The 143,786-nt window shown below is 42.0% G+C and overlaps 3 protein-coding genes across 15 annotated transcripts; 1 reads left to right on the top strand and 2 right to left on the bottom strand.

The window, feature by feature from the left end:
• Positions 1-47,631: 47,631 nt before the first annotated feature.
• On the top strand, positions 47,632-71,103 carry mgst3a (microsomal glutathione S-transferase 3a). Of its 13 annotated transcripts, XM_063063820.1 has the most exons (8): positions 48,992-49,012; positions 51,720-51,758; positions 56,805-56,854; positions 63,116-63,242; positions 65,565-65,638; positions 68,133-68,190; positions 70,357-70,429; positions 70,838-71,103. In XM_063063820.1, the coding sequence occupies exons 4-8, from the start codon at positions 63,126-63,128 to the stop codon at positions 70,954-70,956; spliced, it is 441 nt and encodes a 146-aa protein (XP_062919890.1). In that variant the 5' UTR covers positions 48,992-49,012; positions 51,720-51,758; positions 56,805-56,854; positions 63,116-63,125; the 3' UTR covers positions 70,957-71,103. The 13 variants fall into 13 exon arrangements, with proteins under 13 accessions (XP_062919895.1, XP_062919883.1, XP_062919884.1 ...); XM_063063814.1 differs by lacking the exon at positions 56,805-56,854 and having other exon boundaries at positions 48,900-49,012; XM_063063815.1 differs by lacking the exons at positions 48,992-49,012; positions 56,805-56,854 and adding an exon at positions 49,678-49,793.
• A 187-nt stretch (positions 71,104-71,290) lies between these two features.
• On the bottom strand, positions 71,291-115,266 carry aldh9a1a.1 (aldehyde dehydrogenase 9 family, member A1a, tandem duplicate 1). Its single transcript, XM_063063811.1, has 11 exons — positions 114,824-115,266; positions 101,164-101,309; positions 88,252-88,381; positions 85,775-85,909; positions 83,657-83,853; positions 80,252-80,392; positions 78,082-78,270; positions 75,937-76,024; positions 73,824-73,965; positions 71,814-71,926; positions 71,291-71,726 (listed from the first exon to the last, which is right to left on the bottom strand). Exons 1-11 carry the CDS (start codon positions 114,987-114,989, stop codon positions 71,632-71,634), a joined length of 1,542 nt encoding a protein of 513 aa, XP_062919881.1. The 5' UTR covers positions 114,990-115,266; the 3' UTR covers positions 71,291-71,631.
• Positions 115,267-123,580: 8,314 nt separating this feature from the next.
• tmco1 (transmembrane and coiled-coil domains 1) lies at positions 123,581-139,942 on the bottom strand. Its single transcript, XM_063063810.1, has 7 exons — positions 139,753-139,942; positions 138,525-138,602; positions 136,062-136,121; positions 135,266-135,312; positions 134,855-134,922; positions 127,188-127,332; positions 123,581-124,106 (listed from the first exon to the last, which is right to left on the bottom strand). Exons 1-7 carry the CDS (start codon positions 139,820-139,822, stop codon positions 124,008-124,010), a joined length of 567 nt encoding a protein of 188 aa, XP_062919880.1. The 5' UTR covers positions 139,823-139,942; the 3' UTR covers positions 123,581-124,007.
• Between the last annotated feature and the right edge of the window lie 3,844 nt (positions 139,943-143,786).

Raw genomic sequence — 143,786 nt, 5'->3', positions numbered from 1 at the left:
ACAAGTGAAGTGTCGTCTCACCTGGAAGGACTGTTTGGGGCCCTGAATGGTTGCAAGAGATGAGGTGTAGGGACAGGTGTAGCACTTACGCTTACAGGGATAAGTGCCGGGTTGGAGATCAGTGGGGATGGATGTGCAGATGAGGGAGTCACGGAGGGACCGATCCCTGCGGAAAGCGGAGAGGGGTGGAGAGGGAAAGATGTGCTTAGTGGTGGGGTCCTGGAAACCTGGAAACGTGGAAACCTCCACTCCATCATCTATTGCACTCCATGCGCCACAACAGACATGATCTCCCGGTAGCCACCCACTTCAACTCTGCTTCCCATTCCCATTCAGATATGTCCATACATGGCCTCCTCTACTGCCATGATGAGGCTAAACTCAGGTTGAAGGAGCAACACCTCATATACTATCTAGGTAGTCTCCAGCCCCTTGGTATGAACATAGAATTCTCCAACCTCCGGTAATTCCCTCCCCCTCCCTTCCTCTATCCCTATTTCACTCTACCCCCTCCCCGAGCTCCCTCATGGTTCTGCCTCCTTCTTCTACTACACATTGTTTTCAGGGCTATGACGTCAATGCTTCCCCTCCCCCACCCCTTTATCTTTCAGATTACTGGTCTTTCAACTGAAGCTGCAAGCATTCTTCAAATCCTTCCCCATCTTTCATTCTTCAGTCCTGACAAAGGGTTCCGGCCCGAAATGTTGACTCATCATTTGTAACTGATGCTGCCTGACCTGCTGAGTTCATCCAGCGTACTGAAAGTGTTGCTTTGATCACGGCATCTGTAGATTATTTTGCGTTTAAAATATTTGGATATAGTAATTTAAAGAGTTCACATCGGGACTTTGTAATTTATTGCTAATTTGCCACTTTGAACAGAGGCTTCACAAAATGATTATATTTCCTCTACCTTACCACAAGTTAGTTCCTCTGTTTTACTACAATTGGTACAGGCTTCAATTTCATAGTGAAAAATTTCCCGTAGAAATAATGGATGTTGAGCATTCCTTAACACTATTCTATTCAGCGTAGGCAACGTCTTCAACTAACTACTGACAATTGAGGTTTACCTGAATTCAGATCATCATGTTGTGCAGCTACATTGAAGACGAGAGGCCCAAGATCAGATTCTAACTAAAGTCCCCATCCTGTACTGTAGATTTGAATATTTTGGGATTCTTCTTTCAAACCACTTGCAATGTGTCAGAAATTTCCCCATGTGCTGGTTCTTCTGACACTATCTTTAAAAGTTTATTTGTTAAAAATAACTCTCAACAGAGCAGTTTGACCAGGGTGGAGTTTGCAATCTCCTTCAACCTGCCAACTGTATGCTAACACACCCAAATTCTGAAAATGATTTATTAAGAGGCAAGTTACAAGGATAAACTTCAATCAGCATGATTTTAGAAACTTGCTCTGCCAGATTATTTCTCAGGAAATTAAGTTCAAAGTCATCAGCTCTGAGGTAGAGACAGTGCAAAAGTAATACAGTTTGAAGAAATAATGTAGTTAATTTATAGAACCAGTACAGAATTATTCTACATCTTGGGAACAAGGTCACCAAGCTCCATGAGGAATTGCAGGCATTAAGATACGTTTGCAACACACACAAGATGTTGCAGGAAGATACCTTTGTTTAATTTGAAATGCATTCAGAATCAGAATCAGATTTATTATCACCGGCATGTGTCGTGAAATTTGTTAACTTAGCAGCAGCAGAGTTCAGTGCAATGCATATTCAATACAATTCATTATCACGTTTTTACGTGGTGCGACTTACATTAGATTTTTAGATTTAGATTATGAAGACATGTAGTCCTCTTTTATTGTCATTTAGTAATGTATGCATTAAGAAATGATACAATATTTCCTCCGGTGTGATATCACAAAACACAGGACAGACCAAGACTGAAAAAACTGACAAAACCACATAATTTTAACATCGGAACTGAGCCCAGGTCACTGGCTCTGTAAGAGCGTGACTCTAACCACTTTGCTACTGTGCTGCTCCAAACTTGGTGAATTAGTTAAACTATTCACATCATTTTGCTAAAACCCTTTAAAAAATTAATGGGTGTAAAAAAGATGGGCTGTACAGTATTTTTTTAGGATGGTCTCCAACCAATCCCAAAGTGTTTTACAATCAATGAGGAGGAGTCACTATACTAAAATTAGGAAATATAGAAGCTGTTTGATGTACTATATAGTAAGCTTTCATATACAACTGTGACTTAAACAACCAGAGATTTCTTTTTATTGTTATGCTCGCTGTAGGACAAAGATTGACCGTGACACCAGGAAGAACTCTCCTTGAAACTACTGTCATCAAATTTTTATATCAACATTAGTTCTTTTATATTCAGTGGAGATTTTATGTTCCATATTACAGAAGTGAGACATGAACTATCTAGCCAGAGATGAGATTCCTGTCAATCAGTAACCTTTAGCTTTGACAATGATGTCTGTCATCAATTGGCATAGAGTGGCACCCATTGCCTTTCTGGTGAAGATGCTCCAGCCTTTCGGGAAGGGTGATCCGAGATTTAGACCTGCTAGCCAAGAGCAGCAACCATGTATTTCCAAGTCCATTAGGTATGCAGCTTGAAGGGGAACTTCCAGGTGATACTTTGCTGTGAACCTCACAAAAGAGTCACAGTTAGTAAATTAGATTGTATTAGAATCCTAAATCCTTTCATTCTGTATAAAATTACACACTAAGGCATTATGAAATGCATTCGTAGCTCAGAATATGCATTGTCCATTTCCTAAGACCTTATTATTAAAAACGGGAGCCCTCACTTGACCTTCTCCTCCTCAGTTGTCCGTATTTGAAGCAAGTGCAGTATAACTTTAGCTTGTTCAACTTGGCCTATCAGATTGGCTCATTCACTGCAATTGCTACTCAGATCAGAAGGACTGGTCTGTAGTTCCTGTGACAATGGTGAAGCAGATTGCCTTGAATTTTATATTTTATCTAGTTCTAGTTCAATGAAAATTATACTTCAATAAATCAAGGATTTTACAGCTTTTTGACAAACACTACAGTTATCGATTGCTTTACTTTACTTTATTGTTGCCAAACAATTGATACTAGAGCATACAACCATCACAGCGATATTTGATTCTGCGCTTCACGCTCCCTGGAGTACAAATCGTTAGTAAATATTATAAATTATAAATCATGAATAGAAAATTAAAAAATGGGAAGTAAGGTAGTGCAAAACAACCAGGAGGCAGGTCCGGATATGTGGAGGGTACGGCCCAGATCCGGGTCAGGATCCGTTCAGCAGTCTTATCACAGTTGGAAAGAAGCCGTTCCCAAATCTGGCCGTACGAGTCTTCAAGCTCCTGAGCCTTCTCCCAAAGGGAAGAGGGACGAAAAGTGTGTTGGCTGGGTGGGTCGTGTCCATAGAAACCATAGAAACCATAGAAACTACGGCACAGAAACAGGCCCTTTGGCCCTTCTTGGCTGTGCCGAACCATTTTCTGCCTAGTCCCACTGACCTGCACACGGACCATATCCATCCATACACCTCCCATCCATGTATCTGTCCAATTTATTCTTAAATGTTAAAAAAGAACCCACATTTACCACCTCGTCTGGCAGCTCATTCCATACTCCCACCACTCTCTGTGTGAAGAAGCCTCCCCTAATGTTCCCTTTAAACTTTTCCCCCCTCACCCTTAACCCATGTCCTCTGGTTTTTTTCTCCCCTTGCCTCAGTGGAAAAAGCCTGCTTACATTCACTCTATCTATACCCATCATAATTTTATATACCTCTATCAAATCTCCCCTCATTCTTCTACGCTCCAGGGAATAAAGTCCTAACCTATTCAACCTTTCTCTGTAACTGAGTTTCTCAAGTCCCGGCAACATCCTTGTAAACCTTCTCTGCACGCTTTCAACCTTATTTATATCCTTCCTGTAATTTGGTGACCAAAACTGAACACAATACTCGAGATTCGGCCTCACCAATGCCTTATACAACCTCATCATAACATTGCAGCTCTTATACTCAAAACTTCGATTACTAAAGGCCAATGTACCAAAAGCTCTCTTTACGACCCTATCTACCTGTGACGACACTTTTAGGGAATTTTGTATCTGTATTCCCAGATCCCTCTGTTCCACTGCACTCCTCAGTGCCTTACCATTAACCCTGTATGTTCTACGTTGGTTTGTCCTTCCAATGTGCAATACCTCACACTTGTCAGTATTAAACTCCATCTGCCATTTTTCAGCCCATTTTTCCAGCTGGTCCAAGTCCCTCTGCAGGCTCTGAAAAACTTCCTCACTGTCTACTACACCTCCAATATTTGTATCATCAGCAAACTTGCTGATCCAATTTACCACGTTATCATCCAGATCATTGATATAGATGACAAATAACAATGGACCCAGCACTGATTCCTGTGGCACACCACTAGTCACAGGCCTCCACTCAGAGAAGCAATTCTCTACCACCACTCTCTGGCTTCTTCCATCGAGCCAATGTCTAATCCAATTTACCACCTCTCCATGTATACCTAGCGACTGAAATTTCCTAACTAACCTCCCATGCGGGACCTTGTCAAAGGCCTTACTGAAGTCCATGTAGACAATATCCACTGCCTTCCCTTCATCCACTTTCCTGGTACCTTCCTCGAAAAACTCCAACAGATTGGTCAAACATGACCTACCACGCACAAAGCCGTGTTGACTCTCCCTAATAAGCCCCTGTCTATCCAAATGCTTGTAGATTCTGTCTCTTAGTACTCCCTCCAATAACTTACCTACTACTGACGTTAAACTCACCGGCCTATAATTTCCCGGATTACTTTTCGATCCTTTTTTAAACAACGGAACAACATGAGCCACTCTCCAATCCTCCGGCACCCACAATTTCAACACTAGTCTCCTTCAAGGTCCGAGGGAACACTCTGTCAGGTCCCGGGGATTTATCCACTTTACTTTTCCTCAAGACAGCAAGGACCTCCTCCTTTTCAATCTGTATAGTTTCCATGGTCTCACTACTTGATTCCCTCAATTCCATAGATTTCATGCCAGCTTCCTTAGTAAATACAGACGCAAAAAACCTATTTAAGATCTCCCCCATTTCCTTTGGTTCCGCACAAAGCCGACCACTCTGATCTTCAAGAGGACCAATTTTATCCCTTTTGCTCTTAATATACTTGTAAAAGCTCTTTGGATTCTCCTTCACTTTGACTGCCAAGGCAACCTCATGTCTTCTTTTAGCCCTCCTGATTTCTTTCTTAAGTATTTTCTTGCACTTCTTATACTCCTCAAGCACCTGATTTACCCCCTGTTTCCTATACATTTCATACAATTCCCTCTTCTTCTTTATCAGAGTTGCAATATCCCTTGAGAACCAAGGTTCCTTATTCCTATTCAATTTGCCTTTAGTCCTGACAGGAACATACAACATCTGCACTCTCAAAATTTCCCCTTTGAAGGCTTCTCACCTACCAATCACATCTTTGCCAGAGAACAACCTGTCCCAATCCACGCTTTTTAGATCCTTTCTCATTTCTTCAAATTTGGCCTTCTTCCAGTTCAGAACCTCAACCCTAGGACCAGATCTATCCTTGTCCATGATCAAATTGAAACTAATGGTGTTATGATCACTGGAACCAAAGTGCTCCCCTACACAGACTTCCGTCACTTGCCCTAATTCATTTCCTAACAGGAGATCCAATATTGCATCCCCTCTAGTTTGTCCCTCTATATATTGATTTAGAAAACTTTCCTGAACACATTTTACAAACTCTAAACCATCTAGACCCCTAACAGTATGGGAGTCCCAATCAATGTATGGAAAATTAAAATCCCCTACCACCACAACTTTATGTTTCCTGCAGTTGTCTGCTATCTCTCTGCAGATTTGCTCTTCCAAGTCTCATTAATATTGGGTGGTCTGTAATACAATCCCACTAATGTGGCCATACCTTTCCTGTTTCTCAGCTCCACCCATAAGGACTCAGTAGACAAGCCCTCTAATCTGTCCTGCCTGAGTACTGCTGTAATATTTTCCCTAACAAGCAGTGCTACTCCCCCACCTTTCATTCCTCTGCCTCGATCACATCTGAAACATCGGAACCCTCGAATATTAAGCTGCCAGTCCTGCCCCTCCTGTAGCCAAGTTTCACTAATTGCTACAACATCATAATGTCCTTGATTATCCTGGCAGCACTGCTCCGACAGCGTGCAGTGTAAAGTCCAAGGACGGAAGATTGGTTTGTGTGATGTGCTGGGCTGTGTTCACGATCTTCTGCAGCTTCTCCCGGTCTTGGACAGGTCAACTACCATACCAGGTTGTGATGCACCCTAGAAGAATGCTTTCTACGGTGCATCTATGAAAATTAGTGAGGGTTTTAGGGGACAGGCCAAATTTCTTTAGCTTTCTCAGGAAGCAAAGGCGTTGGTGGGCCTTCTTGTCAGTGGACTCTGCTTGGTTGGACCAAGTCAGGTCATTTGTGATATTGATCCCGAGGAACTTAAAGCTTTTGACCTGTTCCACTTGCGCACCACCGACGTAAGTGGGGTCGTGCGGTCCACTACTCCTTCTGAAGTCAACAACCGATTCCTTCGTCTTGCTGACGTTGAGGGATAGGTCATTGTCGTCGCACCATGCCACCAGGTTTTTAATTTCCTCTCTGTACTCAAACTCATCATTACCAGAGATACAGCCGACAGTTGTGGTGTCATCAGCAAACCTATATATTGAGTTTGATGGAAACTTGGCTACACAATTATGGGTGTACAGTGAGTACAGCAGGGGCTGAGTACACAGCCTTGTGGGGCACCGGTGCTCAGAGTGATTGTAGAGGAGAGCTTGTCCCCTATTTTTACAGTCTGGGTCCTGTCAGTGAGGAAGTTGAAGATCCAGCTGCAGATCTGAGTGTTAAGGCCCAGGTTCCAGAGCTTAGGAATCAGTTTATTTGGAATGATGGTTTTAAAGACAGAGCTGTAGTCAATGAAAAGGAGCCTTACATATGCGTCTTTATTCTCCAGGTGTTCTAAGGAGGAATGTAGGGCCAGAGAGATGGCATCTGCCGTTGACCTGTTGCTCCGGTAGGCGAATTGCAAAGCGTCGAGGTTGACTGGAAGGCTGTGGTTGATGTGTGCCATAACCAATCGCTCGAAGCACTTCATAGCAATTGATGTCAGAGCTACAGGTCATGGCTTGCAGACGTGCAACTAGAAATCCATGGGGAAAGACTGCAGCTTGAAATTAGATGGAATTTTGTCTTTGGCCACAAACATTGCAGAAATGTCTCTGGGCCCAAAACTTTGGTAGAGTATTTGCATTGAATCAGACTGTGCCACAGAAAGGACAGTGCAGCTGGTGGCGCAGTCTGATGACTGAATGGCTGAAAATCGAGAGGGTATGAAAGCACAAATGGGTTTGAAGGAGGTGCTGTTGTGAGCTGATAGAAGCCAACCTGACCTGGAGTGTTACTGCCATCTAAAGGAACATCCTTGGCTCCAGTTGGGCTGAGTGCACCATTGCAGGTAAAACACTACAGAAGTCTTCTTAAAAGATACTTGCAAAGGATAAAGCTTCAGCTTGGTGTCAGTCAGTATTCACATGTGGAATGGAGACATAAGAGACTGCAGATGCTGGAATATGGAGCAGTAGATGAGTTTCTGGAGGAACTCAGTAGGTCGGGCAGCATCCGTGAAGAGAAATAGATGGTTGAAGTTTCTGGTCAAACCCTTAATCTGGACTGGTGTTAATGAAGCATCTCAACCAGAAACATTGATCGTATGACTGCTATCAAGTTGTTGTTCTGACTTGTTGGAGTGTTAGTACTCCTCTTCCTTCACTATAAATCACTGAATTAATATGGCCATGATCAACACTGCCCTTAACTTTAGATTTGCTTCTGTGTCAAGGGCAGAAATGATCGTGGTCATATTAATTCAGCACAGTATCACGGAGGGGGAGGGGGCGATGAAGGGGCTCGGGGCCATGGTGATGGAGTCTGCTAATGGTTCAATCATTGCATTACGAGAGTGATACCCCAGATGACAGAATAACAATGGTGAGTTCATTCAGCTTCACACTTCTAGTAAATTCACATTAATAATCTGGAAAATTTAAGAAACAGCTAATCTTAAAAACTATTAGATTATCATAAAATTCCACGCAGTGCATTAATATTCCTCAAAGGAAAATATCTAGCATCCTTACCTGGTCCATTATATCTGTGATTCCAAACCCACAGAAATATAATTGATTCCTGTTTATGATCGGAAATGACCCAGCAAGCCACCGTCAAGGACATGTAGGGGTCTGCAATAAATGCTGGCCTTGCTGATGATGCCCAGACCCTGAAAAATAATGAGGAAGAAGTATTTCAATGAGTATTACAATACAAAGGATCTCAAAAGTTTCCAGTACAAATAACAACTTATGTTAACCATGCTATATATTATTTGCAAATTATTGGGAGGAACACCAAATTTTTATCAGTTCTGTGAAAATCCTGGCTTGATGGTTTCCATTTATTTAGCATGTTTAGCACAGTGAAACACAACATTCCTTTCGTAGAGACTGATTGGTGAAGACTGAAATTTAGGGCATTTTTTATGCTTGCAGATGATGAATTATTTTTATCACAGTTAAAATGCCAGTCACGCGAATGCATTTAAGCTCTCACACATAGCAAGTGGGAACAGCGATCAAATAATCAGGTAAGCATGCTGCTCTTTGACCCAGTATCATGGAAATTTAAGCATCCTTGTGAAAAGGCAAGGCATCAGATTAAGACATGAAGGAGAGGAAAAGTAAGCTGACTGTTCAGGCTTTTCAAGGCAAAGAGAGGAGTTCCAATTAAGAGGAGTATACAGTCCAAGTTCCAGAGTGTGAAGCTGAAGTGACTGGAGGTGTAAAAGTATGAAGGAGAAAACAAGATGTTCAAAACCAGAACAGCAGTGAACACAGTTGACAAGGTGCAGTTCTGCTCTGTATCAGTGAAGCATTATCATTCCTTGCCCATATCACTTCAGATAAAAAAGAAAATCAAATCAGGAATTAAATGTTTGATTTTCTTTCTTATCTGAAATGTAAATTTTTCTTCCATCACAGAAGCGATCTGGAACAACAATTAAGTTCAAGTTAATTAGCCACTCCAATGTTATTAACCAGAAATATAATGTTGTAATGAAGAACAGTAAGTGTCGAAAACACCCTGCAAGTTAGGCAGCATGTGTGGAAAGGCAAACAGAGTTATCAATTTCACTTTTTATCAGTTTATCAGCTTGAAAGTTTGACTTTGTTTCTCTCCACAGATACTGCCTGACCCATTGAGTATTTTCAGCATTTTCTGTTTTTCTTTGAGATTTCCCACACATGCAGTTCTTTTTGTATTTTTGCCAAGACTCTGGCACATATACAGAATAAAGAGGGAGGAGTATAAAAGTAAAGGAGGAGGTAATACTGGGTCTCAAAGAGCATTATGGTAGATAAGTCCCCAGGTCCTACCGGGATATACCCCACATTATTGAAAGAGGGAAGAGAAGAGATTGCTGCAGCCTTGATCAATATCTTCATGTCCTCTCTAACCACATGCGAAGTCCTGGAGGACTGGTGATTAGCTAAAGTTTTTCCATTATTCAAGAAGAGAACCAGGGATAATCCTGGAAACTACAGACTGGTGAGTCTCATGTCAGTGGTAGGGAAGTTACTGGAAAGGATTTGGAAAACCACACCCTAATTAGGGATAACCGGCATGGCTTTGTGCAGTGCAAGTCAAGTCTTACTAACTTGACTGAGTTTTTTGATGTGACGAGGGTGATTGAGGAATGTAGAGCTGCAGGTGCTGTCTACATGGATTTTAGTAAGCTTTTTGTCAAGATCCCTCTAGGAGGCTCATCCAGAAGATTAAGGTGCATGGGATCCATGGCGAATTGGCTGTTTGGATTCAGAACTGGCTCGCCCAGAGAAGATAGATGGTAGTGGTTAAAGGGACTTATTCTAGCAGGATGTCTGTGATTGGTGGTATTCCACAGGGAGCTCTGCTCTCTGTGATCTATATAAATGACCTGAATGAAAATGTAGATGGATGGGTTAGTAAGTTTAGATTAGATTAGATTACATTACATTATGAGGACACACAGTCCTCTTTTATTGTCATTTAGTAATGCATGCATTAAGAAATGATACAATGTTTCTCCAGAATGATATCACAGAAACACATGACAAACCGACTGAAAAACTGACAAAAACTACATAATTATAACATTTAGTTGCAACAGTGCAAAGCAATACCGTAATTTGATAAGAACAGATCATGGGCACGGTAAAAGTCTCAAAGTCTCTCAAAAGTCCCATCACCTCACACAGACGGTAAACCTCCAGCGTCGCAAATTTGTCGATGCAGCATCCTGGAAGCATCTGACCGCAGTCCAACTCCGAGTCCGTCCGAAAACTCCGAGCCTCTGACCAGCTCTCCGACACCAAGCACCGTGCACCATCTCTGCCGAGTGCTTCAAGCCCAGCCCCGGCAACAGGCAATAGGCAAAGCGGATGATTTGGGGCCTTCGTCTCCGGAGATTCTTGATCGCACAGTAGCAGCGGCAGCGAAGCGGGCATTTCAGAAGTTTCTCCAGGTGTTCCTCCGTGCTTCTCACGGCTATCTCCATCAAATCAGGATTGTGCATGGCCCCCTAGTTAACACATATCGATACCATTCGGAACGGCCGCGCGTGCTGTTTGCAGATGATATGAAGATTGGTGGTGTTGTGGATTGCATAGAAGACTGGCAAAGAAATCAGAGGAATAGAGATCAGTTGCAGATATGGGTGGAGAAATGGTAAATCGAGTTTAATCCAGACAAACGAGAGGTTTTGTACCTTGGTGGATCAAACATAAAGAGACAGTACACTTTTTGGGGCGGGCCCTTAATAGTATTGATGAGTAGAAGGATGGCGAGGACTTGGAGAGGATGCAGAGGAGGTGTACCAGGATGCTGCCTGGATCAGCTGAGGGGAGATCTGATAGAGGCTTATAAAATTATGAGAGGCATAGATAGAGTAGACAGATAGTATCTTTTTCCCAGGTTTGAAATATCTAATACCAGAGGGCATGAGTTTAAACCAAGAGGGTGCAAATTCAAGGGAGATGTGAGGAGCAAGTTTTTTACACAAGCGTGTGGATGCCTGGAATGTGCTGCCTGGGATGGTGGTAGAGGAAAATAAGTTAGGGACATTTAGGAGACACATGGCACATGAATATGAGGAAAATGGGGGGATATGCTCATTGTGTTGGCAGAAGGGATTAGTTTAGTTGGCTATTTGAGTACTAATTTAATTAATTCGGCACAACATTGGGAACCGAAGGGCCTGTTCCTGTACTGTACCCTTCCACAGTATATTCTATGTTCTATAGGAGTGTTGGGTGTGATCCAAAGGTTGATCAGTGCCGCATTGCAGTCACATTCTGGCAATCTCTCCAACACCTGCTGTGCAACATATGACCTCAGCAAGCCATGCCCAGTTCAAGTCTAATTTAGAGCTACATATTTTACATGCCTTTTGTTTCTTACATTTTTTTTTGCTGAAGCTCAAAATCAAGAGGCTTTATTGTTGTGTGGAATTTGGATATTTATTCAGGGTGGTGATTTTATTGCATGCTTTCTTCCTGCAAGGACTTGTATGTGTACCCCCACATGTTAAGTGGAGGCCTGGAGAAGAATTGGGACTTTCTTTGAGGATGGAGAGGTCTGCATTGTGCAGATAGACATGAATGTATTAAAATCTGTGGATTACTGATAACATGGTATAGCATACTTTGCTGTCATCTTCACACTCTCTCCCCGCCACCACTATGCCTGATTTCAAACATCCTGAAGTCTTCTCTGAAAGCAGTGTAACAGGAGGAGGAAATCATAACCGAACGGGATTCACAGTATAACTTTCATGAGTTTAAATGCTCAAGTGGTGTTACTATAGATATTACTAATCGATAAAATGCAGCCTTGAATATTTTTCCTTAATTTTGCATTAATGTTAATGAAAGTATCTGAAAAAAATAGACATTGTAATGCCTTTAGTTGAATATATAAATCTTCATTGGTGAATTTAATCCGTCCTTACTACAGGTCTAGGACAAAGTGCACTTACTATATAAAGCTTTCAAAACAATTGCCAATGTCAAATATGTAACTCTTCAGATAATAACACCAAAAGTAATGTATGCATTAAACTGCTGCAGGAGAACTACATTCAGTTTTTACAACAGGCCCCAGAGAGGATGTCTAAGTAATACAGAGCCATCTAAAACAATGCACACTAGCATCTTGCTTGTCAATAAGCTACAGAGGTCTTTTGCCTTACCCATCTTGGTGTTCTGCAGTGACCGGGATCTGATATGAAACACAACCCTCTCCTGGTGCTTGCCATAGCAAATGAGTTCAGTTCAGTGTGAAGAAGCCGACTCCTGAGATGGCTGATGTGCTCAGGCCAGGGCAAGCAGTGCAGCCACTCGGCACCAAGGTGCAGGGTTTAGGACAGAGTCTAGGTGTGCATGGTGAGTCCACACCCTTGCTAGGTGTGGCGGATGTCCCATATCCTACAGTCCTTTATCTCCTCCCAGAGGATGCAATAAGAGCTGCTGGCTCACCCTGTCTTTTTGCCTAGTAGCAGCAGCATGGAGATTTCGTCATGGCAACAAGGTCAAGGGTGATCACTGTTTAGTTACCAGGGGTGGAGGAGGACCTGATTCACTAATGGTTTTCACTTGAAGCGATAGGGAGCACAGAAGGTCCACTGAATACTAATGTTAGTTTTGCAAAGTTAATGCTCTAACGACCTTTTTTAGTACTGATTCCATTAGTGGTCGTGTGCATTAAGAATCCATCCCAAGTGCTGTGAAAGATACCAGAGTATGTAGAATCTTTTAATGTACTTTAAAACAGAGTTATACAAACCATCAGAAAGGACATTTGTAATCTCTCTAGTATTCTATAATTGCCTGATTTCATTTCATCATACACTGTCACAAATAATGTGCTCATTTTATTTTGCCATTATGACTGGAAGGTAATATTTTAATTTTAATGTGTGCCATTGGGCTAATATGAATATACTGAGTCTATAAAATAAAAATGGAAAAAAAATCTCATCTTTTCCAGTTGGGGAACTGGAGACGAATCCAGCATAATTCTACTTCTTAAAGTTTTTTTTATTAATTATAGAACAAAACATGACACTGACTTCTTGTCACCACAAGGTAGAATGTATTGAATAAAATATGGTATGCAAATGTGTAAGTTTGTGTGATTTCAATACTTCCATCTGTTAGTCTTATGTAGAACAGTAATTTAGGAAATGAAGTACACTTGGCGATTGTTATAAAATGAACAAAGTCACTGGAGAGACTCTGCTGGTAGATATGAAGTCGTCTTTTATTCAACAAAATGAGACACCACATGCATCATATTAAGATCCTTTCAGAGGAAGAGGCCTGTTCAACCCAACATTACTTGACATTTTATATGCTAAAGTTCAATGGTCAATTTTATATTTACAATGTATCTACAATGCTTCCTTTGAATTACATGTAACTTTCACACCTCCTTCTTCACACCCACACTCCAGACAACCAAAGTGAATGTAAATCTGCATAATATGGTTTTTCAATTAACATCTCTAGGACGCTATTTTCCAGAGCTGCATTTTAAATTTAACCTACAGACCATGTTAAGGTCTGAAGGTTAGTGGTTGCAGTTAGTTTCTGAAGTTAAAACTTCGCAATTCACCCTCAATCCAGAATGTGCTCTAACATTGCTCAAATTGGCTTTGTTGCCCCCTCCTTTTATCTTTCCTCTGCTACTTTTTTATGCACAATTTTGTTTTGTAATTTATGGGCTTTAATGACTTGCACCATACTGCTGCTGCAAAACAACATATTTCATGTCATTTGTCAGTGATGATAAGTCTGAACCTGATCCTGATTCCCACTCCACCCAAAGAGTGTTTTTTCACACATTGAAGAAACCATGTCTTTTATTCAAGTGGACTATGTCACTCATATGGCAGGAGTGATGGGACACCTGTATCTCACTCAAGTTGCTATGTGACTCCAAAGCTACTGGATTGCTGTAAAGCCCACTTGAATCAAAAATGTCCTTACAGGAATCCGTTACCCATGACCAACTGGACCTCCCTAACTCATGACCTTCTGAGATGTTGACTCTTAACTGCTTCCACAGATGAGGGATTAATGGAGACAAGCAATTAATGGAGGTGTTGCCAATGGTAATCAAACCTCTGTATAGGATTAGGATACTACTTGCTTCGTGGTTTCAGGACACAGTTTTGAGACAAATTTCTCCTTGGGATCACTTGATCGTTGCCATTCCTAGACAATTCACAATTGTCCTGAGCTTCTCAGTGCTTTTTTGGAGGAAGTTTCTTTCTCAACCAGGACTGAATGGATGAGTGGGAAGTGTTAAGAGGTGTACATTTAGTATGAAAATGGTACCAAGAGGCATTAGCTGCTGAAGTGCCAAGGATCACCTGATTAAACCACAGACCCCTGCCATTATTTTGCTCATTGCAAGGAAATCTCTACCAGTTATATGAAGATCCTGGGAATCCTCCGGATGATCAGAGGATAGCTAATTTTGTTCCACTGTTTAAAGAAAGCTCTAAGAACAAACCAGGAAATTATAGGCTGGTGAGCCTGACATCAGTAGTGGGAAAGTCATTGGAAGGTATTCTAAGGGACCAGATATATGAACAAGAGAAAATCTGCGGATGCTGGAAATCCAAGCAACACACACAAAATGCTGAAGGAACTCAGCAGGCCAGGCAGCATTTTTGGATGATGCCTTGTCTGGCATGCTGAGTTCCTCCAGCATTTTGTGCATGTTGGACAAGATATATGAGTACTTGGATAGACAGGGACTGACTACGGATAGTCAACATAGCTTTGTTCATGGTAGGTCATGTCTAACCAATTTTGTAAAGTTTTTCGAGGAAGTTGATTTTGTCTACATGGACTTCAGCAAGGCATTTGACAAGGTCATGCATGGGAGGTTGGTCAAGAAGTTTCAGTCACTTGGCATGCAAGATAAGACAGTAAATTGGATTAGACATTGGCTTGGTGGAAGAAGCCAGAGAGTGGTAGTAGACACTTTCCTCCCTGACTGGAGGACTGTGATCAGTGTGCTGCATGGTTCGGAGTTGGGTCCATTGTTGTTTGTCATCTACATCAACAATCATGGTGATAATGAAGTGTAATGCCCTGGTTCATATTTTTTTTACTGTTATGCTGTTCTGTATTTCATTTTGTGCTGTTCTCTGCAAGCTGCTTATTTGGGTTACTGTTGAAGGTAAGAGGTAGAATTGTGTGCCATCCAATTAGGATAGCCAGGTTAAGGGGCTGTTGCTCTGGTGAGGGACACTAAGATTGGTTTTGGGGCTTCTGTTAAGGAGATGAAGAGAGAAGATGCTGGAGAGAAGAGATCGTATGATTTGACCCAAAGCGGGACCATGATTCAATGAAGCCCAGGGTGAGATTGAAGGAGGATCGGCGGAGGGGAAACCGTGAGCTTCAGCTTGTACACATTAGACTCTTTCATTAAAATGGACCCTTTTCTTTTTTTTTGTTCTTTCTGTCTGTTATTTTGTGGCACTTATTTGTAACAGGGTAATAAATCACGCGGCAGCCACACACACAGAGGTTTTTGGAGTGGGCTCACACCTCAATCTCACACGTTTGGTGAGGCCAGCCATTCTATTCCATAGACTTACGCAGCTAATGTTTCATTGTGTGGCTCATCCGGGATCAATTTTATTGGGTGCTGTGTGACTGCCCTGAGCACTGATCGAGTGGGTTGTGTGTTTAAGACTGTGCTGAGCTATTGTCTGGGAAAGTGATTACGATATGTGGCTATAGGAGCTGCGGGGTTGAGCGGTGGTGCAACTCCACGTGGTTACTGGTAACGAATGTGTGCGTGTTGAGTGGGGTAGACATTCACATCCCTGATGAATTGTTAATTCGAATTTTAAGTACTGTTAAAGCCGTAGGAACAGTTATGATTGTGGAGCAGAGGTTTGATAAAATGACAGGCAGAGACTTGGTTTTAGTCCAGACTACCACTGACACAGCGGCAGTGGAACTGCCTGGTGCTACTGGGGCCGTGGGCTGTCCACACTTTCTGGGGGGAGGAGAGTGCAGGAGAGGGGGCCGAGACGCAAGCCAAGTCTCCTGTAGCTGGGAGCGGAGACTTCAAAGACAGGTTGCTCTGATTTCTGCAGAGCGAGGGGAAGGGGTGGTCTGATTTGGAATGTCTAATCAGTCCCCCAGCGAAGAGTGGGACTTCTGAATTGGTAGCCGCCCATACCTCCCTGACAAATAAATAGCCAGGGGAAGAGGAGTATGAGATTTGGGCAGAGCAGACCTATCAGTTGATATAGGATGAGTGACAGTGCTCTGATGATGTAAAAAGACAGCGATTGGTTGAGAGTTTGCGAGGACAGGCTGCTGACGTAGTGAGAGTTGTAAAGGCACAGACCTCTTTGCCACTTCATGCAAGCACTAGAAAAGGTGTTTGGCGTGGCGGGAAGCCCTATGGAGCTCATGACGGGGTTTCAGGACATGTGTCAAGAGAAGGGGCAGAAGCTTTCCGCCTACATCTTTCATCTTGAGAGGCAGCTAAATTGCTTGTGGCGTAGAGGGGCCATTCAGACAGCTGAGGTGGATCTGTTAAGAATGGACCAAATAGCGAAAGGCGCCCAGTCCCAGGACCTGATTGCTTGACGTCTCCGTCTGTCTCACAAGACGCAACCCCCTCCCTTGTTTGTTGAAGTGATCAGAGAGGTACGAGAGGAGGAGAATGCGTCGCAGGCGCAGGGGGGCTCCGTCGGCAGGGTACGGTCCTCGGTAGTAGCCAACTGCATTGAAGTGACCAGGGATAGCCCACCCCGGGGAGTGGTAAAGGAGATCATGCAGAGTCGAGAACTGAGACGTCCCGGTAGTTATCAGCGAGTGTGTGTCCCCCCCACTCCCGCCCTGTATGATGAAGCTGATAGGGAGGCGAATCCTCTAAGGAGACGGACTACGCAGAGGGCTGCTGGCAGCCGGGGTCCTGCAAGAAGGGGGGTGGCTGGTTATAATTGTGGTGAAAAGGAATTCCTCAGACGGGAGTGTGAACGACAGGAAACCCCTCGGAGAGTGAGCCCCCGCGTACCTAAGCAGAGAGAGATGTCGGAAAACTTAGAAGAGACCCAGTGAGGGAATGGCCTGGCATCTCGGGGGGGAAAACGTTCCTAGTAATATATCAAGAAGTACCCTAAAGCAAAAAACCCTATTCCTGAAGGTTTGGTGGGGTCAAGCTCCAGTGTGTCGCTACAGATAGAGGGTATTTATGCTAGAGCCATAGTTGACGCAGGGCCACAGGTCACTTTGTTGCACTGTTCATTTTTCAACCAGTATTGATGCATTTACCATAGACGCCACTCAGTGCAGTAGAGATCTGGGGTCTTAGTGTGGGTGATTATCCATATGATGGTTATTTGTTAGTGAAGTTGGAGCTTTTGGAGGCAGATGTGCGAGTGGCTGAGGTTCTTGATACATTAGTGCTGGTTTGTCCGGACCCCATTGAGAAGGCTGGAGTTTCAATTCTTGCCAGAACCAATACTCCGATTGTGAGAAGGCTAAAGGGAGCCTGCAAGGAGAAAGCTGAAAACATCGCCTGTTCACCCGGTGTTTTGAGCTGCTTTTGAGGAAGTGCGTTGCCACATTGGGCTGGATAATGAGCTTAGACGAGGGACTATGTGGTTCACCCAGTCAAAGCCCAATGGGGTTACGGCCCAGGGAAGTAGCGAGAGTGATGGGAACCCCAAATTTCCCAGAATTCCTGTGCCTGAGGCCTTCTTGGTGGATGCTCCAGAAGACCAGGAAGAGGAGTCGGGCTTACCTGCTGAGGTACTGGTGAGGCCTGGACTGCCGAAGCCCTCAGTTGTACAGGTGAACAGGATGGCAATGATTGTCAGGAACACTACAAAGAGGGAGGTCACCTTCCGGGGGGGCGATGCTCCTGGTTATCTTTTCCCAGTGATGGTAACGTCTAGTGTCCCTGTCAGACAAGCTGGGGAGAAACTCTCTTCGAAAAAGGGAAAATTGACTCCTGAGTCATACAAGTTTGGGGACTCCCTGGTACCTGACTGTAGGAAGGGGAGGTTCATAGAGAAGATGTTGAAACTGGAAGGTGTCTTTTATAGTGGTGAGTTTGATGTGGTTTGTTCCAAGAGAACTTGCCACACTATCCGGGTGACCGACAACACCCCGTTCAGAGTAAGGCTGAGGACGTTCAGCAGCATTTGTGTAAGTTGAAAGAAGCTGAGATCATCACCGAGTCCCAAAGCCCCTATGCGTCCACAATAGTAGTGGCCCAAAAGAAGAATGGGAAGGTACGGATGTGTGTAGACGATAGGACTCTGAACAGGCACACCATCCCTGAACAGTACACTGTCCCAAGCATCGAAGACGTGCTGGCCTGTCTGAGTGGTGCGAAGTGGTTCAGTGCACTGGACTTGAGGAGTGGATATTACCAGATCGCTGTGAGTGAGGCTGACAAAGAGAAGAGGGCATTTATATGCCCACTGGGATTCTTCCAGTTCGAAAGGATGCCCCAGGGCATCTCGGGAGCCCCTGCAACCTCCCAGCGGGTCATGGAGAAAACAGTGGGGGATATGAACTTGCTTGCGGTATTGGTGTATCTGGATGACCTCATAGTGTTTGGATCCGCCTTGGAGGAACATGAAGCGAGACTACTGAAGGTGCTGGGCTGTCTGAAAGCTGAAGGGTTAAAACTTTCCTTGGACAAGTGCCAGTTCTGCGAGACGTCTGTCAGCTACGTTGGGCACGTAGTCCCATGGGGTGGAGTAGTGTGGATCGTTCTAAGATAGAGGTGGTGACCACATGGCAAAGGCTCCAGACTGTGAGCGCTTTGCGCTCGTTTATTGAATTCTGTGGGCACTATCGGAGGTTCACAAAAGGCTACACGAAAGTGAGTCACCCTTTAAATCAGCTTCTGTGTGGTTACCCTCCCTTGGGGAAGAAAGGGAGGAGGAAAAGAGGAGAGGAGGGTAAGGATTATCTTAGCCCTTCGGAGTCTTTTGGAGTGAGATGCGATGAGAAATGTGAAGATTCCTTTCAGTCGCTGAAGGAGATGCTGACACAAGTGCCTGTGCTGGCTTTTGCAGACTCTTGATTGTCATATGTACTGCACATGGATGCCAGCAGACAGGACTTAGGGGGTATCCTGTATCCGGATCAGGGCATAGGGTTGAGACCTGTTGTGTTTGTCAGCCGGAGTTTGTCGCCCTCTTAGAAAAACCATCCCACGCACAAATCAGAGTTCTTGGCATTGAAATGGGCTGTGGTGAGTGGCGTGCCACACAGTCTCTCTCTCTCTCACTCCGCACCTTGTAAAAAGCCATGAAAAAGACATCATCACGGACATGCAGATGCACAGGTGCGCACGCACACACACGCAGACACACATGCACAGACTCGTACGCACACAGGCACACACAGACACACAGGCACAGACGCGCACGCACACACACGCAGACACACATGCACACGCCAAACAAAAAGGGCTGTGGTGGATAAGTTGAGTGACTACCTCTATGGTGCCAAGTTTGAGGTGAGGACAGACAACAATCCCCTAATTTATATCCTGGCCTCAGCGAAATCGGATGCCACAGGCCATCGGTGGTGGCGGCGTTGTCTACCTATGATTTCAGCCTGAAGTACTGGCCATGAAGTAGGAACATTGATGCCAATGCTTTGTTCCAATGTGTGTGTGAAGGGCTGGACAGGGACGAAGACTGGGAGAGCGTTCCTGCCCTGGGAATGAAAGCCATGAGCCAGTTTCCCATCACGGTGAAGGCAGAGGGAAGGCAAGGGCAGGATCAAGCAGTGGTACAACTGAGAGCTTCGGATGGCACCATTCAAGTCAAGTCAAGTCAAGTCACTTTTTATTGTCATTTCAACCATAACTGCTGGTACAGCACAAAGTAAAAATGAGAAAACGTTTTTCAGGACCATAGTGAACAATACAAAAACTACACTGAAATACGTAAAAAACAACACAAAACTACACTAGACTACAGACCTACCCAGGACTACATAAAGTGCACAAAACAGTGCAGGCAGTGCAAAAAATAAACAAGACAATAGGCACAGTAGAGGGCAGTAGGTTGGTGTCAGTCCAGGCTCTGGGTATTGAGGAGTCTGATGACTTGGGGGAAGAAACTGTTACATAGTCTGGTTGTTAAAGCCCGAATACTTCAGTGCCTTTTGCCAGATGGCAGGAGGGAGAAGGGTTCGTATGAGGGGTGTGTGGGGTCCTTCATAATGCTGTTTGCTTTACGGATGCAGTGTATGGTGTAAATGTCTCTAATGGCAGGAAGAGAGACCCCGATGATCTTCTCAGCTGACCTCACTATCCGCAGCAGGGTCTTGCGATCCGAGATGGTGCAATTTCCAAACCAGGCAGTGATGCAGCTGCTCAGGATGTTCTCAATACAACCTCTGTAGAACGTGGTGAGGATGGGGAGTGGGAGATGGACTTTTCTCAGCCTTCGCAGAAAGTAGAGACGCTGCTGGGCTTTCTTTGCTATGGAGCTGGTGTTGAGGGACCAGGTGAGATTCTCTGCCAGGTGAACACCAAGAAATTTGGTGCTCTTAACGATCTCTACGGAGGAGTCATCGATGTTCAGCGGAGAGTGGTCGTTCCGTGTCCTCCTGAAGTCAACAACCATCTCTTTTGTTTTGTTCACATTCAGAGACAGTTTGTTGGCTCTGCACCAGTCCGTTAGCCGCTGCACCTCCTCTCTGTATGCTGACTCATCGTTCTTGCTGATGAGACCCACCACGGTTGTGTCATCGGCGAACTTGATGATGTGGTTCGAGCTGTGTGTTGCTGCACAGTCGTGGGTCAGCAGAGTGAACAGCAGTGGACTGAGCACACAGCCCTGGGGGGCCCCTGTGCTCAGTGTGATGGTGTTGGAGATGCTGCTTCCAATCCGGACTGACTGAGGTCTCCCAGTCAGGAAGTCTAGGATCCAGTTGCAGAGGGAGGTGTTCAGGCCCAGTAGGCTCAGCTTTCCAATCAGTTTCTGAGGAATGACTGTGTTGAATGCTGAACTGAAGTCTATGAACAGCATTTGAACGTACGTGTCTTTTTTGTCCAGGTGGGTTAGGGCCAGGTGGAGGGTGAAGGCAATGGCGTCGTCTGATGAATGGTTGGGATGGTATGCGAACTGCAGGGGTCCAAGTGAGGGGGGCAGCAGGGTCTTGATGTGCCTCATGATGAGCCTCTCGAAACACTTCATGATGATGGATGTGAGTGCGACGGGACGGTAGTCGTTGAGGCAGGACACTGGAGACTTCTTTGGCACGGGGACAATGGTTCCACATGCTTACTGTAATCTGACTGCTCTGAAGACAAACCAGTTGCCGGAATTGAGTTCTGGGGAAGTGGCAGCTGCTCGGTGAGATGATCCAGGCATCGGTACCATTTGGTGAGTGGTTGAAAAGGAAGACGTGGCTCAGGCGGAGAGGACAAAGCACGCTGCGGTGTCTCAATTACCGAGAGAGTGGCCCAGTTTGGAGCTGCGGAACCAGATCCTACACCGGGTCACGTCATCTCCAGGCTGGCCTTGGCGTTCCCAGCTTGTTCTGCCTGAGGAGTATCGAGGGATTGTATTGAAGTTACTCCATGATGATTCTGGCCATTTGGGGGTTGACAAAACCTATAGATTGCTCAGAGATCGGTTTTACTGGCCCCGAAAGAAGCCAGAGGTTGAAGAGTCGTGCATTCAATGTATACGGAGGAAGGTGCTACCTACAAGGGCCACTCTGTTGTCCCACTTGCAGAGTGCGGGGCCCCTTGAGCTGGTGTATATGGATTTCCTGTCAATGGAGCCAGATGACAGCAACATGGCGAATGTCCTAGTCATTACATATCACTACACCAGATATGCACAAGCTTTCCCTCCCAAGGATCAGAGGGTGTCCATGGTGGCCGAAGTGTTATAGGAGAAGTATTTCATTTATTATGGCCTTCCCAGGAGGATACACAGTGATCAGGGATGGGATTTCGAGAGTAGGCTCATATATGAGTTACTGAGCATGCTTGGAGTCGAGAAGTTGAGGACTACGCCTTATCACCCACAGGGTGATCCCCAGCCCGAGAGGTTTAATCGAACCTTGCTAGACATGCTCGGAATCTTGGAAATCAGTAAAAAGAACAAGTGGAGTCGAGATATATTGGACATCTGGTCCACTGCTACAACCATACACAAAACAAAGCTACCAGATACTCGCCATATTATCTGATGTTTGGGCACGAAGTGAGGTTGCCCATCGACCTTTGTTTTGGGACTAGCGAGGAAGACCTACAGCCGAAGACTTAACTGAAGCATGTGTCTGATATGAGAAGGGAGCTGAAAAAGGCTTATGAATTAGCTGAGGTCGCGGCTGCCAAAGAAATAAGAATCAAGGAAATAGGAGGTATGATCAAACAGTTGGGTTCTCCCAACTCAGGCTGGGAGACCGAATCCTCATAAGGAATTTAGGGCTACCGGGAAAGCATAAGTTGGCTGACCGCTGGGCGGCTACACCCTATGTCAGGGGTCCCCAACCTTTTTTGCACTGCGGACCGGTTGAATATTGACAATATTCTTGCGGACCGGCCGACCCAGGGAGGGGTGTGGGTGGATAGGGTTGCCAACGGACAAGAGTAGCAGTCAAATACATTGTGTTTACCTCAAGAAAGACTACAATGACCATGAAGCCTTGCGCGGGCACCAGTGTGCATGTGTGTATGTGCCGATTTTTTTCCCCCACAACTCGTTTTTGGTGATTCTGTTCTGGGGCGGGGTGTTAGTCATGACCGGAATACAGGGGATAAGTGGCTAATACACTCAGTTTTGTTTCTGAAAGGGTTTATCTAACGAATTTAATCTTAAACATACAGCGCATATTTTCCTTGCATGAATATAGTGATAAGTCAATTATCAGGGGAGGACAGGGGAGCTTGAAGTAAGTGTTGAACGAACTTCCAGTAGAAGTGGGAGAGGCAGGTCCGATATTGTCATTTAAAGAAAAATTGGATAGGTATATGGACAGGAAAGGAATGGAGAGTTATGGGCTGAGTGCAGGTCGGTGGGACCAGGTGACAGTAGCGTTTGGCACGGACTAGAAGGGCAGAGTTGGCCTGTTTCCATGCTGTAATTGTTATATGGTTATATAAGCCACTTATAAGTCAATAGCATCATAACATTTTAAGTAACGTTTGGATATTAAACACACAGCACATATTTTCCCCATATGAACATATAAAATCATTGCAACACACTAATATCGCTGAATCTGTGGGAGTCCTGGGCTTGTTTCCCTGCAACAAGACGGTCCTATCGAGGGGTGACGGGAGACAGCGATACTCGAAGGGGGTTCCTTATGTCCAGTCTATTCCGCAATTTAGTTTTAGTTGCATTCATTGCAGAGATATGTTGGAAATGGAAGCAACGTTTTCAGTGACTTCGTGGCTATCTCAGGATATTTAGCCGTGACTTTGATCCAGAATGCCGGCAGAGATGTTATGTCAAACATACTTTTCAGCCCGCCATCATTTGCAAGCTCGAGGAGTTGATCTCCTTCCCGCGCTGACACGGATGACGTGTGGGTAATGACCTCACATGCGTAATGACTCAACAGTGGGCGTGACAGGGAAAGATGCAGCCGACTCCTATTGCCAAGTTATATCGTTCCCTCACGGCCTGGTAGCGCATGCTTTGTGGCCCGGCACCAGTCCATGGCCTGGTGCTTGGGGACTGCTGCCCTATATAGTGGAGAGTCAGCTACCAAATATACCTGTTTTCCGGGTGAAACCAGAGGATGGGAAGGGGCCTGTCAAGATTCTCCATCAGAATCACTTTCTTCCTCTGGAGCAAGAGGTGCAGGTTGACCCAGAGCCCAACCTGGAACCTACACCTAACAAGAGGACTCTATGGCAACGCAGAGAGACCGAAGGACCAACAGCAGGAAAGATTAGACCGACCCCTGCCTCTGAATAGGATACGGACTCAGAGTATGAGGAAATGGGGGTGTGGTATATGCTGCCTTTTGCTAACTCCCCACTGATTGAGGAAGAGATTCCCAACCCTTCTCACGCTGAGGCAGGTGAAATCGGGGGTGGGGGGGGACTATCTGTGGACAGGCTGGGTTTCAGCGGGACCATGAAGAGGATGAAGCGAGGCCCAGCCAAGTGGCAGAGGGTTCCGAGTTGCAGGAGGGCATGAGTGATAGACCATGGGAGGCCTCGCCATATAGACCAGGTGTATCTCAAGGAGTGTTGGAACCTGAAGAAGTAGATGACGGGGTAAGGAGGTCTCAGAGAATCAGGAGACCCCCAGATAGGTTGGCCTATGTGGCACCAGGGGAACAGAGTGCTACGGTTATCCTCCTAGTGAGATACGTCACCACCATTTACAAATGGATTGGAAGTTCTGACATCATGAAATTTCTTTGAAAATGGTGTTATTAATGACGGGATGACAAACTATTTCAAGGTCATGAGGACATGACTATTTTGGTGGGGGAGGAGTGTAATACCCTGGTTCGTATTTTTTTTACTGTTACGCTGTTCTGGATTTCATTTTGTGCTACTCTGTACAAGCTGCTTGTTTGAGATAGGAGAATTGTGTACCATCCAATGAGGATGGCCAGATTAAAGGGAGGTTTCTCTGGTGAGAGACACGAAGATTGGGCCTGGTGCTTTTGTTAAGGAGATGAAGAGAAGACACCAGAGAGAAGAGGTCATAGGATTCGACCCGAAGCAGGGCTGTGATTTGACGAAGCCTGGGGTGAGATCGAAGGAGGATCGGCGAAGGAGAAACCGTGAGCTCCAACTTGTGCACATTAAACTGTTTCATTAAGATGGGCCCTTTTCTTTTTTTTGTTCTTTCTTTATTAACCCTTTAGTCAAATTAAGAATTATAAAGCTAAAGCTTTTGATTGTATGTGGTGTACTCTCTGTTATTTCGTGGCACTCATTTGTAACAGGGTAATGAATCACACAGCATCCACACAAACCAGGATTTGGGGTGGGCTCACACCTCAATCTCACACATTTGGTGGGGATGGAGACTGTCTTCCCTAGACTTATATAGCCAATGGACCCAGTGTGTTTCATGGTTAACTGGATCAGCAAATTTGCAGATGCCACCATGATTTGGGGTGTGGTGGACAGGAGGATGACTATCAAAGCTTGCAGCAGAATCTGGGCTAGCTGGGAAAATGGGCTGAACAATGGCAGGTGGAATTTAATGTAGACAGGTGGGAGGTGTTGTACTTCAGTAGGACCAACCAGGGTAGTTACACAGTGAGGAATAGTGTAGAACAGAGAGATGTGGGAATATAGGTCCAAAATTTATTGAAAGTGGCATCACAGGTAGATAGGGAAGTAAAGAAAGCTTTTGACACATTGCCATTCATAGGAAGTATTGAGTACAGGAGTTGGAATGTTATGTTGAAGTTGTATAAGACGTTGGTGAGACCTAATTTGGAGTTTTGTATGCAGTTTTGGCCACCTACCTACAAGAAAGATGTAAATAATATTGGAAGAGTACAGAAAAAATTTATAAGGAGTTTTCCAGGACTATAAAGAGCTATAAGGAGAGATTGTGGTACAGTCGACGTTTCAGGCCGAGACCCTTCATCAGGACTAACGAAGGGTTAGTCCTGACAAAGGGTCTCGGCCTGGAACGTTGACTGTACCTCTTCCTAGAGATGCTGCCTGGCCTGCTGCGTTCACCAGCAACTTTGATGTGTGTTGCTTGAACTTCCAGCATCTGCAGAATTCCTGTAATAAGGGAAGATTGAATAGGTTAGAACTTTATTCCCTAGAATGTAGAAGATCGAGGGGAGATTTGATAGAGGTATACAAAACAATGAGGAGTGTAGATAGCGTAAATGCAAGCAGGCTTTTTCCACTGAGGTCATGGGTTAAGGGTGAAAGGTGACTTAGGAGAGGGTACTGAGAGTGTTGAACACGCTGCCAGAGCAAGTGGTAGATGCCAGTTCAATTTCAACATTTAAAGAATGTTTGATTAGGTACATGGATGGGAGAGCTCTGGTCCAGGTGCCAGTTGATTGCACTAGGCAGTGTAAATGGTTTGTCATGGAATAGATGGGCCAAAGGTCCTGTTTCTGTGCTGTAGTTTTCTATGACTCTGTGACTCTAAAGGAAATGTGCTAGAGGTCGGCACTACCCTGAGAAGGAGTGGAATTGGTCTCAGATTGCAATACAGGGAAAGAGGCAGCCTGTGTCATCACACCACACCTCCTTCTAAAACTTGAACATGGTGAAAAATGAGTCACTTGGTATGCCATTGCTGGCCAGCCAAATGACCTCATCATCCAAAAATCCATTTCATCCCAATAACCACACACCCCCATCATGGCATCAACTCCACCCTCCAGTTGTGCGATTCATAACTGCCAATTTTAAATTAATCATCTACGAATTAGCTCTCAAAATAGATGAATTGTCCTCTTGTTGCCATATTGGAACAAAAGGAAAAAATGCAAGGCCAGAAGAGAACATAACAGGTAGTAAACTGAGAAAAGGTTTGATAGTATGATTATCATGATTCTGCTTTCACTACTAACAGACTAGTTAATGATAGTAAGTGTATCCTTCTGAGGCAAAATCCCTCTTATTTAAGCCTGATTGGATGTGTATTTTATTTAATATTGTCCCTGCTATCTGTACCACATCACCCCACACTACATTCTGTTCTTTATTTACTTACCAATTAACAAAACAAAGTTCATTCAAAGCTCCTGCAGTAATGAGATTCATTAATTTGCCTGCTTCAGTGCTTTAAGTAAAAGCAAGATCTCATTTTATCAGCATCCTTACAATCCACACCTCTATTCTTCTCTCAGATTGGCAGGGCTCTGCAGTAAAGTTTCCACTGCCTCTTCATCCTCTCCAAATTTGCAAGCCCGAACGCATCCTTTAGGGAAAGATGAAGACAAAAAGAGAAGGCAGATGCTGGAACCTGGATTTTTAAAGAAACAGCCACTAGAAGGACTTTGTAAGACAGACTGCATCTGCAGAGACAAAAGACATAAACTGACATTTCGGGTCAAGCCGCTGAATTGAGAGGGATGGAAGTGAAGAGGATTGATTGATTGATTGCCAGTGGTACGAGGTGAGGGGGGTGTGGTTCCAGCAGGTGGTAAGTGGAACCAAGTGAAGAGGGGATAATAGACAGATGGAACCCATAGGGGAGGGGATGAGGAAGGTGAACAAAAGAAAAGAAAACTCAGTGGACAGGTGAGTGTGCTTGGACTGTGAGTTATCTTAAATTGGTAAGTTTTTCTTCCAATTCCTCTGAATTTTGCCAAATTATAGCGTATCCATGGGCTCCCACATGGACCCTGGCTTAGCCTGTATTTTGCTAACTGACTGGAACAGTCCTTGCTCCAAGCCTATGCCAATATCTCACTCTTCCTCCCATCACCACCCCCCCAACTCTTCATCCACAACACCGGTGATAGCTTTGGTATTATCCCCTGAAGTCATGTGGAATTCTTCAATTTTATCACCTTTTCTATTAACTTCCCTTCTGTCTTCAAATTGGCATGGACAATTTCTGACACTACACTTTATTTTCTAAATTTCTGTATCTCCATCTCAGGTTCAGATTTATTTATCACAGGACCATAAAAACACGGAGTGAAATGCATTTATTGCAATAACAACCAACACACTCAAGGATGTGCAGACTAGCTACTGAAAACCCACTATAAACCCATTGTCTCCCACAGCTACCTAGACTATATTCCTCCTACCCTGCCTCCTTTGTCTCAGTTTCTCAGCTGTATTTGATCTCAGGCTGAGGTCTTCTGCTGTAGGACTTCTGCAATGTTCTCCTTCAGGAAATGTGGCATTTCCTTTGCCATAGTTGATGGAGCTCCCACAAGCATTCCCTCCATGCCTGCTCTCACCTTCATCTCCCTAGACAGAACAGCAATAGGTGCTCTTCCGTGGTGCTCACCTTTCATCCCACCTATTTCCACATCCAATGCACTATCCTCTTACCTTTCTGGAAACTCTAACATGATCCCACCAACAGTAACATCACCCCCACTCCCTTCAGCTTTCTTCAGGACCATTCTCTTCATGATTCCCTGGTTCACTCATTATTTCCACCCCCCCCCCATCCCCAGGCAATTTCCTCTGCAACTGTAACACCTGCCCCTTGACCTCTTCCCTCACCACTGTCCATGAACTTAATCAGCCCTTCCAAGCAAGGCAGAGGTTCACCTCTGCCTCCTCTGCCTAGTCTACAGCAGTTGGTGCTAAAAATGTGATCTCCTCGAAACAGGTAAAACATTATGCAACCATTTTGCAGTGCACCTGTCCATCTTGAGTGTTGTGTATTGAATATATCAGTAATGTTTGAGTAATATTGTAAATGTATTGTTTGATTAAGCATTCATTTTTGTTTACATAATGCATTATGAGTTATTTGTAGAAGTATGTAAACGGAACACATCCACATCATATGTGCACGTGTTGCTAAAAGTATAAACAAAGTTAGACTTGCATTCCCAGCACCCTTCTTTTCCTTACAATTAGTTTTTTATGTTTTGGAGTTACAGAACATAAGATTGAGCTTCAGTTGCATGTCAAGTTAACTCCCCAACTGACCAGTCCATCCTTACTGCGGAGAGGCCAAACACAATCTGGAAGAAACAGCATCTCAGGTTCTGCTTGTTTAGCTTACCACTCTAGAGGTTGAGGTTTCCACCTTCAGGCAACCCACAGCCCTGGTGCTCTCCTCACACACACACTTACCTGTCCACCTGGTTTTCTACTCATTTTGTTCACCTTTCCAATCTCCTCCCTCCACCTGGCTCCATCTGCCTATCATCTCCTCCTCAATGGATTTCACATAGCACCTACTAGCTTCTATTGCAGCCCGAGCCCAGTTCCACAATTTACTGGGAATCTTTCCTTTTCCTGCTCAGTGCTTCTAGAAGAATCACCTTTGAAAGCCACTCGCTTTCCAGGCCACAGACCAAAGCTCCATTTTTACACAGCCTGGAAGCATATTATCACTATACAATTGCTAAAATTCTGAAGTAAAAAAGAATAGTGAAATTACTCAGTAGGGGAACATCTGTGCAAAGTGAAACAGTTAGATTCTGAGGTGTGTGATCAAGCAGAGGGCAGATGAGGAACAGCAAATATTTCCAATAATTTGATCAGTTTTTACCAATCCTGAGACTGAACTTTTTGGAAAAAAGCACCAGGGAATAACACAACTCATGAACAACCTTCTGAAAATGGCTCCTTTTTCAGAGAAGTGTTGTTTTATGGGATTTGTTGCCACTTAGTGGTAAAGACCAGGCAATGCAAAATATCTTTCAGTAAGCAAGTCAGGCACATAAACATTTGAATTGAGGCAAATTTTATTTTGTTTCTGTTGTCTTGGCAACAACGGGAAAATATGGAAATGAGAGAAAGAAAACTCGCACAGGCAAAACAAAAGATTTTAAAGAATTTTTTTTAAATGAAGAAGCAAGGCTTGCATTTGTATTGTGTTTTCACAACTTCAGTACACCACCCCCCCCCCCCAGAATCTTTACAACCACTGTGGTACTTCCCAACTGCAGTCACTATTGTTATGGAGGAAGAAGAAGAACAATTTACATCAAACACCCTTAAACAGTATGTTTGAAAATACTGTTTAATACAAAACCATTCTTAATGCAACACACACAAGATGCTGGAGGAACTCAGCAGGTCAGGCAGCATCTATGGAAATGAATAAACAGTTGACATTTTGGGCCAAAACTCTTCTTCAAGACAATTTTTTAATGTTGTTTGTTGAGGATCGATATCAACCAGGACACTGGGGAGAAACAAACGCACTTTCAAACAGAATCTGAGATCTTTGTCCACTTGAGAGGGGTAAATAAAACTCACTTTAACATCCTATTAAAGGCAGCATCTCCCATGGTGCCGTGTCCTCTTGGCAAAACCACAGAAAGCTGCAAAAGCAATCCACAGTCAACGGCATCATCTCTACAATTCCATTAATTTCCCAATATATCTTCGTTTTGTGTGTCTATTTCTGCAGAGAAATTATGTTGAATCATCATTTTCAAAAAGAAAATGTTAGCTTTGTTACAAGAATCATCCCTTGTAATAATTATCAGGGAGGCACAGAGAGAATCTGTAATTCCCGACAAGTACCTTTATTGTCTCAACGGAAAAACAAGTGAACTTACACAACCAAGTACGTGTGTGCACACCTACTGGGTTTACCTGACCTTCCATGAACAGTCAAAGAACCAAGAATATAATACTAGTGAAAATGGAGTTTCTGCTGCTGGTCACGTGTTCCTCGTAGTCCCATTTCAAATCTCCACACATCCATGGGGCACCTCACATTCACAATGGTGAACCTCCTACTGAGTCTTTGCTACGCTGTATGTGAAGACCTCTGCTTTTATACTCATTCCTTAGCAATTCAAATATTGCTTTGCAGTGTCATTGGCTGTAGATCACATGTCTGAGCTTTAACACACTTTTTTATTGGCTCTGCTTCAAGCCAGCATCCATTTATTACCCTCTTCCCAGCAAGTGACAATCAGCAATTTATGGCTCTTTGTTCTCAATCAGCAACCAGATTGAATCTTGCAGAACAGATACAGACCCCAACAGTCAAAAACCTGCATGCTATATCCAACCAAAGAACACCTTGCCAATAATTTCTTATTTGGAAATTATCTCTAGTTCAGCAGATTACCTGGGGCATTATTGTGTCTACTTTAAAACACTGATCAAACCAAGTGACTGACTCACAAAATGGAGAACACTGTCACTTCATAAAATGACAGCTTCTATCGCCTCCTTCATGGCAAGAACAAAGGAAATTGGTCTGTCTGCTTCCACTTTCATTCGAATTCTGTAGTTCTTTTGGGCCAAATCTCTCTCCTCTTGATCCAAAGATATTTATCTTAGGATCAATATCCTCCTCTGTTCTATTGACTACTCACAGAACTGCCATGAACCCCCGGCAGTTGTGTGACACTTGTATCACAGAGACAAAGGTACCAATTACTTACTGAATTCATACACTCTGTCTACAGACAATCCCGTTCCCTGTATTACAAAACCATCATCCTCTTCCTTTTGCACAATTTCAGAATTCCACCTTCTAAGCTGATACACATTGAACAATACCATTATCAGCTTACATAAAATTGATATTACTGCAGCATACAATACTATCCTAGAGTCAGCCAGGGATGTATTTCAACATTTGATCTCCAATTCCAAAATTTCTCCAAAGAGTCTGAGTCACTCAATATTTTATTTGCATTAACAAAATGTCTTACTAACTTTTGTATATTTAGACCACTAATGGATTATCTCCTTTGCCTCCTCCACAACATGTGCCGAATCTGGATTCAAAAAAGAAGAATCGGTGGCAACTTGGTAACATAGTCCCATAGATATTGACCCTTATCAGTTTGTTGGATTGGTACGTTCTCCTTTGTTACTGCAATTATTGGTGGCTGAGACAAAACTTGCCCTCCGATAGGCAAATCTAAAGTCATCCTCCCAATTGCAATATTATGACTTTCCAAAGGACTCTACTTCCATCCCTTGTTGCTTTTGCTACAATATGTCTGTCCCACCAATGCATATGGTAAGGAAAAACTCATTTACAGGCAGAATAGACAATGAATATTTCTCACAAGTACTGAAACCACAATTCAGAAGTTTCTGTTTTATCATCTCTTCTGGACAAGCCCAGTGAGTAGTCCCCTTTTATGATATCTTGATAAATCTATCCATTTCCCAGTAACACTCATAACAATGGCAGGTGCTGGTGGGTTACTTAAGAATATCCAATTCTCCTTGTGATATTTGTCCACATGGTGAAGTCTTTACAAAGAGTGGATTAAATTATTTCCAGGTTGGGGAATATGAAATACCACACTGACATAAAACCTTCCTTTCTGTAATCACATGTACCAGTACTCTATTGGTTAGTGTAATAATTCTTATATGACACAAGGGCACCTTCCCCAACCCCTTGTTTTAGTTGATCATCTGATACCCAATTTGGTACTTGATGTGTAGTCATAGTCATACTTTATTGATCCCGAGGGAAATTGGTTTTCGTTACAGTTACACCATAAATAATTAAATAGTAATAAAACCATAAATAATTAAATAGTAATATGTAAATTACGCCAGGAAATAAGTCCAGGACCAACCTATTGGCTCAGGGTGTCTGACCCTCCAAGGGAGGAGTTGTAAAGTTTGATGTATCAAGATGAAATAAATTTGTGCCAATCATGGCGAGCAACTAACTAGTATATGTAGCAGAGATCTCAGCTTTATGCTTTCCCTCAGATATGAGGTCTATGCGGTCAATTATCAAATTCACGGTATCTTGGGGGCTTTTAAATATAATTGAATCCAGAGATACCTATGATGCACTCTGACCAATATGGTAAGTCTGTATCTCATTCCAGTAATTTTCTCCAGTTGTATCTCGCACCTTCTGCTGGAGGGACTATATTGGGCTTCCTAATTCTGCTGTATCTAAATTACTAACCATTGCAAATTTTGATGCATAACATACTTCCACTAATTCCAATAGTCCTCTCTTCTTTCTATTTTGTGACTGATTTAAACTCACTCCTGCTCAGTTGTCTCCCAAGAAAATGAGTAAAAAACTGTGCCATTGTAGATGAGCACCATACAGGCACCACTATTTCAGTTAGATTAAAAATAACCAGCACTTGCTGGTACCCTGGTACCAAAGCGACAAATTCCTCTGAATTTCCAAAAACACTGACAACTTTGTGTTATGTTGGGACTTACTACGTTTATATTCTGGTATAGTTTCAGCTAATTGAGGTTGTGGGGTACTTAATTTTACATTATTCTCGTCATGTCAAATAAAACCTGTAATTTCTGCTCTTATTTCCAGTTTCAAGTTTCAATCATAAATCATTTTAAGTCCATATTTGCTACTTGATTTCTAGCCCATCCAATCCAGCCTCCCAACTGTCTTTGGACTCAAGCCATCCATCTTTTTTTTCCCCACCCAATTTCATTTCAGGTTTGGGGAGGCAGGAACCAACCTGTTTTTTTTTCCTTTTCTTGACACAACTCACCTGATTCTCAGAATGAGAGAATGGAAAAATTCTTCCTTGGTCAAATCTGTCACCATCTACTTGTTCCAATCTCAAATCTTCCGAATCAGGCTTACCATGTTTGTTCCGTGCCGATGATGATGGCATTCCGGTTTCTCCACCACTAACTTCAACTGAGTGATGTGGTACCATCTGCTTTTTTCTGGAGAAGTCAGTACCCTGTATACTGATAGACTTGCTTTGTCTATAATTTCATAGGACCCTGCAAACCTTGGATTTAAAAATGAGGTGGATTAGTGTATTCTAATCATCACCTTTTCCTGGACTTAATTCCTGGGACTGACTTTTGAGTCAAAGTAGGCCTTAAGTCTGTTTGCCTTGTCTTTCGTAGTTGATGGGGTGCCACATAATTGGCCTCTTTCACTATCTCTACCAATTATTGTTCCCACTTTTCTGACACATTCCCATCTAATTCGGGTTCTGGCAAATCTAATCTAACAACTCATCCAGCCCTCTCTGTCTCTTCCAGTTATGAGTTTATAAGGGGTGTAACCCATCGATGATTCCTTTGTATTCCTTTATTATAATCAGTACATAAAGCAGAACTATCTACCCAGTTGTTCCATGTTGTTGCACCATTTTGGCCATCATATTTTTCAATGTTCGGTTCATTCTTTCCACAATTCCAATAGACGGTGGTCTATAGAGCATATGAAATCTCTGCTCGATCCCTAAAGGTGCCACGACATCTTGCATTATCTGGGCTGTATAATGTGTACCTTGATCCGATTCTATACCATCATTCCCACAATCCTGATTGAGAAGTTGCAGAACCTGGGTCTCTGTACCTCCCTCTGCAATTGGATCCTCAACTTCCTAACCGGAAGACCACAATCTGTACTGATTGCTGATAACATATCCTCCTCGGTGATGAGCAACACTAGCGCATCTCAGGGGCGTGTGCTTAGCCCACTGCCCTACTCTCTATATACCAATGACTGTGTGGCTAGCCATATCAAATACCATCTATAAATTTGCTGACGATACAACCATTGTTGGTAGAATCTCAGGTGGTGACGAGAGAGCGTACAGGAGTAAGATATGCCAACTAGTGGAATGGTGCCACAGCAACAACCTGGCACTCACCATCAGTAAGCCGAAAGAGCTGATTGTGTACTTCAGGAAGGGTAAGATGAAGGAACACATACCAATCCTCATAGAGGGATCAGAAGTGGAGAGAATGAGCAGTTTCAAGTACCTGAGTGTCAAAATCTTTGAGGATCTAACCTGGTCCCAACATATCAATGTAGCTATAAAGAAGGCAAGACATCGGCTATACTTCATTAGGAGTTTGAAGAGAATTGGCATGTCAACAAATGCACTCAAAAAACTTCTATAGTTGTACTGTGGAGAGCATTCTGACAGGCTGCATCACTGTCTGGTATGGAGGGGCTACTGCACAGGACCAAAAGAAGCTGCAGAGGGTTGTAAATCTAGTCAGCTCCATCTTGGGTACTAGCCTACAAAGTACCCAGGACATCTTCAGGGAGCGGTGTCTCAGAAAGGCAGCATCCATTATTAAGAACCTCCAGCACCCAGGGTGTGCCCTTTTCTCACTGTTACCATCAGGTAGGAGGTACAGAAGCCTGAAGGCACACACACTGAGCGATTCGGAAATAGCTCCTTCCCCTCTGCCATCCAATTCCTAAATGGACATTGAATCCTTGAACACTACCTCACTTTTTTAATATACAGTATTTCTGTTTTTTGCACATTTTTAACCTATTCAATATACGTATACTGTAATTGATTTTCTTGTTTATTCATTATTATTATTATTTTTATTTTATTTTTTCTTTCTTCTAGATTATGTATTGCATTGAACTACTGCTGCTAAGTTAACAAATTTCACATCACATGCCAGTGATAATAAACCTGATTTTGATCTGAAGTAATCCCCAATGAGTGAAGATCCTTTCTAATAAGATTTCTACAGTTGGTTGTATATGTCTTAGTCGGGAAAACTTCCACCACTTGGTGAAAGTATCTACCACTACAAAAATATATTTGTACCCTCCAGGGGCGGGTGACAAAGGTCTAACATAATATATCTGCAAATTAGTCCAAGGCCCCTCCATTGGTCTGGTATGTTAGAGGGCTCCTTTCTTTACATTCTTATCAGAATCATATTGTGCACAAATCAAACAATTCTTCATCCTAGGCCACTAACATATCTCCTTTATCTTTTCCAGGGTGCTGTTGGCTCCCTGGTGTCACCATAAATCATGGTACCGTGGATCATCTGATTTCTTCCTCCCTCTGAGACCGCAAACTCCCCTTCATAGAGGACTATTCAATCTTTAACATGTACACCCTTGTGCTCTTTGTACATTTCTGACCCTGCTCCTTCTATTAACTTTTATATTGTTTATCTTTCCTCTGCTCCTTGGTTAAATCCATAACCTTAAACTGTTGTTCCTTCTGCCTTCTCATTTCCCCAGCTTGCAGCTACCATTCCTGCCCATTTGAAGCACCCTCCTTCACTAGTTCAGCCTTCGTATTCCCCTCAGGGGATAATTTTGAGTGGGCTTTCACCTTCATGACTCCATATTCTTTTCCTTTGCTTCTTGACTGGACCCCCTGCAGTTCGCATACCATCCCAACTGTTCAACAGACGACACCATTGCCATCACCCTCCACCTGGCCCTAACCCACCTGGACAAAAAAGACACGTACATTCGAATGCTGTTCATAGACTTCAGTTCAGCATTCAACACAATCATTCCTCAGAAACTGATTGGAAAGCTGAGCCTACTGGGCCTGAACACCTCCCTCTGCAACGAGATCCTAGACTTCCTGACTGGGAGACCTCAGTCAGTCCGGATTGGAAGCAGCATCTCCAACACCATCACACTGAGCACGGGGGCCCCCCAGGGCTGTGTGCTCAGTCCACTGCTGTTCACTCTGCTGACCCACGACTGTGCTGCAACACACAGCTCGAACCACATCATCAAGTTTGCCGATGACACGATCGTGGTGGGTCTCATCAGCAGAGAGGAGGTGCAGCGGCTAACGGACTGGTGCAGAGCCAATAACAAGTCTCTGAATGTCAACAAAAGAGATAGTTGTTGACTTCAGGAGGACAAGGAGCAACCACTCTCTGCTGAACATCGACTCCTTCATAGAGATTGTTAAGAGCACCAAATTTCTTGGTGTTCACCTAGTGGAGAATCTCACCTGGTCCCTCAACACCAGCTCCATAACAAAGAAAGCCCAGCAGTGTCTCTACTTTCTGCGAAGGCTGAGAAAAGTCCATCTCCCACCCCCATCCTCACCACGTTCTACAGAGGATGTATCGAGAGCATCCTGAGCAGCTGCATCACTGCCTGATTCAGAAATTGCACCATCTCGGATCGCAAGACCCTGCAGCGGATAGTGAGGTCAGCTGAGAAGATCATCGGGGTCTCTCTTCCCACCATTACAGACATTTACACCACACGCTGCATCCGTAAAGCAAACAGCATTATGAAGGACCCCACACACCCCTCATACAAATTCTTCTCCCTCCTGCCATCTGGCAAAAGGCACTGAAGCATTTGGGTTCTCACGACCAGACTATGTAACAGTTTCTTCCCCCAAGCCATCAGACTCCTCAATACCCAGAGCCTGGACTGACACCAGCCTACTGCCCTCTACTGTGCCTATTGTCTTGTTTATTTTTTGCACTGCCTGCACTGTCTTGTGCACTTTATGTAGTCCTGGGTAGGTCTGTAGTCTAGTGTAGTTTTTGTGTTGTTTTACGTCGTTCAGTGTAGTTTTTGTATTGTTTCATGTAGCACCATGGTCCTGAAAAACATCGTTTCATTTTTACTGTGTACTGTACCAACAGTTATGGTCGAAATGACAATAAAAAGTGACTTGACTTGACTTGACTTGACTTGACTTCAAACCGGACAGCAGATTGGAAAAGCTTTCCATCAGCTGAAACAAACCCTCTTTCTTCCCAAAGAGGCAAATGTTCTGTTGGGCCATTACAAATGTACATATTATCAGCATGTATGACTGATCTGGGTAGGAAATGTTCGGGGTGGCTAACCACTTCTGCTGCCTATGCACTCATGGGGTTGGGTAACTTTAAAGTTATAATTTACCTTTCCTGGCCATCTTCATCCTCTACATATATAATTCATCCAGTTCTCCTCTCATCAGTCTCCATCTCCTCCCTCATGGCCAGAACAAAGGTAATTGGTCTGTCTGTTTCCACTGTTCTCGCTTCATTTGAATTCACTGATTTGTAGACTGTAGCTCTTTCTGGCCAACAGTCTTATTTCCTGACACAAGTGATGCTGTGATGTAGACCTACAAAGCAGCATTCTTTGCAGCTTAGTCACATAGTGACTAGTTGAATAGTTTAAGAATGAATGCTGACAATTGTACTAAAAGGTTTACTTGCTCCCAGCAATTCCTGCTGTATTATTAAAGTTCAAAGTAAATGTTATTATCAGAGTACATATATGTCACCATATACAACCCTAAAATTCATTTTCTTGCGGGCATATTCAGCAAATCTATAGAATAGGAACTATAACAGGATCAATGAAAGATCAACCAGAAGGCAGAAGACGACAAATTGTGCAAATGCAAATATAAATAAATAGCAATAAATAATGAGAACATACGATAATGAGATAAAGAGTCCTTAAAGTGAGATCATTGTTTGCAGGAACATCATAATGGATTGGCAAGTGAGCATAGTTATCCCCTTCTGTTCAACAGCCTAATGGTTGAGGGGTAGTAACTGTTTTTGAACCTGGTGGTGCGAGTCCTGATGCTCTTGTACCTTTTACCTGATCGCACCAGCAAGAAAAGAGCAGAGCCTGGGTGGTGGGGATCTCTGAAGATGGATGCTGCTTTTCATGTAGTGTTTCAAACAGCGTTTCATGTAGATGTGCTCAACGGATGGGAGAGCTTAACTCGTGATGTACTGGACTTAATCCACTACCTTTTGTAGGATTACTAGCTGTGATCTGGCAACCAACCAAAATCTTTGGTTCACACCTCTTCAGACCCCTGATTTCACTGGAGAAAAGAAACAAATGATTGAAGCTGCTTTAGAAGTGTAGAGGTGATTTCAATGTAGGTATGCTTTACAGCCATTTGCAATCGCCAGGATTTTGCAAGTAGTAATCAATAAATGAGGCAGGTACTCCAACTTCTTGAAGGATTTTGAAGAGTAAATAAGGAGAAATTGTAATTGCTGACAAGATGTTCAATAACCAAAGGGCACAGATTTAAGGTAGGCAGTCTACAGATGCTATAATCTGGAGCAAACCTCCGAAGGAGCTTACTGGGTCAAGCAACTTCTGCACAGGCCCAGAGAGAGAGAGAAAGAAAGAAAGAAGCAGGTGGAGGTGGGTTAGGGTGGGAGGGAAGAGTTGTGGTTAGCGGTAGGTTCAGAGGCTGGAAGGCGATAAGCAGAGATGTAGTGGGAAGTAGAAAGGTTTTAAATCAACAGGCAATAGGACCATAAGCAAGCCATGGATGATCACTATCATGCAGCAATTTCCAGTCCTTCAATTTAGTGTTTGATAAAGTGTAAGCAGATTTAATCGTAAATATCAAAAAACAATTAGATAAAAATTTGAAGGGAAACTTGCAGCCTTTTCTTTAGATGAGGCCTCGTATCAACCCCATGCATTAGAGTAAGGGACAGGATTGGGAACCATCTGACACATAAATAGGAGAATTCTTGTCAGTTTTCTGGGCAATGCTGGCTGCCTGATATTATTGAAAAGCAGGTTGTGCTAGAGTTCGCTGTAAATGCCAGCAGTTCTGCGCAGAATTTAAAAAAAAAACACTTAACTCTCAGAGAGCTCAAGAACGCCATGCAAAGTACTGAACTCGCACATTGTTATTGTGAAAGTTGTTACTCAAATGCATACAGTAAGTATTGTTCTTAATGCCCAAGGTCCCACATGAAGACAAGAATTGGAAAGCAAGCCACCAGCCATTTCCATATAGATCTCAAAAATGGTTGAGTATGTTTTTTGTGAAATGTTATACTATTATTTGTGACATTGTTTTTCTTGTTTTCTAAAAGGCACACTTTCCATGATTCATAAAGGTGGCATTTGTGCAATGTGCCAAACAAGCGTTTTTTCCTCATTTTTATGCACTGAATAATGGAATGATTTTCAGAGTGTTTGGACATTTTGTTTTTGATAAATTTGTTGAGAACTAAGCTTTCTAAAGGCCCAGTATATGTAGCAAGTTTAGCTGCCGATGCCCACTGTTTGAGAAGAAGGCAACCTTCCCCACCCCCACTCCCACCACCGAGGAGGAGATACTCCCATCCAACAAAATACTTTAAATATAGTTTATTTATTTTAGTGATACATGTTTAAATTTAGATAAAATTCTTAAAGCACATTTTAAATTCTTAGCGCACGTTTAAAACAAAGAGATTTTCTATCTTATAAACAATTTCCAAATTACAAAGTCTAAAACATACAGCATTTCCAAAACTTAGGCACAATTCCTATGCTAAAAAGATATACCAACAAGTTGCAGATGAACAAGTCATCCATCACAGAAATTGAAGGCAGTGGAGTAGATTCTAGTCACCCCCATCTTTCTGTCATTCTTCTTGTTCCTTGACCATTCCTAACAACCATGACTGCTCTCTTACGTTTATACTATAATTTGCTACTTTGTGATTTCATATGCATATGCTTTTTCTAATATACCATTTCACACAGATGGTCTAAAAGCTTTAGGGAAAAGAGATCCCAGACACCTAAAATTAATGCTATGAAATCTGACTCTCTGAGGATGCAAATCTCCCAAGCGTCGATAGATCCACTATTTGATGTGCTAGGTGATAGTATCAGTCTGGTCTGCAAACTTCCTTGAACCAAATAACTTCGGCAGTGTTGTCTGGTTTGATGTGGGCCCAATTAACAAAACTGCATCTCTTGAGCAGCCACCTTCAGGTTGCATAGACAGTGATGTTTGCTTGCAAAGCTGTCAGACTTTTTATTACCAGCAATTTACATTAAGAACTGAAGACAGGTTCTTGTTTATGACAAGAAGCTGACCAAAGAATGGTTGTAAGTTTAATTTACTCAATAACAACTCCTTGATCCCTGGAAGTATTAGCTGTTGTGTTAGAAAGCTGAGCTTGGCAAAAACAAACACCCCACCCCGGGCTTCTATGTGATATTCGTCATACCTTCAGACTAAAAAATAAGGTGACTTGATATCGCAAAACAGCCCAAATAGCCCAAAGACTCTTGTTAAAATTAAGCACTCTTAGAACTAACAGGATATATAATGACTTAGGATAAAGAGAGAAACACTGTACCCTTACTCTGTTTAACTTGAATAAAGACAATTTTTACATCTGATCTGCCAGTCGAAAACAAAGTTGCAAAGAGAATGAATCAACCTGTCCTCAGTCTATTTTAAAAATTGCCTCACTACTGCTATGCAACACTACGATGGTATGTTTCTACACATTTAAGTGTTCAAACACATAACAAAAGCTTATATTTAGATGGTATATACCATAATCTTAGCATGTCCCTAAGAAATTCACAGCACTAAGCTGTTTATGGTTTCAAAAATATCTCTATTCACAAAACATGAACAGTCTTCAAAATTAATGTCTCAACATCATGCAAGTTTCCATCACCACTTGTTAGATTTTCTATCCTCCTTCTACAGCCCTGGTCCACAACATATGTTGATCCATATTTGCTGAGTTTGTTACTGTGTTTTTTGACAAAGACGCCCCTTACATTCAAAAGAAAGCCTCACTTCTCTTCACCACCCTGATTTTAAGTTTTCTCCTTTATTGGCCAATCATCTGCCAAAAATAAGTTACTAGTCCATAAACACGAGGAATTCTGCAGATGCTGGAAATTCAAGCAACACACATCAAAGTTGCTGGTGAACGCAGCAGGCCAGGCAGCATCTCTAGGAAGAGGTACAGTCGACGTTTCGGGCCGAGACCCTTCGTCCGGACTAACTGAAGGAAGAGTAGTAAGAGATTTGAAAGTGGGAGGGGGAGGGGAGATCCAAAATGATAGGAGAAGACAGGAGGGGGAGGGATGGAGCCAAGAGCTGGACAGGTGATAAGCAAAAGGGATATGAGAGGATCATGGGACAGGAGGCCTAGGGAGAAGGAAAAGGGGGAGGGGGAGAAAAAAACCCAGAGGATGGGCAAGGGGTATAGTCAGAGGGACAGAGGGAGAAAAAGGAGAGAGAGAGAAAGAATGTGTGCATATAAATAAATAACAGATGGGGTACGAGGGGGAGGTGGGGCATTAGTGGAAGTCAGAGAAGTCAATGTTCATGCCATCAGGTTGGAGGCTACCCAGACGGAATATAAGGTGTTGTTCCTCCAACCTGAGGTTGGCTTCATCTTCACAGTACAGGAGGCCAGTTTTTAAAGAAAGGGGCTTTCCTTCCTCCACCATCAACTCTGCTCTCAAATGCATCTCCCTCATTTCACGCACATCTGCTCTCACTCCATCCTCCCATCACCCCACTAGGAATAGGGTTCCCCTGGTCCTCACCTACCACCCCACCAGCCTCCGGGTCCAACATACTGTATTATTCTCCGTAACTTCCGCCACCTCCAACAGGATCCCACCACTAAGCACATCTTTCCCTCCCCCACCCCGCTTTCCACAAGGATCGCTCCCTACGCGACTCCCTTGTCCATTCATCCCCCCCATCCCTCCCCACTGATCTCCCTCCTGGCACTTATCCTTGTAAGTGGAACAAGTGCTACACATGCCCTTACACTTCCTCCCTTACCTCCATTCAGGGACCCAGACAGTCCTTCCAGGTGAGGCGACACTTCACCTGTGAGTTGGCTGGGGTGATATGCTGCATCCGGTGCTCCCGATGCGGCCTTCTATATATTGGCGAGACCCGACGCAGTCTGGGAGATCGTTTTGCTGAACACCTACGCTCTGTGCGCCAGAGAAAGCAGGATCTTCCAGTGGCCACACATTTTAATTCCACATCCCATTCCCATTCTGACATGTCTATTCATGGCCTCCTCTACTGTAAAGATGAAGCCACACTCAGGTTGGAGGAACAACACCTTATATTCCGTCTGGGTAGCCTCCAACCTGATGGCATGAACATTGACTTCTTTAACTTCTGCTAATGCCCCAACTCCCCCTCATACCCCATCCGTTATTTATTTATATACACACATTCTTTCTCTCTCTCTCCTTTTTCTCCCTCTATCTCTCTGACTATACCCCTTGCCCATCCTCTGGGTTCCCCCCCTCCCCCTTTTCCTTCTCCCCTGGGCCTCCTGTCCCATGATCCTCTCATATCCCCTTTGCCAATCACCTGTCCAGCTCTTGGCTCCATCCCTCCCCCTCCTGTCTTCTCCTATCATTTTGGATCTCCCCCCCCTCCCACTTTCAAATCTCTTACTAGCTCTTCCTTCAGTTAGTCCTGACAAAGGGTCTTGGCCCGAAACATTGACTGTATCTCTTCCTAGAGATGCTGCCTGGCCTGCTGCGTTCACCAGCAACTTTGATGTGTGTTGCTTATTAGTCCATAAGCTGGCTGACAAACTGTGTTAGGGAAGAGAGATTTCACAGATTCCAAACAATTACATAACTGTTAAACAATTTGCACCACTCCACTGTTGACTCTGTGAGAAAACATCACAGCCATAACCACTCTGTGATTGAGTTGTTTAAGAAATTTTAGAAGCATAAGAATTGTTAAAGACTGACAATATTCATCTTTTAAGCAACAACTGAACAATTAAAAGAATGGAATCCCATTCCTGCAGGTAGCGAATTCTTATTTGATGATGAGTGCCTCACTTCTGAGTTGTGTCTTTCAGTGCACAACTCAGGAGCATGATTGTATATCCTGCACTTAGAAGCAGGACAGCATCCAGGACAAATCCTGTTTGACTAGCACCCTATCCTTAAATATTCATTCTTTCCAGGACCGGTACATAGCGGCGGCAGTGTGTACGGACCTCTAAATGAAATGCCATATCACCCAGGCTAACCTGGCAGCTCCCCTCAAATCCACAACCTCTACAGACAAGAAGGACAAAGGCAGCAGGCACATGGGAATGCCACCGTCTGCAGAGTCTTCTCCAAGCTGCACATTATCCTGACTAGAAAATGAATTGCTCTTCCTTTATCATTTCTGGCTTCATATCCTGGAATTCCTGACCTGAAAGTGTTGTGGAAGAAAAGTGCATCACGCCATTGGCTCCTCGAGCATTTGGGGGTGGACAATAAGTGCCTCCCTTGTCAGAGATGCCATTAGCCCAAAACATGAATAAAAGGCAAAGTGGACATAGTGGATGCATTGGTTATTCGGTTATTAGCTTCCAAAATCACAAAGATCCTGGAACAGTTCTCATATATTAGAAGATAGTAAATATAATCCTTCCACTTATGACGGGAGAGTGAAAGAAAATAATGACCAATAATTGGCCTGACATCAACAATATGGAAAATGTTAGATTCAGTTATTAAAGAAATGATAGCAAGGTTGTTAGAAATTTCTTCACGGAAAGGTCATGACTCTTTGTAATCTTCTGGCCAAGTGGGCAACAGATGCTCAGTTGCATTTGGAATCAGAATCATGTTTATTATCATAGATGTATGTCATGAAATTTGTTGTTTTGTGGCAGCAGTACTGTGCAAGACTCAAAGTTACTATCAATTACAAAAAGGAATAAAACAAAAGAGGACCTTTCAAAAATCTGATAGGGGAGGGGAAGAAGCTGTTGAGTGTGTGGTTTCAAACTCCTGTATTCTCTCCCTGATGGTAGTAATGAGAAGAGGGCACTCTCTGAATGGTGAGGATCCTTAACGATGGACGATGCCTTCTTGAGGCACTATCATTTGAAGATGTTGTCAATGGTGGAGACATGTGCCCAGGATTCAGCTGGCTGAGTCTGCAACAATCTGTAGCTTCTTTTGACCCTGTGCATTGGAGCCTCGGTACCAGGCAATGGTGCAACCGGTCAGGCATCAGTGGTACATCTATAGAAATTTTCTAGAGCCTTTAAAGACATGCCAAATCTCCTCAAACTCCTAATGAATATAGCTGCTGGCATGCCTTCTTTGTGATTGCATCAATATGTTCGGCCCAGAATAGATTCTCTGATAGTTTCACACATGGGAACTTGAAACTGCTCACCCTTTCCACCGCCGATCCCTCAGTGATGACTGGTGTGTGTTCTTCCGACTTCTCCTTCCTGAAATCCAAAATAAATTCCTTGGTCTTACAGACATTGAGTGCAAGTTTGCTGTTGTGACACCACTCAACCAGCCAATTTATGTCACTGCTGTACGCCTCCTTGTCGCCATTTGAGATTCTGCCAGCAAAGGTAGTGTTGTTGAGGTAGCAATCAATAGACTCACAGATATTAAGGTAATCTGATGCTGAGATAATGAATCAAGTTCAAGTTTATTCATGTTATAGGCATAAATACATAGGGCATAAATGTAATTAGCATATTCAGAGCAGCAGCAGCACAGTACATTACAAACATAAAATAAATTCAAATAAATTAACTCAACATAAGATGACCAAGATCTTCTGAAGGCTGAGCTGATACAAGGGGCTGATATGCTTATTCCTGCTTTTTCTCTGTTCTTACGAACCTAACAAAACATACTGGATATATATTTATATTATCTCCAGCTATTAATAGCTGTAAAATTCTTCAACCAATCAAACCTAAAAAATTATAATTGATTTTACCAATGTGGGCACTGGGTACCAGTCCAAGTATTTCACCAAAATATTTCCAGACACTGGTATTAAGGACATAGAAGTTGTACCTTGTGCAGCAAGAATTTGATTCTGCCAGAACATTTACTCCCATAAGTTTATGTTGTTAAGTCAGGTGGACTAGTAACTACAAGAGCCTACAGGATCACTGGAGTACCTGGAACAACTTACAACCTGCTCACTTCTCATGCCACTGTGAATGGAGCATTCAAAGTTCAAGTCCTGCACATGGTAGGAGGACATTCCAGCATCTAATTTAGAAAAGGTAAAAATAAGTGTGAGAAGCATGAGAGACAAAACACTCTGTCTTTATCCTTTCCCTGTCAAATTTCCTAGAAGCTTCACTTCTGTCCTGGTCTCCAGATGCTCCAATGTATAATTCTTATTCTGTTTGAATTCATCTGAAGTTACTCTTTCTCTCTCTGCAACTGCATACAAACTTTCTTTTGACTCATGACTCTTGTGCATTTCCCCTCAATGGTAACATGCAATTTCAACCATTCTTTAGAGTTTCTGCAGCCCCCCTTGCCTTACAACAGGCTGAGTCGCTCCTCTTTAACCAGCCCTTCCAGGCTGGTATGTGTTTTCAGGCTTTTGTATCTTCTGCCCCATGGGAGAAGGGAAGAGAGAGAATGCCCAGGATCCTCAGGGTTTTCAGCTGGCTGCATTACTGAGACATATAAAGACAGAGTCTATGAAGGGGAAGTTGGTTTCCTTGATACACTAAGCTGTGTCCACAACTCTCTGCAGTTTTTTTTTCACATGCAGAGTTGTTGCTAGTCCAAGCCATTATGTATCCAGATGGAATACATCATAAAAATTTGGTGAAAGTCAATGGGGACATATGGAATTTCTTTAGTCTCCTGAGGAAGTAGAGGTGTAGGTGAACTTTCTTGGCCATGACACCAACATGACATCAAACAGTCAATGTATTTATTCACGTTACGTATACTTTTTCTTGGGCTGATATTTTTTAAGGGAAGAGGCACCCAAATATCCCTTTTTACACCCAGAACTCTCCCTCCCACCACATGCACACAACTGAGAACAAGAAAAAAGTTTGAAATTTATCAATTAGATCCAGAGGCAGTTAAGGAGGGAGTCACTGTAAATCTCGTAAAAGAATCTTGCATCAGTACCAAATATCATTTCAAACTCCAATGTTACATTCTATAGATGCCAACCTTTGGATGTATTGGCTATTTATTGCAGATAACGGCAGGGAAACTGCTGCAAACTTGTCAAACCAGAATACTATTACAAGCAATTCCGTGGTTGCTAAACTGTAAGAGAATTTTGTCCTGACTTTATCAATTTCAATGCTCAGTGTGCATGGATACTATACTGAAACTGTGGGCATTTATTTTTAATTTATTCCGTGCAGCTTAAAGGTCTTTCGTTCCTACCACATAGACTGGTGAATCATTGTTAAAGCACATGGTAAGACATTTATATCTTGAATGTGTAACAGAAAAGTAAACTTGGGAGTGGTTAGAAGTAAATCATTCTGAAGTTGAAGGAACACTACTAGGAAGACCGAGGTAGTCTTTAAAGCTAAAATGGAGTTGTCTCTTAAAAATCCATTATGTCCTGTTCATTGATTCTGTTATAGTTTCAGGAGAATTATTGAGTATGCCTGCAAGAAAATGAATCTCAGGGTTGTATATGGTGACATATATGTACTTTGATATTAGAATTACTTTGAACTTTGAATAAAAACAAGGACATCATTTATAAATTAGCAGTGAAAAGGTAAAATTATTAATATTTAATCTGAACGTTTTATTTTCCTTTTACATTAAAAATGTCAGTATTAGAGGTTCAATAGTCTGACCACCAGAACTTTGATTAATGAATATATCGCAGTTACCAGAAATGTAGGCACTAAAAGCACTAATATTTCCTTACAGATGCTCTTACTTGATAGGATTTTATTTTTTTTATCATTGTTGTATGAAGAGGTATCTAAGACTCAAATGGAAAACTTGCTTTTGTTAATATTGTGTACCTAACATCCCATCTCTTTCAAGGTGCTTTAAAAAGAAGTTTTCATAATCCATTAATAAGAGAGGGTTTTTTTTTAAGTGGAAGCACACTGCGTTCAGTCAGACCCACCCTTAAACTAGTAAAACAAGTATAATCTTAAAATCAATCTCAGATTTTATGATGGACGCACCTCCATTCATGAACTAACTGAGAATGAACAGGGACAAAAAATTTGTTTTTTCTAACTTTGCCCACCATGTCTGTTCCTACCATGATGTCAGTCTTAACTAATCCCATTTTTCTGCACATGGTCTGTGTCCCTCTTTTCCCTTCTGGTTCATGTTCATGTGTCTGTCTAAATATTTTTTAAACATTGCTATTGTATCCACTTCTTGCCTTATAAATCTCATCTAAACTTTCCTCCCCTTACATTCTTCCGATTTGGCATTTCCGGGAAAAAGAATTTACCTACCCTATTTATGCCTCTTATAATTTTATATATGTCTTTCTGGTTGCCCCACACTTTCTGATGCTCTAAATCAATCTAAATTTGTCCTTATAGTTAATGCATTCCAACTCAGGCAACTTCCTGGTGAACCTCTTCAAAGCCTCCACATCCTTCCTGTAGTGTAATGACTAAAACTGCATGCAATACTCCAAATGTGACCTGTCTGAAGTTTTACTGATGCAGCATGACTTCCCAACATTTATACACAACGTCCAAACAATGAAGGCGAGTATGACATATACCTTCTTTATCACCCTACTATTTGTGTGGGTATGAATTTGAATCCCAAGATCCCTCTGTATATGAATGCTTATAATGGCCCTGCTATTCGCTGTTGCATTTTACATCCTCACACTTGTCCAGTTTAAACACTGTTTTACTCAGAAACAATAGAATGCCTTTTGTAATAAAGTATCACAGCGACATTGCAAGGAGAAGTCTAAAAGTGGTTTGATATTTTGTAATACTGTAGTGCTTTACTTTGCGAATGTCCGTGCTATCTCTGAAGGTATCTGATGCTGAAACGCGTTATCTGTACTTATTAACGACATATCAGGCCTTTTCTTTTTCTTGGAGAGTAATTCCATTCTCCTCTCTTGTATCCCTAACTCATTGTCTTTCACATATGCCCAGCAACTCCCATTTCTGTTATTATTCTACACTTAAGGATAATTTATAGTAGCCAATTGACCGAACATCTCAACTACCGCCTTCACAAATGCAAAGCAGCAAAAAATAATTTTCAGACAAGGTGGCGATGGGAGATAACAAACCAAGAGAAAATCTGCGGATGCTGGAAATCCAAGCAACACACATCAAAATGCTGGAGGAATTCAGCAGGCCAGACGATATCTACAGAAAAAGACCACAGTCGACATTTCGGACCGAGACCCTGAGAAGCCCGCCGAGTTCCGGCGGCATTTTGTGTCTGTTGATGGGAGATTGGTGAGGTTCCAACACCCCAAGGCTGAAGGTGGGTGGTTGTGGGGTGAAGAAACAAAAAGTGATATTTGGATATAAAATATTTTCAGCTTCCGTACCCCGCCCTAAATTTCCCCACTTAATCAAACCAAGGCAGGATTTTAAAGAGATATTGAAGGGGAACAATGCGAAATGCACGCGAGACTCTCAAAACTTACTAAATTGCAGGGTGGATTTTCAATACTGGATCTGTGATCTGTTTTGCTACGAAGCCAGGCTCGCATTATCTGAAATAACCTCGCTAAATATAAGTGTTCGAGAAAGTGAACCGCAATCCAACTGAAAAAAAAATCTGTAAAGAGAGCTGTCGACCTGTCCCCTCCCTGAGAATGTAACTCAAACAAAAATCCGTGTTCCTGCGTTTAAGTGCTCCTCGCTCCACTTTTTCGGACTGTTTCTCCGCAGTGTGCCGTAGCCGGCCCGCCCTGGTTTATAATCGTGACTTTCCCCTGGGCCGGCTGGTGCGTGTATACGATCCAGCAAAGTCAAGGCGAAGGACGGATATTAGGTACATCCTTTTCTTTCACTGTGAGGGAAAAAGGGTATTAATAACTAATGATCAGCTTTCATTGTTTCAAATAGAGGGCAGAATCTTTTGGGATAAGGGGAGAGGTCAGAGTGGGTGAAACTGAATGGAAATATTGGTTAGTGCGAAAAAAATTTATAAATGTCTGTGATCCCAATTGGTAATCGTCAGACTTCTGTTTAAAATTAATTGGTGAGTTTGATGGTAATCGGAAAATAATGCTTTTACTTGATAAATCTCAGGTGGTTGTCTATTCCTGGTGCACGCAATATGGAGTTGTAACTCCCGGGTAGTCAGTCAGTCGCCCTGGGATAATAATGATGCATTATTCCAGAACATACAAACTGGCTCCTCTTGTGGCAGCAGAACAATTTGTGTAGCTGTTATTAACATTTAAACAGCCCCAGCCGTTGTCTGACACTGGGGTACTGCGGCACCCTCTTGTTGTAATGTAACTGCCGAGCGTTATATACATCAGAAACACAAAGGGTTTTGCAGATGCTCGAAATTCAAAGTAACCCACAAGATACTAAAGGAACTCAGCAGGTCAGGCAGCATCTAAGGAGGTCACCTTGCGGGCCGAGACCCTACATCGGGACTGCAATACATCAGATCGCTCTCCTATTTGTCCTTGTATTCTTGCAGGTTGTGCCACCGGGCGAATAAGGTGGAACTCGTTTTTAATGGTGTATTTCGGATTTTCGTAAGGCACGGAGAAAGAAGTTTTACAAGAGGTTGTGGAAGACTCGGTGGGATTAGATATGTATGCAGCAATACAGAATTGGTTAACAGAAAATAAGCAGGAAGTTAGAACAAATGGATACGTTTTGGGATTGGCAAGGTGTGACAGTGAGAGGTGAGCAGAGGGTGTAGTTTGGGTTGGAGGAGGGTCAGAATTAGGTTTCATATGACGTGAAATTTGTTAATTGGCAGCAGTACATTGCAATATATAACTGAATTATTGTGTGTGTATATATTTTTAAAAAGTAGCGAGGTGGTGTTCATGGGTTCAATATCAACTTAGAAATTGGATGGCAGAGGGGAAGAAGCTGTTCCTGAATCACTGAGTGTGTGCCTTCTGGCACCTGTTACTCCTGCCTGAGGGTAGCAATGAGAAGGGGGCATGTCCTGGGTAATGGGAGCCCTTAATGGGTGCTGTCTTTTTGAGGCAGCATTCAGTAAGATGTTTGGATGATAAGGAGGCTAGTGCCTGTGATGGAGCTGACTGCGTTCACAACTTTCTGCAGCTTCTAAGAATCCTCTGCCTCACACTCACACTCACACTCAAGACGTTGATGCAGCCAGTTAGAATGCTCTCCATGGTACATCTGTAGAAATTTGTGAGTGTCTTTGGTGAGATACCAAATCCCCTCAAACTTCTAATAAAATGTAACCACTCTTGTGCTGCCTTTGAAACTGCATTGATATGTTGGGCCCAGGATTAGATCCTCAGATGCTGACACCCAGAAACTTGAAATTGCTTTCTTTCCACTTCTGGTCCCTCTGAGGACTAGTGTGAGTTCCCTCGTCTTGCCTTTTCTGAAGACCACAATCAGTTCTTTGGTCTTTCTGATGTTGAGTGCAAGGTTATTAGTGCAACACCCCTCAACTAGCTGATCTATCTCACTCCTGTACACCTTCTCATCACCATCTGAAATTTTGCCAACAATAATTGTGTCATCAACAAATATATAGATGGCATTTGAGCTGTGCCTAGCCACACAGTCGTGGATGTAGAGAGGTTAGAGCAGTGGGCTAAGGACACGTCCTTGGAGTGCACCAATGTTGAGTATCGGCAAGGTGGAGGTGTTATTTCTGATTTCACAGGGGGAAACCCACAGCTTCAGTTGTAGTATTTGCATTCTGATTCAGTGCATTTAGATGACAGGGCACAGTAAAGTTTGCTGATGCCAACAGTATTGTGTCCCATAAAACTACTGTTGGGGGATGTAAAAACAATAAATACTGGAAACACTCAATAGGTCAGGCAGCATCAGTGGAAAGGGAAGCAGAACTAATATTCCATGTCAGGGACTCTTCACCAGAACTGAGATATTTCCTTTTTATCTTTTTTTCCAATTCTGACGACAGTCTTGTATCAGAAATGTTAACTCTGCTTCTCTTTCCACAGATGCTGCCAGACTTGAGTATGTCAAGAATTTTCCACTTTTTAGACATGCTGCATCTGGTTTTTTAACATAATTTTTCATTTACTGTCAGAATGTCATTTGCCCTGATTTCCACAGTTGAAGTTAAAAACTCCCAAGTATCTGATGAGAAGTTTGCCCCTGAAGTAGCTGCAGTGGCATTCTTCCTCTGTTACCGCATACCTAGCTGGCTTTAAATGTGTTGGTCTGGCGCTGAGACACGAGCTGTCCATCTGGCGCACAGGCTTGTGGACAGATGCACTGCAGACTATAGATGCAAGTCAGCTTTAGGACTGAACTTGTGTTCTGATTTCAAACGCTTTACAGACTGTCCTGACTGCTGTGTTGTAATGTTCTTAAGATGTTACAGCCAGGTAAGGGAAGAATGCATTCCTGATCTTTCGCAATTTTTCTATTTAGTCACCTGAAAAGCAAACATTTTCCGAATTTGATTACTGTTGTGAAAGTATCAAGTAAAATGGACTTAATCCCACTGAATCATGTGCACCTCCAGGATAAACACTGCAAACTTGTTTCCACAGGTAGGAGACTCGGGTGTGGATTGGTCTTTTAGGACTGCGGTAAGGGAACATTTCTCTGCACAAGCATTGTGAATCTTTAGAATTCTCTGACTGTAAGCCTGCTTGTGTTCAACTGAAACTTGGGATGGTAGATTGGGCATGAGGAATGGGTAATAAATTATTGAAGTTCAGTCAGGATCTTACAATGATGGAGCTGGATGGAGATGCCACTTGGCCTTCTCTTGCTTATATTTCTTCTTGTTAATAATTTCCCTCCCTCCCTCCTCCCCCTACAGTGTTTGTGCTATTTGTCTTGATCTCTCCCATGATATTGCAATTTTCACTGAGAGATACAGTACAGGAACAGGTCCTTGGGCCAACCAAAACCATCATCCACACCCCCTTGACCTGAATTATTCATTAATTCAAATTTTTATTGTTCCTACATTCTCACCAACTCCCCCAGATTCTATCAGTCACTTAAATACCGGAGGTAATTTCCCAACTTACCATCCCACATGTCTTTGGGATGTGGGAAGAAGCTCGAGCATACAGAGAAATTCCATGCAGTTACAGGGAGAATGTACAAGCCACGCAGCCAGCTCCTGATGTCAGGATCAAGCTTGGATCCCTGGTTCTGTGAGGCAGCACTCTTACTAATTGGGCCCCTGCTGAAGTACTCTTGTACTTCCCTAGAATTTACCAAGGCTATGCATCATTTTAAAATCCATCAGTTTAATTTCCCCCTCTTCTGGTCTTGGGAAAGAAGCCATGTTCTGTTAAGCCGGGATTCCCAACCTCTTACGTTATGCCATGGGCGCCTACCGTTAACCAAGGGGACCATGGGCCACAGGTTGAGAACCACAGAGCGTCGTAGGAAGTCATTCCTGCCTGTGGCCATCAAACTTTACAACCCCTCCCTTGGAGGGTCAGACACCCTGAGCCAATAGGCTGGTCCTGGACTTATTTCATAATTTACTGGCATAATTTACATATTACTATTTAACTATTTATGGTTTCATTACTATTTAATTATTTATGATGCAACTGTAACGAAAGCCAATTTCCCCCGGGATCAGTAAAGTACGACTATGACTGTGTTAAGCCTTTCCCAACGTCTGTTTCAAGTTATTTGTTTCAGATCAAGTGAATTCTGGATGCATCACAATTGGTTAATTCTAGACTCAAACAAGAGAAAATCTGCAAATGCTGGAAAGCCAAGCAATACACACAAAATGCTGGAGGAGCTCAGCAGGCCAGGTAGCATCTATGCTGAGTTCCTCTACCATTTTGTGTGTGTTGCTTGGTTAATTCTAGATGTCAGAAGACTCCAATATTTAAAAAAAACAAACAAACCTGAAAATATTCGACAAGACAGACAGCACCTCTGGAGCATTTCATGTTGATCACCTTTAGTCAGAGCTGGGAAGAAGGGAGGGGTGGAGAGAACAGGAGGGGGAAGTCTCTGATAGGGTGGAAATAGAAGAAATTAAATGGCATGTGGTAGGGTTGCAGGTGAAACTGGGTGGTACAGGCTGGTAATATCAAAGGCTAAAACTGGAAATGGGAATAAGATACTAATAAAGGATCCTGTCATGGCAACCGTTCTGCCAGACAGTGGACTGAGATGTTGTGATCAGTCATGTCAAACTGGTGCAAGGTTTATACAAATATAAAGCTCCACCCAATCTCCATGTGTGTTGGTGTGAGTCTCCCTCTCATTTGGGAGTCTTCAGTCGGTCACTTGGGGCATAATGGAAGCTGGGCTCGAGGTAGTCCTATCTATCTCCTGTGAGTTGCCGGGTTTCTGATTCTCTGGGTATTTTGGATCACCACCCATGTTAAATCTTTTATGATTGGTAAATTAAGCTTGCAAGAGGTAAGCTGATATATTGATTATGCTGGCAGAAGGAAAGTGGCATTGCACTTAGCTGGGTGTTTGATGACTGGTGTGGGCGCTGAGTCAAAGGGCCTGTTTCTGTCCTATCTGTCTCTCACTCTGAAAGCAAAATACTGTAGGTGCTGAAAGCTGAAGTAAAAATAGTGAAATGCTGGAGAGGGGCAACATCTATGGAGGGGGAAATGCACAATGATTCCAGCTGAATGTTTTTCATTTGCTCTAATGAAAGGTAGTTGACACTTAACGTTGATATTTTGCCTTCCATTAATGCTGTCTGACCTATTGAGTATTTCTAACAGTTTTGGCTTATCTGGTTTAACAACGTGTTATTGGAACTGTTAATAAATCTCCTGTTTACTTCCAGAGATTTAAATTTATTGATGTTTTGGCCTCATTCTTGTTTTCTGCTGGCACCTTCATAATTCATCTCGTCTTAAAATTGGTCTTCTTATCCACTATCTGTTGAAGCTTCCTATACAGTACTGTGCAAAAGTCTTGGGCACATCGATATAGCCGAGCTGCTTAAGACTTTTGCACAGTAGTGTATTTGCCACCATGGAGCAGAGCGCAGGTTTGTAACTCTGGTAGGAGCAAAGGATGTTGGGAATGGTGAGGGTGGAGTGCTGAGGGAGCAGTGAGTGACAGGTGGATAGAGAGGGAGCTCCGGGGGGCGGTGGGGAGGGGGTGTCGGCACAGATGTACACACACCCAGCCCCAGCCCTGAGACACCAAGCAGGTCATTCAATTGCAGCCAGTTGCTTTATTGATTATTACAGGCTGTCTCTCTGGTGCTTCCTGCTCCCTCCCCTCTCCTTTCCCCTTTTCCACAACCATGATTCCCCTCTACTGGTCCCCTTCCCAGTCACAGTCCACTATAAAGACCCATACTAGAATCAGGTTTATCATGAAATTTGTTTTTGTGGCAGTTAACAGTGCAATTCATAATTACTACAGTACTGTGCAAAAGTCTTAGGCCCTCTAGCTATATATACTGTATGTGCATTTGCACAGTACTGTACATATCTGACCTTTCTGACTTGTGTAGGTTATTTAAGGAGACATCTCAGACCTCCCTCTTGTTCCTCTCATCCTACACGGTGTCTTTCGACCTTGCGTCTGCTGGGTTTGTCTCAACAATATTTTCCCCTCCAGCTCTTGTCACTTACGAAAGTATTTTCAAACTTGAAACTATTCAGCTTTCTTTCGTTCACTGAAATGCTTTGGTAGCTGAGTTGCTTTGTCATACCCAGTCTCTCTCTCCATTATGCTGCATCATCCCATCTCGCCATCCTCGTGTTTTCTCCTCAGTGCTTCACTTCCACTCCAGATGGTGCAGGCTGTTTTTGTGTCCAACAGGATCAGCTGTCCATCTGGTACTTATCTATAGAATTCTAGTAGAAGTGGTTCTAGATGTGCCAAATTATCATCAAACAGAACTTGACACTAAACTGCATAACAGACAGACGTTTGCTCTTAATGGACCATTTTTGCAGAGCAATGTGAAGAAGGAAGGGGAAAACTATTTTGACAGCAGAAGGGAACTGATCAAGTTTGAAGGGGATGGAGGCAAGGGATTGGTAGAGATTTAGAGGTTAGAGACTGGGAAAGAAGACAACCTTGGAAGAAATTAACAATGAGGGTGATCATTTCAAAATGGTTGTGTTACTTAACTAGGCTGAGGTGATGATCACTCAGAACTAGCTTGAGTTACTAGTCATCCAACAGAGTTTTGAATCACTGGGGATTATAGAACATGAGAGACAGATACTTTGGGGTGGCCAAGTATAAGAATAGCAATGACGTGGAAGAGTTTTAAATTTGAAAATGGGCCGAGGTGGAAGAAATGCCTAAATAACAACTGATTTGACTGTCGTGTCATTTTAATTATTGCTGACTGATATTTGGGAATTGCTAGCAAACATTAGCTCTCCTAATTGCTCTTAGAAAGTGAAAGTACAATGTATAAACTGTGTATTTTAACCCCATCAATGATGCTGCTTTTTAAAATTATCTTTCAGACCATTTCAAGCGGGTGGTTAAAGTTTAACCATTGGTGTTAAGTGATTTTTTAAAAATTATCTCCAGTGTTATAATATTCCTCAGTGCCTCTTGTATCTTTGTTTGCTGCTGTGCAGACCCTACTCTTGCATAGGCTCTGCTGTGTTTTAGCCCCAGTTAAAAGCTAACTGCTGAGTTGAAGCTATAATCAATCTTGCCCACCTGAGGTTGCATACATCTTCATTATTGCAAATTGGATTAGTTACCTTAAATCTGGATCAGATCATAGCAGATCAGACTACAGTAAATGGTCCCAGTCCAGTAGTTTTCCTAGAGATGTCCAGGAGGACTGGAATTCTCTCACTGCAAGGGTTCCACACTTAGGTGAGCTTCTGTGCTCTAATCTGCTATTCATTTCATTCATTTTTAAAATGGCTAGTCCTAGTTTGCCATATCTTTATCCCATGAGTCTAGTTTCAGCATTAGTCTGATTCACACCTAGAAATTTTTGGTTCTGAGATTTATGGTGACCACCAACTTTGTCCAGAAGCCAGACAGATTCTGCACATTCCCTGGCTCTTTATTTCTACTGTAGTTGCATTAGTGTATCAATCAATTATTTTCCATGCATTGCCTCCTAGACATGCCCACCTTCCCACTAGAGCCAAATCAGTGTTTCATTGATGTTCCAAGTCTTCCCTTTCTCACTTCAGATCCCCTGACATTTGATTGTTTTCTTCTGATGCATTAACCACCAGGGCATGTTAAATAATGTTAGAATTGATAAGACTGATGAACTTTGAAAATAAGTAGTGGGAGTAGGCCATATAGCCCAGTCCTTTCTGAATAACGGGCTGAGCTTTTACCTTGGCAACTCTTTCCATCCGTTCCTTCCCACAATATCCTTTCATCTTCCCCTGCAGATTCCCTGCAATGCTGCTTGGGAAGTATTTAATAAAGATTTGCAAATTGTTTTTATACTCAATCTTAAGATCAAGAAGAGATTTTTTTTTTAAGTGACTGGACCCTTGTTTCCTGAAATAGTGAGTCTCTTTTTATGGTTAACAACCAGGGAAAAGGCAGTGTCATATTGACCATGTCAAGCCCCAAGAGAATGTTGTATGTTTAACTGCATATTCTCATAACCTCAGTGCAATACAGGCCCAGTTAACTCAGTCCCCCTTCACAGAATTTTCTCTTCCTCCCAGAACGTGATCCCGAGGGCCTCAAGGCAGTTCCACTGTTCATGAGACACAAGGTAAGAGTGCAGGCGGATGAGTACAGCTTAGCAATGTTCAGTGCCTTCCAAGGCGAAGCATCCTGCTTGTCACCCCAAACACCATCCAAGGCATTAACCTTTCTCCTCTACTGGCACACCATATCATCTGTGTACCATTCATAAAATGTATTGTACCACAAGGGCAGCAGGTGCACCTGTGAGGTAGCCTCCAATCGCACATTGGCCTGCTTGGAACTAAATATCTCCTACTCCATTGCTGGGACTTGATCTTAGACCTCCCTCTCCAACCACACTTGGAAATAGCTTCAGATGGATCAGAGTCAGAGGCAATCAATTAATAAATACTGCCCTTGCAAACATCCCACAAAAAGAGTTGAATCTTTAGACATAGAATTAGATTTAGTATAATGCAGTTGTGTGGTCTCACCGCTGCCCTCTGTAGACAACTTAAGAGCAGGAAAGACCATTGAACCCTTCGAGACTGCTTCACCATTTGACCTGATAATGGCTGATTTTCTCAAAACTGTATTTCTGCTCTCCCCATACCCCTTGATACCTATTAATGTTTTGGAAATCTACCTGTCTCTTTAAATATATTCGGTGGTAGCATTCACATCCTCATGGCAGAGAGTTCTGCATCCCCAAAGTGAAGATATTTGTCCTGGATATCTTTCTCCATACCCTGAGAGTGACCCCTGGTTACAGAAAACCCTGGCTGGGGGGAGTAGCTTTCTGGAACGCAGGCATACATTTGCAATGCCTGCCCCCACCACCTTATTCTGTCTTCTGTCTCTTCTTTTCCAGTCTTCATGAAAGGTCTCAGCCCAAAACATTGACTGGTTATTCCCCTCCATGGATGTTGCCTGATTTGCTGAGTTCCTCCAGCAGTTTGTGTTTTTTGCTCAACGAGATCTCCTCCTGTAGATCTGAACTCCTGTAAAGACAAAGTCAGATTGAGTAAGTGTGCCTGTGACTTGCTGTGCTTGGTCTCCTCTCGTGACTGACTTGTCAGTGGCTCGTTTCAAATGTTGTACTGCAGAAGCAGAAATTGCCACAGCTACACATAGTCCATTGAGTTCAATCCTAGAGCAAAGTCCTTTCATGAGCCACTGACGCTGTCACGCTAAGAACAGAGGAGATTCACCCGTATGTTCCTAGCATTTTCCCAGGAACTGGAAATGTTGACTTTCTGTTCCTTGGTCCAACGCAGGCTTAGTAGCGAACTTAATGGAATATTTAAGGTTGTGAGGTATTGCTAGGGTGGATAGACAGAATAGATTTTTTTCATGGTGGAGGGATGAGAAAACAAGGGCATATGTTTAAGGTGAGAGGAAGGAATTTTAAAGAGGGTTGCAGGGGAAAGATTTTTGCTTTAAGAGTGGTTGAGATTTGGAATGCGTTGTCAGGGTAATGGTGAAATAGGATACAATTCCTACATTTAAGAGTCATTTAGACAGGCACTTGAATAGGCAAGTCATAGATAGAATACAAGCAAGAGAAATTCTGCAGGTGCTGGAAATCCAGAGCAACACACACAAGATGCTGGAGGTGCACGGCCTGGAGAGCTTCATGAGCCAGTATGTGGATAGTTGCCTCTGAGGCGTCTGTCCAGAGCTCAGACTCTGGGAACGCAGCTGGACAGGTGGTTGACATATCGGTGGGAGAGCATTTTGGAGATGGTGACCATGACGCATAAGTTTCAAGTTAGTTGTAGAAAGAGTCTGGAAAATGCTTTCCTGAATTGGTGAGAAGCTGATCTCAATATCTTGAGGTAGGACCTGGCAGAAGTTGATTTGGAAGTGACCAGTGTTAAGTAGGTCAACATCAGACAAGTGGGAGTTCTTCAAAAGTGAAATATTAAATGGTCACGGCCAATATGTTCCCTTAAGCATGGAAGGTATAGGCAAGAATTTTAAGGAACTCTTTATGCCAAGAGATAATGGGGGGGGGGGGGGAAGATCCGCATATGCTGGAGGTCTAAAGCAAACAGGAAAAAAATGCTGGAAATACTGTGCAGAAATGTCCCTTCAGATTTCTCAATGGTCCATGAAGAAAACCTCACTACAGTATTTTAATCTTTTTGCACTATCTTTTTATGTATTATTGCAATTTTTAGTCTTTTTAAAAATTTATTGTGTCGTATATTGCCACAAAACTTCAAAATTCACAACAGATCTCAAATAAAGAACCTCATTCTAAATCAGTTTAGACTGTACGTGTAAGATAGGAGGCCAAGTCAACATTCTGGGCTCCATTAGAACTTGGAAGATAAGAAGCTTCTTAAGCTGCAGGAAGGGAGTGGAAGGAGGAGGGATGCCTCTGACAGGATAAAAGCAGGGTGATCTCAGGGATAAGTTATAAAGGAGTTATCTGGTGAATGGGGGTGATTATAGAACTAGAACATAGACAAAAGAACACGGGAGTTGTAAAATGCAGAGCAGAAAGTCAGGCCCAGCAGGTCAGGCTGGACAGGTGCTTCACGCCCAGAGTGGGGCGGGGGAAAAGCAAATTGAGCTAATATCACAGATGGATGGTTGATACAGACTGAGAAATGAAGTTATCTGAATCAGAATCAAGTTTAATATCACCGGCATATGTTGTGAAATTTGTCTTTGCGGAGGCAGTACAATGCAATACATAATAGGGGGAAGAAATGTGAATTACAGTAAATGTATAGACTTAAATATAAGTAGTGAAAAAATAAAAATTTAAAAAAGTAGTGAGGTAGTGTTCATGGGTTCTGTGCCCATTCCGAAATTCAAAATTCAATATTGATTTCAGAAGGGTGCAGCATTTCCAGGTGAGTTAAAGCGCTGAAGGTGCGAGTGACTGCAGATTTTATTTTCTATTTTATTTAATCAACATACTAACCCGTACATCTTTGGAATGTGGGAGGAAACTGGAGCACCTGCTGAGTTTCTCCAGTGTTTTGTGTTTTGGTGAGCTCAAAGTTGTATAAATCCTCGGGCACTGATGAGATGCTTCCCACACTGTTGTGGTTGGCAAGGGAGATGATTACTAGAACCCTGACAAGAGATTTTAAACGAGCTACCAGATAACTGGAGAACAGCAGATGTGGTATCTTTATCGAAGAAGGGCAGTGGAGATGTAACTAAATGGCAGTGAGTTTCATATCAGTAGTAGGGATGCCAATAGAAAATATTTGAGGGGCAGAAGTAATCTACATGTGAAAAGCAGGCTTAATGAGTTAGACAGAATGGTTTTATTTGAGGGAGATCCTGCCTGACCTAATGTATCACTGAGGGCGGTGTAGTTGATCCAATCTACATGGGAGACCGGTCCAAATAGTTGCCCATGGGGTCCAGGGCAAGTAGGACCCTATATAGGACTGGTAATAGGAGGCAGAATTGATGGAGAGTTGTTTTGTGATTGGAAGCCTGTTGCCAGTGAGATACTGTAGACATCGGTGTTGGGACCCTATCTGTTACTGTGCATTATCAAATTAGGTATGCATATTGGAGGTAATTTGTAAGCTTGCAGAAGGAGGGCGGGTGCATTCAATGGATGGACCTTGGAGAACTGAGGAACGGAAGTTCCTTGGTGTACAAGTCCAAAGATCCCTGAAGGTGGCAGCTCAGCTGGGTAAGATGGTCAAACGGGCACTTGGAATGATTGCCTTTATTAGTGAGGGCATAGCATAGAAGAACAGGGAGGTTATGGTACTACTTCATAAAAGTTGGCTAGATCCCAGCTGGAATACTACGGACAGTTCTGGTCACCATATTTTGCTCCAAAGCAAATGAACCCAATCTATTCTTTTGAAAGATTAGCTGTATTGGTTATGTATATATCGAAACATAGTGAAACGTGTTATTTTGCATTAACGACCCATGCCCACAACTTACTAACCCGTATAACTTTGGAATGTGGGAGGAAAGCTGAGCACCCAGAGGAAACTACGTGGTCACGGGGAGAATTTTCAAGCTCCTTAGAGACAGCAGTGGGAATTGAACCCCAGTCACTGGTGCTGTAAAGTGTTATGCTGCTCCTATGCTACTGTATGGCTCAATTCAAGTCTATTCTGTTCAGTTTCCTCAAATGAAACACTACATCGTAGTGAATCTTGTCTACGCTCAGTGCAATCACATGCCTTCCATAATGTGGCAACCAGACCTGTACATGGTACTCCAGCTATGACCTGATTGAAGAGGTTAAGTTTTGGATGGATACATAGGAACTTCCACCTATGGTCTTTTATTGGCTTTCCTCCACTGTGTCGTGTTTAAGTTTAGAGAAAATAAGAAGTTGGACGTTTGATACAAACTTTAAATTTAAGCAAATCTAGCGACCTTTTATTCAATATTTTCATTTAACTTGATTTATTACACTTCCAATTTTTTTTTCCAAAGTTTTTGATTTGATCAGAAAGTTTTTCTTTTTTTTTTGTTCGTTTCCTCAGAATGGACTGCCTGGTCCTTTTTTTTTGTTTTTTTTTATATAGTGTAGTGGTTTTTTTTTCTTCATTTGAAGTCCAAAGTTTTTTCTTTCCTGTTTATGAACTGATAAGAGGAGAATTGCTGTTTTCTTTTTTATTATATACTAGCTTAACTCTATGATGTTGATAATGTCTGTATGAATCTCGGTTGGTATTGTTATTGATATATATATCTGAGATAATTCTCCTCTTGTTTGTACTTATGTTCCTTTTAAATCAATTAAAAGATTAATAAAGAAAAGATACATAGAAACTGCTTCCACAAAGAGGATCCAAAGGTGGTTGCTAATCAATCCAAGTAAGAATTAGTAAGCTATTTGCAGAGAGCGTGTCTGATTAGAAAGTGAGCTCACTATTATTAGGGATAATCAGCAGGATCAGCGGAAATACATTGCTGTTACAGGGTCCGGTTAAGCTTGGGGTTTCATTAGAAAGGCTGAAGATTCTGATGACAGCACAAGCAATGGCTATTTGTGTTGTAGACGTATAATATCAAAATGGTGCTTTTCCATTTTCTACCTTAGGTGCTAAACTTCTGTGATAACTAACATCCAATCCTGGCTCGTCAGGCTCTGAGCCTAAATTGCCAGTTATGACTTCAGTTTCATCCACAGCAGCTATTGCTGTTACTTGTAAATTCAGGAAGAGTTTTCAGAAGCTGTGTTGTTCTCCACTGTAGTTGGGAAAACACTTGGAGATATTTTACATTTCCATCACAGCCCCAGTCCAGTTACGAAATAGAGTTTTTGGAGAAAACAGTGGGAGAGGTAAAGGATTGATCACAGCAATGTGATCTGTAAATTGAAAAGCAGTTTGCCGGTTCAACAACCATACATAAACTTTAGAAATCTACCTAATTTACAAATGATTTGATGTGTGTTTCATAAATCTGGTCTGTTTTTAAGGAGATTTTTGTAGCCCTGTGCTCTATTACATTTAAAGCTGCATGCACTTTAGCATTTCCTGATAAATGTCAATGTGCAATGTAAACTTTACAACCAGGTTGAAGGTTGCTTCGTAACTTTAATGATGACTTGGTAGTTAAACATTGTTTCACACTCACATTCTAATGCTGGCTGTCTACTTTTATGGTCAGTGTGTCTCAGAAATAAGTATGTGAAGCAATTTGTGGATTTTTCTTTGTAAGCTGGAACTTGAGTAACATTTTAATAAGCAAAACGGTACATTTTGCTAGAAGATACCTTATCCTGTGGGTCGAGATTTTGTGCATGCAATGTTGCAATTTTCATCTGGTAAGCAGTATGTGTATCTGGAGTGATTGCAGAGTTAATCATTATATCAGGTGTGTAACAGACAGACGTACACACAATTTGCTTTCTACTTATGCTTCCATCTGTGGGCTTTGTCAGCTCTTCCTAAGTTGTTGATTGGCCTTAGTGATACACACTCCAGGTTCTCGATTGCATTTCTTGTTACATGGTGATATGTTTTAATAATTCATCTACATTAACTTAATAGAATGTGGTTCCTTTCTTAACTACTTCTTTGCTGCTGTCTGACTGTTGCTGACAGTTATTCCTTGGGGGAAAGAAGAATGAATACTTCTGCCATTCTCTGGACACGTACGTGCAGTCACTGTTTTAGGAAGGAAATGTAACTCAGAATTTGGATGCAGAAAGATCCTATCTCTCTAGAGGTTCTGGGAAATCCAAAGGAGGAATTGGTGGGGAGATGGAAGGAAAGAGGGTGCCAAAAGACTTGAAGCAGTGGCTACTGCCAGGGTGTAATTAAGAAACTGTTCTGTTTCGTTATGTTCATCACTGGAACAAATTCACTACTTTTACATTTTTCTATGCTTTTAGAACCCAAAAGATGGTGGTACTATCAAAAGAATATGGGTACGTGGTGCTGACTGGTGCGGCCAGCTTTGCCATGGTCTCCTTCCTTGCTTATAAAGTCGCAGCTGCTCGTAAGAAGTACAATGTGGAAGTAAGTTTATGCCAAAAAAGCCATTGAGTGTCTTTTTGGGCCACTTGTCAGTTGAGCCAGTTATGTATCTAATTGTTTTCATCTATTGCGAACAACCGTTAAGATGTCAGGATCCAGGGAACTTACAACACTTACAAAACCTTGCTTAACTGTTGTAGAAATTGTTGGAGTTGTGCCATTCATAATTTGCCTATTAACTGTGCTGCTTGTATGTGTGGCCAGTTACTCATTTCCTTATCGCAGTCTTTTCTCCTGGCCTCCGCTCCAAAGTAAATTCAACACTGGTTCCATTTTTGTGTTGGGATGCTATTTTCAGAACAATGTGTGACACGGAGCCAGCAACATGTAATCACAAACTCTTAATTAATTGTCCTCAAGTTGAAGAACTTTGTTTAAATCTACCTCTCGTAACCTAAAAGTTCATTCTTAAGCCAACAATTGCTAAATGAGATGGCAACTTAAAAGAAACAAGGCAGGAATAAGCAGAATGTTGTCTCCCTGTCCATCAAATTTTAAACTCAGTGACTGGTGTACTGACCCCGCATGATAGTAATGCCCCTACTAGTCCTGTCCTTGAATGGCACCCCAAAAATGCAGTTTTTCAAAATGATCTATTATAGTTGCAAATATATATATTAGTATGTCTGAATGTCACCATTTGCAATATACACCATTTCATTCTCTTTATATCAATGTGAAATCCTTCATATACAGTGCTTGTGGGTAACTACATATACACCACCCCTCTCTTTTCTCCCCCGCCCCCCACATTCCCCAACTGTGCACTGGCATCAGGACCTCAAACCCTGGCTGTTGCCGCATCAATGCATCCCTCAGAATGTAGTCCCAACCTTTGGAATGTGCCAGTCTACAGAATTCAGTCATGGACTTCTCTTTTACAATGGACAGCCTCCAAGACTCAGTGTCCTTCACTGAACTTTCAGGAACAGTTGGTGTTTGATTCTTGTTACTAGCTGAAGCTCAGAAAGATGCTCTAGTCTTGACGTTCATTCCAAACTGCCCTGCCAGCACTGGATTTTTCAGCAGTACAGCCCAATGTGCAACGGTGTCACATGAGATCTGTTTCTTCCCCAAGTTGAAATGTTGAGAGCAATTGCAGGAACTTTGCTGTTTTTTCAAGGATGCTCACAACTATCAGTCCACGATGAGCAGCAGTGCAATGGAGAAGCAAGCATGTCTCTGAGTTTTACTGGAAAATGGTATGCTTTAGAGTTTAAACTTGGACGTGGAATCTGGGGATTTGAAAGTGAAAACATCAGGATTGGCTAGTATATTTATAAAGTTTTTGTGGATTTTTATCCTTGCTTCCCGATTGCTGGGCACAAGAGTGAATTGTTAATACTAGTTTGAATGTGTTTAGAATTACTGGTGGTAAAGATGCCCCCTACCGTAGGCCCAGTGAAGCTACTACCAATGTGTGATTTGAAGTGAGTCATTTTAAAGAATTTAACATTTATGTATTTTGTAAAGCAGACAGTAATGATAGGAGGTTCAAAATGTGGGATGATGTCACCTGCAAGATTTGCCATTTATTTTGAGTGAATCTTCCCTTGCTGTATACAACAGTAGTCTGGTTCAATGTGAAGATTGTTACTCAGTTGATGTGATTCCCTTATCCTTGCCTGAGTGGGCGCACCTGATTAATGCTATAGGTTGTCCAGGTTTTCTAGTTTGCTAATGATTTTGTGATAATGTGGCCTGGGCAATTTGTTTGAGTACAATAGTCCAATGACCCTATTTACAATCTGCTGTCCAGATGCATCTGCTCTGCAAAAGGAAAGTATACACAAAATAATCTGCAGATGCTGGGGTCAAAGCAACACTCAACACGCTGGAGGAATTCAGCAGGTCGGGCAGTATCCATGGAAAAGATCGGTCGACGTTTCGGGCCGGAACCCTTTCGGACAGTCATGACGAAGGGTTCCGGCCCAAAACGTTGACCGATCTTTTCTACAGATGCTGCCTGCCCTGCTGAGTTCCTCCAGCGCGTTGTGAGTGTTGAAAAGGAAAGTATGTTGCCCAATCAGCACATTTCTGCAGGCCAACTGACATCCCACTTAAAAATAATTTTGATGTTTCCAGTTTTTAAAAACTAAGTTGTGTGAGTGTTACATCTAAATGCAATAGATGTTGCAACCCATGTTACGGGTAGAGATCTGCAAGTGTGGTTTAGATCCCCAGGTCTAGGTCTGATAAGCTCCAGACTGTATTTAATCACTTGACTAGATAATCCTGCACATAACAACAATGTAATAGGATAATCAGTTTCTAACCATTTGTAATTCTCTTTAATGTCTCCAGTACCCTGTAATGTACAGTGATAATTCTGAGGATGGACACATGTTCAACTGTATTCAACGTGCTCACCAAAATACGTAAGTGATATCAAAAACGACTTGGTCATGGACAATAATTTGCATTATATTCCACCAAAATTATTTTGAAAGAAAATATGATTCCTGTTCAGATGAAATAATGACAAAGTTAAATTATAGAATTGGCCCAAACATGAGGAAACCTGCAGATGCTGGAATTTCAAGCAACACACATCAAAGTTGCTGGTGAACGCAGCAGGCCGGGCAGCATCTATAGGAAGAGGTGTAGTCGACGTTTCAGGCCGAGACCCTTCGTCACGACTAACAGGTCTCAGCCCGAAACGTCGACTGTACCTCTTCCTATAGATGCTGCCCGGCCTGCTGCGTTCACCAGCAACTTTTATGTATGTTGTTTATAGAATTGGCCTTCTGCTTTCAAATTCTGGTCTTTTAATCACTTTTAAATTCATAATTCAAGTGCTATTCCTGCCTCTACAAATCCTCCCTCACCACCATTCAGGGCCCCAAACAGACCTTCTAGGGTCTGTCATAATCATCTACTGTATCGTATCCAGTGCGGCCTCTATCCAGTGAGACCCAGTGTAGATTCAGGGACTGCTTTGTGGAGCACCTCCGGTCTATCTGCCACAAATATGAGATTTCCTGGTGGCCACCCACTTCAATTCCTTTTCCCATTCTGACATGTCTGTCCATGGCCTCCTGTATGAGGCCACTCAGTTGGAGGACTAACACCTCGTATTCCTTCTGAACAACCTCTAACCAGATGGCATAAACATTGATTTCGCTAACTTCCTCCCTTCTGTTCCCGTTCCCTATTCCAGCTCCCCACCTGCCCATCAGTTTCCTGTGGTGTTCCCCCCTCTTATGCTCCACAATCCTCTCCAATCAGTTTCTTCCTCCTCAAGCCTTTACTTTGTCCACCTATCACCTCCCAGCTTCTAAGTTCATCAATGCCCTTGCCCACGTTCCCCTTACTGGGTTTCACCCATCACCTCCAGCTTTTACTCTGTTTCCTCCCCCCACCACCCTATTCTGGCATTTTCCCACTTCCTTTCTAGTTCTGATAAAGGATCCTGGCCCAAAATAACAACTGTTTATTCCTCTCTGTCGATGCTCCCTAACCTGAGTTCCTCCAGCATTTTGTGTGTGTTGCCTGGGATTTCCAGCATCTGCAGAATCTCATTTATAATTCAAGAAACTTGTTCTTGTGGACCACAATTCTGCCTTGTAGTAACAATACACTGTTAGTTACATTTATCTAGAATTCTTAAGTGGAAGAATATTTGAGTGCAGCATTTTACCCTTTCTGACATCTGGGAAGTTGAGGATGGGGGAGGGGGAATGGTTATTTATTATTCCCCAAGTGATGAAGGTTTCAGAGGTGAAATACTCAGCAGCTCAGGCTGCAGCAACTGTTAACATTTTGAAACAATCACTTTTCAGTCAGAATCAATGAGGGTTCTATTGGATAACATGTGCTTGGGAGTGGAAGATGATCTTGCCCAACAGCAAGGTACTGTAATATCACAAACGGGAAGAGCTGCAGATGTTGGAAATCAGCGTAATGTACTCAATGCTGGAGGAACTCAGCAGACCCAGCAGCAAATATGGAAAAGAGTTACAGTCAGTGTTTTGGGCTGAGATCCTTCATCAGGACTAGGGGGAAAAATAAGTCAGGGTAAGATGATGAGGCAAGGGGAAGAAGTAGTACAAGGTAGTAGGTGATAGGTGAAACCAGGAGAGGGGGAGGGGTGAAGTAAAGAGCTGGGAAGCTGATGGGTGAAAGAGATAAAGGGTTGGAGAAGGGGGAATCTGATAGGAGAGGACAGAAGACCTTGAAGAAAAGGAGGGGGGAGGAGCACCAGAGGGAGGTGATGGGCAGGTAAGGAGATGAGATGAGGTGGGAGGGGGGAATGCAGGGAGGGCAACTACCAGAAGTTCAAGAAATCAATGTTCATGCTATCAGGTTGCAGGCTACCCAGATAGAAAATAAGGCGTTAAGCCTCTAACGTGAGTGTGGCCTCATCGTGGCAGTAGAGGAGCCCATGGACTGCCATATCAGAATGAGAAATAGAATTGAAATGGGTGGCCAGCAGGTGATCCTACTTTTTCTGGCTTGGGGCTCGGTGAAGCAGTCTCCCGATGTGTGTCGTGTCTCACCAATATACAGGAAGCAACGCACGGAGCACCGAACACAGATGACCCCAGCACACTCTCAGGTGAAGTCGCCTCACCTGGAGGGACTGGGGCCCTGAATGATAGGGAGGGAGGAGCAAGGCAGATGTGGCACTTGTTCTGCTTGCAAGGATAAGTACCAGGAGGGTGATCGGTGGGGAGGGACAAATGGACAATGGTGTTGCGTAGGGAGCGATCCCTGCGGGAAGTGGCAGGGGTGAGTGAAGAGGGAAAGTGCCAGGTTACAAGGCAGTCCATCTTGTTCCTGATTGAATCTGAGTTTGTATCATTGCCTAAAAATAATTCCTTTTATTTGTAACCAAAATCTAGAATGTTTTTCTTTTTTAATCTGTTTCAGATTAGAGATTTACGCACCATTCCTCTTCTTCTTGGCAACTGGTGGAATTCGGTACCCAGTAAGTAATGTTTACCATTTTATGACTGAAGCTTGTGGCAAATGATCAGAAGAAATGATTTTGAAAAACACTGCCCTGTTTAACTTTAAACATAATGAGATTGCAGTTGCTAGTATTGTTGAAAAAGTAGCTTTTAAGATTTAAGCTCTATTAAATAACTGTTTCCTTTCTGTTGTCATTTAGACCTTAATCTTTTGTAACTGGGAAAATTTAAGTTCACTTTTAAATTGGCAATTACTCCTATAACAATTAAAGCATGCTAAAAAAAATTTGAGCTTGTCAGCATGAAAAGATGTTGATGACTTGATTTTTCTATTCCAGTGTTAGCATCAAACAGGAGACATAATACTCCCTCTAAGTCTGAACAACACAGGAAGGCCTCCTTGCAGGCTCGACTCTACTCCTTAACCAGTTGGGGCCTGAATGTTGAAATGTTTAATTGTTGAAATGTGGAGCTGGTTTCAATCATCTTAAGACAGTTTTCTTTGAAACTTGGGGAAACTGAGGGAAGACTTAAATTGTTTCTAGAACTGCGGCTCAGGCAAGATTTATTTCCTTTTGTACATAAGGTGATAAATAGGGTTGCAGATTTAAGTTAAGTAGTAGAATTACAAAAGAACTGAAGAAAAATAATTATCCCAAAAGACTAGCTGATGGGGGTGTTCTGAATCTCCATGTCTTAAGTGTCAGAGTTGGTATCAGTCACCACAATGAAAGTAGCTGGATGAACACCTGCCGCCTTAACCACATTTAGGCCATTTTCAATCTATTAATCAGGCTAGATCTGGCCCTGTGGTTATAAAGTCACTTGCCTAATACAATGGTGCATCCCACTTTCCCATTCTTAAGTGAAAGAAAAGGAATGTTATTCGTAGTGGGTAGGAATTACAGTGGAAGACATTTATTTATTCCTATTATGACTCATTTCCCTTCATTGACCTACACAGTGCCATCGATCTCTCTCAAATTTTATTAGAGTTGCTCTTCTAAAAGGAAACTTTTTAAGGCATTTCATAAAAATAAAGCATACTTTAGATTGACGTAAGATGCCTGATGTTAGAAGTGGATTGTAACATTGTCTCAGTCAAGGCCTTTACATCCAGAAAATTATGGTGCAAAACACATTTGCAAGTTGCAATTCACTCATGAAAATTGACTTTTTCAAAAATATCACAACCTATATACAGATGAGGATTGATACTTGTCAGATCTATTCATTGAGGAAAAATATTCCCTGGAGGGCTGATAAGTCCCGAGATTTTTCCAATCCTTCCTCCTCTGCAGACTTATTTGCCAGAATTTTTCCTAAGTAGATTCTGAAGTTCCAGTCTCATCTCAGTGTCTAAAGTGTATCCATACTGATCGCTGCTCTATGCTAGTACAGGAAGTAGGGATATTTAACTATGAAGCTGAGTGAACAAAGCTATTCAAACCATTATTTTCAATCTTTTCAATTAATTCTTAACTACCTTTACACCATTTGAGTTTCTTATGCATGTTCCCATGTCGATCTTTAAATTGCATTTTCCCATCATTGAATAAGTTTGTCACATTGTAAGACTCAAGTTATTCTTCAAATTAAATCACCTTTAGTTTGAGGATTCAAAAGTTCCTTCATAGTTTTGAATCAAATAAATTGACGTTTGTTATACTGGTTTATCATTTGAACAAAATAGTAGCTGAATTTGCCTTGGAAATCAAGTCAATTTGTTATGGTATGTTTTAAAATTTAATGCCTTCTTCCCTAATACATTTTAAATGCTTCACACAATTGGTTATTGTGCAACTTTTCAAGTAATAGATGTAAAAATTGAATTTCATTTTAAACCAAGTGATAGCTCCAAAATACACATCCATACTGATAATGCAAAAACCGATTTTCTTGTTGCGAGAGTCCACCAAAAGCAGAACATGGCTTCTGGCTTTAAAAAATCTTGAAGACAGCAGGAGCCACTTAGCATAGATCTCCCAATTTCTCTTCTCTTCTCCCCCCCCCACCCCAATAAAACATCTCTAGAAAATTTTACAGTAAGTGATTGAAAGCTAACATTAGCTCTACAGTCAAATAAGCACATATGGTATTATATTGTGTTGGCCTTAAATTTAGTTCTAGACTGCCACAGGTCCTACCAAGTGTGCCATGTTAACAGTACCTCTTGTTTTCAGCATCTAGCTAGTGGACTTGGAGGAATTTGGATAATTGGAAGAGTTGTTTATGCATATGGCTATTACACTGGGGGTGAGTGCTTTAACATACACACTTTGAAACAAAGTTTATTTTACAATGTGATTAGAGATAAAAATTCATAGAACTTTAAGGTGAGGACAAGATAAGATCTTGCTTATTCTGGTTTTGTAGTAATGAAAGGTATTTTTTTAAATAAATCACTACTTCATGAAAGATTATTTAGCATTTTTAAACTGAAAATTTAAATTGAAATGAGTGTCAAATTCAGATAGGTGGCTAGTTAATTTTATCTTTCCTTAGGTCTGGCTATATTAAGCCAAAACTACAGAATCCATTCAAAGTTGTACTCCAATTTAACATTAGGCAAAAGTAATTTGTTTGTGCTGGACTTCCAAAAACATTACGCCAAAGTAATGGCTTCAGCTATTTAACATTTAATCTCTTCTTTCCTTCATGTAGATCCGAGTAAGAGAGTTCGTGGTGGATTTAGCTCGTTGGCTTTCCTGGGACTGATGGGAATCTCCATATCATTTGGGGTTCACAAACTGGGGTGGGGTAGGAATTGTGGCAAATATTAATCCTGAATAAACTTGTGAAAGGTGAATACTTGATTTGCAGAATGTATAGTTTCAACAATATTAACTCTTCACAGCAATCTATTTGCTTCTAATGTTTGTATATTGAACCTTTTATAAAGAGCAAATGAAGTTACCACATAGTTGTTTTATTAATTGCTCAGTATGAGACCAGCTTTCTGGATTCTCGTCCAAGAGCTTAACCCCGTGCTCTTAACTTCCTTGCCTTGTATGGTGTAATGCTGCCAGAGGCTGGTCAAAGGGGAAGGGGCAGTAAGGCATAAATTAGTGACAGCCAACTGAACTAGTTCCCTCTGCTTTCAATAACCTAATTCAGAAACAATTAATTCACCATTTTATTCAAATTAGTTACACAATTGTCTTTAATTTCTTAGTACAGGTTCTCCCAGTTTCCAGACCTGAGAGAACGGTTTACAACGCTACCAGTTAAAATCCATAAAAATGGATTAATTAATCTTAAAGAAATTTTCAGTAAATGTTGCAGGAAGCAAAATTTTAGTGGATCCAAACAATAAACTGAACAAAACTCAGTTTGAACTATTTAACTGCAAAACAGCACAGCTGAAATGTCATTCAGTAATTAACTTTTCATTAGCTTGAATTGTTTTATACCATTAGAAACAGATTGAATTTAGGAAGAGACAAGAACGTGGCAGTTTAGAATGGACATTCCAGATCTCCCATTTCCACATACACACTCTTCAGCTGTGTATAATATTCCACTGCTGCCATTCCATTCTCCTTCCCGAATCCTGCAATGAGAATTGGAATCACCTTTCAGTTGGCCACAAGTCTGTTTTGTAAACAAGTGTTTCCAGAAAAGCAAAAATGCTCCATACCTGACATTTTGTATCCTCCAAAAGGCATCTCAATTGGGCTAACATTGTAGTTGTTTATGAAACATGTTCCTGCCTCCAGAGCAGCTGCCATTCGATGAGCGCGAGTCAAATCTCTGTGGGAAAACAGGTTCGGCTGCAAGAAGTCTCAATACAATTGAACATGTTCGCACCCTCCCACCACTGCCCAATCAAATGCAAAATAACCTTACAATTCCTTAACACGAGGAAATCTGCAGATGCTGGAATTTGAAACAACACATGAAAGTTGCTGGTGAACACAGCAGGCCAGGCAGCATCTCCAGGAAGAGGTACAGTCGACGTTTGGGGCTGAGACCCTTCGTCAGGACTAACTGAAAGAAGAGCTAATAAGAGATTTGAAAGTGGGAGGGGGAGGGGGAGATCCAAAATGATAGGAGAAGACAGGAGGGGGAGGGATAGGGCCAAGAGCTGGACAGTTGATTGGCAAAAGGGATATGAGAGCATCATGGGACAGGATCTTGGGTCCAGCTCTTGGCTCCAACCCTCCCCCTCCTGTCTTCTCCTTTCATTTTGGATCTCCCCCTCCCCCTTTCAAATCTCTTACTAGCTCTTCTTTCAGTTAGTCCTGATGAAGGGTCTTGGCCCGAAACGTTGACTGTATCTCTTTCTAGAGATGCTGCCTGGCCTGCTGTGTTCACTAGTAACTTTTCCTTACTTTGATAATTGTCCAGCCTATATCTTAGAGCCAAGTATACTGTAGATAGCATTCCTCCTCCTCTTCACTGTACCCTTGGGACTGTGGAAGATGTGCTACAAGGCAGCTACAGTTCTCCTTGCTTAGGCACTGAGCGTACGAGGTAGGATATATTTGGTTTTGCATGTCCAGTATCTCTAAATGGATAGTGCGAGTAGATCACCAAACACTGGGTGAGACCCAAACACAATAATCTGACCAATATATTTTACATTTGTAGTAATGATATATTCTTACAAGGCAAGGGATTCTGCAGATGCTGGAAATCCAGAGCAACACACCAAATGCTGCAGGAACTCAGCAGGTCCGGCAGAATAAACAGTTGACTTTTCAGGCTGAGACTCTTGTCGTTCCGAAATGTTGACTGCTTATTCCCTTCCATAGGTGCTGCCTGACCTAGTGCTGCTGACCTACTGAGTTCCTGGAGCATTCTGTGTGATACTCCTACAAGTGCGGACTATAATCTGAACTGATGAGGAAAAATTATGGTTTTGGTTTGGGTCAGCCATGGGCAGAAGTCGTCCCTTGGCTGGGACAGGCTGCTTAATGATAAGATAGAATGGGGCTGTTTGACTTTGCTGTAGTGATGTGTCTTCCAGAGCCAGGGTAATGGGCTGCACAAGCTGACAGTGATGGTGAACACCAAGGAGGTGTTGGGGGGGGGGGGCGGTAGACAGGCCAGGGGAACAGCCTGGGTAATCCTGGCAGTAAAGCCAAAGGGGAGCTGTATACTACAGCCACTCTCCTTCCAGTCAGAGCTCTTGGAACAGAGCCTGAGGCGCCCCAGATAAATACGACACAGGTACATACATGGGGGACACTGCAGCCAGTTATCTGAATCTTGAAGAGCTTGGGCTGAGTTTGGGTTTAATTTTATATCCAACAAAAGCTCTGCAGTGGACACCTTGCAACTCAGTAATTTCTTAAGGAAACACAGTGACAAATCACCACATTATCTTATTTTGCTGGAGTCAATAAGGTTTAATGGAATGAAGTGTTGGTACTGGTCTTATATCCCATCTGACCCAAGCTAAAATTCAACATGCTGTAAACAACACGAAGGCTCACTCTTGGAGGACTGCTAAGTAGCAGTGGGCTAATCACTTCCCTCGGTGCTATACACCAAGAATTCTGGCTGGAATGCCCTTGCCATCCCAGGGACGCATCTCCGTCCAACTCTTCCTGCCAAGGGCATTTCGGGAAAGAACAGGCAGTCTAGTTCAAAATAAACTGTTAATTGAATGATCTAAGTGTTCAAAGAAAAAGCATCTCTGTACCTGGTGAATACACCAGCTGCCAAACCAAGTTTCGTGTTATTTGCTCTCTCTATAACCTCCTCCTCAGTATGAAATGGCAGTACTGACATAACAGGTCCAAATATCTCCTCCTCGACACATGTCATGTCATCTGTACAGTCTCCTGCAAACACACGCAGATATAGGTGATGAGTGGCACAAGTTGGAGTCATTTCCCAAGTAAGTCAAAAGGTAGCTGTGTACCTTTATTTGGAGCAGGGGCTCCCAACCTGGAGTTCACTGACCTTTCGGTTAATGGTAAGGCTGCATGGCATTTAAAAAAAAAGTTGGGAACCCCGGATTTAGAGCAAGACTACAAGTTAACTGTGGAAAGACAGAACTCTTTAACTGCCAGTTTGGCACATTATGTTAATAACTCATCAAAGGGTTCACTTAAGACTCTAAATGAATCCTTTAAATTTCAGAGAGATGGTGTTTCATTTTGCAAGATGGTCATGCACAACAGACTGTTTCTAATCTCCCCATTTAACTATAGATCTTGGCCAAAGATTGAAAAATACAAACTCCTCAAACTGCTGTTCTGTTGTAATAGTAAAAGATTACCAAGCAGATAGAGGAAATGATTTAAGAACATGCTCAAGGCTTAGTAGAGGAAAATGTAACCTCCCCATTGATAGACAGACCCAGACTGCTTAAAGTGGGGAAGCAGCATTTGGGATGTTATGAAAAACTGAGTCAATGATTCAATGGCACAATGAGGTCCAGCAGAAATGGCAGGAGGGCTACACCACCTCACATGCCTCGTCACGTATCCCCACCCCAGCGCTGGATCCCATACAGACATCAGCAGTTCCACAAAACTGGAGTAGAAGCAGGTCATCCTTATTCCCAAGGTAATGTGACAAAAAAAAACAGCTTTAAAAATTAACAACCCTCTAAAGAAAACTCTTCACTGTAACCACAAATTGTTGAGCAGCTATCCCAAGCTACGTTGACCAGTTTTAGAGTCTCCTACCTGAGATGATGGCTTCTCTCTGCCTACCAGGTCAAATCCTGCAGAATCCTGTGTGTTTTAAAGACACCATCTCCAATTCACTGTAATTTATTTATTTGGTTAGCATTACAGCGTGGAGTAGACCCATTGAGCCACACCGACCCACAACCCCCAATTAACCATGGGACAATTTACAATGGCCAGTTGACCTACTCGGTATGTCCTTGGACTTGGGAAGAAACCAGAGCACCTGGGGAAAACCAACACACTCCGTGGGAGGACATACAGAAGCTCCTTACAGAATGGCATCGGAATTGAACTCTGAAATGCACTGATCTGCAATAGTATCACTCTATCGTGATGCTCATACTAACAACCTTGTCAAGGAAATTAATCATAAATTTATTCTACTTTAAGTAATAAACACACTATTCCAGCCTCACCAACTTTCTTACTCTTATATCCTGAGTCAATAAAGGCCAACATAGCATTTGCCTTCAACGTTGCCTTCTCTGCAAGTATCATGTTACATAGACGACCTCCAAGAGGACCACAACTTTGTGGTTGGGTTTTCAGCTTACGTGCCTCAGTAGCCCGGAGAGCTACGTTGGTTGGCGTCAGGGCTTTATGCTTTGGCTCTTGATAGGGTCACCCATACCAAACTGGTCAAAGGGTAGAGGCCAGACTAGAGTGCTCCCACTGGTCCTCCAGGTTCAGGAGTTCAGCTCAGGGCCAACAACCTTGACTGGCCAAACAAAACTGTTACTGAAACAGCAATGAAGAATCCTTCTACATCTGAGTGTGACAGTATCCCCGAGTCTCTGGGATCGCATAGCTGACAGTAGTGAAAACTGAGAGGAAGTTACATGAAGGAAGCCCCAAACACCACCAGAGATGGAGGACCTTCATTGCTGCCCTAAACACCAGTGGCATAACGGGAAGTAATCATAGACTAGAAAATCCAAATTCCTCTAAACTCTAATATTTAAGAGTTCTTTGCCATTTAAAAAAAATACACTCCCTATACTTATTCATATATTATGCACCTTTTTTTGTCCACTTACTTAATCTTGTTTCACTCTTATCTTACCTTTTAAGCTACATTTCAAGTATATTAATTGTAGAATTAGACTGCAATACCTAGAATACACGGCTTCATGAAATATCCATCTTTCAGCTTTGGATCATCAGGAACAAACAGGTCACCACCACACAAAACGTTTGCACCCTACAAACAAAAGTTAAGAACATATTCACGCACCAACTAGTATCATTCAAAGGTCAAGAGCAAATCCTTACAAGCATACATCACTGTTTACACACAAGAGAGTACCACAGCTTTCAAAATTTTCCCCAGGAGATGCCCTTGAACCAAAAATTTCACCGAGAGTGCACAATGCCAACAGGTTCTCTAATGTCCAGATGGATATTTAAAGAAGCAAAGTTCAAAGTAAATTTTATCAAAGTACACGTCACCATTCATTTGCTTGGGTATACTCAACAAATCTATAGAATAATAACCACAATAGAATGAAAGACCACCCAAATTGGGCATTCAGTCAGAATGCAAAGACAACAAACTGCAAATACAAAAAACATAGAAACATAGAAAACCTACAGCACAGTACAGGCCCTTTGACCCACAATGCTGTGCTGAACATATACTTACTTTAGAAATTACCTAGGGTTACCCACAGCCCTCTATTTTTCTAAGCTCTATGTACCTATCCAGGAGTCTCTTAAAAGACCCTATCGTATCCACCTCCACCACCGTTGCTGGCAGCCCATTCCACGCACTCACCACTCTCTGCGTAAAAAAACTTACCCCTGACATTTCCTCTGTACCTACTTCCCAGCACCTTAAAACTGTGCCCTCTTGTGATAGCCATTTCAGCCCTGGGAAAAAGCCTCTGACTATCCACACAATCAAAGCCTCTCATCTTATACACCTCTGTCAGGTCACCTCTCATTCTCCGCCACTCCAAGGAGAAAAGGCCGACTTCACTCAACCTATTCTCATAAGGCATGCTCCCTAATCCAGGCAACATCCTTGTAAATCTCCTCTGCACCCTTTCTATAGTTTCCACATCCTTCCTGTAGTGAGGTGACCAGAACTGAGCACAGTACTCCAAGTTGGGTCTGACCAGGGTCCTATATAGATGCAACATTACCTCTCGGCTCCTAAACTCAATCCCACGATCGATGAAGGCCAATGCACCGTATGCCTTCTTAACCAGAGTCAACCTGCACAGCAGCTTTGCATGTTCTATGGACTCGGTCCCCAAGATCCCTCTGATCCTCCACACTGCCAAGAGTCTTACCTTTAATACTACATTCTGTCATCGTATTTGACCTACCAAAATGAACCACCTCACACTTATCTGGGTTAAGCTCCATCTGCAACTTCTCAGCCCAGTTCTGTATCCTATCGATATCCCACTGTAACCTGACAGCCCTCCACACTATCCACAACACCCCCAACCTTTGTATCATCAGCAAATTTACTAACCCATCCCTCCACTTCCTTATCCAGATCGTTTATAAAAATCACGAAGAGAAGGGGTCCTAGAACAGATCCCTGAGGCACACCACTGGTCACTGACCTCCATGCAGAATATGACCCGTCTACAACCACATTTTGCCTTCTCTGAGCAAGCCAATTCTCGATCCATAAAGCAAGGTCCCCTTGGATCCCATGCATCCTTACTTTCTCAATAAGCCCTGCGTGGGGTACCTTATCAAATGCCTTGCTGAAATCCAAAAACACTACATCTACTGCTCTACCTTCATCAATGTGTTTAGTCACATCCTCAAAAAATTCAATCAGGCTCGTAAGGCACGACCTACCTTTGACATGCTGATTGTTCCTAGTCATATTATCCCTCTCCAAATGTTCATAAATCCTGCCTCTCAGATGCTTTTCCATCAACTTACCAACCAGTGAAATAAGACTCACTGGTCTATAATTTCCTGGGCTATCTCTCTATCTGTATCTTATTTCCAGAGGCAGCAGAGATACCAAGCCCATGTTCCTCTGCAATGAGTTAAATAATTAACAGCAACTGCTGGGATGTTTAAGCCAAGTCCATGGGTGCACAATATAAAAAGGAGTCCCAGAGACAACCAGTGAGAAGTTTGAATCAAAACAAGTCAAACTATCCACTGTACAGAATCACTTTGTTTCAGAGTCCTCGCCCACACTTCTAACCGTTGAACCAAGCAGTGTGCAGGGCAGATTGAAACAATTACAACTGCCAATACAGTGCAACAAAAATGCTTGTTTACCTGCTCCTTGGCCTGCTTGATGTAGGACAACACTCGATCCAGGTGAGGCCGACTAATGAGTGCTCCCATTCCAGTATCTCCAAGCAGGGGATCTCCGAGTTTTATTGTTTTTGTCTTTGCCACTACTTTCTCCAGAAACGTTGCCAGTATATCTTTCTGTACAAACACCCTGGTACCATTACTGCACACCTGAAAGGAAGGTTATCATACAATTCCACAGAAATAAAGATAACTTCCAGCAGTGACTCAGTCTACACATTTTCATCTCGGCTAGAAAGTTTTAACTTCAAACTCCATCACAGTAGAAAACTCCAGTCCTATACGGAGGAAGCAGTACTGCAGATCAATTATATTACAGGAGCTCCTTAAAGCCATCATATCTGTACCAGCTCTATGCAGGTGCAATCCAGTTGGTCCACCTCAAACACCCTCTTCATATAACCCTGCAAAATTTCTCTCAGATACTAATCCAGCTCCCCACTGTATGTTACCATGGAATCTGGCAAATCTGACTCCTACTAAATCTGGTAAGGCATTCCCAACCTTGATCATTCATGATAAAACCTTTTCCTCCCCTCAGTTTTCACTTTTCTGTTGACTTGAAGCCTTTTTATGGAAGATGTTGAAATAGACCTTAATGTTCATTTTCTAGATGCAATTGCACAAGGAAATTCAAAACATCAAATAGAATTTTGTGTTAGACCACAAATGCAGCTACTGTTTACTGTGTGCAATAAAGGGTACCAGAAGTGGATGAAAATTACAATTTCTTTCTGTTATATCAAGATGTTGAACACTGCATTAGAAAAATCAGGAGATGCACAAAAGATAACTAAACCATTGAATAAACATTTAGAAAACCCAGCGTCAAATGGAAGCTATTTTTGAAATTGAAATTCTGTGCGTCTGATCTGTTTTGCAGATGAATAATAAGGGTTTCTTCTGAATACTGACTAAGCATGTACAATCCAGCAAGATTCCAAGTTCAGTTGCTAGTGTGCATAGGGATTAACAGACTCAGCCACGTGTAACAACCCTGTAAAAAATAAGGCCTGATTTTACACGAGCTGGTTCATATGTCTAGACTGAGCTCCAATGCAGTTGTTTTAAGTGCTTCATTTTGTGTTCAGCCAACTTGCCTTCACTCCAGCTCTGCTATTTACAAGGTGGCTGATGAGGTCATTACAGGATCTGTAGATTCTGCCACAGATGAGGCAGCTGGTGCTAGATGGGGTAGGTGGGATGTTAGGGAAGTGTTGTGATTTTTCTGCCATTTATCCTGGGCTTCTTTGTGCCCAATGAACCCAATATTCTCAATGTTTTACTGGATGCTTTTTTCTCCATTTAAAGTGATGTTTCCCAGGAATCATAGGACATGTTAAAAGATTTTCAAGTTTGTGAAAAGATTCTTTTAAAATATTTTCTTTTGTTCACCTGGTTATTTTGTTGTGATGGGAGTGTCTTTTTTTTTGGAAGTCTGGGGATGGGCACATAAATGACACAGCCTGCTCACCAAAGGTGGCTGGGTGCTATCAGAGGGAGATGTTGGCCTGGGAGAGGGTGCTGATTGCTTGTTCGTTTGTTAATCCTGCCAGTGGAAGATTTTTCAGCATAAGTATTGGTGGCAGTACCTTTCTATGCTTGCAAATTCTCAGAAGTCTACAGCATCACTGCAAACAGTAGGCGATGAGCTCTTTGCCTGGTTTAAATCCTTTCTCACCAAATACGTTTTTTCCTTAGATAGCCAAAGGCTGTTCTGGTGCATTGAAGGTGGCATCAATGCCTGCCTTCACTAAGATGTGCAGTGTTATTACCTTGTGTGTGTTGGTGAGGGGCGGGGAATGGACACCGATGCACGCCAAGGACAGGTCAGTCACATATTTGGCATCGCAAATATTTAGAATGAGAATTGTTCCTTTACAGTGATCATGTCAATAACTGGAGATTTTGCTAATTGATCTGCGCAGGTAAACTGCGTGTCTAAACATTTAGAAGAATATTCTCAGATAAGAAAAGATAGCAAGGCACATGGATGAAGGAAAAATGAAGGGTCATTGGTTATGTAGGAGGGAAGGGTTAGATTGATTTTGGTAGTAGGTTAAAAAGCTGGCACAACATGGGCCGAAGGGCATGTGCTGTACTATGAAAAAAGATACCTTATTTTACCTACCTCTCCCTGACTCAGAAAATTCGCCAGCAAAGCACCATTCACAGCATTCTCCAAGTCACAGTCAGAGAAAATAATGAGTGGAGATTTCCCGCCAAGTTCCAGGGTGACATGCTTGATACTTTTTGCTGCTGCTTCCATAATCTAGAGATGTAGCACAGAAAAAGAATATTTGTTCAGTCCTATGTACATCGGTCTGACTTCAAGATTTCTTTGTCTAAACTTTATTTCAGAAATTTATGTGAGAATAACATCCAAAGTTGTAATTGTTCCATGTGTATTAAACATTTGAGGACAACAGCATTTACATGGTGATAGATTGTGACTGAGAGATGATTAAAAAATACTAAGTTACAACTAGTTATTCTGAAACACAGTGACCCCGTTTACTTTTACTTGACATGGAATACCACAAACTGCAGAATATGGGGAATTCTTGCCTGGTGTTGTAACTAAGGGAACAAACAGAATTGGTTAAAATACCTGGTAAGTTCTGCCTTCTTTGAAGAGTGTCACTGCTGTGGCTGACTTCCTGACTGCCAATTCTAGTACAGCCATGCACTGAGTAAACTGATGTAACCATGCTTAGTGGAAAGACTTTGTGGACTGATGCCTGATACAAGACTAAAACCCACTTGAACTTTTTATTTTAGATTTAGTACCTCCAATAATTGCACACCCCATTCCTCTACACAGTGTGAATCTTCAACCCAGATAATATCATCAAATCCTGCAGTGAGGATTGACTGCAAGGTCTTCTGACTCAAAGACATACACACACACATATACATATGTGTGTGTGTGTGTGTGTGTGTGTGTGTGTGTGTGTGTGTATGTGTGTATGTGTGTGTGTGTGTATGTGTGTGTGTGTGTGTGTGTGTGTGTGTGTGTGTGTGTGTGTGTGTGTGTCTTTGAGTCAGAAGAGGTAACTTCCCCTATAAAAAAGACACGACAAAGTCAGGTTACTGACAGAGCTAGCTCTTCTCAAGAAAGATCTGTTTATGTGCACCATGCCTCGATCAAAACAACTTTCAGAGGACCTTAGAAGAAGAATTGTACAGATGCATGAAGCTGGAAAAGGCTACAAAAACATTTCTGAAGATCTCAGTGTTCATCAGTCCGCAGGAAGAGAAATTGTCTACAAATAGAGGAAACTCAGTACTGTTGCTACTCTTCCCTAGGAGTGGGCGTCCTGCAAAGATCACACCAACAGCACAAATGTGCGATGCTGAAGGAGGTGAGAAAGAACCCAATGGTAACAGCAAAAGACTTGTAGAGATCTCTAGAATTAGCTGAAGTCTCTGTTCATGTGTCCACTATAAGAAAAACACTGAGCAAGAATGGTGTTCATGTAAGGACACCACAGAGGAAACCACTGTTCTCCAAATAAATGTTGCTGCATGTTTCAAGTTTGCAAAGGACCACCTACAATGCTTCTGGGACAATGAAACAAAAGTTGAACATTTTGGCAGAATGCACAGCACTATGTTTAGAGGTAAAAGGGCACTTCACCACCAACACCAAAACCTCATCCTAATTGTGAAACATGGTGGAAGAAACATCATGGTTTGGGGCTGCTTTGGGGCCTGGACAGCTTGCAATTGTTGAGGGAACAATGAATTCAAAATAGTATCAAGACATTTTACAGGAGAATGTCAGGGTAGCGGTCCATCACCTGAAGCTTAAGAGAAGTTGGATGATGCAACAAGACAATGATCTGAAAGACAAGAGTAAATCAAACACTGGTTTAAAAAGAAGAAAATTTGTGTTTTGGAATGGCCAAGCCAGAGTCCAGATCTTAACCCAATTGAGATACTGTGATGGGCCCCTCATCTTAGAAAAGATGTGCTGGTATTGGAGAGGGTCCAGAGGAGGTTCACAAGGATGATTCCAGGAATGAAAGGGTTATCATACGAGGAACGTTTGATGGCTCTGGGTCTGTACTTGCTGGAATTCAGAAGGATGGGGGGGGGATGGGGGAGGATCTCATTGAAACCTTTTGAATGTTGAAAGGCCTAGACAGAGTAGATGTGGAAAGGATGTTTCCCATGGTGAGAGAGCCTGGGACAAGAGGGGTGCCCTTTCAAAACAAAGATGTGGAGAAATTTCTTTAGGCAAAGGGTGGTGAATTTGTGGAATTTGTTGCCACATGCAGCTGTGGAGGCCAGATTGTTGGGTGTATTTAAGGCAGAGATTGATAGGTTATTATTTGGACATGGCATCAAAGGTTACAGGGAGAAGGCCGGGAACTGGGATTGAGGAGGAGGAAAAAAAGGATCAGACATGATTAAATGGCAGAGCAGACTCGATGGGCCAGATGGCCTAATTCTGCTCCTATGTCTTATGATCTCATGTGACCCCACTTGCTGAGTGTTTCCAACTTTCCCTGCTTTCACTTCGAATTTCTGGCGTTTGCTGCTTTGTGCTTTGAGTTCCTCAACCCTGGCTACCATCTCTCCGGTGATGCCTGCCCTCGCCAGACAGCCTTTCCCACTTGTTGAATTGAACTTTGAGCATCCATAGCAGCTCTGAGGCACAAATTTGCAGGAGGGATGCAACTGCCCTGTAGAGATGGAATGTTGCTGTCGCTGTTATACCAGAACATCGGATCTATCTGTTAGGCTATTTTGTACAATCTTCAGCAGACCTTATGGCAAGCTTTCAGTAAGTTACCCATTCAATAGTATTTGCCCCAAATCATTACCAGAGCCAACCTAATACTTCCTCAGGGTGCACCAAATGGCCTAATGTCATTCATCCTTCCCAGCTGGTTCTTCCTCCTACTTTTGGTTTACTTCCTCCCCTTAACAACTGAATGATGAAGCAGACTCGATGGGCCAGATGACCTAATTCTGCTCCTATATCTTATGGTCTTAAGTTGATTCTCTCCAGAAGGTGAAAGCTACACAAAAATACCTCCATATGATAACTACTCTCCTCAATATATCTCCTCAAAAGCACACAAAACTGATTTGAAACAATTACTAAAAATAAAGAGAAAGAAGAAAATAGCTCTGCCATTTTTAGAAACAAGTGTATGTACCTCAGACTTTTGAATTTAATAATATCATGGAGACACCTTCGTATGTAGGGTTGTCCATGAGCCAGACGTTCACAACCTGGGGACAGCCTGTATTGGCACCACTTTTAAAGTGAAGGCTAAAAGCTGTGCTAGGGCAGCTGTGCTCTGCTTCCTTGTGGCTTCTGTTCACCATCGTTCCACAATCAATCCTGAAGACCCAATTGTCCCGATCATGATCATGACCACAAGCCTAATGGGCCAGCATTCAGTGGTATGCTGCCTTACAGTCACAGGAACCTTACTTTGGATGGACAGTTGGTTTAAAGTAACAGCTGCATCAAACACAGATTCATTGGTTCACATATATAACCACAATCAGCCTTTACCTTGATCCCAGTTGGCACACTACCAGTAAAAGAGACTTTGGCCACACCCTTGTGCCTACAGAGGAGGTTTCCGGTTTCCACTGCTCCTTGGACTACGTTGAACAGGCCATTCGGTACTCCAGCTTGAGTGTAGATCTCAGCTAACATCACCGCAGTCAGTGGGGTCAGGGGTGAAGGCTTGAAAACCATGGCATTTCCTGGTTTCAACAGACAGAAGTTCCAGAATACTTACAGATTTCTTTGCCTCTGAATCACTAGACAGCATTTCTTTCCACCTCCCTGTATAAGATGATAAAAGGCATAGACAGAGAGGACCACCAGCGCCTTTTCCCCAGGGTGGAGATGCCTAATACCAGAGGGCAGAATTTTAAGGTGATTGTAGGGGATTGTCAGAGATAGCATTTTTTTTTTTTATTTACACGAAGACTGGAATGCACTGCCAAAGTTGACAATTGCAGCAGATGCATTAGGGACTTTTAAAAAACTCTTAGGTCGGGGGAAAAGATCCCAATCATATTAGATGGGATAGGAATTTGGGATTTTGCAGTCAATTTCCCTTTCTCCCCAAACTACATACAGGCATATGTACCATCCCTAGGTAATGGACGAGAACCGGTTCCGCTTTTCTCTCCACAGTTGGAAGCATGGCTGAAAGAAAAATGGAGGGCTACGTGAGAGAAAAGGGTTAGATTGATTTTGGAGGAGGTTAAAGGCTCGCACAACATCGTGGCTGAAAGACCTGTACTGTGCAACGTTCAGTGTTAAATCCATAGGGATGTAACATCCAGATATAAAACCAGGACACACTGTCAACTTGAAAAACAGTCCCTTATTAGCATCACCTGGAGTACTCATTTGTAACTGAATGACCTAGGACACATTTATCTGCTATTATGAAATAATCTGCCAAACACTGGTAACTGTGAAGGGAAAAGACTTAATTGATGCATTACAAAAAGTTAGCAGCATCTGGAAGGTAAATCATTCTTAGACAAATAAATATTAAGACTGCTGCTGCACAACGCTGTTCTGAGTATTTCTATCGCTATCCAGGACTCCTGGAATAAATATATTAATGTAGGAAGTATTTTTGGCCATGAGGGAGGAAGTTCACTGGAGTGTGATGAATTACTGAAACATACAAGATTCTGAAGGGAATTAACAAGCTGGCTGTTCCTCAGAATGGAGGTTTCTGAATCTGGGGTTACGCAAATCAGAGGAAGACTAGAGAAAAATTCTCCTCTCAGAGACTTGCAACTCTTTGGGAGTCTTCTCCGCGACAGCCATGGAAATGGAGTCATTAAATATATACAACAGACACTGAAGCTAACAGAGATACGCAGAGAGAGAGAGTTGAAAATGGTGTTGAGGATAAACCGGATCAGAAATGATCTACTGAAATGCAGATCATGCTCAAGGGGCTGATTGATGTATTCTTAATCCTGCTTCTTGTCCTTGTCATTCAACCACACTTTGTAAAGAAATCCTTGAACACTAAATGAAATGTTAACCTCTCGTCAGAAGCCTGTGCCAGGGAATTAGCAATTATGTGAAGCTCTGAAGCTGACAGGCTAGGCAAGTAACTGGAGAGCAATCATGATGCCAAGTATGTGATCTGGAAAATTTCTCTGACTATAAAGAGACTGGATGGACTGGGGCCTTTTTCCCTTGTAGTGTTACAGGCCGAGGATTAATTCTCTGGTATATAAAATCACGAGAGGCATAGATAAGGTGTTACGGCCTTTGTAATCAGGATAGGGTCTCTAAAGTGCACAGTTCTAAGATTGGGGGGAGGGGGAAGATTTCAAGGAAGCCTTAGGAGGAATGTTTTCACAGTTAATGTGTGGAATGAGCTACTCAAGGAGGTGGTACAGACAGGGACAATCACAATGTTTAAAAGATGTTTGGACAGGTAGATGGACTGGAAAAGTTTAAAGTGACATGGGGCAAATGGGGCTAGCTCAACTAGCCTCCTTGGGCATCATAGACCAGTTAGGTTGATAGACCTGGTTCTGTGCTGTTTAACTCTATGATTTCCTCAGAAATTGCCCATGCATCAGATGCGAGATAACCGTTGAGAATGAGTTTACTGAACAGGAAGATAATGGACGCACTCACCACAAGCCAGCGCTGGGGCTGACTTCCAGCAGGCAATCTGGAATGGATAGTTCCAGGCCCCAATCCCCACGCACACACCCAGGGGCTCCCTTCTGGTGTAAACAAATGATCCTCCAGACAGCTGAATGTGCTGGCCTGTGCTCAGGAATGAAGGGAAGATACTTAGCATAAGTCCTGGGAAACAGATGATTATTCCAGAAGAACAAAAGCAACATTAATTCCAGTCAGTGATTCATAAGAGCGATTTCATAGTCAATTTTCCAGCCTTCCGCACAAGATCCAGGCTGAGAATAATGTTAGTACAGAGTGAATAAACTTTCTTAAAGGATCAGCGATCAGTCACTTACGCAGTCAGAAATTCAACATGTCTTTACCTAAGCAAGGTGGTCTAGGTAGCTATCATTGCCATTTAAATCACATTTTTGAAGTGTTCCCATTTATTTTTCAACAGGTGAAACGGTTTCAATATTTATTCTCTCTTTCATGCAAACAGACTAGTGTAACCATAAAATCTAATGTCATTATTAAACCACCTTGTTTTAACATCCAATCATGGAAAAATGTGTTTAACAATAAAGACACAAGACCTGACACTATGTTCATGATGTACCAGGCAGCAACAACCCCTGCTTCCTGTATGTCTTGGAAATTACCCATGGCAGGCACAATTACCACCAATGTCTCTCCCAAAAATCCTCCAAATTGACAGACCATCACTGTCCATTATATCTCTGATGACTCTCAGCCAGCATTTATCCCAGGCCCTCGAGACAAGTGCTGTACTCCAGCCCCATCAGTGCAAGCAACTTCCTGGAAGAGTTAGACAACGGTTTAAGGATATTTGCAATCCTTCCTTGAGAAAACTGTGATCTCATCAATTCTGGGAACCCCTGGCAAGTGACTGCTCAAAACAGAGCCTCATCTTCTGAGAAGCTCAAGTTGTTTTAACTGGAGCAGGCCAGAAGCAGAGGCAAAGAGTGGTGAAGCTTCAGAACATCTCAGGTATCACCTGCTCACTGTGGTCCTGCACTAGCCTTATCACTTTCCTCAGAACCAGGAGTTCTCCTCAAAAATGTCTTAACTCACTTCAACCAAGTCAAAGCAGGATTTGGGGCACTGGTAGAACGAAATGTTTGGTGTCATATCGTGATCAAATATGGTACTTTATGAACAAGTACGATGAGCAGAAATAATAGAAAACAAATCAATGCTGTCAACAAATTAGATGAAGAAAAACAACGTGCAATTATCTAAAAACTTTAATAGGTTAAAATACTCCGAGGGGTTTCACATAATTCAGCACAGATATAACACAAAATGGGCAAAACCTCGGTGAAAGGAGGAGATGCGACCTTGGTAGGATAGATGCTCTGAGAAAGTTTGCCCTCCTGTGGGAATATAGAACTAGGGAATTTCATTCTAGAACAGATTTCCCAGCTAAGAGTGAATGAGGAAGAATTTCTCCTCTCTGTGAATCATGTGGAAAGCTATGGAGAACATAGAACAAGGAAAAGTATAGCGTTGGATGGGAGATTCTGCCCACACGTTGAGCCAACCTTGACGCCAATTTATACGAAACGTCTTCCTTCCATGTGTCATCTGAATCACTACCTTTCCTTCATGTTCATGTGTCTACCCAAAAGCCTCTTAAACCCCAACAAACTGCTTGGTTCCACTACTAATCCAGTAACCCATTCTACATTTAAAAAAAAATCCCCCTCTAACTTTAAAAACATATCGTCTGGTGCTTTAACGTTCCTACTCTGAGGAAAAGGTTCATCTTCCCTATCTATGCCTCTCCTAATTAAAATAAAATCCTACATCAGGTCTTCCTTCAACCTCTTGACACTCTAGGATTCAACCTCTCTTTGTAGCTCATACCGTCCAATGCAAACGACAGCTCGGGAAACCACTTCTGCATCCTCTCCACTTCCTTCCTATAAATGGGGTGACCTTGAGTTGCACAAAATACTCTCAAGTGTGGTCCAAGTGCATTCTCCAAGAGAACTGATCACTGAAAATACTCAAGACTGAGGAAGATGTGTTTAAGGACCAGAGGGGGAATCAAGGCCTACAGAGAGTGGAGCTGACACCAAAATCAGATTAGCTATGATCTGATTGAGTGCTGGAGCAGAGGCCATATGGTATTCCCCTGCTCCAGTTCCTTTTCTTCTTTGGTTTCAAGCAGTTATTGAGGTGAGGGCACCTGAGACACAGGTTTGAACGGAGTGGAAATTCCACTAGTTGAGATCACAGCCACTGACACATGAGAGATTGAAATTTGAAAACCCGAGTCCCACCGAGGCTTTGTATCGTTACTTTCACTTTTATCAAACACAGTTGTTGAAAATGCTGGCCACTGCCTCCTTCCTTTCTAGTCCGTCTCAGCCCAAAATGTTGACCGTTTATTCCCTCACTGAGTTCCTCCAGCCTTTGTTGTATGTTGATAAAATTCATGGCTTCATACTTGTTCTTACCCGCTAGTGTTCCAGCAATGCCAGCAAAATATTCCACAGCCTGCCATGCTGTGTCTACGTCACTCCTGGACTCAGTTATGGGCTTTCCAGTGTTGATGGATTCTACAATCGCAATATCTTCCCTTTGTTCCTGTTCCAAGAAGAAACAAACATTTCAGTTGTTTGCACAGAATAATGGCCATTTTCTCTTAATATCTTGTTACATTTGTTTTATTGCCCTTTCCCTATTCTTTTACGATTCCCTCCACGTCCCCCACAGTGTTATCTAGTACTAGCTGTTAGGGGAAAATGAAGACAGTTTCAATAACTTCCTCCTGACTTACCCTTACAATGCGCACAGGAGGTTTTCGCCAACCTTTTCAAAACAAGCCAATAAGAAAAACAGAACTACAACAAAGACAAGAATTTATATTGCACTTTTCATAACTTGAGATTAGACATTTGCTTGGCGGCAAAAATTATAATCTGACCACATCCAATCAATACACAACTGAAAGCACTTACAACTTCTTCATACTTAATTTTCACCTGAAATATAACAACCTCAACAATGGTTTAGAAGATGTGGCAATCAAGAACAGAGACAAGCAGATAAAGTAATCAGCCAGGTCAAGTTCTACACTTCAGCTTCCATCAAGTTCAGACCCACTAGTCACATCCTACTTAAAATGTTTCAAAGCCCACAAGGTATATTTTAAAATTATGATCACCGTTATAATGTAAGAATGCATGGCTGCCACATTACACACATCACATTCCCATCAAAATCTCTGTAGTAATGATCGGATTATTTCATTTAGTCATACTGGTGGAGGTACAAACACTCCCCAGAGCAATGAGGAGAACTCATTTTCTCTTCTTCAGGACAGTGCCTTGTTCAGAATAGTAACTTTAGGTCACTAAGACAAAGTATAGGGGCTCATACCAACAGTCCTCCATACGGTATGCTCCTCATATCAGCTGGGTCAGATTCCAACAGAAAATGGATTTATAAAGAGTAAGAATGCCAATACAAGGCATCCAAAACAAAAGCGAACAGATTAGAAAAATGCAGACATCCCACCCTGCAAAAACTCATTTCAGGGAGGTAGCACCCCCGCCCACCCGCAACCCCATATCCCGCCCCTCAAGTCGACCCCCAAGGGTGTATGTAATACTTTGTTTAGTGATTTTGTCTAATCTGTAAACCAAGTTGGGTATATGCAGAAAATGTGACATTAAAATATGTACTTATACTATAATACCATGTTTATTCTATTACAACTTTAAGCAAGTCTACAGGGAGTTTGGCCTCATCACATAGGACATCAATAGAGTAGCTCCTTAGCAGCCATTCAGCTAGTTTAAATAATGTTAGCTATGCTAATGAACGAATGACACCTGTTAAACTCACCTCAACAGGTCTTTTACATTTTAACCCACCATGGGCAATAGAAAAGTCACTGTTGCAAACAGTGCAGTGAGCAACACTGTCATTATTTTTGAGGTTGACTATAAAGCCCGCCCACAGAGAAAACTGATAGGTCTACTTAGCAGGGGTCCCAACCTTTTTTGCACTGCGGACCAGTTTAATATTGACAATATTCTTGCCGACCGGCCGACCGGGGCGGGGGTGTTAATCACAACCGGAATATAGGTGATAAGTCAACTATAAGTCACTTATGTGGCTAATATATTCAATTTCATTTCTAAAAGGGTTTATCTAACGAATTTAATATTAAACACACAGTGCATATGTTCCTCGCATGAATATAGTGATGTCAATTATAACATTTGGATATTAAACACAGCGCATATTTTCCTCGTATTAACATATAAAATCATTGCAACACACCAATATCGCTGAATCAGTGAGAGCTCTGGGATTGCTTTCCTGCAACAAGATGTGCCATCGAGGGGAGATGGGAGACAACGATACTCGAAGGGGGTTCCTTATGTCCAGTCTATTCCGCAATTTAGTTTTTGTTGCATTCAATGCAGAAAACCCTGCTTCGCAGAGATAGGTTGGAAATGGAAGCAACGTTTTCAGTGCTTCCATGGCAATCTCAGCATATTCAGCCTTGACTTTGACCCAGAATGCTGGCAGAGATGTTATGTCAAACATACTTTTCAGCCCGCCGTCACTTGCAAGCTCGAGGAGTTGATCTTCCCGCGCTGACATGGATGACGCATGCGTTCAAGTTCAACAGTGCGTGACAGAGAATGAGGAAAGGTGCAGCTGACTCATATCGCGAAATCATATTGTTTCTTTATCGCCCGGTAGTTGGGGACCACTCTTAGCACGAAGAGAGACCAATCAGGATGCTTGTTCTCCCCGTCCCTCTCTTTCTCAAAAAAATCGATTTCTGGGATATTGTATGTAATTTCCGGGCATCAGGGAGACCGTCGGAACTTCTGGGAGAGGTGGGGTGTCTGAAAATGTGACAGATCAAGTAAGCATTAACCAGGAAATCAGACATTTAATGTTTCATTTGGGAGCTAGGGATATCAGCCTCTCACCACAAATGTAAATTAGTTGGCACTTTGCAATCAGCCTGGCTTGTCTTTGTGGGTGTTTTTGTTATTACAGGAGTAGTCAGTTTGGAATAATCTTGTGTGATGGATGTAGGAGGTACGAGAACATTCATTAACAAATGGTAAAAACAGCATCTGGTGAGGACATTCTCCTTAAACAATGGTTTTCTGTATGTACCACCTCCACTGGGACATACTATTTTTACTGAATTTTACAAAAATAACTGTCCAAGAGCAACTGATTTTAAACATCATAGCCACACTGTCAAGCGGTTGGGAATGGAAATTCCTAGAACTCCACCTGATGATCAATGAAATCTTCCAAATGTCACAGAATTCAACTGTTCACTCACACTTCTGTAACCATGGTGACGTTGCTTAGAAACAAATGACACATCCCTCTTGGGTTATTTCCTCCTCAGACTAAGCCCTTATTTACAGGACCATGGATTACAGCCAGAAAAATATGTTTCACAAGCTGTTGGTTGGATTCTTTTGTTTTGCTTGCCCGAAACATTAATTGCTTCTCCTCCAAGTCTTCGTGTACTAATCCCCAATAGAAAGGACTGAGACAATCTGTGCACAGGACGTGACATTATGGCTATTAGTTGGAAATCACAGCAAGACACTTCTCCTATTTAAACAAACAGCAACATAAGGAGGAAGTCACTTGGCCTGTTGAGCGCATGTCAGCTCTCAGAGCATTGCCATTTTCCAATAAACTATTGTTTCTTACAACTTCACCCACTCCTGGCTCTCCCATCGTCACTAAATAACCCACCCACTTGTCTTTAGCGATATAAGAGCTCACTTAAGCAGCCAGGAGAACCCATGGAGCCACAGGGAGTACACACAAACTTCAGGACACGTTTTGGAATATTTGAGTGAGTAGAAACGTAAAGGCAGCTGGATTATCTTTACAAAGAGCAAGTACAGACAAAATGGACAAAAGAGCGCTCTTCGGTGCTGAAACGGATCTGGGTAACAACTGAGTTCTGCACTGCACGACAATATAACCAACCATTCAACACACACAGAATGCTGGAGGAACTCAGCAGGCCAGGCAGCATTTACAGTAAAAAGTACAGTTGACATTTCGGGCCGAAACCCTTCAGCAGGACTGGAGAAGAAAAACTGAGAGGTGGATTTTAAAAGGTGGGGGGAGGGGAGATTGATGAAACCTGGAGGGGGAGGGATGAAGTAAAGAGCCGGGAAATTGATTGGTGAAAGAGGCGGAAGGCTACGGAAGGAGGAAGGAGCGCCAGAGGGAGGCCGGGGGAGAAGGAGGCGGGGCGGGGGCGAGAAGGGGGAATAGGAGGCCAGGCGAGAAGGGGGGGAAAGGACGCCAGGCGAGAAGGGGGAAAAGGAGGCCAGGCGAGAAGGGGGAAAAGGAGATGAGGCGAGAAGGGGGAAAAAAAAGATGTGGCAAGAGGGGGAAAAGGAGATGGGAAATGAAGGGGGGGGGTTGGGGGCATTATGCAAGTTTGAGAAATCAATGTTCATGCCATCAGGTTGGAGGCTACCCAAATGGAATATAAGGTGTTGTTCCTCCAACCTGAACGTGGCCTCATCACGACAGTGGAGGAAGCCATGGATTGACATACCAGAATAAAAAAAAAATCTGTTCTCATCTCCCAGCGGAGATGTCCGTGGGAGAATGCTGCCGACTGGTTGCAGGAGTACGTGCTGAGGGGCGCACTGAATCTTGGTGCAGCCACCGCAAGGGCCCGGTGGGGAAGGACCATAGTTTAGGGTTCTTCTCCCGTGGAAGTGGGAGGGGTTGGGTGGCAAGGAGTATACCCCTCAACAATGGTGTGGAAAGGTGAACCAACGGAGTGCCACGTGGGTGGCCAAAAGTGTGGAAATATGTAAACCGTAATGGAAATATCTGTAAAGGATTGACAGACATTGAATGGTTTATTGTACATAATTTTAGTTTTGAATAAAGTATATTTTGGTAAAAAAAAATCAGAATGGGGATGGGAAGTGGAATTAAACTGGGTGGCCACTGGGAGATCCCACTTGTTCTGGCGGACAGAACGTAGATGCTGGGCGAAACGGTCTCCCAGTCTACATCGGGTCTCACCGATATACAGGAGGCCACACCAGGAGCACCGAACACAGTAAATGACCCCAACAGACTCACAGGTGAAGTATCACCTCACCTGGAAGGACTGTTTACGGCCCTGGACGGTACTGAGGGAGGAGGTAAACGGGCAGGAGTGGCACTTGGTCCACTTGCTGGAATAAGTGCCAGGAGGGAGATCAGTGGAAAGAATGACTGGATAAGGGAGTCACGTAGGGAGTGATCCCTGCGGCAAGTAGAATGTGGGGGTGGGATCCCATTGGAGGCGGCGGAAATTTTTGAGAGTTGTGTGCTGGACACAAAGGCTGGTGCAGTGATTGGTGAGGACAAGAGGAACACTGTCCCTGGCAGGGTGGCAGGAGGATGGGGTAAGCGCAGACGTGCGTGAAATGGAAGAGATGCGGTTGAGAGCAGCGTTTCACCAATCAACCTCCCAGCTCTTTAGTTCATCCCTCACCCTCCAGGTTTCACCTGTCACCTGGTGGGTCTCTCTCCCCTCACCCCACCTTTTAAATCTACTCCTCAGCTTTTCTTCTCCAGTCCTGCTGAAGGGCTTCAGCCCAAAACATCAACTGTACTTTTTCCCCATGGATGCTGCCTGGCCTGCTGACTTCCTCCAGCACTTTGTGTGTGTGATGCTCACATTTTCTCTTGTTTGTAATATGACGTCTCAAAAACTTGCTGTGTGAATAAAGGAAAGAATAGGCACCCGCAATGGTCCATGTAACTAGTCAAGGCTGAGTTGATTTTCAAACGCACAAGTACATGTATGCACTGGTGAAATGAAAAACAGCATCACAGGCACTTTACTTGATTAGACGTACAACATTCACAAGAAAAATACAAATTGAAATGATAAGAACACAAGTAGAATTTTTTTATTCTACAATAATGCACAGTGGTTACAAGCGTTGCCACTGGGGTAGTCGTTAGGTTGGCACAAGAACAGAATGGTTGAAGGGAAGGGAACTACTGGTACATCTCAGGGTCAGTCGAAGCTCCAACTCTGATCCCTTCCCAGCAATCAGCTTGGAAATCTCAATTTGAGGAAACAGAAGGAAGCTCAGCTCTGGTCCCGTCAACAAGCATCGTGTAATATTCATCTCCTCAGAGACTAAAATACCGATTACAAGAAAGCCTTGGGACACCAAACCTGTGCCTCTGGTTTGAGGGAAATGAAGAAAAGAGCAAAGAATCTGTTCAAAACTCTACAGGTTTCCCCTGCCATCCGAAGGTACAGCGTTCCTATGAAATGGTTCGTAAGCCGGAATGTCGTAAAGCGAAGAAGCAATGATCATTTATATGGGAAAAATTTGTGAGCGTTCGCAGACCCAAAAAATAACCTACCAAATCATGCCAAATAACACATAAAACCTAAAATAACAGTAACATATAGTAAAAGCAGGAATGGTATGATAAATACACAACCTATATAAAGTAGAAATACTTTTCTACAATCATTGCCGCACTGTTCTCCGTAGCGAAAATAGCACTCTCGGCAGAAACACTCTCTCCAGTAACCTTTAAGCTATGAAGCTGCCAAATCATACCAAATAACAAATAAAAATACACAGCCTATATAAAGTAGAAATAATGTATGTACAGCGTAGTATCACTTACCGGAATCGGGAAGACAGCACCGAGCACACTGATGATGGTGTGTTAGGCTGAGTCGTCGGAGGTTGGGGTAGTGCAGTGGTCCCCACCCTCCAGGCTGCCGACCGATACCGATTCGCGAAGAACGCAGTGGTAGCCGGGACGCACCCAGCACATCTTTAAGAAGAAAGCCGAAATAAACAAGCTAATTAATTGGGTGCCGCTCGGCACGTAAATGTCGGCCTAAATCAGAGGTGACGCAATCAGCAATCACCTCTGATCTGCGCCGACAATTACGTGCCGGGCGGCACCTAATTAATTAGCTTGCTTATTTCGGCTTTTTCCTTAAAGATGTGCTGGGTGCATCCCAGCTACCACTGCATTCTCCGCGGCAATGTATCAGTCCGCGGCCCAGGGGTTGGGGTGGTGGGACACTGGGGTGTCATGTCATTGTTGTCTGTTTCCATCAGGGCAGGCAGGTCATCTTCTTCTATGCCTGCCTGCCTCAATGTCGAAGGTCGAGGTTCGTCGTCTGCTGTGGCTGATGTGGAAAGTTTGAAAACCGACAGTATGCTTGTCTGCTTAGCCTCGTGGATTTTTCTATCATACAGTTCTTTGTATGCACTCAAACCATCCTGCAAATATGCCCTAAACCGACGTACCCTTTCAAAATTAAAGTTGCACTTTATCATTGCAGCGAAAATCTCACGCAGTTGCCTCACGTTCAGTTCCTGGACGACTTCACTTTTGGTCCATTCGCTACTGCATTCGGTTTCAATTGTTATCCTTTCCTCTTCCAATTGCATCAGCTCTTCATCTATCAGTTCTTGGTCATGGGATGCCAAAACCTCTTCAACATCATCTTTGTCAACTTCCACAAGCCAAACTCACTTTGCCCTTATTTCGTTCACCACGATCAAAACTCTTAATTATGTCTAGTTTTACACTAAATGTAACACCCTTACGAGCTCTTTTATGCTTTTCCGATACCTTAGAACTCATCTTGCTAACAGCTGCTCACAGGCACGTGTTTAAGCAATGCCGGCTAGAATGCAGTTCTGGGGGAGGAGCCTGGCTGCTCGGGGCGCACGCTGCCTTTTTTCGTAACAGTGAAAACACTTTCTGTTAGCGAAAACAGGTAACTAATGTAGGTCTTTCGTAACAGCGAGGTTTCGTAAAGCAAACGTTCGAAAAGTGGGGGACACCTGTATACCCCTCTTCTTCAAACACATGAAATAGCAGAAGGCGGCCATCAAGCTCATCATACCTTCTCCATTATTTAAAGAATCTTGGCCTCAACTCCACATTTTTGTCTGTTTTCTAAGCCTGGCACATGTAAATTCAGGTATTTGCATAATTTACTCTCATTGTGTGGTGACAGTTTGTTGTGGCTTTATATTGGATAAAGGATATTGGGTGGATCAAGGATGACGGATTTAACTTTTTAAAAAAGTGAAAAAAACTAACTGTAGAGGTTGGAAAAACTGAAAGGGTAATGTTGAATGCTACAATTTCAGATAACCAGGCTTTCTAGTTTGTATCAGAACCAACCAATTTTGACAAATGATCACGAGTTTTTGAACACTATTCCATGTTTTTCCTTTCTCCACAGATGCTGGCCAAGTTGCTGAGTCTTTCCAGCATTGTCTTTCATTTTCCATTTCCAATGACTGCAGTATTCTGTACTCCAGAGATCCAGCACTGTTTTTCCTTCTCTCTTCTTTATGCTCATTCACATTTTTCTACCTACAACTCCAAAGAGATTATCAGTTATGACAAGCCTCCATTGCCCTCTTCAGGCATCACCAGTTTCTCTTGATCTCCAATCTATCACAAACAATCCCTCCATTCTCTCCAGCCTTCCTGCTTTTCTGCAATTTAAACCATCCTTAACACGAGCAAGTCTAAAGATGCTGGAAATCTAAAGCAATACACACAAAATGCTGGAGGAACTCATCAGGCGAGGCAGCAAATATGGAAAAGAGTCGACATTTTGGAATGAGACCCTTCTTCAGGAAGGGAGAAGATGCCAGAATAAAAAGGCAGGGGAGGGGACCTTTCCCACCCACCTGGCTTCAACAATCACCTTCCAGCTAACCACTTCCCCACCCCCACTCTTTTTTTATTCAGGCATCTTCTCCCCTCCTTCTCAGTCCTGAAGAAGGGTCTCAGCCTTCAGCCTGAAATGTTGACTATTTATTCTTTTCCACTGATGCTGCCTGACCTGCTGAGTTCCTCCAGCATTGTGTGTGTGTGTGTGTGTGTGTGTGTGTGTGTGTGTGTTGCTTTGAACTATCTTTGATATCTAACCTTTCCTACACCTAATGAAAGGTCATCAAACTAATATTAACTCCATTTCCTTCTCCAAGGATGCTGCCCAACCTGATTCTATTTTCCAGCTTTTTCTGTTTTTATTTCAGCTTTCATATACATAGCTGGGATTCTTCATAAATAGGAAACAGACAGCAAATTGTGCATAGGGAACTCTGGAAACAACCTCTATTTGAATTTTGCAGCTATCATTGACACTACAGCAAAACCACGTTATGATTTGCACTAACAACTTGTGGATAAAGACACTATTTAATGTGAACTGTAGACCATCTTAGCATTTAACCTCATAGTCTACACTGACTCAGCTGATTTTAGCCATGATCACAGCTGGATTCACAAGGACCATAGCGCAGTGCAGTGGTTATGCTATAGGACCCATAATTCAGAAGACTGAACCAAGAGTCACAGAATGACACTCCAGTCCCATCATTTGAAAAACTATAGTCTTCGAGTTATAAAGTTGTGAAAAAGGCCCTTCGGCCCAACTCATCCATGCCAACCAAGATATCTATCCGTGCTTATCCCGCTTGCCTGTGTTTGGCCTATAGCCCTCTAGACTTCGCTCTCTAGGTAGTTGTCTTTTAAACACTGTAATGGTACCCATTGCTACTATTTCCTCTGGTAGCTTGCTCCTTATATCCGTTACCCTCTGTGTGGAAAAAATCCTTTAAAATCTTCTCCACAACTTATTTCCCTAATTTTAGATTCCCCTATCCGAGAAGAAAGACTGACCATCTATCTTATGCCCTGAATATTTCCTCCACCCTTCCCAGCTTCATTACCCCCTTACCATAACTGGGCAATAATTGGTCATTATTAATAAAAATATGGAAAACAAAGCTTGAAAATACCAACCATTTCCAAATGTCACTTAGCGTAGGAAAATTGTATTCCTATCTCAATTCAGGCTAACTCCAGCCCACATTGGTTTACTAGAGCTAATCGACTGTATCAAATTACCACCCACAGTTCACAAAGATGGCCCAGTATTACATTTGGTTAACATCAGAAACTAGGAAAGGCAGCACATATTTAGTGAGTCCACCAAAGAGCGACACTTGCTTCCACTCCACAGCCTTACAAATATCATGGACATAAAGACAAAATAGTCAATCAGTGCTTCCGGCCTACAGCAGGTCAGACACCCTTCAGGCAGAAAACACACTGTCAGTGTAATCTCCGACAGTTGACAATGTTATCCCAGCACCACGTTCTCAGCAGAAAAACCACCTGACTTTAGTGAATGAAACTAACTTAACCCTTCCCTAGAAGCAGCAAGGATATACACACTGGAGATACAAGGGACTAGGATCTGGAGCAACAAACAACCTACTGTTGGAACTCTGGGCTGAACAGGATCTGTGGAGAAAAGGAACTGTTGAAATCTTGGCTTGACGCTCAACACTGGAAACTGAAAACGCAAAACAAAAATTTTGGAGATGTCTAACATGACGAAACGTACCCATCAATCGATCATCCACGTCCCACTTCAGACCCAGTGTTCCAACCAACATTACCACACAGCAGCTCAACATGTATTATGCTTTTTGCAAGACAAAAATCTCAAAGTAAAATTTGAAAATCCTACAAAAGGTAGTGGATTTGGCCCGGTACGTCATGAGTAAAGCCCACCCAAACATTGAGCACATCTACATGAAATGCAGCATCCATCATCAGAGATCCTCACCACCCAGGACATGCTCTTCTCTCACTGCTGCCATCAGGTGCCTCAGGATTTGCACCACTAGGTTCAAGAACAGTTACTTTCCCTCAACCATCAGGCTCTTGAACAAAGGGATTAACTACATCCATTGAGATGTTCCCACAACCAATGATCTCACTTTAAGGACATTTTATCTGTTATCTCATGTTCTCATTATTTATTGCTATTTATTTATATTTACAGTTGCACAGTTTGCCTTCTGCACTCTAGTTGATCTTTCATTGACCCTGTTATAGTTACTATTCTATGGGTTCACTGGGTATTCCCACAGGATAATGAATCTCAGGGTTATATGTGGTACATATATGTACTCTGATAATAAAACATACTTTTACTTTGATGTTCCAATTTGCAATTAGCCTATGGAGATCAATTTAAATAGGCTGATTAATCTAAATAGGTAGCTAGTGTTGAGGAAACAGGTAGAGTGTAGAAGGACTTAGACAGATTAGGAGAATGGGCAAGAAAGTGGCAAATAGAATATAATGTTGGAAAATGCATTGCCATGCACTTTGGTTGTAGAATATGCAGACTATTTTCTAAATGGGGAGAACATCCAAAAATTTGAGATGCAAAGGGACTTGGGGCTCTTTGTGCAGAACAACCTAAAGATTTATTTGCAGGTAGAATTGCTGGTGAGGAAGGCAAATCCAATGCTAGCATTCATTTCAAGATGTCTAGAATACCAGAGCAGGGATGCGATGCCGAGGCTTTTAGAAGACACTGGTGAGGCCTCATCATGAGTATTGTGAATAGTTCTGGACTCCTTATCTAAGAAAATATGTGCTGGCACTGGCGAGGTTCCAAGGAGGTTCACAAGGATGCTTCTGGGAATGAAAGGGTTATCATACAAGGAACGTTTGATAGCTCTGGATCTGTACTCGCTGGAATTTAGAAGGATGAAGAAGGATCTCATTGAAACCTTTCAGATGTTGAAAGGCCTAGACAGAGTAGATGTGGAAAGGATGTTTCCCATGGTGGGAGTGTCAAGGACAAGAGGGCACAGCCTCAGGATAGGGGGTGTCCCTTTGAAACGGAGATGTGGAGAAAGTTCTTTAGTCAGAGGGTGGTGAATTTGTGGAATTTATTACCACAGGCGACTGCGGAGGCCAGGTCATTGGGTATATTTAAGGCAGAGCTTGACAGGTTCTTGATTGGACATGACATCGAAGGTTACAGGAAGGTGGCCATGGAGTGGGGCTGAGGAGGGAAAAAAAAGGATCAGCCATGATTGAATGACGGAGCAGACTTAACAGACCAAGTGGCCATAATTCTGCTCCTATGTCTTATGGAATGGTGAAAGGCCTTGATAGAGTGGGTGTGGAGAGGATGTCTCTGATGGTGTGAGAGTCTAAGACCAGGGGACACAGCCTCAGAATAGAGGGGCTCCCTTTTAGAACAGAGCTGAGGAGGAATTTCTTTAGACAGAAAAGTGGTGAATCTATGGAAAATTCTTTGCCACAGGCAGCTGTGGAGGCCATGTCTTTATGTATATTTAAGGCAGAGGTTGATAGATTCTTGATTGGTCAGGGCACGATGGGATATGAAGAGAAGGCCGGAGAATGGGGCTGAGAGGAAATCTGGATCAGCCATGATGAAATGATGGATTAGACTCCATGGGTTAAATAGCCTAATTCTGTTCTTATATCTTATGATGTTATGTTACTTATTTACCACAAATGGTGATATTCACATTTTCTAAAGTACTTGGTTTCTGCTCAGTAATTCTTGAAGGCAACATTCTCGATTTATATATCTTTTGCATATACATAACACATTAAAATTGTCCATTGACTGCATCAACAATTTATCTTCCATAATCAATGCTTTTGCCATGACTATTTTAATCTTGGCCAGCCTCTCAGCCATTACTCTTTATGAACTTGTCTATCAAGGATATTGCTCTGAGCTTAACCAAGTCCCAGGGCCCTCCAGATGCTTCCTGTGCAGCTTTGGCTCCCAGTCCAGCAATACCTCACTTAAAAAATTTCCATCTTGGTGCCACCTTTTTCCACAAAGCCTTGTTCCACCTGATCTTCACCAGCTTCTGAACACTCTCTGAACCTTCAACCCCGAGCTCCTCTGTATCAAGCACCAAACTCTAAAACGGCCACCTTAACCCACTCACACTCTCTATGGTGACCCTTCTTTAAGGCACTTACTACACCAGTTGACAGAGGCAGATGGCAGACCTGCTGCCTCAGACCTCGATACTAGAGTTCAATACCGACTGCTGATGCTGTCCGCACAGAGTTTTCACATTCCACCTGTGACCATGTGTGATTCCTCCAGGAATTCCCGTTTCCTGCCACATTCCATAGGCAACTGCAGGGGAGATGGGGTCGGCTACTATAAAATGCCCCTAGCACATAGGTGAGTGGTTGAATCTGGGAGCAATTGGTGAGAGTTTAGGGAGAATAAAATGGAATTAGTGTCGGATTAATGTCAGTCCATAGTTGATGCTAGTGGGCCCAGACTCAGAACGTCGAAGGGCCCATTTCTCTGCTCTGTAATTTTTATCTACCTTTGAGTGACTCACACTAATGATACGGCATGGTGTGAAATTTTGACTGACTATATCTCCCTAGAACTATTTTCCAACATTGTCTTGACCATAGCTATACAAATCCAAACATGGTCATAAATATATTTCTCATACCCTTATGAGTCTTGCAGCTTCTAGTAAGATGCGACCTCTTTCTAACCCTGAGAGTCGACTCCAAGCTGTGTATGCTTCCTTGGCACTCTGCACCGCCAGATCAATCTCCTGTTCCCCTGAACAAGCGAAGTCACATATCACACGACCTACAGTAAAAAAAAAGGAAAACAACACAACTCATGGAGGGAAAACCGCTAGTGGTGAAATATTCCAATTCTTAGAATTTGCTCAATTACTAAATCAATTGGCTTACTTAGAACACACGGTTTATGAATATTCACCTTTTGATTGATAGCCTGAATTGTGAAGGCTGAATCTTTTGCAAAAACAACTGCTGCAAAATGTTCATGATCTTAAATAAAAGAGGAAAAAGCTAGTAAGCAAGCAGGTTGGGGAGCAGCTATGCAGAGAAAGCCAAAGTCAATATTTCAGGCCAAGAACTTTGCTTTAGAGTACTTCTGATGAGCAGCCATTTGCTAAAATATCAACTTGATTTGTCCTAGCATTTCACTTTCATCCAAGCCAAAACATCCTCCTGAGAAGTTTGTGAGTATAGGATCATGGTATCTGACTGAAGCCTCTCTGGTTCAAATTACACAAAAGTCACATATTTCTGATTCGAAAGGTTATTGTATGACAGCAAAAGAGCAAATTGGAATATCTCCCCTACACACTGGAAGACCTGCATAGGTAATTTATCTGTAAATGTAATTTCAGAAAGACAATTGCTAGCAAGCACTATATTCAATGATTCTAGATTCAAAAATTCAAAGTACCTTTATTATCAAAGAATGTATAAATTATACAACCTTGAGACTTGTTTGCCTACAGGCAGCCACAAAACAAGAAACCTAAAAGAATCCAATTTAAAAAAAAATAATAATAAACCAACACCTGATGTGCAAAAGAAAGAAAATAAAACACAAATCATGCAGACAACTGAAGCCAGCAACAACATTCAGAACTAAATTGATCATTTCTCAGATCCAAACCCCAGAGTAGGCCCAAAGCCTCGCTTATCTATTGTGTGCATTTTTGGGCCTCTTAACTTCGAAAGGATGTACTGAAACTGGAGAGGGTTCAAAGGAGGTTCACAAAAATGATTCCAAGATGAAATGGCTTGTCACATGAAGAACGTTTGATGGCTCTGGGCCTGTATTCACTAGAATTTGGAAGACTGAGAAGTGACCTCAATAAAACCTATCGAATGGTGAAAGGTCTTGATAGAATGGATGTGGAAAGGATGTTTCCTATGGTGGGAGTGTCTAAGACCAGAGGACATGGCCTCAAAATAGAGGGGTATCCTTTTGGAATGGAGATGAGAAAGAATCTCTTCAGCAAGTCTGTGTATATTTAAGGCAGAGACTAATAGATTCTTGATTGGTCAGGGCATGAAGGGATATGGGGAGAAGGCAGGGGATTGGGGCTGAGGAAAAATAGATCAGCCATGATGAAATGGTGGAGCAGACTCGATGGGCCAAATGGCCTAATTCTGTTCCCATATCTTATGGTCTCATCAGTTCAACATATTAACGGGCACAGAGCACAGCAGCTGGGGTGGTCTGCTTAGTCTCCACACCATGGAGAGAGGAGTGACCATCACGGACAGTGAGCAAAATCAGCTCTCACCTTGGATCCCTACACCCTGTCTTTTCAGTCGGCATTTAAATTGACTAAGCAACGGACTGTACCTGGGAGCAACCTCAGCAAAAGGCTCCTACACCCTGGAAAGAAGGGTGAACATCGCAGAGAGCGAGCGAAACTGGCTTTCACCTCCAATCTGGGCCATCATTTCATAAATATATTTAAATGACACTTTGAAAATTCTAATCAAATTCATTAGACAGTATGACCCTTTAACAAAGCCACTCTATAAATATTTCTGATTTATCGCTGTCTGTCCAAGTCCAGATAAACTCCTCCTCTCAGTTTTCCGATCATTTACTTACAAGTGATGCAAGACTCACCAACCTGTAAGGATGGTACAACACCTATCTATCTTCCATACTGTCACAATGAAGCAGTAAATCTTCAGCTAGGGAAAGTTTTGATGATGGGGCCAATTCATCTCAGCTTGATGAACTCGTAACTGGTATTTGGTTTATCATTGTCATGTGTACCGAGATACAGTGAGAAACTTTTGTTTACATGCCATCCACATGTGCACTGAGGTAGTAGAAAAAGAAAAAAAATACACAGAATTCAGAATATTATGTTATAGCTACAGAGAAAGTACAGTGCAAGGAACACGAGGGGGATTAGGAAATCAGGAGTTCATCTATAGCATAAAAGAGGTCGGTTCAATGGTCTTATAAAAGTGCGATAGAAGATGTCCTTCAGCCTGGTGGCATGTGTTCTCAGCATTTTGTATCTTCTGCCCCATAGGAGAAGGAAGAGGAGAAAATTACTGGGTGGGAGGAGTCTGATTATTTCGGCTGCTTTCCTGATGCAGTCAGTGGAGGGGAGGCTGGTTTTCATGATGGACTGACTGGGCTCTCTGCAATTACCTGCAGTCTTGGACAGAGGAGTTCCCATAGAGGAAGGAGCTCCCATACCAAGCTCTGATACATCTGGCTAGCATGCTCTCTATGGAGCACCTATAAAACATTGGTGAGAGTCACCAGGATGTGCTGGATTTGATGAGAAATAAATTGGCAAAATAATAATTTACATTTCTATTCCACATTTAACAATATTCGCAATTCATAAAGGTTCTTGTAGGCAGTGACTCCACCTGCTATCTTATGCAACAAAATATATAAGCGACCAGCATGACCAGAATCTGAGTGCCAGTTGAAAGGGGGCGCCGAGCAGTCGTTACAAACATTAGCTGGCTTAAAACACATACAAAACCAAACACAATGCAGAAGCTTAGAGCTACAAAAGGAACAATGTACATCTAATAAAAATCCATACAAAAAATGTTTGAAATCTGAAATAAAAATAGAAGATATTAGAAACACTCAGCAGACAGTGGTTAACTGGATCACCAAAACTGGGGGTGTAGTGGACAGCGAGGAAGATTATCAGAGTTTGCAGCAGGATCTGGACCAAATGGTAAAATGGGCTGAAAAATGGCAAATGGAACTTAATGGAGAAGAGTGCGAGGTGTTGCACTTCGGTAATACCAGAGTAGGTCTTACACAGTGAACAGCAGGGCACTGAGGAGTGTGGTAGAGCAAAGGGATCTGAGAAAACAGGTCCATAATTTGTTGAAAATGCCATCACAGGTAGATAGTGTTATAAAGAAAACTTTTGGCACATAGTACATTGATGTTATACAATGGGATTATACAACTTCAGGAAATGGGATGTTATACAACTTCAACACAAGATGTTGGTGAGGCCTAATTTGGAGTATAGTGTGCAGTTTTGGTCACATACCTACTTTGAAAGAGTGCAGAGAAAATTACAAGGATGTTGCTGGGTCTGGAGGACCTGAGTTATAAGGAAAGATTAAATAGGCTAGAACTCAAATCCTTAGAACATTGAAAATTAAGAGGAGATTTGATAGAGGTATACAGAATTATGAGTGGCATAGACAGGATAAATGCAAGCAGGCTTTTTCCACTGAGGTTGGATGGGACTACAACCAGAGGTCAAGTTTGAGGGGAATATGAGGAGAACCGTCTTCACTCAAAGGTTCGTGAGAGTGTGGAACGAGCTACCAGCACAAGTGGTGCATGCGAGCTCAATTTCAATGTTTAAGCGAAGTCTGGATAGGTATATAGATAGTAGAGATATGAAGGGCTATGGTCCCAATGCGTGTCGATGGGAGTTGGCAGTTTAAATACTTTTGGCATGGACTAGGTGGGCAGAAGGGCCTGTTTCTGTGCTGTACTTCTCTATGACTAGACATCATGCATGGAGGCTGCGAAACAGGGAGCAGATTAAGCCAAGATTCACAACGAATAGCACACGTGACTTGTGGCAAGGGCTGCATACCATCACAGACTTCAAAGCAAAACATAGTGGTGCCGCCATCATCGCGGCCTCTCCCAGATGAGCGCTATCGCTTTTATGCTAGGTTCGATGTTGCTAACTCTGAGCCTCCGAGGAAAGCCACCACTGCAACCTGGTCATCTCCAAGGCTGAGGTACGCAGCTGTTTCCAACCAGTGGACAGTCGCAAGGCTGCGGGACTGGACGGCATCCCAGGGCGAGTACTTAGGATGTGCACAGAACAACTGGCTGGTGTGTTTACAGATATTTTTAATTGCTCCCTCTCCCAGTGTAGAGTGCCCTCTTGCTTCAAATTATCCACCATTGCCCCTGTACCAAAAAAGACCAAGGTAACATGCCTGAACAACTGGGTCCTGTTGCACTCACCTCAATAATAAGCAAATGCTTTGAGAGCCTGATCAAGGATTATATTTGCAGCTTGCTACCCCAAATTGGACCCCCTACAATTCGCGTACCAACACAATCGATCAAGAGAAAACACAATAGCCACTGCTCTACATACCATCCTTACACATCTGGAGAAGAAGGATGCTTACGTGAGAATCTTGGACTACAGTTCAGCATTCAACAGCATAGTTCCATCCAGGCTTGATCGCAGCCTTGACCCTGTCTTGTGCAGCTGGACCCTGGACTTCCTGTCAGATCGACAGGTTGTAAGAGTGGGCTCCCTCACCTCCAACCCTCTGACTCTCAATACAGGTGCCTCTCAGGGCTGTGTACTGAGTCCCCTCCTTTACTCCGTATACCCATGACTGTATCGTCACCCACAGCTCCAATCTGCTAATTAAATTTGCCGACAACACTATATTGATTGGCCTAATCTCAAACAATAACGAAGCGGCCTACAGGGAAGAAGTCATCCATCTGACACAATGGTGTCAAGAAAACAACCTCTCCCTCAATGTCGCAAAAACAAAGGAGCCGGTTGTGGATTACAGAAGGAATGGAGACGAGCTAACCCCTATTGACATCAATGGATCTGGGGTTGAGAGGGTAAACAGCTTTAAGTTCCTCGGCATCCACATCACCGAGGACCTCACGTGCTCTGTACATACCAGCTGTGTGGTAAAAAGGGCACAACAGCGCCTCTTTCACCTCAGATGGTTGAGGAAGTTTGGTATGGGCCCCCAAATCCTAAGAGTTTTCTCCTGGCTGCAATACTGCCTGGTATAGGAACTGTACCCCACTTAATCGCAAGACTCTGCAGAGAGTGGTGCCGACAGCCCAGTGCATCTGTAGTTGTGAACTTCCCATAATTCAGGACATTTCCAAGGACAGGTGTGTAAAAAGGGCCCATGGGATCATTGGGAACCCAAGTCACCCCAACCACACTCTACTCCAGCTACTACCATCCAGGAAGTGGTACCACAGCATAAAAGCCAGGGCCAACAAGCTCCAGGACAGCTTTTTCCACCAGGCCATCAGACTGATGAACTAACGCTGATTTGAGTGTACTCTATATTACATTGACTGTTCTATTTATTATAAATAATTATAAATCATTATGATTGCACATTTAGATAGAGATGTAAAGATTTTTACTCCTCAGGTACGTGAAGGATGTAAGAAATAAAGTCAATAAAGTCAACTCAATTCAATTCAAAAACCAAGAGTCATGATTTCAGATGTTGGACCCCTTGTCAAACAAGTCCTTTCAAACGAGTCATGGTTTGAAACATTAAATCCATTTCTCTTTCCACAGACACTATCCTACCTTACTGAGTGCTTCCAGCATTTTCTATTTTATATATCAAATTGAACTTAATGATGAGAACACAATGTCTTTTTGTGTTAGGTATCTGAAGGGTTACCCACTTGTTCTCTTTACATGCCCTTAAAATTTTTCAAATATTCATATTTTCCCTTTTGAAAACAATTTTGTATCCTGCCTTCATCACCATTTCTTTAAACCCCTCAAAAATATCTAACACTCCCCCAGTTCCTTTTTATATTTATATTTTCTGCTTACTCTTCACTAAATAAGGTTAAAGCATGCAGGGTCAGAGAATGAGTGAGAAAGATATCAAAATAAAGAGGAAAAAGGTCAGCATTCACATTGACATAAGATGATATACAGTGGCATGCAAAAGTTTGGGCACCCCTGGTCAAAATTTTTGTAACTGTGAATAGCTAAGCGAGTAAAAGAGCAGTGCATGCAAGACGGCCCAAGAATCTCACAGAACTAGAAGCCTTTTGCAAGGAAAAATGGGCGAAAATCCCCCAAACAAGAATTGAAAGACTCTTAGCTGGCTACAGAAAGCATTTACAAGCTGTGATACTTGCCAAAGTGGGTGTTACTAAGTACTGACCATACAGGGTGCCCAAACTTTTGCTTTGGATCCTTTTCCTTTTTTTGTTATTTTGAAACTGTAAAAGATGGAAATAAAAAAAAGTTTTCTTGCTTAAAGTATTAAAGAAATGTGTCATCTTTAACTTTATGTCTTTCGGAAATCAGTTCATCTTTTACTCGCTTAGCTCTTCACAGTAACAGAAATTTTGACCGGGGTGCCCAGACTTTTGCATGCCACTGTATAGGATCCTACAACGATCAGTACCAGGAACAACTTTATAATAATTTAAACTTTGGAATGTAGGAAAGAAGGCAAAGGAGACAAATAAGTCTCAGCAGTACATTTGAGGGAACACCTGAAGTAAATAGAAAAAGCGCTATGAGAATAATTTTTTTTTTAATGTCTGCATGTTTCAAAAGAAATCAGAGCACAACCTGCTTCAATCCACTAGGCTTAGTACAAAACTACTCATAAACTAGCTGGCCGGTGGCGTAGTGGCATCTGCACCAAACTTCGAGGTGAGTGGTCTCGGGTTCGAATCCAGCTGGCTTCCTGCACGCTTTCCATCTGTGCTGGGTTGAGCACTGAGCTAGCAACTCGGCCTCGTTAAAAAGAAAGACAAATGCTAAAGAAATGGCAAGGTTTCCACCCAATGTGCCACATGGCACAGTGAGGAACAACTCTTATAAACTACATACCGCTAGGCAAAGCATGTTACAATGGCTGCACTAGCAACTGCTAGGTGCAAACTGCTTCGTGGTATCTTCACGAGGGTTTGCTCTCGCATTCTGAACACCTGTTACTCTGGGGCAGGGCCTACCTCAGCCTCAGGAGGATGGTGGTCTGAGTCAATCCAGCGCAAATCACTTCCATTCAGTGTTTCAATGAGCCAATTTTCCCAGTTTTACAAGCAGTAATGTGGCAAGTTTCTGCACCAACTAACCCCAGCAACTCCACAAGCAGAGGCAGTTCGACTCCTTTAATGCTGCAGGTATCTTTCAGCAGTATCTGCTTCCAAAGCTACAAAGCTGCACTGCAAGTAGGGAAATCCAGTGCAATCTGAATGCAAACACAGAGCACATTGCACAGTACTTCTCCACCTCCCCCACCCCCGGGGTCCCCTTCTCCTATGGTCCACTCCCCTCTCCAATCAGATTCCTTCTTCTCCAGCCCTTGACCTTTCCCACCCACCTGGCTTCACCCATCACCTTCCAGCTATACCTTCTTCACCTCCCCCCACCTTTTATTCTGCCATCTTCCCCCTTCTTTCTCAGTCCTGAAGTGAGGTCCCGGCCCGACCCGTCAAGTTCCTCCAGCGTTTTGTGTGTGTTGCTTCAGATAATTCACTAGTGCAGTGACCATAGCTGCTGCCAAAAAGTGCCAGAAACCCAGACCACCCCGTTCTCAGGTGCCTTTTGGGTGCAGTTACCAACGCACTCTCTGAGTGTACGAGTTTCCTTTGGGTGACGCAGTTTCTTTCCATATGCCAAAGATGTGTCATCTAGTAGGTTAACTGGGAAGTGTAAACAGCCGCTAGTGTGTAGCTGAATGGTTGAATCTGAGAGGAACCGATGGGAAAGCGGGAAGCTTGTAAGCAAGATCAGGCAGGGGCACAACAGCAAACAAGCAAGGTCTGCTGGCTTAACACTTATTTTAATGTAAGAAACCTGCCAGGCTGGGCAGATGAATTCATGGCATGGATAGGTACATGGGACTGGGATAGTACAGCCATAACAGAAATCTGGTTGAGAGAGGGGCAGGACTGCCAGCTCAGTGCTCTGTACTACAGTTGCTACCAAGCTGAAGATATGAGAGAAGGAGAGTGTTGCATTTTTGATTCGGGACAGCATCACGGCAATACACAGAGAGCATATTCCTGGGAGGAGTGTGCAGTGAAACTCAGAAATAAGGAGGTGGTGTTTAATGGAATTGTACAATAGGCCTGCAGCAATCAGTGGAAATTTGAGGAGCAAATACATAGGGAGATCCAAGATAGCTGTGGATTGTAACAGTAGGTGATCTTAACTTCCCTAATAGTGACAAGGAATGTCATAGTGCAAAGTGATTAGATATGGTAGAATTCGTTATGTACAGGAAAGTTTTCTCAAGTATTATGTAGATGGCTCAACTAGAGAGAGGACAGCAGTGAAATGAGGCTGAAGTGTCGGTAAAGGAGTATGTTGCCATCAGTGACAATAATTCTATTAGTTTTTAAACAGTTATCGAAAAATTGTATAACACTAATCCACAATTTAAAATCCTATATTGTGGCAAGCTAAACTTTAATGACGGTAGACAGGAACTTGCAAAGGTAGATTGGGAGAGGTCGTTTGTAGATAAAGAAACATCTAACAAATGGGAGGTTTTAAAAAAAATGAGAGGAAAAGTTCAAGGACGGTATATTCCTGTCAGAGTGAAGGGCAAGGCTGGCAGGATTGGGCAACCCTGGTTCACAAGGTACATTGAGGCCTGGTAAAGAAAAAGGTGCACGTCTGGTAGAGAGAGCTGGTGTCAAGTGAATTCCTCAAGCATAAGGGACATAGGAGTATTCAAGAAGGAAATCAGAAGGCAAAAGGAGTATATGAGATAGCTGTAAAGGAGAACCCCAAGAGATTCTAGAAATATAGAGCATGCCTTCCACTAATTAATCTCCAGTCCACTTTTGCTTGCTCAAGTTACCTCCATTGACTGAAACAGGCTCCTGAGTCCATAAGGTCCGCGCTGACCATCTAGCACGTATTTACACTAATCACAAAGTCACAGAGTTTTACAGCACAGAGACAGGCCCTGCTCCATGCCAACCACGGTGCCTACCTCAGCAGGTTCCATTTGCCTGTATTATTACCAACTTGGGCTAGCCCAATCTATGTAAAGATTAAAGTTACCCATGATTACTGTTGTTCTCTTCTTGTCTCTAATTTCCTGGGTAACTCCATATTCACATCATCACCCAACCCCTTTGGGAGATATGAGTGCAATGTGTGTGTAGAATGGGCAGAGAAATGACAGATGGAATACAGTGTCGGGAAGTGTATGGTCATGCACTTTGGTAGAAGAAATGAGAGGGTTGACTGTTTTCTAAATGGAGAAAAAATACAAAAAGCTGAGATGCAAAGGGACTTGGGAGTCCTTGTGAAGGATTCCCTAAAGATTCATTTGTAGGTTGACTCTGTGGTGAGGAAGGCAAATCCCTCCCCACCAGTGAACACATCTACAAGGAGTGCAGCTACAGGATCCCCATCATCCAGCCCACACTCTCTTCTCGCTGTTGCCATTGGGATGGAGATACAGGAGCCCTAGGACCCACACCACCAGGGAAGGGGCAAATATTACCCTTCAATCATCGACCTGTATCCTGATCCTAGCCCTCCATACTCCTCACAGGAAAACACAGAAATACAATGGAAAATCAGTGTTAAACTATATGCAACCCTCTCACCAGCTGCTCCACCAACTTGGCTCATTATAAAGCAAGTACATTTACCTATTTTCAACTTTATCAAACTGTTAACAGAGAAGGAAAAAGAAATATAAAGGGGCCGATTACAGTTGAACAAGTCTGAATGTGCACATAAGTGTCAGAGCTCATTTCTGTAGCAGCTGGGAGTAGCTTTACTCATGGCGCTGAATTCTCCTCACCAACCACAGGTCTAACAGCCCTTTAAATCCTCCACCTCGTTAAGCAGTCCTTGCGATTGGGTCTCCCCTTCGGATGGGATACTCCAATCGTCTTCTCTTTGCCCCTCCTGCCAAAAGACCCAAACCAGACTACTGTTCTTCAGGAAAAAAAACTTCCTGCCCAGCTCCCGAGTATGTTCCATGCCATCCCACTCCTGATTGGCTGACACAATATTCCTAAGTTGGACAACATGGCTCTTTATCTTTAGCCGAAGCCAAAACACTTGGTAGTGGGACACGCTGCTTTTACAGAAAACTGCTAAAGTAAAACACAAAGAACTAATGTTCAAAAGAAGACAAATGGTGCAAATAAAAGTAATAAGTAAATAAATAACATTGAGAACAAGAGTTGTGAAGTCTTTGAAAGTGAGTCCATAGTTGTGGAATCAGATCAGTGTTGAGTTGAGTAAAGCTATCCATGCTGGTTCATCCAGAGGAATCAGTGGTGTCTCAGCCAGAGCATGTCTTAATTGAAAGTGACATGCAGAAAGAAGTAAGTGGGGATGAGGACGACAGCAGTTCATCGAAGGAGTGTGAGGGCGAAGTAGAGGAACAAGAAATGGAGCGGGATTTGGAAGAGAATGTGGATGAAGCTGCTCTTAGTGCTAGTGGGAATACTGTTAGCGATGTTAGCCAGCAGCCTGAGGAAGGACCCCGTCGGCCAGCATTGAAAAAGTACCCTTCGCAATAGTTTGGCAATCAGCAAAGGAGTATTCGTGGCTGGTTTGACCTGTACTCCTGGCCGGAATATTCAATCACAAAAGATGCTACATCCTGCTTCGCATGCAGGCATTTCCTGTGTGGAGGACATGGGTTCCATTCTGTGTCTACCTTCACTGTCACCGGTTACCGCAACTGGCGGAAAGCTACAACAGCTTTCAAAACCCACCATGTAAGTGCAGCTCATAAGTTTGCTATGGCGGCATGGGCCGAATTCAGATTGAGAAAACAAGACGGTTCAAGATTGGGAAGTATGCTTGACAAAGGACATGCAAAGATTGTCCAAGAAAATTGTGAGTATATGAAAGCAGTGGTTGAGTCTCTACGCTATACCGCGTGCCAAGGCACTGCCCAGTGAGGACACCGGGAGAATGATAGATCTGGCAATAGGGGAAACTTTGTTGAGTTGCTCAGTGTAATTGGGCAGTTTGATAAGACTGTAGCTAAAAAAAAAAGGACAATTCTGGAAATGCAAAAAACACCCATCACGATATCCAAAATGAAATTATGGGTATTATGGCAGATACGGTCAGACGTCAAATAAGTGCAGAAATCAAGGAGGCTGGACATTTTGCCATCATGGTGGATGAAAGTAAAGACGAGTAAAAAGGAGCAAATATCAGTGCTGGTGCGGTATTTGAATAACGAAACAGTGCTTGAAGAATTCTTGCACTTCACTCCAGCAGAAGGGTTGGACGCAGAGTTGCTTCTTAAAAGCATTGAATAGACACTCGTCCAGTGTGTTATTGATAAGAACGCGTGTATACGTCAGTGTTATGACGGGGTGGCAGTGATGTCCGGGTGCAATAACGGGGTACAAGAGAGGTTCAGGAAAGAGGTCCCGCAGGCATTATATATACACTGCCATGCTCACAGACTTAACCTTGTTTTTGTGGATGTTGTGAGCAATGTACAACAAGCAGGAAGGGTGAGTTTTCTGAAACTGTGCAGCTGCTTTACAACTTCTTTTCAAACTCTGTTGCCCACGATTTTTTCATAAAGAAGCAGCGAGAACTGGAATCAACTGCACAGCCCGTGGAGTTGAAGAAATTGTCAGATACACGCTGGGCATGGCAGTATACAGTTTTGAGGGCTATAAGGATATCACTCCCTGCCATTCTAGCTACACTACAGGATATTATGGGTCAACCAAATGCACGGAGAAAAATGGAGGCCAGAGCTGTAAATGGACTGATTGACGAGCAGTTTGCTTTACTTCTCACTCTGTTTGAGGATTTATTCCAAGTCACCAAGTTCATGTCAGACCAGCTACAATCTCCCAGTTTGGAGCTTTCATCTGCTGTGGACTTGGCTCAGTCTGTTACCGATGCACTCTCAGCAAAACGGGGAGAGGAATCATGGAATGAAATTCAGGTAAGAGCTAGGGACCTGTGTGTCAAGACCGGTATACAGAGCAGACCACATGAAAGGAGACAGGCTCAGCCACCCCGCCGTCTACATGATTTTGTTGTTGAGGCCCAAACTGAACGCACACCTGTCACATCCTCTGATGACCTTCGCAACCACTGTTTCTATCCAGTTATAGACAGACTTCTGACTGAAATGAAAAGACAGTTCTCAATTGAGACTGGGGGTGTTCTGAATGGAGTCTCAGCATTGAGTCTCAAACACAAGTTCTTCCTAGACAAGAATTGTCTTTGGCCAATGGCCCAATACTATGGAGTGACTGAAGTGAACCTGACTGCAGAGCTACATCAGGTTCGGCGTCTGCTGTAAATAAAACAAAAGCAAGGACAGACAATGAATGACACAGTGGAATTTCTAGCTCTAATGAGACCCTACCACGATGCATTTATAGATTTATACAAACTAATCTGCATATCACTAACTCTGCCTGTTACATCTGCCTCATGCGAACAGAGTTTCTCTTGCCTCAAACACTACTTAAGAAATAGCAGCGGCGATGCTCAGAACAGCAACTTGGCTCTGTTGGCCATAAACAGCCAGAGGACCAGGGCACTTGACATCCAGAAAATCATTGATGCTTTCACCACCAATCACAACAACAGACAGATTGTGCTTCTCCGAAAACATCAATGGCGAGTGCAGTTGATTTTTTAAAAATATGGGCCAAGACTAATGCTGATTATTATTATTATTTTGTGGTGGATACCTCATAGTCCTTATGTTTCCTGCAAATCCTAAAATATTACATTTACTGCTATTAAGCCTACTGGTTTTGCTTAGACTTCCAAATGGTGATTCTGTTGATTCTTGTCTTAAATTCAATAGCAGAATTAATTGAGGTATTGCATTGTCAGGGTACGATTTGTCCAACTCCTGGTAAAGCCTTGCATCTGTTGTTTGCCTTATTTGACTTTAATAACGGTGTATCTTTTGGCATTGCTATCTAATGCGAATAGCAGTGGGTTCGTGTTGTGTTTTTCAGTTGAAAAGCAGCATTTCACGCTGATGGCGGGATTGGTGCGTGATTCACGTTGTCCGCTGTTGCTCGGATGCTCTGTTTGTTTTTTTTTTGTTTATGCTCCATGTAGCCCAGGTTGTCTCCGATGCCGTTGACACTGTAACAGTTCACTTCTATATTAGATCTATCAATTGCTGTTGCTTGTGAATCAACAGAGGCATTTATAGTAGGCACATAATGCTTGAAACTGACTTTTTAACGCCACGCGTCTGGCCTTGCGAATACATATTACAATACAGTGCACCCCTCAGCACCATCACTGAATCATTCAGCCCCTCCATAGCACCAGCAAGAAAAAATCTCTGGCGCCGCCACTGACCTTTAGTTGTCGTCCCACCCAACCTCAATGGAAAAAGCCTGCTCGCATTTACCTTTCATAATTTTGTATACCTCAATCAAATCTTCCCTCAGTTTTCTACATTCCAAGGAATAAAGTCCTAATCTACTCAATCTTTCCTCATAATGCATAGTCTACTCCTGTTCCTAATTTCTACGTTTAACAGTCATAATTCTAGTCGCGGTGGCTGCAGGGAATACCTTCAGTCCACATCCAAGCACTGTACCTGTGGCGGGCTCATGCACTTGCTCCCTCTTGCTGCCCCCTCCGCTTGCACACGGCTGCACCCGGCCTCCGTGTCGGTAGTTGAGCGGTTCCTTGAGCTGGAAAGCACCCGTGGAGGCGGCACGGAGCAGAGAAATTGGAATCAGCCGAGTGCGTAAGACTTCCATCGAGGCCTTGCTGGGCCCAGCTATGCTGCCCACTGTGCTTCAGTAAAACAGGAATGGAAGGGCAGTTTGCAAAAAGTAAAAACTTCTGCAGCAGAATCTGCCGTATTTTCTTTGTTTCAAAATGTCTAAGGGGAGCAAGCAGATCCTTTTTTAAAAATGCAATCGAATAACTGGACTCCGTAATAAACGAACTTTGTATCAACCCTTGAACTACAGTTGCAAGGCCATTTCTCGCTCTGATTGGAGGAAGCTTGCAGGAATCCGGAGTAAAAAGGGCGTATACTGACAAGTTGTAGCCGGGCTGAGCAGAGATACAAGCGAGACGGCAGATGCCGGAAGTACCTGGCAGGGTGAAGCTGATTGAATAATACGTCTGCCGATCAAGCTTGGAGCCCGCCCCGTTGGAAAGTGAGCTGATACCCAATTTAAACTCAAACAACAGGAATTCTGCAGATGCTGGAAATTCAAGCAACACACATCAAAGTTGCTGGTGAACGCAGCAGGCCAGGCAGCATCTATAGGAGAGGTGCAGTCGACGTTTCAGGACGAAGGGTCTCGGCCTGAAACGTCGACTGCACCTCTTCCTATAGATGCTGCCTGGCCTGCTGCGTTCACCAGCAACTTTGATGTGTGTTACCCAATTTAAACTAATGGTTAAAGAAGACGGGTTTAAGTATCAGATAAAAGGAAACAGGTGTACAACGTTGCTAGTATAAAAATAGGCTGTTCTAGGACTGAGAAAACTTAATGATTCATCAAAATAATGAAAAAGGTAAAGGAAACTAGAATACGAGTAGGGTAAAGACAGACCGAGAGAACTTCAATGGATATATAACGGAGAAAATGTTAATTAAGTATATGCGAGTGCCTCACTGACCAAGATGGGAGATCATGCGGAATAAGGAATGGGAGATAAAAAAAATATTTTACCTCCAACAGTAGGAAACTGTAGGTCTGGAGTGAATGAGGAAATCAAAGAAAATAGTAATAGAATTAAAAAGGAGAAATTAATAGGTCTGCAGGACGAGTCCTCGGGACTTGATTACCTGCATCCGAGTTTTAATGGTGTCTATGGAGATATTGGATGCAAATTTCCAATGGTTTTTAATGACTTTTCCAAATACGCCTTCACGCTCCCTTTCTCCACCTGGCTCTATCTGCCTCATATATCACCTCATATTTCTTCTCTGTCTACCTATCACCCACTGCCTCCTCTCACCTCTCCTCCATTCTTTATACCAGCTCCTTCATACTCCACCTTTCATTCCTAACCCTGTATCTCAACCTGGAGTACATACAGTTTCTCTACGGATTCTGCTCACAAGTTCCTCCCAGTGTTTTTTGCTCCAGATTCCGGTCTTATTTTTTTTGAATAATTTTAATATATTTCCCATAGATTGAAAAACAGCGAATGCAACCCTATTTCTTCAAAGGGACAGGGGAAAAAGGTAAGTATAGATAGCCTGATTTGCGGGGGGGGGGGGAGAGGAATGCTGTTAATAAGAAAGTTGTAACCGGCATGTGAAAAATAATAAATGTATTGGGCAGTGTTATCATGGGTTCATGTTGAAGTTCAAGGCTGTCAAGTCTGTTATTATTTTCCAGCTCTTAGCTCCATCCCTCCCTCTCCTGTCTTCTCCTATCATTTCGGATCTCCCCCCCCCCCGCCACTTTCAAATTTCTTACTATCTCTTCTTTGTTAGCCTGAGGGGTCTCGGCCTGAAATGTTGACTGTACCTCTTCCAATAGATGCTGCCTGGCCTGCTGTGTTCCACCAGCATTTTGTGTGTGTTGCTTGAATTTCCAGCATCTGCAGATTTCCTCGTGTTTGTGTTATGATTTTTATTTGTTGTGACTAGCAAAATAGATAACGGTGAAACAAATGATGTGGTTTATTTGGATTTTCAGAATCCAAATAATTCCTTAGATAAACTACAAAAAAATGAGCAATAAACAAAATTAGGACACACAGTATAAAGGGTGGGGGATTGGCATATTGGAAGGATTAATAAATGGACTGTAAGACAAAACAACAATTAGACTTTTTAGGTTGGGAGTTTGTGCTTGTCTGGTGCTGCTGGGCTTCAAATGTCACAGTATCATTCAATAATCTGGATCAAGAGTAATATATGTAAGACAGCTTATGGTACAAAGGTGGGGTGTAAGAAGGATAGAAACATAGAAAGCCTACAGCACAATACAGGCCCTTTGGCCCACAAAGCTGTGCTGAACATGTACCTATCCAGGAGTCTCTTAAAAGACCCTATTGTTTCCGCCTCCACCACCATTGCCGGCAGTCCATTCCACACATTCACCACTCTCTGTGTAAAAAATTTACCCCTGACATCTCCCCTGTACCTGCTTCCAAGCACCTTAAAACTGTGCCCCCTCATGCTCGCCATTTCAGCCCTGGGAAAAAGCCTCTGACTATCCACATGATCAATGCCTCTCATCATCTTATACACCTCTATCAGGTCACCTTTCATCCTCCGTCACTCCAAGGAGAAAAGGCCGAATTCACTCAACCTATTCTCATAAGGCATGCCCTCCAAACCAGGTTACATCCTTGTACATCTCCTCTGCACCCTTTCTATGGTTTCCACATCCTTCCTGTAGTGAGGTGACCAGAACTGAGCACAGTACCCCAAGTGGGGTCTAAGCAGGGTCCTATATAGCTACATTATCTCTCTGCTGCTAAACTCAAATCCACGACTGATGAAAGCCAATGCACCGTATGACTGCTTAACCACAGAGTCAACCTGTGCAGCAGCTTTGAGTGTCCTATGGACTTGGACCCCAAGATCCCTCTGATCTTCCACACTGCTAGAAGTCTTACCATTAATACTATATTCTACCATCCTATTTGACCTACCAAAATGAACCACCTCATACTTATCTGGGTTGAACTCCACCTGCCATTTTTCAGCCCAGTTTTGCATTCTATCAATGTCCCACTGTAACCTCTGACAGCCCTCCACACTATCCACAACACCCCCAACCTTTGAGTCATCAGCAAATTTATTAACCCAACCCTCCACTTCCTCATCCAGGTCATTTATAGAAATCACAAAGAGTAGGGGGTCCCACAACAGATCCCTGAAGCACACCACTGGTCACCGGCCTCCATGTAGAATATGACCAGTCTACAACCACTCTTTGCCTTCTGTGGGCAAACCAATTCTGGATCCACAAAGCAATGTCCCCTTGGATCCCATGCCTCCCTACTTTCCCAATAAGCCTTACATGGGGTACCTTATCAAATGCCTTGCTGAAATCCATATACACTACATCCACTGCCCTACCTTCATCCTCAAAAAATTCAATCAGGTTTGTAAGGCACGACCTGCCTTTGACAAAGCCATGCTAATATTATACGTCTCCAAATGTTCATAAATCCTGCCTCTCAGAGAGAATAAAGACAAGTAGATGGTTAAGAATATAACAGATGCAATATAATGTGGAATAAGTTGCATGCCATCATGGACAATATCTCCCATCCACTACATAATGTACTGGTTGGGCACAGGAGTACATTCAGCCAGAGACTCATTCCACCGAGATGCAACACAGAGCGTCATAGGAAATCATTCCTGCCTGTGGCCATCAAACTTTACAACTCCAACCTTGGAGGGTCAGACACCCTGAGCCAATAGGCTGGTCCTGGACTTATTTCATAATTTACTGGCATAATTTACATATTACTATTTAACTATTTATAGGAAGAGGTGCAGTCGACATTTCAGGCCGAGACCCTTTGTCAGGACTAACTGAAGGAAGAGTGAGTAAGGGATTTGAAAGCTGGAGGGGGAGGGGGAGATGCAAAATGATAGGAGAAGACAGGAGGGGGAGGGATAGAGCCGAGAGCTGGATGGGTGATAGGCAAAAAGGGATACGAGAGGATCATGGGACAGGAGGTCCGGGAAGAAAGACAAGGGGGGGGTGACCCAGAGGATGGGCAAGAGGTATATTCAGAGGGACAGAGGGAGTGCTCCCCATCTGTAATTTCTTCGGCTCTTCAACTTTTCGACCACACTTTGACTCAAACTCGCTATCATAAATCTCTCTCCTTTTTCTCCCTCTGTCCCTCTGAATATACCTCTTGCCCATCCTCTGGGTCACCCCCCCCCCTGTCTTTCTTCCCGGACCTCCTGTCCCATGATCCTCTCGTATCCCCTTTTGCCTATCACCTGTCCGGCTCTCGGCTCTATCCCTCCCCCTCCTGTCTTCTCCTATCATTTTGCATCTCCCCCTCCCCCTCCAGCTTTCAAATCCCTTACTCACTCTTCCTTCAGTTAGTCCTGACGAAGGGTCTCGGCCTGAAACGTCGACTGCGCCTCTTCCTATAGATGCTGCTTGGCCTGCTGCGTTCACCAGCAACTTTGATGTATGTTGCTTGAATTTCCAGCATCTGCAGAATTCCTGTTGTTTACTATTTAACTATTTATGGTTTTATTACTATTTATTATTTATGGTGCAACTGTAACAAAAACCAGTTTCCCCCGGGATCAATAAAGTATGACTATGACTATGAAAAATGCAAGAGATATGGGTTAGTTCAAGAAAGCAGTTCTGATTCAGAAATTTTAAAATTATACCAATATGTGAAATGATTACTTTTAATATTACACCATGGAAGTAAATCAAACAATTACATTTAAAATCGAATGTGTGTTGTAAAAGACATTACTGAGCTTTTCCTTTTTACTCAAATTACTGTTGCAGTTTGCATCTGTAGGAAAACTTGGAAAATATGACGGAAGTAGTTGTTGTTTTCTCTTTTATTCACTTATGTGCTGTGTGTGTTGCCAACAAGACCAACATGTGCTGTTGGTTTGCAAACCTCAGGAATTATGTCCATGAAGATAGCTGTTCCACTACAGATATACAGTATAAACAAATAATTCACTTTAAAGTCATTCCTTGTATTATTACATATTTGATTTTAGAAAACTATATCTTAAATTATTTTAAGAGATCCAGTCCACTAGACAATCTATTTCTTTGCACTCATTTCAATTATTTAATAACTTTGAACATTAAATGTAAACTGAGTCGCATTCAGAAACAGCTATAGTATGATGCGTGAAATAGTTACACATCAGCACAATCATTGCCAATTTTGACAGGCTGCCTAATGGTATGGTCCCTTTAACAATCAGACCTACTAACTTCTTCAGGCCTCTGAAGTCCATTAAATAAGAAAACAAAAAGGTTTTCAATGATGAGGCTGTGACGGCATAAATGAGATTTGCTTCTTCAATAGCTGAATTGCACTTGCTATATGCCCATATTAAGCTTTTCTGCTTCAGAATGTAGGGGAAAAATATGCTCAATCAGAGCCTATACTATCTAAGTGCAAAATCAGAACTATTCTGTTATGTATATGTGAGAATATCTCAAGTATACTTTGAAATAATTCAGAATGTGGCAGTATTTAGCTAAAGATAAGCTTTATTTGTCACATGTATATAAAACATATTGTGAAATCCACATATTGTGTCACTTGCATCAATGACTAACAGTCTGAGAATTTGTTGAGGGCAGCTCTCCAGTGTCGCCATGCTTCTGGCACCAACATAACATAGCCACAGTTTACTAACCCTAATCTGTACATCTTTGGGATATGGGAGGAAACTGGAGCATCCTCAGGGGACCCATGCAGTCGAGCAGAAAACATACAAACTCCTTACAAACAGCAGCAGGAATTGAATCCTTATCACTGATCTCTGGCACTGCAAAGCATTGTGCTAACCACTATGCTACTGTGCCACGGTTTGTGTTTCTTAGGAATTAAGTTATAAAAATGAACAGCATCATTGTGGCACTGCTAGTAGAGCTGCAGTCTTCTAACTTGTACAATGTGAGTTCAGTCCTGGCTTCTGATGCCGTCTGTATGGAGTTTGCTCATTCTACAATCACTTAGGCTTCCTCCCACATCCCAAAGACACAAAAGCTGGTAGCTCAAGTAGCCATGATAAACTACTGCCAGCGTGCAGGTGAATGGTAGAACCTCAGGTGGAGGCTGGGTAGGAAATCTGAAGAGAATGTGGGAAAGTGCAATTATTGTGGGATTTGTACAAATGGGTAATTGATAGTTGTCATCACCTCTGTAAGCAAAGGGTGGAGTATATAACCTGTATGAACTCTGAGGAAAACATTGAGTTAACATAGTGTGTTCCATTCCGGGACTTTAAATCAAATTTATCTTAATTACCTGCTGAAGCAACAATACTGCTAAATTAACAGTATAATTGAAGGATGATAGGAACTATTTGCACATGAAGTGTAAACTACAAAGTTAAGTAACAGAGTATATAATTAAATTGGATTTATGTAGTATCTTTAACATAAAAATTTTCAACATAAAACAGTAGTCATGCACAAGATATTCCAATTTCCCAATCTTGAGGCGGGAGGAAAAGATGGGGATGCGATGCAGCGCGTGCAGCTCTCCAGTGAAATGATATCGTATTTGTAAGTAGGATGCCGTGCACAATTCTGATTTGATGGAGACAGACGTGAGAAGCACCGAGGAACATCTGGAGAAACTTCTGAAATGCCCGGTTCGCTGCCATTGCTACTGTGCAATCGAGAATCTCCGGAGGGAAGGCCCCAAAATCCTCGGCTTTACCTGCTGCTGGTGGCCAGAGCTGGGGTCGAAGCGCTCGGCAGAGATGGTGCTCGGTGTTGGAGGCTCGGAGTTTTTGGACGACTCAGAGTCGGACTGTGGTCAGGCATGGCAGGGAGCGTTTTCTTCCTTCTCCCATCTGTGTAAGATGTGGGACTTTCGAGAGACTTTGAACTTTTTTTACGGTGCCTATGGCCCATTCTTCATCAAGTTATGGTATTGCTTGCACTTTTGTAACTATATGCTATAATTATGTGGTTTTTGTCAGTTTTTCAGTCTTGGTCTGTCCTGTGTTTCTGTGATATCACACCGGAGAATATTGTATCATTTCTTAATGCATGCATTACTAAAGACAATAAAAGAGGACTGCATGTCCTCATAATCTAATCTAAACAAATCTATTTTAATATTTCACTTTGTAATCTCACTTACGGGAACTCTGTTGTTCATGTTCCATGTGTTTTTGTTAACTTTTTTTTATTGTTTGCATGGTTTGATCAAGGCATCAAGGGTAAGGGTGAAGGACAAACTGGTGTTCAGCTCACTGCTTTTGCGAGATTTACTCACTTCAGCACTGGACTGACTCCATGGTTATGGCATGCTGCCATCAGGCTCCTAGACCAGCACTGAAAGTGGTTGTGCACTCACTTTCGGGGACTCTGTGGTTAATGTTCTGTGTATTACTTTTTAATTGTCTGCATGATTTGTTCTTTTTTTCGCACATTGGATGTTTGAAGGTCTTTGTTCTGTGGGGTTTTTAAGGATTCTATTGTGTTTTTTGTTTTGTGGCCACCTGCAAGAGGACAGATCTCAAGGTTATATCCAGTTTGTGTATTTGATAACAAATGTACTTTGAACTTTGAATATTGATGAGCTATTTTTCCTAAGAGTTGTCTAGACAGGCAGCGTAGTCCACAAACAATATATTTACAATGGTGTGTAAAGAAATTAAGAGAATTTTTTTTAAGTAATACCTTCAGATCTTTTACTGTCACAAATATGCAGATATATCATTTTAAAATTATGTCATTCCACAGATTCTTTCTATTCTAACTCTCAAAGCATTCTCCTTTAAATCTTCATGTACTAGTCCCCAGCTGAAAAGACAAGGAACCCGTGCCAAGGACGTGACATACTATTAGACGTAAACAATAGTAGGATGCTTCTCATTTCTCATATTTTATATATACAATGACACTAAAGGTCAACTAGCCCAGCAAGTAATGCAGGTTCTCGGAGCATTCCCATAAAAATTGCAGAGGCTTCAAGACCTTAAAAGAAGTAACCACTGTGCCACGTCCATTCGGAAAGGTTTACCCGTCTCTGTGCTGAACTGAGGCTTTGACCTGCAACTAATGAGCTCCTGGACTGGCTGCATTGATGACTGGCTTCGTGGATATGAACTCACCTTTGTGAACTTCAGTTCTGAATGTTTTTAAATTATTTCTTATTGTTTGCACGATTTGTTCTTTTTTCTACATTGGGTGTTTGATGATCTTTTTAAATGGATTCTATTGGATTTCTTTGTTTTGTAGCTGCCTGTAAGGAGAAAAATCTCGATGTTGTATATAGTATACATAATTTGATAATATATGTACTATCTTAAATGTAAACTATGAGATAGTTATACTGGCTGGCTTTTTCTGATGATTTCACATGCATTATGTAATTAAAAAAATACCAAGTTTGCAGCGGACCTCTCAGCCTCTGAGTACTGCATGTGAAGCTGGAAAAATATTAAATTTACTACAGCAAATGTTCTTCAGCTCAATAACAATTTGAAAAACACTTGTTTCTCAATACTGCCTGTATTGCTCCCACACTAAGTTTCCATATCTTTTGGCTTTTGGACATGCGTTACCTTTCCAACAGGTCGGTTCTATTGCAAACTCTAATGTGAAGGCAAAATTAGCTTTATTCTTTTAATATTATGATAATAAAAAAACTCTGACCACAACTTGAACTTTAAATTAATATTTTTATTCATTCCTGACACAAAATAATCTTGCATTTCGTAGGTCCATGCATTAAAAAATATTGTTTCAGATAAAACATGGTTTTGTTCAATGTGTATATCACATTCCTGATGTAAACAGGATGCAAACATCAGGAATAATCTTCATGCTTTGGAACTTTTAAGTTTTACCTGCCTTCAGCACGGACTGTTTAACAGTGTGAACAACCTTTAAACTGCAAATCATATATGTATCTTTTCTTGTTTCCAGAACCATCACATTTCATTTACATTTTACGCAAAAGCCTTTCAACATACCGGCATCCAAGAGATATTTCCCTTATTGATGGAAAGAGGAAGAATTTAAATTGACTCTTTAGATGTGAAGAGTCTTAGCAGGCTGACATTTGATGTTCAATACTATTTTACAGTTCCATCATGAGAATTTGCTAGTTTGAGGAGGTGGTCCCAGGAATCCTCCAGCCTGTTTGGTTGCTGCACGGGATGGAGCCAGACCCAGTAGTTTCTGAATATTCTGAGAAGCAGAAAGGAAAATATTAAATCACAAGTATATACAAGTATAATTAGATCCTATAATTTCAACAATGAAAGCAATTGTATTCAAAGACAATGCAAGTGCTTGAATCTTTCTTAACTTCAGCCTCAGAAAATTATGCAGACTAATGGTGAAAATGAAAAATCAGTTCATTCCCTTGAAATGTTGACCTTCACCGAATTACAGATATTTCATTAAAGAGGCAAACACATTTTTATATACTAAACAGAATATAGAAGCATAATGAAAAACTTCCAGCACCAGTGGAGACCATTTGGCCCATTATGTTTAAGCTGGTCCAAAATAAAAAAGCTACCCAACTTCATTCCTCCTTTCCTTAGGTTACAATTCTCCAAGTATACAACAAGATACCACCAAGATAAGGTTTTGCCATCTGACCTTTTAAGGGTGAACTCTTATTCATACCACTCTTTCACATCAGAAAAGGTCCTCATTTCCTCTCTTAATCTACTAATTATATTAAATCTATGCTATTTTTACTTAGAAGTAGAGTACAGTAACAGGCCCCTCCCACCCAAGCCCACGCCACCCAATGTGACCAATTAATCCACTTATCTGTAAATCTTTGAAATGTGAGAAGCAAGAGAAATGGAAACCCACACAGTCACTGATAGACAAATAAATGCCTTGCAGACAGCGGCAGAATTGAACCTTGGGTCACGGGAGCTGCAGCAGCTTGTGCTAATTGCCACACTACCGCACAGCTTCATGAATTTGCATGTCATACTTGTGCAGGGGCCATGCATCATTCCAGTTTTAATATATGTGCTGCCCAGTTTCGACAACCCTCCAAGAGAGTCGACCCTTCTGATTTACTCCAATTGTATCCATCTTTAATTATAAGTTATTAAATTATCTTTGAATATTTTGCTAATAAACAGTATCAATTATGTTGGCTTTGCAAACATACTATAAAGTGTACAATACTTTAAAAATTGTTTACATCTGTACTCAGCTTAACAACATATCCTAATAACTAAGGGCTTGCAAAGTAACTATTTGTCAGTAGTAGTTCAGTTGGCAGCATCCTTGTCTTGTGCCAAAAGGTTGCAAGTTCCACTTCAAAGGCTTTAGCGCAAAACTATAGATTGCTATGTCATGCTTTATAGGATTGATGCAATATTGCAGCTTTTACAGAAAAAATGCCAAGTCATGGCTTCAGGTGCCTCTCCAGCTAAATGCAAATTATTCCATCACTATATTTAGAAAAGCAGGCAAGTTCTGTCTCATTGTCGAATCAATATTATTCCTCAATAAATATAATTAAATGCAGACTCATTGTACTGCTACTCATGGTATCTAGCCACATGCAAATTGGCTGTCATTTCCCTTATAATGGCTATGCTTCAAAAGGCAGTTCATTGGGTATAAACCACTTTAAGATATTCTACACTTGGGAAAGATTTTTTAAAATTGCAAACATTTTATTTTAAAATAATATTTATGACAAAAACTAAATTTAGTTCTATCTGCAAAACAAGAAACTTTTAAATACAAATGTATAATCAAAGAAAGATTGAATTAATACATATAAAGATGGGGAAATTTAGTTCAATAGACATTCTGTTGGAGGAACCCAACAAGTCATGCAGCATCTGTGGGAGGAAAGGAATAGATGGGAGTTTCAGGTCAAAATCCTGCAACAGGATTGAGAGTGAAGAGGCAAGATGGCCACCATAAAGAGGAGGAGGGGACTGGTAAGAAAGGATTCCAAGGCAATCAGTGGACTGAGGAAGGTACTGAGAAAAGCAAGTAGGTCGTACCAGGTTGCGGAGGTGAACAGTGGTGGAGTTGGAAGATTGTGGCAGGTGAATGATAGCTGGATGCTGTCAAAATTTGAAAAAAAGCTGGAGCAAGATGGGGTGAGAGATGCAAGTGTTACGACAGGAAACAGCTGCTGATGGGAGACAAGCAGGAAAACAAAGTACTACCAGAGCTGGATTCAGATAAGTAAAGGAAGTGAGAATGGGAACCATTAAAGAGACAAACAGTTGGAACCAGTGTAACACACAAAATGGTGAAGAAACTCAGCATGGAAATGAACAAACATTTGATGCCTCTGAATCCCATCTTGCCACTTCCCTTCTCTCTATTTTGGCCACCTCGCCTCTGTACTCAGACTTAATGCAAGTTTTCAACCTGAAACATTGACTATTTCTTTCCTCCCACAGATGCTGCATGGCTTGCTGACTTCCTCCAACACATCATTGCTCCAGATTCCAGTATCTGCATTCTCTCCTCTCCAGTGCAAAAATTAGTTATCATTGATGCTGAATCCAAAGTACATCTGTATTTTCTAAACACTAAAGAAATGCATAGTAACAATTCACGGCACCATTTAGACTTTTCCCCTCTCTTTCATGACGGTCAGTAAGAATATTTCAGTGAACTTAAATGCTTTTAAATATACACAAAACAATATTTACTTAACACTACAAAATCAAATATGATAAGGAAGAAAAACAATCAAAGTATCAGTACGATGATTTCATTTAAAGTTTTAAACTTTAAACACTATATTAGAATACAAAGTCCAGAGAGAAGTTGCCTTTGGGTTAAACTACAGAAATATGAGAAAGCAGAGATGAATTGGAAAGATCAAGAAGTGAAGTATAACTTTAACAATTCAAGTTAGTTATAAACAGATAAACTCAAGAGAAAGGTGTTGATTTTAAAACAGCCATCCCTTACACGAAATACCATGCTGTGCAAGTCATATCAGAACAAGAGTGTACCAAGACGTCACTAGCATGACATTTAAATTGATATTAAATGAAAAAAATCCAAATTACAAAGGCATTACAATTTCTTCTACATCTAGAATTTTATTACACTAATTATTACCTCCCAAACACTGAAATAACTATGAAAAATCCATTTTTATGTGAACTGTGAGTTTACAGATGGACATCTAGTTAGAATTTACTTTCCTGTTGCATCTGGCTGATGGCCAAGTGCTGTCAACATATTGACTTTAATTCCCACATTTTATTTCATTTCTAATCTGTATTTTCTATTCCTGAAGTCAACAATGCTTACCTGTCGAATTGACATTGTGCATAAAATGTACAAGAAGATGAAAGAACAATCAGTGTAATCTTCTCCAAGGAGGTTGCGATGGGATAATCCTTGGATGTATGACAAAGGGACAAATGGGAGTTTTGCGACCACTCGGCCATCAAATCTAGAAGAAAACAACTAGAATTTACATATGGTAATCAAAAGTTCATAACTTCATGACTAGAAACGTGAAGGTTTGTGCACATAAAATATTAAAGATAATCAAAGACCCAATATGTATTAGCATAATATGTCAGCTTATGAATCTAAAAACAATAGAGAGAAAGCAAATATTAAGCAATTTAATCATAGTCATACTTAAAACACACCATAGCATAGACTTAACAACTCAGAAATTTGCATTGATTACTTAAGTTTCATTGTTATTGTGCACATAAAATAAAAACAACTTATATTAAAAAGATTGAAGAACATATGACTGAGAAAATACAAGAGAATTATATCGTTACTACTAAGAAGACATTCAAACCAATAAAACCATTAAAAACATTAAGACACCCATAAAACTAAAAGTTAATGGTGTATAAAACAAGAATATGTTGCCTAGAAAATGAACTGGTGCATCCATATTTACAATGTGGTTACAAGAGCAGGTGAGAGGCAAAAATCCTACAGTGAGTAATACACTTCCTAATTTCCCAAAGCCTGTACACCGAGCACACAGTTGACATGAAGTGTGTGACTGAATACTCTCCACTTGCCCAGAAGATAGCACCTTCAAAGACACGCAAACAACTTGACACCACACAGAACACAGCAGCCCCTTTGATAGGTACCCCATTCATAATCATTCACTCACTCCACCACCGACATACAGGAGCAGCAGTTTGTACCATCTACAGGAGGCACTGCAACAACTCACCAAGATTTCTTAGGCAGCGTTTTCCAAATCTACAATCTTTACCAGCTAGAAGGACAAGGGCAGTAAAAGTATGGGGACACTACCACATGGAAGTTGCCTTTAAGGGTGCACACTAAGCGGCCCATTGAGTCTGCTCCACCATTCCAACTTGGCTGATTTATTATATCTCGCAACCCCATTCTCCTGCCTTCTCTCTGTAACCTTTGATGCCCTTACCAATCTGTTAATGGTAGAATTTTATGAAAAACGGTACATTTCTTTTTTTCCTGTAAATGGCTGCAAGCAAATGAATCTCAAGGTAGTAAATGGTAATATAAACAGTACCTACTTTGGTAATAAATTTACTTTGAACTTTAAGCTTACATTTTGTGCTACATTTATGCATACACTGTGGAGTCTAAATGGCCTATACTCAGTTTTGGATCAGCCTTGTTTTCATGTTAGCAGTGTCCTTTAAATCACAAGTAACTTGGAATATTCGACAACAGTTGATATCTATGTTACAATGGGAGGGGCTTAAACATAAGCAGGATGAAAGATTCTGAACCTCAAAATATGTCAGATGCATTGGCATTGAAAACAATGCACCTTTCACAAGGGATTCATTACTGTTCTCACTTGTCATGTCATTCAAAGGAACTAACACTCAACTATTGGAAATATTCAGAAATCCTGACATATCTGAATAACAGGAAACTAATTAATCAGCTGATTTCAAAACATTACACAGATTAGATTAGATTATGAGGACACTCAGTCCTCATTTATTGTCATTTAGAAATGCATGCATTAAAAAATGATACAATGTTCCTCCGGTATGATATCACAGAAACACAAGACAGACCAAGATTAAAACTGACAAAAACCACATAATTATAACATATAGTTACAACAGTGCAAAGCAATACCATAATTTGATAAGAGCAGACCAAGGGCACGGTAAAAAAGAAGTCTCAAAGTCCCGATAGCCCCAACATCTCAAGCAGATGGTAGAAGGGAGAAACTCTCCCTGCCATGAGCTTCCAGCGCCGCAAACTTGCCGCTGCAGTATCCTGGAAGCACCCAACCACAGTCCAACTCTGAGTCTGTCCGAAAACTTCGTGCCTCCAACCAGCCCTCCGACACCGAGCACCATCTCTGCCAAGCGCTTCGACCTCGGCCCCGGCCGCCAAGCAACAGGCAAAGCCGAGGATTCGGGGCCTTCCCCTCTGGAGATTTCGGATCACACAGTAGCGGCGGCAGCGAAGCAGGCATTTCAGAAGTTTCACCAGATGTTCCTCCGTGCTCTCACGTCTGCCTCCATCAAATCAGAATTGTGCATGGCCTCCTACTTGACAGATTACAGATATTCATCACCAGAGAGGCCGTGCGCGCTGTGTCGCGTCACCATCTTCTCCTCCCAATAGGCATTGTTTGTTATGGAGAACATTACACTACAAAGGAAGACCTACAATGTGGTTCAGAATGGAAGAGGTTTTGAACCATTGTCTGAAGTTGCAGAGTTCCTCATTCTAACTTACATCATGTTAACTGATCTACTTTTCCACTGTGTCCCTGAGTTCACAAAAAGGTGGGAAGAGAAAACAAGATTATTCAAAATTTCTAGCGACATCCAATAAACTGAAAATCACTGAGCAAACCAGCTAGTTCCATTCTATTTATCCCATGATAATATAATCAATGACAACAAAAGCATGCCACATGATGAATCAACACATGGATGAGAGCTTATCTGATGCTACAAATAAGAAACACTTGAGAAGACCTGTCAAGTATTGAAAAAAATGTGAAAAAATCAACTTCAATTTTCCTTACGTAAATTCTTGTCCTTATCTCCTGTACTTCACAAAAATACAGGGAAGCAAAGAAAGGAGTGAAAGTATTGCAAAGGAAAGAGAATAATGAAGGCCAATTGTATAATACAAAATGAAATTTACAAAAATACAAAGTTTTGCAAGGTACAAGAAATATTATTTTTCTAAAGTTATTATGTGTAAGAGTTTGAATTCAGAATCCCTTATTAAAATAGGATGTTGAGATTAAATTCAAAACGAATCCAATTTCAAACTTGACAAAAGCTTGTTAAGTCCCCTCATGAAAATATCCATCTCAGATGAGCGAGTAGTGTCATTTCATATTAATACGTGATCGTCAAGCTTTGACTAAAAATGAAATAATCACATAGGAAATCAAACAAAGTCAAATCAACTTCCCAAGAGAAAGCAAATAAAAGAAACATACTATAAATATACCCCCATCATTCCATACAATCAATTTAGGGAAGGTCCCGATTCTGTGCCATTTCTCATTCTAAATGTTAATTTCTCTAAAGCTTATCATAGAAAGATAGAACTGATGGTCTGACTCGTGACCACACCCATCAGCAGTGTTTCTTCGTAATCTAGATATAATTAAAACCAGCATATAAAGTGGAGATTAGCTGCTGTCATCAATCACTTACAGTGCTTCTGGTGAAGGTAGACTGCTATTACATTGGAAGTTCCAAGACTGATATCATCTTACCATAAATATCCTGCAGGGAGACCTTAAGCAAGAAACTCAACTAAACCGGTCACGTAAGTATCAATACCAGTGATATACGGAAAAAGACAATATACTTCCTGCAACCGGTGGTGTCCCAATCATTTGCTTCTCTTGTCCTCCTTTTTAGTAAACACAATGTCTTTGTAAATACTCTCAGAGAAGAAAGGACAAGTTGAAGATGCACACATGTAACTATTGCAGAGAGAATGAATGTTTAGCTTGATTAATGATGCCAATCAGATTGATTTGTACAAAATAGTGTTGCACTTCTTGAGAATACCTGCTGCTGCTATCACCCATACAACATAAGAACACAAGAAATAGGAGAAGTAAGCCACTTGTCTGTTGACCTTGCACCATCACTCAATAAGATCATGGCTGATCTAGTCACAGACTCAGCTCCACCTACCTGCCTTTTCCTCATGTATCTCAATTCCCCTAATATGCAAACATCTATCTAATTGTGTATTAAATGTACTCAATGAGGTAGACTCTACTGCTTCCCTGGGCAGAGCATTTAACAGATTCACTACTCTCTCTGGAAAAAACAGTTCCTCCTCATCTCGGTCCTCAACGTATTCCTCCAAATCTTGAGGCCAAGTCCTCTAGTTCTACTCTCACGTAGCAGTGTAAACAACTTTTCTGCCTCCATCTTATCCATGCCTTTCATAGTTTTATGTTTCTATAAGATCCCTTCTTATTCTCGAGACCAGAACTGCATGCAGCAGTCTGTGCGCAACCTCACCAGTACGCTGAAGAGCTGCAGTATAGCCTCCTTACTTTAAATTCAATCCCTCTAGCAATCAAGGCCAACATTCCATTTGCCTTCTTAACAACCTACTGCACCTGCAAGCCAACTTAATAAATTAATTCATGCACAAGCACCAAGTCCTGCTGCATGACAGCACATTGCATTCATTTAAATAATAGCCTAATCGCCTACCTTTCCTTCCAAAGTTGAAGACCTTGCATTTACCAATGTTATACTCTGTCTGCCAAACCTGTGCTCACTCAATCTATCTTCAACTCTCTGCACAAGTGGAAAGTATTCCATCACTCTTTTGATTTGTGCTGTGTAGATGGTGAAAAGGATATGAGGAGGCATGTCGCTCACTGCAGGGTTATCAGCCTCTGATCAGCTCTTGTAGCCTTGATATTCATATGCCTGGTCCAAATGAGTTTCTGTTCAAAAGTGCCCCACAGAAAATTTATGGTGTGGGGGATCAATAGTATATGGCATTAAATGTCAAACGTAGACAAAGAAGATCCGAAATAAAAACAGAATATGCTTAAAAAACTCAGCATGTCAGGCAGCATCTACAACAAGAGAAACAATTAAAGATTTAGGTCAAAGATCCTTCAAAAGTGAACTTGACCTTGAAGTTTTATCACAATTTCCTTACCAAGCAATTTCCACTTCTATTACCAGAATCTCTTGCTTCAGTTATTGCAATAGCAGCTCTCTCAGGAATGGTAAAAATTAAAAGTTCAAAGTCTCCTGACAGAAAACTTAAGAACTTATTTCTGATATGAAACATGTCCTCAAATGCAACAACTACGTATTTCATGGTAACAGGGTTTAATTCTCAAAATTTTCCTTTATTAATAGCCAAGCTAAATCATACAAGCCGCTGTACACAATTTGATATGGAATCATTTACTGATTTGCACTTATCAATACTTTCAGCAGCAGCCCATGTTCAAGATATCACAAAAATATAAATTTTTTTCTGCTCATAAATGTGAGTTACACCTTTACATCTGTGGGAGAACCTTCGTGGATTAGTGAACAAAAAGCAGGAGCTAAATGTAACATCTACTATATACTGTATACTTAAGGTTGTTTAGTCCGGGGAGGAGGCTGGTAATTGCTCCCAATAGCATGCATCTCAAATAGCCTGACAACTAAGTCCAGCTCCTGGCCATCAGGAGTGGCTTAGAACCGTTTCTACTGACAGGAGTAGGGGCAAAGGCAGGTTACCGGCACCTTGCTTTGGGCAGGTGGAGCTCATCAGCCATGGTCAGCAGCTCATCTAGGAGAAGGAACACTTCGATCCCAAACATCCGCTGCCTTGCGGCTATACCCACTCACAAGGAAAGCTTTGGGAGTAAACCCCAAGGGAAAAATCAGAACAGGAGTCCCTAAGGCAGTCTGTGCTGAGTTCCAACATTGACTGGCAACTCCTGTGACACCACTCGTGCTAAACTGTATCAGTCTCAATGGTTCCTTTGGGTTCATCAGATACATGGAGAGGTGGAGCTAGCTACATGGGCAACAGCTTGTTCTCCATAGTGCACTGCCCTGGCTTGTGTATCTAGACAGCTGGGATGCAACATCCATGGTTGACCCTGACCCTGACCAATGAAGGCCTCCCATTATGTACACTGATTAACAAAACATAATTGGCATGTAGAAATTTACAACCTGCACCACATTACACAGGTTGCAGAGGTGGCCAAATATTTTCCATCTGTGAATCCCACTGTAAAATATTTGGCTGTTTGACACAGAATGGCTTTAGGTAATAAAGTATGCTATATTAAATAAGGACCATTTCAAGATCATAAGAATTATTTCCCAATGATCCAGCATTTAACGAAAAAGGAAAGGACTAAAGCCACAAAAGCACCAGCAATAAGTATGCAAACAAAGGAAAATAACTGGAAAAAATTCAATCATCATCAGGGTTGTCTCACCTTTCAATTTTGCAAACTCATGCAAGATGAAATGAAAATTTGAAACATGTCACTGCAGCTGACTCAGTTGCTGAGACTATTTTAATATAAATGATTCTGTACTTACATAAATGACATGTAGTAATTGTTTGAAAGACATTTGCAAACTAGCCATCGCGGCAATAGAAAGTAAGACCCTTAAAATACCTGTTTTTTTGGGGTCCATATAAATCTGTATCACTGGGTACCACAAGCAAACCGGTAACTCCAGATGCCCACAGATATTCTTTGTGTTTTCAGCAATAACAACATAATCTCATTTATAAATCCAATAGCAGCAGCAGCAGCAATCATTTTGAATACAGCAGACTCCACTTAATTGGGCAATTGGTTAATCAGGGCAGCTGTTTATTTGGGTCAACTCTTAAAGAACAAAAATTAAATCGAGAAAATAGCCAGGATTCTTTTTTTTTAAAATTTGGGATACCATGCCACTTAATTGGGGCAGGCGACTGTCACCAGTTTCTAACTAGCATCAGTCACGTGAACTTGCATGGCCACTAGACACTATACCATGCTTAGAGTGAACAGTTTTTAAATAGCATAAGTTGCATGTGTTTGTGTTCAAAAAGTAGTAATTTTTGTCACTGATAGTTGGTGAGAAATAAGTAGTCAGACAATTTGGAACCGTTTTGCTCACCACTGTGTCAAGTATTCAGGCTTGGAGATGCCAGGAACGGCCGGGAGTAAAAGTGAAATGATTTCATTACTTCAGCAACTTAGGAATTACAAATAATTTGAAGGTGTTGACATTGAATGTTACAATGAAAATGAAAATTTGGAGGATGCAGTTCTCTAAAGCATTGTAACAAGGCAGCCCATTATCGGGTGTCTGTGCTGATTTTGTCCTTTACACGGCAGATGATTTCCTCCACTGATGACTATTAGGAACTAATACACAGTTTTATCATACTGTAGAGGTATTGGTAGTCCTCCAATTTGTTCTGCAATTCATTTAAATATATTAATTATTACTCAGTTAAACAGTAGTACATCTTTTTTTTTAATACCTTTTTACTATTTCCGTGAAAATTCAGCTAATTGGGGCAGTCGCTTAATTGGGCCAAAATGTACTGGTCCTGTTGTGTCTCAATTAACTGGAATGCACTGCACTTTTAATAAAATGATTACACATGAATTAGAATAACTGATCTCTCTCATCTGCAGTTTAGTGAATATCATATGTCAGTAAGTTGTCTACGAAGTTATCAAATCAAGGCAAAATGATATCAATTGATATTTTGCTACCTGGAGTACTAAAGTTAACTTTGCAAAGGTAGTATTGAGTAACACAAAGAGAAAAAAAAGCAGAAACTGACTTCAACAGTTATCTATTATAAAATTCTGCGATGCCAAGGCTGTCTATTGTGAAAAATACACAAATAAAAATCAGTTTCCTGATCCTTACACAGACTTGGAACAATTTGTTTAACTACAAAAGAGTACCTACTCAAAAGCAGGAAATTGCTTTGGGAATACTCACATAGAATTAAACATGCCCATCAAAGCAGTGAAACAGAATCCAATAGCAAACATCGACTTCATTCGCACCTAACAAAATCATGAAAATTATTAACAAATAATTAAGTAATTTCTAAAGAACTATATATTAGTTTGGAGACTGATTCCATGCTGATTAGATTAATTACAACTTTTATATGGAAAATGCTCCTGTTCTAAATTACAACATGGAATATAATCTCAAAGAGTCCTTGCTGTATTTCTTTCATTACCATTCATTGTTATAGTTTCCAGTGTTAGCAAAGCAGAATTAAACAAATGAAATGTATAATTAGCAAATTGCGCAGATGGATATTCTCCAAAAGGAAACTGTTACATTTTCTATGAACCAGCATAATCTATATGTTGTCATTTGAAAGAGAAATCAACTTACCATGGAAAGATCCCGATTATTATTTTTTAGTTTTTCTTCTTGTCTTTCTGAAAATAACATCAAAAAGGATAGGCTTATATATAGATTCCTGTATATTTCCATTCGTCTATTTCACCCAGTGGTCACTCCAGTAGGAACACCTGCTCCTTAATGCAAATATCTAATCAGCCAATCATGTGGCGGAAACTCAAAGCATAACAGCATGCAGACATGGTCAAGAGGTTCACTTGTTGTTCAGACCAAACATGAGTATGGAAAAGAAATGTGATCTAAGTGACTTTGACTGTGAAATGATTGTTGACAGACTGGGTGGTATGAGTATCTCAGAAACTGCAGATCTCTTGGGATTTTCACGCATAAAAGTCTCTCAAGTTTACAGAGAATGGTGTGAAAAACAAAAGAAAGCATCCAGTAGACCGCAGTTCCATGGGTGAAATGCCTTGTTAATGAGAGAGATCTGAGGAGAAATGGCCACACTGATTCAAGTTGACAGGAAGGCGACCATAACTCAAATAACCATGTGTTACAACAGTGGTATGAAGAAGAGCATCTCTAAAATGCACAACACGTTGAATTCTCCAGATCACCCTACTGCACAGCACTGACATCCTCCAATTTAAGATTAGAAACTGTCCGCTGAACAACCCCACTGAAAACAATCCGAAGGAACAATCACTCACAGAATAGTAAGCAGACAAACTAATTTTCTTTGTTTGTGAAATCTCTCACATTTCGAATTATAGGAAAATTCTTTAGAAGTGAAACTGTCACCTTGAGATACTCAGCTGATAATTACCTATTTTTTTCTTTTGTTGCCTCCCTGCAGATTCTGTAATAGATTCTTTCTTCTTTTCTACTGTTGAGAAAGAAAACAATAAAACAAATCATAATTACCAGAAATTGAATTAAGTGGACATCAAGCTATCCCCATTATGTTCCTATTTAATACAAATGTCTAGGAGAAGTGTTCAGGTGAATATGACTGATGTCCATGCAAGATTAATTGACAGATAATATTCATATTGCACAAGTACAAAATTAAAAAGTCAATTTCCCAAAACCTTCAAAGAAACATGTTGTTAACTCCCTCACCACTAATTTAGGATTGCTCTGAATAAGAATGGAATTAAATTCACCCTTTCAACAATGTACCTACAAAAGCAAGGCTGAGATCGAAAACTTGGAGTTGGTTTATTATTGTCACATGCACCAAGATACAGTGAAAAACTTTGTTTTGCAAGGCATTTAGTTACTTATTGATTGAGATATAGCGTGGAGTAGATTCCTCTGGCCCATTGCACCACGCCACCCTGCAACCCTCGATTTAATCCTAGCCTCATTACTGGACTATTTACAATGACCAATTAACCTACTGATCAGTACATCATTGGACTGTGAGAGGAAACTGGAGCACCTGGAAGAAACCCACCCAGTCACGGGGAGAACGTACAAACTCCTTACAGTGGGACGTGTATAAAAACCATTTCAGAACACAAGTACTCTGAGGTAGTACAGGGGAAAACAATAGCTAAATGCAAAACGCAGCGTTACATACAAAGTGCAGAGCATGTAGACCATTAGGTGCAATGATCGGGTAGATTGTGAGGCCAAGAGTTTATGTCAAATCTTCACTATTTAAAGCCTCTATCATGCATGATATAAGCAAACTGCATTTTACCTGAGAATTTTAACAGCATTTACAATAGTTTATTTGATGGGTACCCCGTTAATGAATATGCCTTCAATTTGAAGTGCACTGCAGCCCTGAATAATCTATGGGATGAACTATGGCAATTCAGTTCAGCAGCACTTCTCTCACGAATATTACCATCCAGAGAATGCCTGGAGCAACAATAGCGTGAGAAACCAATCAGCTTCCAAGTTCCTCAGAAGCCTTTAAAACAGTGATATTTCAAGTGACACCGCTAGTGACGCCACTGCTGGCACTACATATAGTAACATATCAGAAATCCCTAAGCATAACCACAGTGTGGTTACAAAGAGGGCAGTAATTCAAGACAGCCTGGTACCACTTTCACAGAATAAAAAATAACAAGAACTAGGGTAGCACAGCTAGGAGGACTGCGGCCTCTAACTTTCAAAGACCCTGGCTGTTAAGTTCTGACCCTGGGGAATTGCAGTGTGGGGGGGGGAGGGTCATGTGAAAAGTTAACAGAAACATAGGGGGAATTGAATGGAATTGCATAGGCTTAGTGTAAATGGGTGGCTGAAAAATTTTTACTTCTTAAACGAACTTTACAGATTCACTTTGACAAAGTATGCTAGACTAGATGTAACTGCAAAATTAACTAAATACTAAATGTTTACTTAACTAAAGATTAAATGATATGAGCACTTAGAATTTTACTCATCAGCCCTCATGTAGAGTGACGCTATGATGAAGTTAGTTGAACAAAACAGCATGTTGTATCTCAGCTGTTGCAAAGTGCCCAGCATTAAACGTACTTGCTTATACGTACAAACACAAAAGCACTGAATATGCAATGCTCAACAATGCTATCAGGTGGCACAGAGCAAAGATTACCAACTAGGCTTCAGCAAGAAAAACTGGGAAGTGGCATTAGGTATGAGATACAGGAAATGATGAATCCATAATTTCCTACAAAAAAAAATTTAGATATACAAAATGTAGTTAAGCACGGCACATCTGATTTTTGAACTGGCCAGTTCTGATGACAGAGAATCAATCTAGAACACTATTTTCCCTTGCCAATCTATTTAACTTGCTGGATACTTCCAGCATTATTTTTTATTTCCAATTTCCAGTACATTTTTTCTCCCCCTCCTCCACTCCTCTATCATTCATCTCCAATAAATTCTCATGCCAGGATTCGACCCAAAACATTGACAACTTCCCGTAGATGTTGCTTGACCCACATTTCTCCTCAGCTGATCGCTTGTAGCTCCAGATTTCAGCATCTGCAGCCTCCTCCAGCACCTACTTGTATCATTTTTCACACCGATCAATTACAATTAACAAGCCTTCACGACCTCTTTCAGACCACCATCAATGCATCGCAATCTCTGTTACTTAATTAGACTTTTGCTCTCTCTACCCACTTATCTGCAATTTAAAACATTTTTATTCTAACTTTTCCTAACTCCAAATAAAAGCATCAACTCCTGATTGAAGAATCACCTCAACTGAGAAGTTATTCTCGCTCTCTCTCATATATGCTGCTTAACCTGCTGTATATTCCCAGCATTTACTTTGTTTTTTTGATTGTTTAATACTTACACTTCTTGCTCTGTTTTTCCACTTCAGCTTTTAGCCGTTTGTATTTGTCAGTTCTGTACACCAGCACCCAGGTGATGCCTGTAAATAAAAGATGAACATATATATATTTCCCCTCTACAGGTTACATCAAAGACAATTCAAAAATGCCACAGTTATTAAACTGAAGAGCCACGAATATGTAAGATGAAGTAATTCATGCTGTTACATAAAAACTATTGAGGTTCAGGGAGCAGGCAAGGGCTATTGGTTCACCTGGCTTTCAAAGTTTTTCCAAACGTTCAGTGAATAGCTCTGATATCATGCAGAATCACAAAGCATTCAAATTCCTCTCTTGGAGTCTTAAAAAACTACAGCACGGAGAGAGACCCTCTTATAGTCTGCACCGTACTGCTATTCTGGCTAGTCCCATTGACCTGTACCTAGACCATAGCCCGCCATACCTCTCCCATCCATATCCAAACATCTCTTGAATGTTGCAATCAAATACATATTCACCATTTCCACCAGCAGCTCATTCCACAATCACACTACCCTTTGAGTGAAGAAGTTCAACATATTCTCCTTAACCAATGACCTTCAGGTCTAGTCTCATCCAACTTCAGTGAAAAAAATCTGCTTGTATTTACCCTAGCTATACCCCTCATAATTTTGTATACCTATATCAAATCTCCCCTCATTCTCCTATGCTCCAGGGGGAAAAAATCCTAACCTATTCAACCTTTCCCTCTAACTCAGGTCCTCAAGTCCAAGCAACAGACTTGCTTTATCTGTTGTGTTTAATTTACCCATTTAAACTTAATTTAAAAGATTATTAACGATTTTCTTGGTATCCCTGTCAGTAGCACAACATTGTTTGGGTTATCCTTTCCCATTTCTATCCATTATTAAAAAGTTTTGATAATCATACTTAAGCAGATCCTTTCCAAACCTCTCCTATTGTTCTAATAAATGATCATTAACTTTATTCATTTTTTTCTATGATGATGACCTCTTGAAATGCCCAAATCAGAAATTCCCTTGTTTGATAAATATATCCAGCTGTTCCAAAGGGTTCGACAACCTCTGAATTTGACCATAAGTAGGAAAAACATTTATTGCAAATACTGTATTTCTATTTCCCGCACAACATCTGAGAGCATTCAACCACTCTCCCTTCCCCCTTTCCCCATTACAAACCGTGCAGGCCGCCAAGACACGGGCGCAGGTCGCCAGCACGAAGCCCACTCACCTTCAGCCAGGAGCGCGGTGCAGACCGAGATGAAGACGATCAGGATGGTGTCAGCGCACATAGTACTCATGGTGACCGTAGAAAGTGAACGGGTCACTTGGGTGCAAGGACAAAACCCGGGTCAGGCCCAGACGGAGAGATTCCGGCGACGAGCCACCACCGCGGTGGCTCATGGGAGGAAGGGCATAAACTATTGTCGGGTTTAAGTACTTCGTTTTCTTCTTCTATATGCATTATGAACCCCTGTATTCCCATGGATATCTAGAACTATTTTTACCAGTTTGTTTTTGGTGAACGTTAGCATGCGCGGGATAGCGCATGCGTGTCAGCCATTATTCCTATGCTTGTATAAAATGGCTGTGTTAGGCAGTCGTCGGGATATTTAGCTTAGGAACAGTTGCTGCAAATATTCAGCAGGGTAGGGAGCGTTAGAGAAGACGGCATAACAGTTGGTGATTCAGACCGTATGATGGCCCCTTTCTTCACTCTTCGCTGTGTAGCAAACGTCAATTAATGAGCGTTTGATTTCTGTGAAGATCACGGCCTATGGGCTGTAAAACTGCGACTGTTTCTCTCCATTATCGCCACTACACACTTCCTTTTTAAAAAAAAATTCACTGTGTTCTGCTACTTGATTTCCATGAATCAAAGTGGTAAGGGAGGGACAGAGAAGGGGACTTGAATGGGTAATGTCCAGAGTATGAGCCGCATTTAAATTTAAAGGCATAACTACCCTAGTCAAAAAAATCATGATACTGAATGAACAAAATGAAGTCACAAGTTATGTAACGAAGCCTCGTGGTTAGGGGAATTTGAAAGCAAAAGTTCACGAGAATTTTGGGGCAATTCTAGCCAGTTAAAGAGGTAGTCCTTCGTTAACATCAAAACTGAGGTTTTGAACGTCTAGATAGTATGAGGAAATTGCGCAGCATGTGTAATGGCCCCTCTGAACAAGCTTTTGTCTCACAGAGGGCGGGAAAAAATAACTAGGCACGTCTTTCTCAGAAATTTAAGTACAGAACACTTTTTAAAAAAAGGAGTGGTGATGAAAATCTTCAGACTGTAAGGTACGTGTCCATACTTGAACAAGGGTAATGGTCAGTTGTTTATCAGAATACTACAGTATTTCTAGTTAAATTAAAATCAATTTATCAATATATTTTGGCTGTTATTTATGTATTAATAATGTTCCTGTAATAAGTATATCTTAAGTCCCCCATTGTTTTGTTATGATGTATAGAAAACACTATCTGAGAAAATATGTCACCTACATAATAAAGATTGCGTAAAATTAATTGTATTTACTAGTTTAGGATGTTTTCATTAACGAAATGTTTATATAATAGTGTTTCATTTAACACTAAATAATGATTCACGGTACTTAACTCACTAGATTTGCCCCAAAATTCTCAAAAGTGAACTTTTGCTTTCAAATTCCCCTACCCACATGGCTTTGTCATATAAGCTGTGACTTCATTTTGTTCATTGAGGATCATGTTTTTTTGACTAGGGTAGTTATGTTTCCCCATTTTATGCATTGCTATACCAACAGCAGCAGAATGACAAAACTATCCTCCCATCTCTTCACCCCAGCTTCTAAACAGAGCCCTTTGTACACCACTTTTGAATTTTGACGTTCATGCTGTAATCATTCTCGTGCATATTTAGGGAGAAATAAGATATTTCCATTTTATGGGCAGATGCACATGATGTTTTGTTTGGAGTCACCAGAGGAATCTTTACCCACTGCTCCAGTATTGTAGTGTATAAATCTATTACAATATGATTTATGTTTTCTGTCTTATACTGCAATGTAGTTGATGCCATGTTGATTGTTTGCTGGGCGCAATATGTACTTGGTGGGCATCTTTGCCATTATATACTTTCTGTGTACCATCAGCATTTCACATGTACTGAGACCACCCACAAAATAAACATCTGTCAGTAATTTGGCATATAATTAGGAATTATCACAAGCATGAGTGTCACAAAAACACTTGTTGCTTATCCAGATGTTTAGTAAACTACTTGAACAATACTTTTGATTTTTTTTTTGCATTATTTCCTTCGCAATAAAGTGAAGGGAGTTACAAGTTCATGGGATCGGTGGCTTGATTGTAAAGACTATTTTTCTCCTCTACCGCTCAACCAGTCTGTCTCTGCCTTCTATTGCTTTGCAAATGAATGTGAAGAGATGGAACATAAACATAATACTTAATACTTAATTAGCCATGACGTAATTGATGACAGGATAGGCTGGAGGATCTACATGACCTCTTCCTGTTACCAATATTTTAATAAAGCAATGTCCTTAGCCATCTTGAATCGCAGAACTCTTATGAGTCAGGGACAAAACTAACAATTGCTAGATGATACTGCCAAGAAAAATTGAAGATAAGACCATAAGATATAAGAGCAGAAGTAGGCCATTCAGCCCATCAAGTCTGCTCCACCATTCAATCATGGGCTGATCTAATTCTTCCAGTCATCCCCATCCCCCTGCCTTCTCCCCATACCCTTTGATGCCCTAGCTAATCAAGAACCTATCTATCTCTGCCTTAAATACACCCAATGACTTGGCCTCCACAGCCTCTTGTGGCAACAAATTCCATAGACTAAAATTCCCTCTGACTAAAGTAATTTCTCTGCATCTCTGTTCTAGATGGACACCCTTCAATCCTGAAGCCTTGCCCTCTTATCCCAGACTCCCCTACCATGGGAAATAACTTTGCCATATCTAATCTGTTCAGGCCTTTTAACCTTCGGAATGTTTCTATGAGATCCCCCCTCGTTTTCCTGAACTCTAGGGAATACAGCCCAAGAGCTGCCAGGCGTTCCTCATAAGGTAACCCTTTCATTCCTGGAATCATTCTCGTGACTCTTCTCTGAACCCTCTCTGATGTCAGTATATCCTTTCTAAAATAAGGAGCCCAAGATTGGTTGTATTATTTTGATAAATACAAGCTTTTAACACATGAGCAAAGATCTTGGGCTAAATTAGAGCAATTCTCTTTATCCTACAAAGAAATTATGAGGTTTGCATCATCACTGAAAGTACCAGATCAATATGGGTTTTTTGGCAGGTAGCGTAATGAAAAACAGCTCTAAATGCCGGCAATAAATGACAAAAGTCAATCTTTTGTACGGTAGAATGCAAGCACTTTATATTTGGACCTAATTTTGTCCTAAAAGGTGATTTGCTCACCAATTAATATGTTTGAACAGAAGCACAAGATAAAATGCCCTCTTTCTCTGCTGACTTTATAATTTCAAGGAGGTCAAATTATATAGGTCACATTGATATCAATTGCAAAATATATATTCTGAAATAAATATTTTAAAATATATTACACCACCACTAGTTTTTTTTGTACCAGCACATATATGCAATTATAAAGAAGGCACAGCAGTGTCTTCACTTTCTTAGAAAGTTAATGATATTTGGCATATTATTAAGTCTGGTACAGCAATTCAAATGTAAGAAGCTTCAGAGAAGAGTAGACTCCGGCCAATATATCACAGGCACCGTCTTTCTCACCATCAGCAGTATCTAAATGAGGCAATGACTCAAAAAGGCAACATCAAAGATCCCCATCATCTGAGTCATGCATTCCTTGCTGCTGCCATCGGGCAGCAGGTGCAGAAGCCTGAACACCTACTTGGCAGGTTCAGGAACAGCTACCTCTTTCCAACTATTTGGTTCTTGGACCAACCAATAAAGCTGAATCACTATCACTAGAGTACAGCAACATCTGACCATTTTGTTCACTTTGCAATAAAATTGCTTTTTTTTTGGTTCTAGTTGTGTACTTGTAAATGTAGGAAAATCTATTTTTTTTCTTGTGAATGTTGCTATGTGGCTATAATGCTGTGGGTAAGTTTTTCATTGCACCTGTGCATATATGTACTTGCACCTCTGAAAGTAAACTTGAGTTTGATTATACTGTATATATAAGGTTCGCAAGGACAATATATTGGATTTTCTATTGGGTCTATTTACATCTTCAATCATCCTGAATATTATTACTATATTT

This window comes from Mobula hypostoma, chromosome 12 (assembly GCF_963921235.1).
Source record: "Mobula hypostoma chromosome 12, sMobHyp1.1, whole genome shotgun sequence".
NCBI classification, from domain to species: domain Eukaryota; kingdom Metazoa; phylum Chordata; class Chondrichthyes; order Myliobatiformes; family Myliobatidae; genus Mobula; species Mobula hypostoma.
The sequence above is the reverse complement of the archived record's forward strand: the minus strand, read 5'-3'. Positions and strand labels throughout refer to the sequence as shown.

What these genes read in the sequence shown, in the direction of transcription:
- mgst3a (XM_063063812.1), top strand. Translation starts at nt 49,792, where the DNA reads ATGTATGCAGCAATACAGAATTGGTTAACAGAAAATAAGCAGGAAGTT. An exon ending in CAACGTGCTCACCAAAATAC is followed by an intron (nt 65,639 to 68,132) that starts GTAAGTGATATC and finishes AATCTGTTTCAG; the next exon opens with ATTAGAGATTTACGCACCAT. An exon ending in ATATGGCTATTACACTGGGG is followed by an intron (nt 70,430 to 70,837) that starts GTGAGTGCTTTA and finishes TCCTTCATGTAG; the next exon opens with ATCCGAGTAAGAGAGTTCGT.
- aldh9a1a.1 (XM_063063811.1), bottom strand. Translation starts at nt 114,989, where the DNA reads ATGGAAGTCTTACGCACTCGGCTGATTCCAATTTCTCTGCTCCGTGCC. An exon ending in GCAGCTGGTGTATTCACCAG is followed by an intron (nt 71,927 to 73,823) that starts GTACAGAGATGC and finishes GTTTTCCCACAG; the next exon opens with AGATTTGACTCGCGCTCATC. An exon ending in TGGAGGATACAAAATGTCAG is followed by an intron (nt 71,727 to 71,813) that starts GTATGGAGCATT and finishes TTCTCATTGCAG; the next exon opens with GATTCGGGAAGGAGAATGGA.
- tmco1 (XM_063063810.1), bottom strand. Translation starts at nt 139,822, where the DNA reads ATGAGTACTATGTGCGCTGACACCATCCTGATCGTCTTCATCTCGGTC. An exon ending in GGAAAAACAGAGCAAGAAGT is followed by an intron (nt 136,122 to 138,524) that starts GTAAGTATTAAA and finishes CTTTCTCAACAG; the next exon opens with TAGAAAAGAAGAAAGAATCT. An exon ending in ATAATCGGGATCTTTCCATG is followed by an intron (nt 134,923 to 135,265) that starts GTAAGTTGATTT and finishes TGATTTTGTTAG; the next exon opens with GTGCGAATGAAGTCGATGTT.